The sequence below is a fragment of the Oncorhynchus gorbuscha genome, linkage group LG07, assembly GCF_021184085.1.
Source record: "Oncorhynchus gorbuscha isolate QuinsamMale2020 ecotype Even-year linkage group LG07, OgorEven_v1.0, whole genome shotgun sequence".
In the NCBI taxonomy this organism is placed as follows: domain Eukaryota; kingdom Metazoa; phylum Chordata; class Actinopteri; order Salmoniformes; family Salmonidae; genus Oncorhynchus; species Oncorhynchus gorbuscha.
This window is the reverse complement of record NC_060179.1, coordinates 35679295-35823473: the sequence shown is the minus strand read 5'-3', so window position 1 is coordinate 35823473 and position 144179 is coordinate 35679295. Positions and strand designations below refer to the sequence as shown.

Sequence of the window (144179 nt, the reverse complement as noted above, 5' to 3'; positions counted from 1 at the left end):
GGTTTCAGCCCCCACTCTTTCCAGAGCAGAAAGAAAAGGTTGGCATACCTTCTGCCGAGATATTTTTCCGCCACTGTCGTCATACTAGGAGGAGAGCCCGGTCGGCCCTCCTCAAGACCACCTCCAGGTTAAGGCCAGGACGAGAGGTGCTGGTTCCCCGCCAGGGTCATCCTGGACCCAAGCTTCAGCGCAGATTTCCCTCTCAGGTGTCGCCCATCAACCCCATTATCCCCTGTTTATTTATACCTGTGATCTCTGTTTGTCTGTTGCAAGTTTGTTTTGTTTCATCAAGCCTACCTGCGTTTCTCCCACTGTTCCTGTCTCTCGATTGTTCCTATTTTCCAGTTTTCCCAGTGTTGATATTTTCTGCCTGCCCTGAGCCCACCTGCCATCCTGTACCTTTGCCCCACTTATCTGGATTCCTGACCCCTGCCTGCCCTTGAACTGTCTTTTGCCTGCCCCTGTTGGATTACTTAAGTATCCGCCCCTTTTTTTCAATTTTCGCCTGAAATGACATACTCACATCTAACTGCCTGTAGCCAGGCCCTGAAGCAAGGATATGCATATTCTTGGTACCATTTGAAAGGAAACACTTTGAAGTTTGTGGAAATGTGAAAGGAATGTAGGAGAATATAACACAATAGATCTGGTCAAAGATAATACAAAGACAAAAAAACAACGTTATTTTGTATTTTATTTGTACCATCATCTTTGAAATGCAAGAGAAAGGCCATAATGTATTATTCCAGCCCAGTTGCAATATACATTTTGGCCACTCGACGGCAGCAGCGTATGTGCAAAGTTTTAGACTGATCCAATCAACCATTGCATGTCTGTTCAAGATTTTGTATCACGACTGCCCAAATATGCCTAATTTGTTTATTAATAACTTTTCATGTTCGAAATTCCCCTCAAACAATTGCATGGTATTCTTTCACTGTAATAGCTACTGTAAATTTGAAAGTGCAGTTAGATGAACAAGAATTTAAGTTTTCTGGCAATATCAGGTATGTCTCTGTCCTGGGAAATGTTCTTGTTACTTACAACCTCATGCTAATCCCATTAGCCTGCATTAGCTCAACGTACCGTGGAAGGGACACTGTTAATAAACTGTTGTTACTTCGGCGTTGTCTGCATCTGGGCCTTACCTGAAACATGACACTAGACAGTTTTAGTGTTTTGGAAACCTTGTCATATCCCCACAATGTTCCCTCAAACTAAAATAAATGTGTTAGGAACTTTTAAAGAAGATTAACAATGTGTTCTGGAAACATTTTTGTGAATGTTTTTTTGCACCCTAAAATAAACATTGTATAAACATCCACTCAACTGGACAGCTCATCTTTTGTGATGTCCCCAGAACTTTCCCACAGTTAATGAAGCATTCTTGGATCCTTCAAAATAACAGATGGGATGTGTTCTGGGAATGTTCTTGCAACATCAGGTGAACGTTTCATATAATCAGCAAGACTGGACAGATTTTGTGTTGTAAGAACATTTACCGCAACTTGACGAATGTTTTGGGAACTTTCACGGAGCCAATTATGGTTTACTCTGAACATTTTTGTGAATGTTAGAACATTCCAAGGATATTTCATTTAAAAAACTGTTATCAATAACATCCTTTGAATGTTTTTGGGATGTTGTCATCCTAATGGTAGATAAAACCCAAACTAGAATTTAATGTGAATCTTAGCTAATGTTCTGGAAAAGTTCCCAGTTTGCTGGGTATCATAATAATTGACTTCTGTCCACATCTTGAGAAAAGGTCACCTACCAGCCAGCTTGACAGATGAGTAATTAAAATTCTGCTTCCCAATGGGCACCATATTCATCATAGGTCTCTGGTCAAAAACACTATATAGGGAATAGGCTGTCATTTGGGATGCAACCAATCTATGCCACTCTAAGACCCATGGAAAGTAAAATGCTTAATTCCACTCATCATTAATCATGGTATGACTGACTCTCAGCTCTTTGTTCCATTTCCTCTTACTTGGTTTTGCATTTTCACACAATGTGTAATCATTAGTAATATCTAAAGTAATTGGAGGTGGCATTTGGTAAATGGTTAGCTGACAGGTGTAGGGTGGGGAGAATGGAGGGAGGAGGTGGGAGTAGGTGTCCGTCTACCTGTCATGGATGAATGGAGGTGAGAAGTTTATGACCTTGATCTCCCCATCAGACATCATCTGTCCAATCAAAACTATAAGAAGGTGAGACAGTTCACCTTAACTTGTTCTGAACTGAACTCTGCTCATACAACTTTTAAATGTTCCTGCATCTAATTGTAGGCCATGTTCTGTTTGTGGTTTCTACTCATGGTTTCTTTAAGTGGTTTCTACTGTGGTATCTGATTTTTCCCCAGCAACGCACAGAAAGGTTTTGTATTTCCTGGGACATTTTATAAAATGGTTAAGAGAGGATAATTGTCATATAACATTACAAATAAAATAACTCTACATGGCAGGCTCTTTCAGCCAAGCCCAAGTTAGCTAGAAGACTTTGGCACAGAAGCGGATATCCCTAAGGTACGCTACATAACCAAAAGTATGTGGACACCTGCTTGTTGAACATCTCATTTCAAAATCATGAGCATTAACATGGAGTTAGTCCTCACCCTTCTGCGAAGGCTTTCGACTAGATCAGGCCAGGGTAATTATTTTCCATAAGTCTTTGCCGATCGAATATACAGTGTGAAATTTGGTCCGATTGCACTTCCTAAGGCCTCCACTAGATGTCAACAGTCTTTAGAACCTTGTTTCACGCTTCTACTGTGATGGGGGGGCGAATAAGAGCTACTTGAGTCAGGTGTCTGGCAGAATGCCATGAGCTAAGTCACGCGCGTGGCTGTGAGCACGAGCTCTGTTCCTTTTCATTTCTAAAGACAAAGGAATTGTCCGGTTGGAATATTATTGAAGATTTATGATAAAAACATCCTAAAGATTGATTCTAACCATCATTTGACATATTTCGAAGAACTGTAATGGAACTGTCGTCTAAACTAAGTGCCTGCGCCTTGTGAATTTGGATTTGTGAACTAAACGCGCGAACAAAACGGAGGTATTTGGACATAAATGGAGTTTATCAAACCAAACAAACATTTATTGTGGAACTGGGATTCCTGGGAGTGCATACCGATGAAGATCATCAAAGGTAAGTGAACATTTATAATGCTATTTCTGACTTCTGTGTACTCCAACGTGGCAGGTATCTGTATGGCTTGATTAGGTCCCTGAGTGCTGTACTCAGATTATTGCAAGGTGTGCTTTTTTCGTAAAGCTTTTTTGAAATCTGACACAGCGATTGCATTAAGGAGAAGTTTATCTTTAATTCCATGCTTAACACTTGTATTTTAATCAACATTTATGATGAGTATTTCTGTAAATTGATGTGGCTCTCTCCAAATCACTGGATGTTTTGGAAGCAAAACATTACTGAACATAACGTGCCAATGTAAACTGAGATTTCTGGATATAAATATGAACTTTATCGAACAAAACATACATGTTTTGTGTAACATGAAGTCCTATGAGTGTCATCTGATGAAGATCATCAAAGGTTAGTGATTCATTTTATCTCTATTTCTGCCTTTTCTGCTTTTTGTGACTCGTCTCTTTGGTGTTTTTCTGTGACTTGACCTAACATAATCGCATGGTATGCTTTCGTCGTAAAGCCTTTTTGATATCGGACACTGTGGTGGGATTAACAACAAGTTTATCTTTACAATTGTGTATAATACCTGTATGTTTGAGGAATTTTAATTATGAGATTTCTGTTGTTTTGAATTTGGCGCCCTGCACTTTCACTGGCTGTTGTCAAATCGATCCCGTTAACGGGATTTCAGCCGTAAGAAGTTTTAACATGCACAGAAATAAACCACATCCATGTTCTCCTTTTGGTAGGCATTTCCATTATTACACATGCAATGAACTATAGGGAGGGAAAAGTACACTGCATTCAGCACCAGGGACAGAATTCTTGTGAACGGGTATGCACAAAAACAAGAAATAGAGAACTCAACATTACATTTAAACTACTCAATAAGTGTGAGGAGTGACATTTCTGATGGGCATTGCGCAGGACATAGCTATGCGCAGGATTGCTGAGATGTGAGAGTCAAATAAGAGATTATCTGTGCCTTGACTTGTTATATTTCATCACTATAAATGTCTGTTCACATACATAGGTTGACCCAAACAGTACAAACATTTTCTGAGCATGATTCCTAATCTTTGGAAAGTTTTGTTTATCGAAAGATGCATAGAACCTCGTCAGAGACATTGTTTTGAATAGTTCTCCAATCACTGCCTCAGACTGAAGATCGATAAGCTGCAGGTCAGTGGGAGCATTATCCACATTGAAGGTGAAAAGATAGGAAACCAACAGCATGTCATTTTCCCACACTTTGAAATCCTCAAAACTCACCATTCAAAGCACACACCAGCGTTGTATACCTCTTCCAACGGTCATCTGATAGGGAACAGACTAGTAGTGTTGGAAGGTGGGTGAGAGTGTTGGCTTCTACTTGGCGGGTCAGGAGGAGTAATTTTCCCTTGAAGGCTTTGACAAGGCTATACATCTGATGTGCAAAAATGCCCTTCCCTTGTAGTTTGGAATTCAGCTAATTCATGAGGGCCATGATGTCCACAAAGAACGCAAAATCAGCCAACCGTTCTTTATCTTGCAGTTGAGGGGAATTGCTTTCATTTGCAAAAACTCAGCAATCTCTGACTTCAGATCCCACACCCTTTTAAGCACCTTCCCCAAACTCAGCCATCTCACTGCGTGATAGGGTAGGGGAGATCTGCATGACCCGACTCTGTCTCTTCCAACAGTGCGAGAAACGGTCTCTGGTTTAAAGATTTTGCTCTTATGACATTTCCCACTTTAGTGACTGTATCCACAACATGGCTCATTTTCAGTACACATTTACAGAGCACCTCCTGATGAATAATGCAAAGCAGGAAAAAAGCTTAGCTACTTGATCTTGTATCCTTTTCAAAAGACCAACGCTTTTTCCTATCAAGTTTGGGCACCCATCAGTGGTCACACTGCATAACTTTTCAAAACGCAGTCCCAGCTTTGCCACACACTTATTATCCTCCTCCATTAAACCTTTCTATGTGGATGTGCTCTTCACTGATTGCACTGAAGCAAGCTCAGGTTTCAGGTATGACCCAGATGCAGGCAGTGTTGAAGAAACAAAAGTTTATTTCTAATACAGTGGCAGGCAAACGACAGTTCAAAGGCAGGCAGGGCTCAGTAATCCAGAGAGGTTGCAAAGGGTCCAGATCGACAGGCACTCACAATGTTAGGGCAGGCAGGGGTCAATAATCCAGGGAGGTGGGGCAAGGTATAGAATGGCAGACAGGCACAGGGTCAGGGCAGGCAGAAGTGTCAAAACCGGGAAGGACTAGGAAACAGGAGCAAGAAACAGACAGGAGCAGGGGAACAAACACTGGTAGGTTTCACAAACAAAACTAACTGGCAACAGACAACACAGGGGATAATGGGCGACACCTGGAGGTGGGGGGTGGAGACAAGCACAAAGACAGGTGAAACAGATCAGCGTGTGACACTCCTCTGTCATTTCTTATGAGGTTATGCCTCATAAGAAACTCAACAACTGTGATGTGCATCACTGCTCTCATCCAGGGCCAAGGAGAAACCCTTTACCTAACTAGGCAAGTCAGTTAAGAATAAATTCTTATTTACAACTACGGCCTCTCCCGGACCAATTGTGTGCCACCCTATGGGATTCCCAATCACAGCCAGATTTGATGCAGCCTAGATTCAAACCAGGTACTGTAGTGGTGCCTCTTGCACTGAGATGCAGTTGTCTTAGTCTACTGCGCCACTTGGGCGCCCACTGTTGTTCCGTATTCTCTGCAATGTCCTCAACACGGCGTGTCACTCTTCGTCTTGACAGGGAAACATTTTAAAACAGCTTTTTCTTGTTAGGGCAAACTATTTCTGCAGAGTCAATTAAAACTTGTTAGGGAGTTATATTCCTGTGCGGGTAGCGTGACTACAGCTCAAGCTCATTACCATAACGCACAATGCGCAAAAATATTCCTAAAAATATTTAACCTCCACACATTAACAAGTAATATAGCTCAAATGAAAGATAAACAAGTTGTTTATCTAGCCAGCAAGTCAGATTTGTAAAATGTTTTACGGCGAAAACATAGCACATATTTATGTCAAACCACCACCGCAGACATAGCTCATTAGCATAGCCAAGTAGGAAAAAATATGCAATCAACAGACGCAGGATTAAAAGAAAAATCATTTCACTAACCTTACCTTTTGAAATCTTCATCAGATGACAGTAATATAACATGTTACACAGTACATTCATTTTTTTCAATAATATGCTATATATATCCATAAATCTCTGTTTACAATGATGCATCGTTCAAAAAATGCTACTAAAATGTCCGGAGAAATTAAATAGCTCCGGCAGATAACGTCAGCTAACAAGGAATACACATCATAAACTTTGACTAAATATGCATGTTTTACATATGTATAGGAAGATACACTTCTTCTAAATGCAAACGCTGTGTTACTTTTATTTATAACATTACATTTTGCGTTTACTAGGCTATAATAGGGAGTCGGCGCTCCCACATTAGCATAATGACTCCTCTATCTTGGAGTCGACAGAACCCCAAAATTAACACATAAATATTCCCTTACCTTTGCTGTTCTTCCATCAGAAGACCTGTAAGGGGTTATACTCACCAAATTAGAGTTCAGTTTTCAAGTCTGCGTCTTTCGGTTCTCAAAATAGCCTGATTTTGGTAAAAATGTAGGCAAAATTGAAGTGGGTGCGCACCAAAACGTCGAAAATATATATCATATGTCGAGTAAACTTGTCAAACTATGTTCATAATTAAGCTTTAACATGTTATAAAGGTCTACAGCAATTGTGAGGACGAAGCGAAACACACACGTCTTTTAATCGATCCTGAGGGAAAGAGAGAAAATGTGCAGAGCGCGCATACAGGGCACTATTTTTTTGGCGTGACCGAGACCTTTCGGCATGCTCAACGTCTCGTGAGCGCGCGATTCACACACTGACAAGCCCCATAGAAGGCAGCCTTCACGCTGAACACGTAGAAACTGTTCCCAGAGCTGTAGCCTTTTGGGAAGTGCGTTAAAGATGACGTCAAAGCAGAGGCAACTTTTTCCATTACAAGAGAGATTTTGGGAGAATGCATGCCCTGACACTTCTGCTTTACATAGAGACAAAATTTAAACGGTTTTAGAAGTGTTAGTGTTTTCTATTCGATACTTTCGATACTTTTGAAACTTTTGAAAAAAAATTATCCTGTTTTATATGGGTACCCAAATCCTCCAGAAGGGGCAGTAAACCGTGGTATCCTGAACAGGTTAAACAGTATTTAATGAATTCGCCATCAGCAAATGGCTTGCTATGTTTAGCAATCTTGTGGGACAGCACATAGCTAGCTCTCGCAATTCCGTTGTTTGCTGAATGCAGTTTTGTGAAAAGTCCTTGCAGCCTTTGCAACTGAGAAAGCTACACTTTCGATGCACTTTCACTCTGCTCAGAAGACATATTTCTCTGCATGCTTCATCTGGAAGTGTCGGGAAAAGTTGTACAGTAGTCTTTCAAGACAACAATGCTCTCTTTGCACGCTAAGCACACAGCATTCCCTGATACCTCAGCGCAACCTGCCCCGGGACATCTTCCTGGGTGCTCAGAAGGTGCCCTGGACTTCTCTGCCATCCCCAAGGCTCGGGCCACTCCGCTTCAGCCCCACCAACCCTATGACTTCAGGATTGACCTTTTCCACTCTTGCTGGAACACCCAACATTCATTGTCTACTTTCCTTTTCGTGGAAAACTTTAGAAAACCTTTTTTTCACAATTTCAAGTTAGCTACTATTTGTAACTGTGACGTGTGTGCCAGCCTGTCAGTCACTGTCCTCGTGCAGTTGTTATTTAAACGTGCCTTCAAAATAAATGTCCCACAAGCGGTGGAAGTTAAATCAATTACACAAACGCGAGTATTGATTGGGCTTTTAGCAAATATGTTTTTCAAAACTTTACTAATGCAAATACTGTATATGATCTGAGCATGATTCCAAAGGCAGTATTGAATCAGGTCGCGGGCTGGCCTTTGCCCAGGCCTGCACAAGATGTTGGAAAATTGCTGCAGGGACTTGCTTACATTTAGCCACAAGACCATTAGCGTGGTCAGGCACTGATGTTGTGAGATTATGCCTGGCTCGCAGTCGGCATTTTAATTCTAAAGATATTCGATGGGGTTGAGGTCAGGGCTCTGTGCAGGCCAGTCAAGTTCTTCCACACCGATCTCAACAAACCATTTCTTTATGGACAAGGGCATTATCATGCTGAAATAGGAAAGGGCTTTCCCCAAACTTTTTTAACAAAGTTTGAAGCACAGAATTGTCTCGAATATCATTGTCTGCTGTAACCTTGGGTCCAGTGAAGGGACATCTTAAGGGGCATTGCCCAAACCATGATAAAAAGCCCCTGTCATTGAAAATAAGAAATAAATTGTTCTTAACCCTGTCGTGGTCCGACTCAAATTGCCGGCAACGCGTCGAGTACACCCCACCTTTCATGTCTCCTGCCTCAAGCCGGTCTCCTCAGTCCTCTGTTGCCCCCTCCTCCAAGTCAGTTAAATAAAAATACAGGGAGCTTTATTCAATGCCTTGCAAAAAAAGGCACTGTTAGGTTAAAAAGTAAACATTGAATATCCCTTTGAGTGATGTTACTATTTAGGCTTTGGATAGTGTATCAATACATCAAGTCACTATAAGAACAGGTGTATTTCCTAACCGAGTTGCCGTAGAGGAAGAAAACCGCTCAGGGATTTCACCGTAAGAACAATTGTGATTTTGAACAGTTACATAGTTTAATGGCTGTGATTAAAACTGATGATGGATCAACAATATTGAAGTTACTCCACAATACAAACATAAACAATAGAGTGAAAAGAAAGAAGCCTGTAAAGAGTAAAAATATTCCAAAACATGCATTGTGTTTGCAACAAGGCACTGGAGTATATCTGAAAAAAATGTGGTACAGGGCAATTCTGTCAAGGTTTACCAGAATTGGACCCAGAAGCAGACCAGGACAAGGTGAGTATAAAGATGGTGAGTATTTATTAATCAATGAAAACGTGGAGGTAGATAGTTCCGGGTGGAGGAGTGGGCAGCGGAGGTGGGTTGATGGGAGTGGATAGGCAGATCCAATGGATAACAACACACTGGCGACGAGCAGACAGGGATGGGGTATGGGTTCCGGGTGAATGGCTGTAGACAAAACAAACGGCGGTAAGTTAAAGGCAAGCAAGACGTACAAAACAATAAAACAAAAACAAACTCTATAAACTGGAGGCTGGTTCGTGGGCACAACATACTGTTCATGGCTAACGATCCGGCAGGGAATGGTTGTCAGGTTAGAGCTTTTGAAGGGGAGAGGTGATGATCAGGACAGGTGTGCAGATTACTGATGGGATACAGGTGCGGGTGAACATCGATCTCCCAACAAGCTAATTCGCCCGGCAACCAGACAGGGTGCGTTCCAGGACACCGGAAACACACTCCAGGACAGAAACACAGGCAAACGCAGACTCAGAAAGCGGGATTCGTGACAAATTCACTTTTTTCCAGAATAAAAAGCGTGTTTGGGGCAAATCAAACAACATATCACTGAGTACCTTTCACCATATGCTTGTCATCATCAAAGACTGGGGAGTTTCCACCAGACACAGAGTGACAAATGTACACTGCTCAAAAAAATAAAGGGAACACTAAAATAACACATCCTAGATCTGAATGAATTCAATATTCTTATTAAATACTTTTTTCTTTACATAGTTGAATGTGCTGACAACAAAATCACACAAAAAGTATCAATGGAAATCAAATTTATCAACCCATGGAGGTCTGGATTCTGAGTCACACTCAAAATTAAAGTGGAAAACCACACTACAGGCTGATCCAACTTTGATGTAATGTCCATAAAACAAGTCAAAATAAGGCTCAGTAGTGTGCGTGGCCTCCACGTGCCTGTATGACCTCCCTACAATGCCTGGGCACTCTCCTGATGAGGTGGCGGATGGTCTCCTGAGGGATCTCCTCCCAGACCTGGACTAAAGCATCCGCCAACTCCTGGACAGTCTGTGGTGCAACGTGGCGTTGGTGGATGGAGTGAAACATGATGTGCCAGATGTGCTCAATTGGATTCAGGTCTGGGGAACGGGCGGGCCAGTCCATAGCATCAATGCCTTCCTCTTGCAGGAACTGCTGACACACTCCAGCCACTTTAGGTCTAGCATTGTCTTGCATTAGGAGGAACCCAGGGCCAACCGCACCATCATATGGTCTCAGAAGGGGTCTGAGGATCTCATCTCGGTACCTAATGGCAGTCAGGCTACCTCTGCCGAGCACGTTGAGGGCTGTGCGGCCCCCCAAAGAAATGCCACCCCACACCATGACTGACCCACCGCCAAACCGGTCATGCTGGAGGATGTTGCAGGCAGCAGAACGTTCTCCACGGCGTCTCCAGACTCTGTCACGTCTGTCACATGCTCAGTGTGAACCTGCTTTCATCTGTGAAGAGCACAGGGCGCCAGTGGCGAATTTGCCAATCTTGGTGTTCTCCCCCACCTGTGGACGTCGGGCCCTCATACCACCCTCATGGAGTCTGTTTTTGACCGTTTGAGCAGACACATGCACATTTGTGGCCTGCTGAAGGTTGTTTTGCAGGGCTCTGGCAGTGCTCCTCCTGCTCCTCCTTGCACAAAGGCCTAGGTAGCGGTCCTGCTGCTGGGTTTTTGCCCTCCTACGGCCTCCTCCACATCTCCTGATGTACTGATAGCGCATCCATGCTTTGGACAGTACGCTGACAGTCACAGCAAACCTTCTTGCCACAGCTCGCATTGATGTGCCATCCTGGATGAGCTGCACTACCTGAGCCACTTGTGTGGGTTGTAGACTCCGTCTCATACTACCACTAGGGTGAAAGCACTGCCAGCATTCAAAAGTGACCAAAACATCAGCCAGGAAGCATAGGAACGGAGAAGTGGTCTGTGGTCACCACCTGCAGAACCACTCTTTTATTGGGGGTGTCTTGCTAATTTCCTATAATTTCCGCCTGTTGTCTATTCCATTTGCACAACAGCATGTGAAATGTATTGTCAATCAGTGTTGCTTCCTATGTGTACAGTTTGATTTCATAGAAGTATGATTGACTTGGAGTTACATTGTGTTGTTCAAGTGTTCCCTTTATTTTTTGAGCAGTGTATATATTAACAAGAAGACAGTGGACATACATAAATGGCTTGGTTGCAGTTTTGACTTCTGCTTGAATTTGCTTGAAAACCTATAACAAGACTCCAAAATGGATGTCTAGTAATTTGACAGAGCTTAAATAATTTATAAAGGAATAATGGTCAAATATTAATCCAGGTGTGAAAAGTTGTAACAGACTTACCCAAAAAGACTCACAGCTGTAATCACTGCCAAAGGTGATTTACAATGTAATGACTCAGGGGGTGAATACTTATCTGAGCCACAAAAATGTGTGTAGATTATTGACAAAATCCATTTTAATCACACTTTGTAACAAGAACATTTGAAGAAATCCAAGGGTGTGAATACTTATGTTTCACTCTTAAAAAAAAGTTGCCATCTAAAACATAAAAGGGTTCTTTGTCTGTCCCCATAGGAGAACCCTTTGAAAAAGCCTTTTGGGTTCCAGGTAGAACCCTTTTGGGTTTAATATAGAACCTATAAGGGTTCTACCTGGAACCAAAAATGATTCTCCTATGGGGACAGCAGAAGAACCATTGTGGAACCATTTTTTTCTAAGAGTGTAGATATCCTTTCAACAGACTGCTTGGATGTGATATAAATATCAAAGCTGTGACTCTTTCAAAAACGTGATGCCATGGTACTGTAGGTTTACATTGACCTATCCTGTATTACTGTGATAAATCATTCCCCCAAAATATACAGTAGTTCCAATTACTCTTCTAGTGGAATTCCTAAACTTTGGGACCTTTACCCACAGTGAAAAAGTAGTCTTAGCAAACTTCAATCAGATGCGATTCCATAGTTTTAAACTGGCCTCTACGCAACATTTTATGATTAACAATACCCAAGTGTGATAACTTTATACGGGTAAGTCTTCTCTCCCTCCTGGTACTACTGCCACAGCCCTAGGATACCCACTCTGTTTGTCCTGCCTGTCATTTGCAAGGCCTTGTGGGATATGACTAATGGCGTGTTGTGCTTAAAGGATTGCAGTGTGTGTGTGTTGCGCTAGAGTGTTCCCTGGGTTAATTACCTGGGATTGAGCAGTTACTTTGGCCCTCGCCGTGGCGAAACAAAACAGAAGCACGTACGTGAGAGCAAAGCGATGTGTCTTAAACTGGCTGCAAGATTCCTTTTTCCCCTCTCCTCTCTTCTTACCCTCCTGTGTGTCTTGTTTTTCATAATTTCGTATAGGAATCAATCTTATTTGATGGTATAGTAGCCTCAGGAAAAAAATCACATTTTGAGTGAATTTATGGGAAGGTGCTTTTTTTTCTCACTTCCTTCTTTTTAGAGGAGAGAGAGGGGGCATGATTGGGTCATTCTAAAATGAATTACATTGAGGTGATTTACCACATTCGGTATTCACAAACATCCGTTATTCTATGCAGCATTCAACGGTCCTTGGAAGAATATAAAACTTTTTATGATTTTGTTCAAAGCAAGGGATTAAAAACACTATAAACACCTGAGAGGATTTTAGCTGGTTCAGGGCAGGTAGAACCTAATTAAACTAGCTCTGTTGGCTGGAAGTCTGGGCCGGGATAAAGCAGCATAGCTTTGGCATTAAACATCTCTTCCGCTCAGTCATACAGATAGTGAAGGTCAGAGGCAAAGAGGTTGATGGGTTGGAGTATCAAAAGGAAACTTTTAGCCTCCTTTCCCCTACCCCCAAATATAAGTGTGATAAGTGATGTGTGTGGAAGTAGTTGGAAACTAGTCAGAAAAATAAATAAATACATTTTGCCTATGTGCACTGGAGAGTTTATCTCTGAGGGTATAGAGTCACGTCCAAAATGATTGGCACGCTCAATAATAATGCAAATACTGAGCTACTGTATATTGTATGCAAAACTACATTTGGAAAGTGTTTTATTTTATTGCCACCCATCTTTTTGAGAGACAAATTTGTTAGTTGTTAATTTTGAACCCTCTGTTTTCATTACCTCACCTTGCGAGGATAATGGCACCAAGGCTTTTTCTAAATGTTTAATGAGATTGGAGAACACATTCTTGGAGACCATTCTTTCATACAGAATCTTTCCAAATCCTTGATATCCTTTGTCCCTGCTTACGGACTCCCCTCTTCAATTAAGATAGTTGTTCAATGGGGTGTGCAAAATTGGCCATTGCAAAATTTGGATTTTGTAGCCAATTAACCATATCTTTGTGTGCTTGGGGGTATTGTCTTGCGGGAAGATGCACTTTCACTTGCGACCAAGTTTGATGCCGTTGACCAGTGGAAACGAAATAGTCCCATACGATTAAAGTAGGTGTGGGGTTATTTTCTGCACAGGCATGTTTCTTTCGATGCCAAACCCAACACCGACGTGTGTGACCAAACAGTTCTATTTGCATGTCATCCAACAAATGTAATCTCTAAACGACATTGACATTTGGATTGGATTCGGTGCTAAAGTCAGATGACATAAAAACAGAGATCTTTGGCCACGCACACCAGTGGTGGGTTTGGCGTTGAACGAAAGATGCATATGCAGAACAAAACTAATAGCAAAAATCTACATTTGCAATGACCATCAAACTATTCAGACTTAAACCTCATTGAAAACCTGTGGTTTTAATTGAAGAGGGACATCCATAAGCACAGGCGAAGGATGTCAAGGATCTTGGAAGATTATGTGTGGAGGAATTGTCTAAGATCCTTTCCAATTCGTTCTGTAATTTTCATTTAAAAAAAGGTATGCGTACAGTATAGCTCAGTATTTGCATTATTTATTTTATGTCGTCTTTTTTTTCTCATCTTTATTAAGGGTGCTGATAATTTTGGACCACAACTAGTTGGCAAGTGTGCAATGAAGCCTGCTACGGTGTCACATCATACTGTGGCTCCTAATAGGAACACGGCTTAAGAGGCCCTTACATCTTTCGTTTCACTTGAAGTTGTCACTCAGTAATCCCTCGGCAAAGTGTAATGCCGATGGATTAGCAGTGCCAACCCCAGAATTCCAAATTATCATCATAAAAAAAATGTCCGAATGATGTTGATAATAGGAACTAAATTATGCAGCCGGGGGGAAAAAAGGAAGAAATGCTTTTCTACTCTCTCCCAACCCCTTTTCAATTCGTCATGTCAGTTGTTTTTTTTTAACTTTTGTAGCAGAAAGATTAGTGCGTCACGCCAGTAGTTCATGTCCATCCACTAGTGTTGGAGCCTTGGAAAAAAAACCTTCCAGATGATAATACGACAGCATCACTGGAGGATTTAGTAATAGGGGCCAGTCTGAGTCCATCTCTGGCGGAGCACTGGACTAATCCCTTACACAGTGAATGAGACTGTACATTAAAAACCCTTCCTCTGATGGCCCATGTCAACAGCAACAAGAGCGGGAGGAGAGGAGAGGGAGTGGGAATAGCTTTGGAAGCTCTCCCCTCATCTCTTCTCTTCTCTCTCCTCTCCAGAGTGGATGGAGAGCATCCACGGCCCAGGCCCATACCCCCTGATCTTATCCCCCCAGGGGCATCTAAATCAGAGAGGCCCCATAGTGTTGTTCACTGTGATCCTCAGGCTTCACAGCCTTTCAATTAAAATACAAAATGATTACATGTGTTCTCTTAACTTTCACAAGTAAACACACACACACACACACACACACACACACACACACACACACACACACACACACACACACACACACACACACACACACACACACACACACACACACACACACACACACACACACACACACACACACACACACACACACACACACACACAAGGAGAGACACTGTCATTGCTTTTCTTCACTATATCAATACATTTCAGCAGTAACCTGAGAAGTAACCATGCACCAGATTTTTATAAGGCTTTTCTAGTAGCCAAACGTGATTATGATGGATCATATGTTATTTGTGGATAGATTGTTTTTCTGCCACACAACAAGATGATATGACTGCCTGTTTGTGCTATATGTGTTGCTCGCTTAATGGCCACGTACAACACCAAAAAGGAGTCGGTCCATGTAATTTCAGCTAGCAACGACACCGACCATCTCAGATCATTCTGAAATTGTTTATGTAGTTAGAAACAGCTAATATTAGCATTCTTAAAACTTTTGACATTAGGCTAATTGAATGCACCCAAATTGGCCTTTCTAATGTATAGGAGTCACTGAATTGTCAACAAATAGGTGTGTCAAAGTTAACGTGTGTGATTAATTTAAAATGCATGACACTGTTCATTTTCAAGTGCTGCAGAGTTAGAACAACAGCAAGTTGCAAATGGGCAACAGAAGGAGTCACTCACACAAGCCGTCGCAACAATGTGGAATTTCACACTGGAAATGGTCAAGTGTGTGCACAGAAACCAGCAACCACAGAGATGCTCTGGCCCAACAGTAGACCAACATCACCATGCCAACCACAGCTGAACTGGAGAAACAATTGACTGCGTTGTTTTATTTATTATTATCTTCCAATGCAGGTACACGTACTTGACTGAATTCCTGGGAGGAGAGAAGTACATTTCCTGTTCACTGGTCCTGCCAGCTTTGTGCCATCTCTTGCAGGTGACGGACAGCTCTGCTGGTGACCGTGCCTACGTGGTAAGATTCAAGCTGACATTCACAAAAGACTTGGAGAAACACAAGGAAAACACCAACGTCACATGGCTGAAGAACACCACAGCACTACCTAAGGTTTAAAGATCTGAAGTACCTTCTCAGAGCTGAGAGTGGGGAGGTGTGGGTTCTGGTCAAATCTTATTGAAGGAAAAGAGGCCTGCACAGCAACCTGAGTAAGCAACAAAGTCAGAGCCACCAAAGAAGAAAGAGGCCTAATTGTTGGGTTCAGAGTCTGAGTCTGATGAAGAGGAGTCCAATGAGAAATGTGTGGAGTGTTACAAAGCAGAGCCCTGCATCAACATGGAGGACTGTTGACATGGGAAATGCAAGACATGGGAAATGGTTTTTAAAAAAGCCACCCACGGACCCCCCCCCCCCCCCCCCACACTCCATGCCAATCACACCACAACAACCAGTTATCTATGTCTGACAAGTAATATGGAGCTGCGGCTTGAGGTATTGCTTCTTCATCCTATGTAATGTATTCCATGAGAATCTGGTCATTTTTTTCTCTCCCCCTGTTCAGAGAATAAAGCTATTGAAGTTGCTTGCATTATTTACCATAAATTATTGTTAAAGTACCAGGTTTTACCCATTAGATGCTGCTGTTCCTGCTATAACGCCACACTCTTTTATCTATTTGGTTGGTCTCTTGTGTTTTGTCTGACATGGCCGTTCCACTTTCTGCAGCCGATATCAGAAGAACAGCAAACATGGTTTGAGTCCCAAATGACACCATATTCCCTACATAGTCCATTATTTTTGCTCTGGTCAAAAGTAGTGCACTAAATAGGGTGTAAATTGGGACACAACCGTAGGCAAGGGACAGGGGAGGAGGAAGGATAGTAGACTCCATGTGCCCTCACAACACTATTGGGCTCACTGCCTGCCATTAGGACTATGATTTATGATGCCGTCAAAACCTACACTGTTATTTTGTTTGTACTTTACCAAGGGTCACTGTGTTGTTGTACAGTTTACTGTATGCCTCTGTCTCACACTGCTGTAATATGATACTCTCTCTTATACCCTAATAATAGACATTTATTTCAAAGGTTTTTGTCTCTCACTTGATTTAGGCTACATTATTGCATGCTAAATGTTTCTGATCAGTGACAGATGAGCAAATAAATAGCTATACCACCTCCATTTATTTGCCCATTCAGAGAATTAACCAAATATACAGACAGAGATTCAGTGAAATCAAATCATATTGATTGATTAAGACAAGTCAAGGCTTTTGGTCGAGAGTAAGCCTAGGCGACAAAGCAACTGCGCGTTAAACACAAACAATTCCACTTGTTAAGCTACATAACATGCTGTTACAATGCTATGATCAGAGCTAATAAATGAGCCAACTAGACAACATGATCATGAGCAGCACTCACCTCAACTTAGCTAACATTTCCATAGCCTAATTGTAGCCTAACCAAAATCCAAAATGGAGATTTAGTAAAAAGAAAAAGTGGACATTGATTGATTGATCAAGAGAGTCCACATGCTTCTCTCAAAGCAGCAAAAAATGGTGCTGGACTAATTGACCCCACGCGGGTAGGCTATTGCTTACAATGCATTGTAATTGTCATGTTTTGTCTTATATTGTCTTGTCATTTTGCTTTTCCTTCTGTTCGTTTTCCCCCTGCAGGTCTTTTTAGGTTCGTTCCCCTTTTTCTCTCTCCCTCTCTCTCTCTCTTCTCTCTATCGTTCCGTTCCTGCTCCCAGCTGTTCCTATTCCCCTAATCAATCATTTAGTCTTCCCACACCTGTTCCCTATCTTTTCCCCTGATTAGAGTCCCTATTTCTCCCCTTGTTTTCCGTTTCTGCCCTGTCGGATCCTTGTCTATTGTTCACCGTGCTGTGTCTTTGTATCGCCCTGTCGTGTCGTGTTTCCCTCAGATGCTGCGTGGTGAGCAGGTGTCTGAGTCTGCTACGGTCAAGTGCCTTCCCGAGGCAACCTGCAGTTCATGATCGAGTCTCCAGTCTGTTCTCGTCATTACGAGTGGAATTGTGCTTTATGATTGATTATTTACTTTACTGGATTAAAGACTCTGTTTTCGCCAAGTCGCTTTTGGGTCCTCATTCACCTGCATAACAGAAGGATCCGACCAAAGAATGGACCCAGCGACTACAGACGCTCGTAACACTGCCGTCGAGATCCAAGGAGCCATGCTCGGCAGACACGAGCAGGAATTGTCTGCTGCTCGCCATGCCGTGGAGAACCTGGCCGCTCAGGTTTCCGACCTCTCTGGACAGTTCCAGAGTCTTCGTCTCGTGCCACCTGTTACTTCCTGGCCTGCCGAGCCTCCGGAACCTAGGGTTAATAACCCACCTTGCTACTCCGGGCAGCCCACGGAGTGCCGCTCCTTTCTCACCCAGTGTGATATTGTGTTCTCTCTCCAACCCAACACATACTCTAGAGAGAGAGCTCGGGTTGCTTACGTCATTTCACTCCTTACTGGCCGGGCTCGAGAGTGGGGCACAGCTATCTGGGAGGCAAGGGCTGATTGCTCTAACAATTACCAGAACTTTAAAGAGGAGATGATTCGGGTTTTTGACCGTTCAGTTTTTGGTAGGGAGGCTTCTAGGGCCCTGGCTTCCCTATGCCAAGGTGATCGATCCATAACGGATTACTCTATTGAGTTTTGCACTCTTGCTGCCTCTAGTCCTTCTGTAGCTCAGTTGGTAGAGCATGGCGCTTGTAACGCCAGGGTAGTGGGTTCGATCCCCGGGACCACCCATACGTAGAATGTATGCACACATGACTGTAAGTCGCTTTGGATAAAAGCGTCTGCTAAATGGCATATATTGACAGCTCTTACTTCTGTCAAGACGTGTTTTAAGTGGTCCGGTTCCGCCCAGGGAGCTTTTGATCTTCTAAAAGAACGTTTTACGTCCGCTCCTATCCTCGTTACTCCTGACGTCACTAGACAATTCATTGTCGAGGTTGACGCTTCAGAGGTAGGCGTGGGAGCCATTCTATCCCAGCGCTTCCAGTCTGACGATAAGGTTCATCCTTGCGCTTATTTTTCTCATCGCCTGTCGCCATCTGAACGCAACTATGATGTGGGTAACCGCGAACTGCTCGCCATCCGCTTAGCCCTAGGCGAATGGCGACAGTGGTTGGAGGGGGCGACCGTTCCTTTTGTCGTTTGGACAGACCATAAGAACCTTGAGTACATCCGTTCTGCCAAACGACTTAATGCTCGTCAAGCTCGTTGGGCGTTGTTTTTCGCTCGTTTCGAGTTTGTGATTTCTTACCGTCCGGGTAGCAAGAACACCAAGCCTGATGCCTTATCCCGTCTTTTTAGTTCTTCTGTGGCTTCTACAGATCCCAAGGGGATTCTTCCTTATGGGCGTGTTGTCGGGTTGACAGTCTGGGGAATTGAAAGACAGGTTAAGCAAGCACTCACGCACACTGCGTCGCCGCGCGCTTGTCCTAGTAACCTTCTTTTCGTTCCTGTTTCCACTCGTCTGGCTGTTCTTCAGTGGGCTCACTCTGCCAAGTTAGCTGGTCATCCCGGTGTTCGAGGCACTCTTGCGTCTATTCGCCAGCGCTTTTGGTGGCCAACTCAGGAGCGTGACACGCGCCGTTTCGTGGCTGCTTGTTCGGACTGCGCGCAGACTAAGTCAGGTAACTCTCCTCCTGCCGGTCGTCTCAGACCGCTCCCCATTCCTTCTCGACCATGGTCTCACATCGCCCTAGACTTCATTACCGGTCTGCCTTTGTCTGCGGGGAAAACTGTGATTCTTACGGTTGTCGATAGGTTCTCTAAGGCGGCACATTTCATTCCCCTCGCTAAACTTCCTTCCGCTAAGGAGACCGCACAAATCATCATCGAGAATGTGTTCAGAATTCATGGCCTCCCGTTAGACGCCGTTTCAGACAGAGGCCCGCAATTCACGTCACAGTTTTGGAGGGAGTTCTGTCGTTTGATTGGTGCGTCCGTCAGTCTCTCTTCCGGGTTTCATCCCCAGTCTAACGGTCAAGCAGAGAGGGCCAATCAGACGATTGGTCGCATACTACGCAGCCTTTCTTTCAGAAACCCTGCGTCTTGGGCAGAACAGCTCCCCTGGGCAGAATACGCTCACAACTCGCTTCCTTCATCTGCTACCGGGTTATCTCCGTTTCAGAGTAGTCTGGGTTACCAGCCTCCTCTGTTCTCATCCCAGCTTGCCGAGTCCAGCGTTCCCTCCGCTCAAGCGTTTGTCCAACGTTGTGAGCGCACCTGGAGGAGGGTGAGGTCTGCACTTTGCCGTTACAGGGCACAGACTGTGAGAGCCGCCAATAAACGTAGGATTAAGAGTCCAAGGTATTGTTGCGGCCAGAGAGTGTGGCTTTCCACTCGCAACCTTCCTCTTACGACAGCTTCTCGTAAGTTGACTCCGCGGTTCATTGGTCCGTTCCGTGTCTCCCAGGTCGTCAATCCTGTCGCTGTGCGACTGCTTCTTCCGCGACATCTTCGTCGCGTCCATCCTGTCTTCCATGTCTCCTGTGTCAAGCCCTTTCTTCGCACCCCCGTTCGTCTTCCCTCCCCCCCTCCCGTCCTTGTCGAGAGCGCACCTATTTACAAGGTACGTAGGATCATGGACATGCGTTCTCGGGGACAGGGTCACCAATACTTAGTGGATTGGGAGGGTTACGGTCCTGAGGAAAGGAGTTGGGTCCCGTCTCGGGACGTGCTGGACCGTTCACTTATTGATGATTTCCTCCGTTGCCGCCAGGATTCCTCCTCGAGTGCGCCAGGAGGCGCTCGGTGAGTGGGGGGGTACTGTCATGTTTTGTCTTATATTGTCTTGTCATTTTGCTTTTCCTTCTGTTCGTTTTCCCCCTGCTGGTCTTTTTAGGTTCGTTCCCCTTTTTCTCTCTCCCTCTCTCTCTCTCTTCTCTCTATCGTTCCGTTCCTGCTCCCAGCTGTTCCTATTCCCCTAATCAATCATTTAGTCTTCCCACACCTGTTCCCTATCTTTTCCCCTGATTAGAGTCCCTATTTCTCCCCTTGTTTTCCGTTTCTGCCCTGTCGGATCCTTGTCTATTGTTCACCGTGCTGTGTCTTTGTATCGCCCTGTCGTGTCGTGTTTCCCTCAGATGCTGCGTGGTGAGCAGGTGTCTGAGTCTGCTACGGTCAAGTGCCTTCCCGAGGCAACCTGCAGTTCATGATCGAGTCTCCAGTCTGTTCTCGTCATTACGAGTGGAATTGTGCTTTATGATTGATTATTTACTTTACTGGATTAAAGACTCTGTTTTCGCCAAGTCGCTTTTGGGTCCTCATTCACCTGCATAACAGTAATAATTGGATGACATTGGGAGTTTCACTAAACAAACATTTGATGACTTCAATTGCATTAGCCTACTAAATTACAATATTTCCATCATTCAGTGATATTTATTCCCAAAGTAATTTGTTATGGGTCCACCCAGTTTTGATTAAGAATAACAGTGCATGTGGTGGGCTATGCAAAGAGATGGTGAAGTTTAGAACTGCAAGGAGGAAGCATAGTAGTAATGGGCGCAGCCTAGCAACAGTCAAGAGCAATAGAACATAGTGCATACCAATGTTGTCTCAGCATTACGGCTACATTTCATACTAAGCCATAGGCAGATCTTTATTGTAATCAAGACTAGGTTGGTTAGTAAAATTAACAGTTGAGGCTGTATATACAGTGCAATCGAAAGGAGTATTCAGAACCCCTGACTTTTCCCACATTTTGTTACATTACAGCCTTGTCAGTAACATTTATTAAATTATTTTTGCACTCAATCTACACACAATAGTCCATAGTTGTTTCTTTGCAGCAATTCAACCAAGAAGGCCTGATTCATGCAGTCTTCTCTGAACAGTTGATGTTGAGAGGTGTCTGTTACTTGATCTGTGAAGCATTTTTTTGGCCTGCAATCTGAGGTGCCTTTAACTCTAATGAACTTGTCCTCTACATCAGAGTCTGCGTCTTCCTTACCTGTCGTGGTCCTTATGAGAGCCAGTTTCATCATAGCACTTGATGGCTTTTGCGACTGCACTTGAAACTTTCAAAGTTTCGACATTTTCCGCTTTGACTGACCATGTCTTATAGTATTGATGGACTGCCGCTTCTCTTTGCTTATTGGAGCTGTTCTTGCCATAACCTTGCCATATCTTCTGTATACCACCCCTACCTTGTCACATCACAACTGATTGGTTCAAACACATTAAGAAGGAGAGAGATTCCACAAATGAACTTTTTTAAAAGGCACACCTGTTAATTAATTGAAATGCATTCCAGGTGACTACCTCATGAAGCTGATTGAGAGAGTGCCAAGAGTGTGCAAAGCTGTCATCGAGGCGACTTTGAAGAATCTCAAACATAAAATACATTTGTTTATCACTTTTTTGGTTACTACGTCATTCCATATGTATTAATTCATAGTTCTGATGTCTTCACTATTATTCTACAATGTAGAAAATAGTAAAAAAAATAAAGAAACCCTGGAATGAGTAGTTGTGTGCAAACTTTTGACTGGTACCGTATGTATGCAGGCGCCTTGAATCGGCAATGATCAGCACGATGTGTTAACGTAATCTTGACCATGTACATCAACACATTATTTTCATAGTTTCAGCATTTCATTTATTTTAGGGCAATGTTTCATTACATTTTTATGTCATGCTTTTATCGTAACACGTGCAATAACGGTATTGATAACATTGTTTGATTATGCTGTGATCATCTCTTTGGGGTACTACTAGACCAAGTTGGTATGACATATTGTGGCTAGCCATACTGTTTATAGTCCATGCTTAGATGTTAACATCAATTCACAGAGAGGAGAGGAGAGCTGTGCATCTCTCTGAGAGGGAATATCAAACTGTGAACTTTCTAATTCCAGAACTACTGTAGCCAGTTATTTACAAAGCAAATATGCAGTAAGGTGAAAACTCTTCAGCACACCTTGCAAAATACCAAGTAACAGAAAGTTATCAGTATTTGAAGGTGATAGGAGACTTCTTAACATTCCCCTTTAAAAATGGCTGTGAGTAAATGCAATGCAACATGACAGAGTCTATTTGGATGTGTGTCTAATTCATTTCATCCCCTGCTAGAGCCACGCGGCTGCCAGTCATGTGCAGCGTGTGTGTGTGCATGTGTGTGTGTGCGTGTGTGTCAACAGACCCAAAGTGGGATTTTTCTCTGTCAAAGGAGGCAACTTGGCTTCACTGATTAGCTACGCTGCCTAAGCATGCCCCATGCCCAGATGCCTAGCCCATGGTTAAAGGGGTGGAATGGATTCTGGTTTCTGTATGTGTGCGTGTGTATGTGCGCGTGTATTGTCAGAAGCTGTGATTGCATGCTTATAAACACATGGTGTCAACAGAGTCATGCAAATAGGAATTGTCCCTGGTGATACACAGGACTTTGACTGGATGGCTGTGATTTTGGTTGCTGTTGTTGTTGTTGTTTTGGTGCCTCAATCACATATACTAGAATGTGGTTAAACCACTAAGCTAACAACAGTAATTGTAGTTGTTTTTTATATTCCAATATGGAGTATAACAACTTCACTGTAATCAGTTTGAAAATTCAGCTGACCAAAACCAAATGAGTTTGTCATCATGTACTCTGTGACCCTTCTTGGCTTTGATCTATAGGGTTGAGTCCAAAATGGCACCCTATTCCCTATACAGTGCATGTTTTTTGACCAGACCCGTATAGGCCTTGGTCAAAAGTAGTGCAGAAATAAAAAATACTTGCCATTTGGGATGGAGCCTAGTTCTTTATTAGGAGCAAATGTGAGCGCTAGCCAATACTCTATTCATTTGGCCCTCGAAGACATTGAGAATCATTCAAAATGTTTCCATTGACTAAAGTGCTGATCAGCATGAGGAGTGGCCATTTTGTCAGCAGAGAATTATGTGAATTATTGCACAATGTCTGATGATCTGTTCTCTTTTCTAAAGCAGCTATTACACTGCTTATTAAAGAGTAATAGCAATGTACTTGTTTGGGGTTATGAACATCGAGATAATTCACAATTAGAATATGGCTCAAATGTCGTTGCAGCCTTGATACTGTCCTAACTAGCATGGTCTGATGCCTTTACCACAAATTAGAATTACTATATTTATGAAAGTCGTGGAACAGAGACTCTTATTAGCGTCTTTTTGTTCTACTCATCACACAATGTATAGTTTTTTTATTCATGCAAGCAGAAAATGTATCTTCATTACTGTACTGCACTACTGACCTTATATTACCATGTTCATCATTCAGAAAATGTTCAACACAGCAAAGACCTTATCAGTTTTACAATTAGCCAGAGGCAGAGTTTATAATGGCACAAGGTGAGACCCAGATGCAGACATGGAATGCAGATGGTTTGAGTCTCTGATATTTATTGTAATCCAAGGGGTAGACAAGAGAATGGTCGTGGACAGGCAAAAGAAAAAAGCAAAGCAATTTGCCAGCTATATGTGGTGCCATGTTTGTTGACATTAAACAATGCATTCTGGGTGTCACGTAATCTGCCAGACCAAAGTTCTAATTGTATTATATATGTTATAATGACGTGAAGGAATGGTTCACTCATCTTTCGGTAAACTTCCGGAAGTGAATGAAGGGATGTGGATGATCGTAGACGACACACCCCATTCACCATGCATACTATAAACAGACCAAACTCTTCTTGTCTCCTCTTATTATCTTTGGTTGAAAAAAAAACACAAGCATGGCGGCACGCACAAACTACCCATCGTCTGATTACTTTCGATTTATAGAAAGTGTTTTACTCAATTATTTCGATCAATGCTAAGCTCACCCGTGATGTGATTAATTATTAATTGCTATTAGCTAATTCATATTGTAGTTTCTGTCACCTGAGAGTTATAAAAATATGACAGATTATGTCACGTCAATCTTTCCTCCGTTAGCACTAGGACAAATGTAGCCTACATTTTTGCGGATTGGATGATTGTGTTATGCTGTAGCTACTTCTGTGAATGTCTGAACATTGCATCCAAAAATGAACTCCTCACATTCTGGACATGACTTTGTAAGGACTTGTGTTTGTGCAAAATATTTCTGTAAAAACTGTGTGGCCAGCTCAAATGCTGACTGTTTTGTCAATTCTATATAAGGGTTCTAGTCACACCGGTTTGATCGTACACTACAGGTACCACTGTAGAATGATCACACCCATGTGTTGGTATGTGTGAAAAGGTTAAAATAGTTACTCAGGTACATGGCTGGCTGTAATAGCAGAAACCTGATCATGGATCAACAACATTGTAGTTAATCCATCATACTAACCTAATTGACAGAGTGAAAAGAAGGAAGCCTGTACAGAATAAAAACATTCCAAAACATGCGTCCTGTTTGCAACTAAAGTAATACTGGAAAAAAACTGCAAAGGAATTTACTTTTTTTCCTGAATACAAAATGGGGCAAATCTAGTGCACCCCAGTGGTGGCTACTGAGGGGAGGACGGCTCATAATAATGGCCGTAACGGATCAAATGGAATGGCATTGTCATGCCTTGGTCATTGTATTTTGTGTTTTTGGTATATGTTTGGGTAGGCCAGGTTGTGACATGGGTTTATATGTTGTGTTTCGTATTGGGGGGTTTGTATTAATTGGGATTGTGTATGATTAGGGGTGTTTCTAGTTAGGCTTGGCTGCCTGAGGCGATTCTCAATTGGAGTCAGGTGATTCTCGTTGTCTCGGATTGGGAACCGTATTTAGGCAGCCTGAGTTTGCTTTGTATTTTGTGGGTGTTTGTTCCTGTCTCTGTGTTGTAGTCACCTGATAGGCTGTAATTAGTTTCACGTTTCGTTTGTTGTTTTCTTATATTCAGTTATTTCATGTACCGTTTTCTTTCATTAAAGTCATGAGTAACCTACACGCTGCATTTCGGTCTGACTCTCTTCATTCAACAGACTAACGATGTTACAGGCATCAAACACATGGAAATTATGTGTATTATGTAATTGATACCATTCCACCTATTCCACTCCAACCATGAACCTGTCCTCCCCAATTTTTTATTTTATTTATTTTACCTTTATTTAACTAGGCAAGTCAGTTAAGAACAAATTCTTATTTTCAATGACGGACTAGGAACAGTGGGTTAACTGCCTGTTCAGGGGCAGAACGACAGTGTAGATTAAGGTGCCACTAACCTCTTGTGAATGTGACACATTACTGAGTACCACGAGAACCACTCTCCATATTTTCAAATATAGTGGTGGCTGAATCATGTTTTGGGTATGTTTTTAATCAATAAAGACTGGGGTTTTTCAGGATTAAAAAGACACGGAATGAAGCTAAGCACAGGTAAAAATCCTAGAGGAGATATTGGTTTCAGTCTGCTTTCCACCTGACACTGGGAGACTAATTCACCTTTCAGCAGTACAAAAACCTAAAACACAATGCTAAATCTACACTGGATTTTCTTTCTCAGAAGACAGCAAATACTCCTACTTAAAAATCTATTGCAAGACCTGAAAATGGTTGTCTAGAAATGATAAACAACATTTTTGAAAGATTAATTATAATTATGAGCAAATGTTGTACTATCCAGGTTTGCAAAGCTCTTAACCAGAAAGACTCACACCTGTGATCGCTGCCAAAGGTACTTCTACAAAGAATTTACTCATGGCTGTGAATACTTATGTAAATGAGATATTTCTGTATTTAATTTTCAATAAATTTGAAAACATTTCGAAAAACATGTCAGTGTTGATGGGTGAGGACAAGAGTGTACGATAAATTACGTAAATGTAAATATAAATGTTAAGGACACTGGGAGGACACTGGGTAATATGTAACTGTATGAGTAATTTCAGTTATATCAGTGGTGTGTTTTTATGGATGCCAATGGAAGCCAGGCTTCCCCAAAACGTTTAGCAAGAATACAAATGTAAAAAATACAATCATTTACCTTTCATCTCTCTGTGTTTCATAATTTTCCTTCAATTCGCAAGAGGCTGAATGTATCTCTGTCATGTTTGTCATTTATTATCATGTCTTGTCCCTGTGCTCCCCATTCTATTCGTTTCCCTCTGCTGGTCTTATTAGGTTCTTTCCCTCTTTCTATCCCTCTCTCTCCCCCTCCCTCTCTCACTCTCTCGCTCTCTCTTCTCTCTATCGTTCCGTTCCTGCTCCCAGCTGTTCCTATTCCCCTAATCATCATTTAGTCTTCCCACACCTGTTCCCGATCCTTTCCCCTGATTAGAGTCCCTATTTCTTCCTTTGTGTTCCGTTCCTGTCCTGTCGGTTCCTTGTTTAGAATTCACCGTGCTGTGATTGTGTATCGCCCTGTCCTGTCGTGTTTTTGCCTTCATCAGATGCTGCGTGTGAGCAGGTGTCTCTGTCAGCTACGGCCTGCGCCTACCCGAAGCGACCTGCAGTCTGTGGCCGCTTCTCCTGTTATTCCCCTCTACAGACTAGAGGATTTCTGTTATTCCCTGTTTGGACATTTCCTGTTAAGGATTCAGGATTTGTCGTTTTCTGTTTGGACTTGAATAAACTCTGTTTCTGTTAAGTCGCTTTTGGGTCCTCTTTCACCCGCATGACAGAAGGAACCGACCAAGGAATGGACCCAGCGACTTCAGACGCTCGTTACACTGCCGTCAAGATCCAAGGAGCCATGCTCGGCAGACACGAGCAGGAATTGTCTGCTGCTCGCCATGCCGTGGAGAACCTGGCCGCTCAGGTTTCCGACCTCTCTGGACAGTTCCAGAGTCTACGTCTCGTGCCACCTGTTACTTCCTGGCCTGCCGAGCCTCCAGAACCTAGGGTTAATAACCCACCTTGCTACTCCGGGCAGCCCACTGAGTGCCGCTCCTTTCTCACGCAGTGTGAGATTGTGTTCTCTCTCCAACCCAACACATACTCTAGAGAGAGAGCTCGGGTTGCTTACGTCATTTCACTCCTTACTGGCCGGGCTCGAGAATGGGGCACAGCTATCTGGGAGGCAAGGGCTGATTGCTCTAACAAGTTCCAGAACTTTAAAGAGGAGATGATTCGGGTTTTTGACCGTTCAGTTTTTGGTAGGGAGGCTTCTAGGGCCCTGGCTTCCTTATGCCAAGGTGAACGGTCCATAACGGATTATTCTATTGAGTTTCGCACTCTTGCTGCCTCTAGTGAGTGGAACGAGCCGGCGCTGCTCGCTTGTTTTCTGGAGGGACTCCACGCAGTGGTTAAGGATGAGATTCTCTCCCGGGAGGTTCCTTCAGATGTGGACTCTTTGATTGCTCTCGCCATCCGCATAGAACGACGGGTAGATCTTCGTCACCGGGCTCGTGGAAGAGAGCTCGCATCAACGGTGTTTCCCTGCTCCGCATCGCAACCATCTCCCTCCTCTGGCTTTGAGACTGAGCCCATGCAGCTGGGAGGGATTCGCATCTCGACTAAGGAGAGGGAACGGAGGATCACCAACCGCCTGTGCCTCTATTGCGGAGTTGCTGGACATTTTGTTAATTCATGTCCAGTAAGAGGCCAGAGCCCATCAGTAAGCGGAGGGCTACTGGTGAGCGCTACTACTCTGGTCTCTTCATCTAGATCTTGTACTACTATGTCGGTCCATCTACGCTGGACCGGTTCGGGTGCTACATGCAGTGCCTTGATTGACTCTGGGGCTGAGGGTTGTTTCATGGACGAAGCATGGGTTCGGAAACATAACATTCCTTTCAGACCGTTAGACAAGCCTACGCCCATGTTTGCCTTAGATGGTAGTCATCTTCCCAGTATCAAATTTGAGACACTACCTTTAACTCTCACAGTATCTGGTAACCACAGTGAGACTATTTCTTTTTTGATTTTTCATTCACCTTTTACACCTGTTGTTTTGGGTCATCCCTGGCTAGTATGTCATAATCCTTCTATTAATTGGTCTAGTAATTCTATCCTATCCTGGAACGTTTCTTGTCATGTGAAGTGTTTAATGTCTGCCATCCCTCCCGTTCCTTCTGTCCCTACTTCTCAGGAGGAACCTGGCGATTTGACAGGAGTGCCGGAGGAATATCATGATCTGCGCACGGTCTTCAGTCGGTCCCGAGCCAACTCCCTTCCTCCTCACCGGTCGTATGATTGTAGTATTGATCTCCTTCCGGGGACCACTCCTCCTCGAGGTAAACTATACTCTCTGTCGGCTCCCGAACGTAAGGCTCTCGAGGATTATTTGTCTGTGTCTCTTGACGCCGGTACCATAGTGCCTTCTTCTTCTCCGGCCGGGGCGGGGTTCTTTTTTGTTAAGAAGAAGGACGGTACTCTGCGCCCCTGCGTGGATTATCGAGGGCTGAATGACATAACGGTTAAGAATCGTTATCCGCTTCCCCTTATGTCATCAGCCTTCGAGATTCTGCAGGGAGCCAGGTGCTTTACTAAGTTGGACCTTCGTAACGCTTACCATCTCGTGCGCATCAGAGAGGGGGACGAGTGGAAAACGGCGTTTAACACTCCGTTAGGGCATTTTGAGTACCGGGTTCTGCCGTTCGGTCTCGCCAATGCGCCAGCTGTTTTTCAGGCATTAGTTAATGATGTTCTGAGAGACATGCTGAACATCTTTGTTTTTGTCTATCTTGACGATATCCTGATTTTTTCTCCGTCACTCGAGATTCATGTTCAGCACGTTCGACGTGTTCTACAGCGCCTTTTAGAGAATTGTCTCTACGTAAAGGCTGAGAAGTGCTCTTTTCATGTCTCCTCCGTTACTTTTCTCGGTTCCGTTATTTCCGCTGAAGGCATTCAGATGGATTCCGCTAAGGTCCAAGCTGTCAGTGATTGGCCCGTTCCAAGGTCACGTGTCGAGTTGCAACGCTTTTTAGGTTTCGCTAATTTCTATCGGCGTTTCATTCGTAATTTCGGTCAAGTTGCTGCCCCTCTCACAGCTCTTACTTCTGTCAAGACGTGTTTTAAGTGGTCCGGTTCCGCCCAGGGAGCTTTTGATCTTCTAAAAGAACGTTTTACGTCCGCTCCTATCCTCGTTACTCCTGACGTCACTAGACAATTCATTGTCGAGGTTGACGCTTCAGAGGTAGGCGTGGGAGCCATTCTATCCCAGCGCTTCCAGTCTGACGATAAGGTTCATCCTTGCGCTTATTTTTCTCATCGCCTGTCGCCATCTGAGCGCAACTATGATGTGGGTAACCGTGAACTGCTCGCCATCCGCTTAGCCCTAGGCGAATGGCGACAGTGGTTGGAGGGGGCGACCGTTCCTTTTGTCGTTTGGACAGACCATAAGAACCTTGAGTACATCCGTTCTGCCAAACGACTTAATGCCCGTCAAGCTCGTTGGGCGTTGTTTTTCGCTCGTTTCGAGTTTGTGATTTCTTACCGTCCGGGTAGCAAGAACACCAAGCCTGATGCCTTATCCCGTCTGTTTAGTTCTTCTGTGGCTTCTACTGATCCCGAGGGGATTCTTCCTTATGGGCGTGTTGTCGGGTTAACAGTCTGGGGAATTGAAAGACAGGTTAAGCAAGCACTCACGCACACTGCGTCGCCGCGCTTGTCCTAGTAACCTCCTTTTCGTTCCTGTTTCCACTCGTCTGGCTGTTCTTCAGTGGGCTCACTCTGCCAAGTTAGCTGGTCATCCCGGTGTTCGAGGCACTCTTGCGTCTATTCGCCAGCGCTTTTGGTGGCCGACTCAGGAGCGTGACACGCGCCGTTTCGTGGCTGCTTGTTCGGACTGCGCGCAGACTAAGTCGGGTAACTCTCCTCCTGCCGGTCGTCTCAGACCGCTCCCCATTCCTTCTCGACCATGGTCTCACATCGCCTTAGACTTCATTACCGGTCTGCCTTTGTCTGCGGGGAAGACTGTGAGAGCCGCCAATAAACGCAGGATTAAGAGTCCAAGGTATTGTTGCGGCCAGAGAGTGTGGCTTTCCACTCGCAACCTTCCTCTTACGACAGCTTCTCGTAAGTTGACTCCGCGGTTCATTGGTCCGTTCCGTGTCTCCCAGGTCGTCAATCCTGTCGCTGTGCGACTGCTTCTTCCGCGACATCTTCGTCGCGTCCATCCTGTCTTCCATGTCTCCTGTGTTAAGCCCTTTCTTCGCACCCCCGTTCGTCTTCCCTCCCCCTCCCGTCCTTGTCGAGAGCGCACCTATTTACAAGGTACATAAGATCATGGACATGCGTTCTCGGGACGGGGTCACCAATACTTAGTGGATTGGGAGGGTTACGGTCCTGAGGAGAGGAGTTGGGTTCCGTCTCGGGACGTGCTGGACCGTTCACTCATCGATGATTTCCTCCGTTGCCGCCAGGATTCCTCCTCGAGTGCGCCAGGAGGCGCTCGGTGAGTGGGGGGTACTGTCATGTTTGTCATTTATTATCATGTCTTGTCCCTGTGCTCCCCATTCTATTCGTTTCCCTCTGCTGGTCTTATTAGGTTCTTTCCCTCTTTCTATCCCTCTCTCTCCCCTCCCTCTCTCACTCTCTCGCTCTCTCTTCTCTCTATCGTTCCGTTCCTGCTCCCAGCTGTTCCTATTCCCCTAATCATCATTTAGTCTTCCCACACCTGTTCCCGATCCTTTCCCCTGATTAGAGTCCCTATTTCTTCCTTTGTGTTCCGTTCCTGTCCTGTCGGTTCCTTGTTTAGAATTCACCGTGCTGTGATTGTGTATCGCCCTGTCCTGTCGTGTTTTTGCCTTCATCAGATGCTGCGTGTGAGCAGGTGTCTCTGTCAGCTACGGCCTGCGCCTACCCGAAGCGACCTGCAGTCTGTGGCCGCTTCTCCTGTTATTCCCCTCTACAGACTAGAGGATTTCTGTTATTCCCTGTTTGGACATTTCCTGTTAAGGATTCAGGATTTGTCGTTTTCTGTTTGGACTTGAATAAACTCTGTTTCTGTTAAGTCGCTTTTGGGTCCTCTTTCACCCGCATGACAATCTCACCAGAGAAAGTATCCGAGCCATCTAAACAGTGCCCATATGTCTCTGTATGTCTAACTGATGATGTCTGGTCCAAAAGAGTATGACATTGTTTCCCCCCGGAGCATTGAATGCTAGGGAAGTCAGCGAGCATTTGGCCTCCATTGATCATTTTTTAAATAAAATAATAGTCAACCAGCGTTGAGCTAAACTGAGTGAGCTCAACTGTGAATGGTCCTGGCGCACCAAAAAAAAATCTATTTTGGTCTGGCTTCATTCCAATCACATCGCATCGAGAGCATATGTCATTGACAGAAACTCGTTGTGCATCTCATTGTGTCATTGTTCTCTGATGGCTAGTTAGCTAAAGTGGGCCCTTTCCTAAATTAGCCATTGATGTAGATAGGGATTTGGACTTATTCATTTAACTTAATTCTCCATACTGGCCAATGATTATAAGCGTGATTATGATCCATCCATACATTCATACATTGTCAAGTGGCAACCCGCCATTCAGGGCAGGTGGGGCAGACCCACATTTTTAGGGGGGCTTGCCTGTTTTGCTTGTTATTTTGGTGTTAATACGTGTCACATATCAGTTTGCAAACAAGGTAAAAAAATATATATAATCATTGAGTTAATAAAACCGCATACAAACATGGTCTCTTTTTTGCTTTCTTGAGTAAGCCAGCTGCAAAATGCAGGTGCTGCAAAATGCAGGTGTTTCTGTGGTGGTGGGGCCAGCCAGCAGAAAATACAGAGCGTTGCTCCTGATTGGCTCAGTTTTCTGCCACTCATGGGACAGTATGTTACCCCAAATGTTAAGGTTAGAGTTCGAAATGTTTTGACTGTAGAGTAAAATTAGAAGTGCCCATTCAAATAGGCTCAAGGTCATTGGCCACAGATAGAATGACATCAAGTCACGTTATATCTACAGTAGCTTTGATTGGACTGATCATGTCAACATTTTACTTTCAAAGTCTTAGCTAGCAGTAATTTTCATAAATCAAGCTGACAATCTACTGGCAAATCCTTTTTAATCCTTGTCATTTGAAAATAAATAATGAAGAGAAATTATAGATAAAATGAATCGGTGCTCATCGGCCTTTGGACATAAAGATTACACTACAAGTTTGAAATCTCAAATTCAACAATGAGTTGTTTGGAAGGAATCAGTGGCTAACTGCAAGCAGTACAAAGAAATCAGTAAGAGTAGCCTGCTATTCAATCGAGTGGCTGTGTGTTTTTTTTCCCCAAGGACTCACCATAAATCCAGAGAATGACAGACTTTGATGACAAAGTTTGATGACAAAACCGCCGCGCCATCTTCATGTTTAAGTGAGCACATCACATCAGAAGCCAAGGTGAATTCAAAAATGTCTTGCATGCTGCTGCATAAATGATGTAATATGCCAGGGAGCTATGTATACTGAAGCTGAGAAAGTAATACTAAGTGTATGTTGTGTAGTAAGCTGTTCGTAGCCCATGTGCCTGACCCTAATAATTGGCCTATATTCACCAACGCGGTATTGTAAACACATCGTTCGTGGCTGGTGTGTGCTTGTTTGCCTATGACCTGTTTTCGAGAGATGTAAACATTGAATATTGTAAGAGCTTTTATTTTCTGTTTATATGTATGAATTCTGTCACTGTACATTTCATAAGTGCTGAACAAATAGTTATATAAGACTACGTGGCGGTAGGTAGCACTTAACCCACTGTTCCCCGGGAGCCGAAGACGTGGATGCCGATTAAGGCAGCCCCCAAGGCAGCTCTCTTATTCAGATTTCAGTTGAATGCATTCAGTTGTTCAACTGGCTAGGTATCCCCTTTCCCTCTCGCTAATTCATGTCTGAATCGAAATTAAGGATGGCCTCTTATCCGCTTGTCATCCTCTTATGCAATAGTTTGTACATCTCAACAAGTCAGCCATATCAGCTATGGGTCTTTTTTACCTCTTGGGGCTAGGGGGCAGAATTTTCATTTTGTATAAATAGCGTGCCCAATTCCAACTTCCTGCTACTTATGCCAAGAATATACAATATGGATATTATTCATGGATTTTGATAGAAAACACTCTGACGTGTCTAAAACTGTTTGAATCATGTCTATGAGTATAACAGAACTTATGTAGCAGGCAAAATCCCGAGGACTAACTGTTCAGAATTATTATTATTTTTTCTCTCACTGTTCCCTGAGTTGTCATTGCCCAGGGATATTTCTTAGGAACCTGTATTCCACTGGATGTCACCAGTCTTTGGAATTTGGTTGAGGTTATTCCTTTGTGCAATGAAGAAGTAGGCCAACTAGGAACTGGGTACACTGTTGAGAGTTGCGCAAGACGTAAAAAGTATCGCTGGTTTGTTTTCATTCCTATATTGAACACAGAAAGACCCATCTACAATTTGATTGATTATTAATGTTTAAAAATACCTAAAGTTGTATTACAAAAGTAGTTTGAAATATTTTGGCAAAGTTTATAGGCAACTTTTGAAATATTTTGTAGTGATGTTACATTTTTTGTAAGCTGTTTTTTTGGATGAAACGCGCTTTATAAATGGACATTTTGGATATATATGGACGGAATTAATCGAACAAAAGGACCAATTGTGATGTTTATGGGACATATTGGAGTGCCAACAAAAGAAGCTCGTCAAAGGTAATGCATGTTTTATATTTTATTTCAGCATTTTGTGTAGCGCCTGCAGGGTTGAAATATGCTAAACCCTTTGTTTACTGCTGGTGCTATAATCAGATAATAGCTTCTTATGCCTTCGCCGAAAAGCATTTTAAAAATCTGACATGTTGGCTGGATTCACAACGAGTGTAGCTTTAATTGAGTATCTTACATGTGTGATTTAATGAAAGTTTGAATTTTATAGTATTTTATTTGAATCTAGCACACTGAATTTTCCCTGGCAATTGGCCAGTTGAGACATTTGTGTCCTGCCTATCCCAAATATGTTTTAATGGCAGTAAATGAGGCTGAATGAACTGTAGCAGTGGTAAGGCGTTGTTGGGATTCTGCTGTTGGGACAGCTTTATGTAGGCCCTAACAGTTTGTGGGCACCATTTGTTATAGTGTAATTATAGTACAATTAATGTATTGTTTAGTCTTGTGTTGTGGCTTTGCTGGCATGCATCCCACATTTTCTTTGTTTGACCCACCAAGATGTACATGCTAAAATCGCCACTGATTGTGCCCCTGGCCTGAGAGGATTGATGTTCAATATGTAGCTAGATGTAGAAGGCTAATGTTAACTAACTAAGAGTTGCCCATGAAAGGAAGCTAGGCTAGCAAGCAAGCATTTTAGCCAGGTTGCCTAGGACAACAAAAATGAAAGCATGTACAGTATCACAGTGATAGACCCTTTCATCAAATTCAAAGAGAGGAGGATGGCATTGGCATTTTTTCTACTTGCATGAACGCACATGCATACACACATACACACAAAGAGATCAGAACCGAGGACTGCCACATCATACTGTATTTTGCTTAGAATGATTGGACTAAATAGTTTTTGGTATTGTTTAGTTTTCACTGTATTAGACTAAGTATAGGTGATTTGATGATGTTGAAATATTGAAAATGAAATGGTGCAGGAATAGTCGAGGTAGCTCCTGTTTCCTTTTAAACTTGCATTAACTCTCTGTGGTTCTAAATCAATAGTTGTTTAGTGAGCCGAATATGTCGGAAACATTGACTTGTTTGACCGTGCTTGCTACATGCAATATGCTTTGTGGACTTCACAGGATAGAGGTTGCTCTCCGGTTTTGTGATGAAACAAAGGTTTGGTTGAATGTATCCTGCCACTGTGTCTTCCTATTGTCTCGGCCGTGGGCCTGTATATCACAGTCGCAAAGCATATGAACTAACAGGTTATAGAGCAAACAGCGCAATTATCACAACACACGTTGTAATATGGCTTTTTCTTCAGGCTTGGTTTCCCCAGTCATTTTACAGACACACTACTACTGATAAATTAGATTAAAGTAAAACAAAATGTACTGTAGAATTGCTTACCATTAAATTGATCACAGTAGCTGTACTGTAAATATAAATTAGAGTAATTTACTGGCCAATTGCTGCCAGTAAGTTCCCTGTACATTTTACAGGAAATGTTTTACAATGTGTGTGTGTGTGTGTGTGTGTGTGTGTGTGTGTGTGTGTGTGTGTGTGTGTGTGTGTGTGTGTGTGTGTGTGTGCGTGCGTGCGTGCGTGCGTGCGTGCGTGCGTGCGTGCGTGTGTGTGTGTGTGTGTGTGTGTGTGTGTGTGTGTGTGTGTGTGTGTGTGTGTGTGTGTGTGTGTGTGTGTGTGTGTGTGTGTGTGTGTATAGGTGTGTGTGTGTATAGGTGTGTATGTGTGATGTGTGGTGAATAGTATCCTAATTACATCTTAATAAATGCATGATTCTATTGTATACACAGTCTCTATCAATGCTCCCACTGTACTCTCTGCTAATCTGTACACCAATCTAAATGCACATCAAATTGAGTATTTCTTTGTCTGAACATTTAGGATTTACACCTAATCCGGAGGGGTTTTGCTGGCCAGAGCAATTTTAACACCGTGGCAAAGAGTGGTCAGCTTGGTAAGCATTCCAGTGAAATGTTCATCATAAGGCATCCTATTCCCTATAGTGCACTACTTTTGACCTGGGACTTATGGTTTCTGGTCAAAGTTAGTGCACTACATACGGAATAGGGATGCAATGTTATGCAGGTGAATGAGGACCCAAAAGCGACTTGGCGAAAACAGAGTCTTTAATCCAGTTAAAGGAAATAGCAATACTCCTAGACAAATCGGAGCGGTAAATAAAGCATAAAAAACAATTCCACTCGTAATCACGAGAACTGACTGGAGACTCGATAATAAACTGCAGGTTGCCTCGGGAAGGCACTTGACCGTAGCAGACTCAGACACCTGCTCACCACGCAGCATCTGAGGGAAACACGACACGACAGGGCGATACAAAGACACAGCACGGTGAACAATATACAAGGATCCGACAGGACAGAAACGGAAAACAAGGGGAGAAATAGGGACTCTAATCAGGGGAAAAGATAGGAACAGGTGTGGGAAGACTAAATGATTGATTAGGGGAATAGGAACAGCTGGGAGCAGGAACGGAACGATAGAGAGAAGAGAGAGAGAGAGGGAGAGAGAAAAAGGGGAACGAACCTAAAAAGACCAGCAGGGGGAAAACGAACAGAAGGAAAAGCAAAATGACAAGACAATATAAGACAAAACATGACATGCAACCCATATTTGGGACAAGGGGTCATGATACAGGCTGAAATGTGAAAACACTTTGCCATAAATCAACTGAGGTCACAAGATGGTCACTGGATAATTTGATTAGCTTTATTACTGATCTTTGATTCCAAAGATGGTTTAAGCACATTGCTTGTAGCTCTAACAAATAGCTATATTTCCATTCAGTCCTTATATATATATATATATATATATATATATATATATATATATATATATATATATGTGTGTGTGTTTTCTTTTTTATCATGAAAAAGCATTTAAACGCCAGCTAAATGTATGCAGAAGATGCAATATTGCGACAGTGAGATGATTTATACCAGAGTTTCCCCACCAGCCAAATCCAAAACATTTGCCGTTTTATTTCCCCATAGAATTGTAAAACTAGTTGATAAAAAGTTATCTTTGCTTCACAGAACAACAGGGTATCTGATATTTTCTAAAAGGAACTATGATATCCCAGATATGGCTCTTTTTGGTGCCTGACTCCCCTGTGCTCTCTTATTCATGTTCATGTTGTGCCACTACCATTGATCTTTACTGGCGTGTTTGTGGACTATGGTGTTATGATGTATGTCAGGACACACTTATAGATGGTAGTTTAGAGAGAAAGAGAGAGAGAGTGAGAGACAGATACCCTTTCATAAACATACAAAAATTCCACTAATTTACCATGCCTGCTTCTTTTTACCTGCTTTTAGGTATGTCTGAAAGGGGTAGGGGGTTAAAAACATGGAAATTAAAAGCCACCTAAAGACCTAGTCATGATTCCTGCATTTTCACAGACCCTGTAACCAAAATACAGGTCTGTGTGAATGGTTCTCTGCTGTTTTTCCAGAAAATTCATTAACACTACCATTGTTTAGCACCTCCTTAATTTGAAATACAAACAGCCCCCATGGCTCAACAACACCCTCCAACCATCCCTATTTGCCCGTTAACCACTTTTATGTATTAAACGTGTACATATTTATAGGTAATATATTACTTCTTCTGTCTGAAATGGCTAAGAGAGAAAAGGAGAAAGAGAAAGAAAGTGAGAGAGAGAGACAAAGAGACAAACAGGCCCAACCCCCACTATTACACACTCCCAAGCCCCATAGTGCAACTGTAATGAATGTCGTCGGGAGAAGGAGAAGAGGACCAAGTTGCAGCGTGGTAAGTATTCAAAATACGTTTAATAAATACGAACACTTGAACAAAAAACAACAAACGAACAGTTCTACAAGGTGCAATAAACAAAACAGAAAACAACTACCCACAAACACAGGTGGGAACTGTAATGAACTTCGTCTGTCGTTTGAAGAGAGTCAGACCGAAATGCAGCGTGTAGGTTACTCATGACTTTTAATGAAGAATAATGCGGTACATGAGATAACTGAAAATACGAAAACAACAAACGAGTGAAACAAATACAGCCTATCTGGTGACTAACACTAAGACAGGTACAATCGCCCACGAAATACAACGCGCACTCAGGCTGCCTAAATACGGTTCCCAATCCGAGACAACGAGAATCAGCTGACTCCAATTAGGAATCGCCTCAGGCAGCCAAGCCTAACTAGACACACCCCTAATAATACACACTCCCAATTAATACAAACCCCAATACGAAATACAACATATAAACCCATGTCACACCCTGGCCTACCCAAACATATAACAAAAACACAAGATACAATGACCAAGGCGTGACAGAACCCCCCCCTAAGGTGCGGACTCCGGGACGCACCTCAAGAGCATAGGGAGGGTCCGGGTGGGCGTCTGTCCATGGTGGCGGTTCTGGCTCGGGACGTGGACCCCACTCGATAAATGTCCTAGTTCCTCCCCTTCGCGTCCTAGGATAATCCACCTTCTCCGCCGACCATGGCCTAATAGTCCTCACCCTGATCCCCACATAACTGAGGGGCAGCTCGGGACCGAGGGGCAGCTCGGGACCGAGGGGCAGCTCGGGACCGAGGGGCAGCTCGGGACAGAGGGGCAGCTCGGGACAGAGGGGCAGCTCGGAACAGAGGGGCAGCTCGGGACAGAGGGGCAGCTCGGGACAGAGGGGCAGCTCGGGACAGAGGGGCAGCTCGGGATAGAGGGGCAACTCAGGATAGAGGGGCAACTCACGATAGAGGGGCAGCTCAGGACAGCAGGGCTGCTCAGGACAGAGGGGCACCCCGGGACAGAGGGGAAGCCCGGTACTGAGAGGGAGCCCAGTACAGAGAGGAAGCCTAGTACTGAAAGGAAGCTCAGTACTGAGAGGAAGCTCAGACAGGTAGTAGGCTCCGGTAAATCCTGGCTGGCTGGTGGACCTGGATGATTCAGGTTGTCTGGCCGATCTAGAAGATCTTGGCAGACTGGCACTTCTGGCGGATCCTGGCAGACTGGTGACGCTGGGCCGACTGGCGGTGCTGGGCAGACAGGAGACTCCGGCAGCGCAGGAGAGGAGAAAGGCTCTGGCTGAGCTGAACAGGCGGGAGACTCCGATAGCACAGGAGGGGAGAAAAGCACTGGCTGTGCTGAACAGGCGATGCGCACTGGACGCGCTGGGCCGACTGGGAGCACTGGTGGCGCTGGACAGACAGGAGACTCCGGCAGCGCAAGAGAGGAGAAAGGCTCTGGCTGCGCTAAACAAGCGGGAGACTCCGGCAGCGCAGGAGGAGAGAAAAGCACTGGCTGCGCTGAACAGGCGAGGCGCACTGGAGGCCTGGTGCGTGGTGCTGGAACTGGTGGTACTGGCGCGAGGACACGCACAGGAAGCCTGGTGCGGGGAGCTGCTACCGGAGGACTGGTGTGTAGAGGTGGCTCTGGATAGACCGGACCATGCAGGCGCACTGGAGCTCTAGAGCACCGAGCCTGCCCAAGCTTACCTGGCTCGATGCCCACTCTAGCCCGGCCAATAGGAAGGGCTGGTATGTGTCGCAACTGGCTCTGCACCCGCACTGGAAACACTGTGCGCTCCATAGCATAACACGGTGCCTGCCCGGTCTCTCTAGCGCAACGGTGAGCACAGGGAGTATGCGCAGGTTTCCTACCTGGCATAACTATTCTCCCTTTTAGCCCCCCCCAATATTGTTTTGGGGGTGACTTTCCGGTTTCCAACCGCGTCGCCGTGCTGCCTCCTCATACATGCGCCTCTCCTCTTTAGCTGCCTCTATTTCCTCCTTGGGACTGCGATATTCTCCCGGCTGCTCCCAGGGTCCTTGACCGTCTAATTCCTCCTCCCATGTCCAAATCTCCAAATGATGCATTCTCTCCCATTGCAACTGCTCTTCACGATTAACAGGGAGAGTAGGCTCAGGTCTGTTTCCTGACTCAGCCACTCTCTCTCTCTGCGCTTTCCCCTGTTACCTTCAGTTTTCGCTCTGTATAGCAATGCTTTCCTTCTTGATTCCATACGTGTATAGCCCTCTTCGCATTGCTGTAGGGAATCCCAGGCGGGCTCCTGCACTCGCTCTGGGTCGGCCGCCCACCTGTCGATTTCTTCCCACGTCGTATAATTCCTTCTTCTGCCGTCCATAGCGTCCTCCTTTAGATCCTGCCAGTTCACACACTGCTCGGTCTGTGAATCGTGGTGGGCGATTCTGTAATGAACTTCGTCTGTCGTTTGAAGAGAGTCAGACCGAAATGCAGCGTGTAGGTTACTCATGACTTTTAATGAAGAATAATGCGGTACATGAGATAACTGAAAATACGAAAACAACAAACGAGTGAAACAAATACAGCCTATCTGGTGACTAGCACTAAGACAGATACAATCGCCCACGAAATACAACGCGCACTCAGGCTGCCTAAATACGGTTCCCAATCCGAGACAACGAGAATCAGCTGACTCCAATTAGGAATCGCCTCAGGCAGCCAAGCCTAACTAGACACACCCCTAATAATACACACTCCCAATTAATACAAACCCCAATACGAAATACAACATATAAACCCATGTCACACCCTGGCCTACCCAAACATATAACAAAAACACAAGATACAATGACCAAGGCGTGACAGGAACAAGCTACCTAAGTATGGTTCTCAAGCAGAGACAACAATTGACATCTGCCTCTGATTGCGAAGCATACCAGGCCAAACACATAGAAATACAACACACAGAATAAAACATATAATGAAAAACATAGAATGCCCACCTCAACTCACGCCCTGACCAAACCAAAATAGAGACATAAAAAGGAACTAAGTGACAGTAACCTAAGAGGTTTGTATCAGATGCTCAACATGCTCTGCTCACACCTACTGTGATGGTCAGGGCGTAAATCACACAAAAACAACACTAGACACTATGGAACACAAAGCTTTCATTATCTCATCCTGGAATATACAAAGTCTGAGGTAATCTGCTTTTGGACTAAAGAGCGGGAACCCAGACCTCAAATAAATTGAAAATACAGACATTGTCATCCTACAAGAAACATGGTTTAAAAGATACATTGTTTGCCCTCTAGGTTACAGAGAGCTGGAAGTCTCATCCACCAAACTACCATGTGTGAAACAGGGAAGAGACTCAGGGGGTATTATGCTAATTTGATATAGAGCAGACCTAACCCATTCTGTTAAAAGTCAAAGCAGGAACATTTTACATTTGGCCAGAAATTAATAAGGAAATTATCTAAACAGAGAAAGATGTTCTCATGTGTGCTTCCTATCTCCCGCCAATATAATTCCCATACTTTAATGATGACAGCTTCTGCATCCTAGAGGGGGAGATCAACAATTTCCAAGCTCGGGGACATGTACTAATCTGTGGCGACCTAAATGCCAGAACTGGACACAAAAAAACGGAGCCTACGCCTTCACTATAGCGAATCACTAAAACAATACAGAAATACTCTATGGAAAAAGAAGGAACAGCACGTCATAAATAAGCTCAATGTAATTGAATAATCAAAAGAATCTAAACACTTCTGGAAAAATTGGAAAACTCTAAACAAACGACAACATAAAGAGGTATCTATCCAAAACGGAGATGTATGGATAAACCACTTCTCTAATCTTATGGCTCTATAACAAAGAACAAACAGCAAAAACATATACCGTTGAAGTCTGAAGATTGAATAAGCTTAGGTTGGAGTCATTACACTCGTTTTTCAACCATTTCACACATTTCTTGTAAACAAACTATAGTTTGGCAAGTCGGATAGGACATCTACTTTGTGCATGACAAAAGTAATTTTTCCAACAATTGTTTACAGACAGATTATTTCACTTATAATTCACTGTATCACAATTCCAGTGGGTCAGAAGTTCACATACACTAAGTTGACTGTGCCTTTAAACTGCTTGGGAAATTCTAGAAAATGATGTCATGGCTTTAGAAGCCTCTGATAGGCTAACTGACATAATTTGAGTCAATTGGAGGTGTACCTGTGAACGTATTTCAAGGCATACCTTCAAACTTAGCGCCTCTTTGCTTCACATCATGGGAAAATCAAACGAAATCTGCCAAGACCTCAGTAAACAAATTGTAGACCACAACAAGTCTGGTTCATCCTTGGGAGCAATTTCCAAACGCCTGAAGGCACCACGTTCATCTGTACAAACAATAGTACGCAAGTATAAACGCCATGGGACAATGCAGCCGTCATACCACTCAGGAAGGAGACGCGTTCTGTCTCCTAGAGATGAACGTACGTTGGTGCGAAAAGTACAAATAAATCCCAGAACAACAGTAAAGGAATTTTTTAAGATGCTGGAGGAAACAGGTACAGTAAAACGAGACCTATATCGACATAACCTGAAAGGCCACTCAGCAAGGAAAGAGCCACTGCTCCAAAACCGCCACAAAAAAAGCCAGACTATGGTTTGCAACTGCACATGGGGACAAATATCGTACTTTTTGGAGAAATGTCCTCTTGACTGATGAAACATAAATAGAACCGGCCATAATGACCATCGTTATGTTTGGAGGAAAAAGGGGGAGGCTTGCAAGCTGAAGAACACCAAAGTCAAGGTATTGGAGTGGCCATCACAAAGCCAAGGCATCAATCCTATAGCAAATGTGTGGGCAGAACTGAAAGAGCGTGTGCGAGCAAGGAGGCCTACTAACCTGACCCAGTTACACCAGCTCTGTCAGGAGAAATGAGACAAAATTCACCCAACTTATTGTGGGAAGCTTGTGGAAGGCTACCTGAAACGTTTGACCCAAGTTAAACAATTTAAAGGCAATGCTACCAAATACTAATTGAGTGTATCTAAACTTCTGACCCACTGGGAATGTGATGAAATAAATAAAAGCTGAAATAAATAATTATCTCTCCTACTATTCTGATATTTCACATTCTTAAAATAAAATGATGATCCTAACTGACCTAAGACAGGGAATTGTTACCAGGATTAAATGTAAGGAATTGTGAAACTGAGTTTAGATGTAGTTGGCTCAGGTGTATGTATACTTCCGACTTCAACTGTCCATGATAAATTACAAATATTAGAATCAACTATTAAAGACCAGAACCTACTAGATTCTCCAAATACATTGAATGAACTAGAGGACAAAATACAAACACTCCAACCCAAAAGGCCTGTGGGGTTGAAGTTATCATAAATGAAGTGATAAAATATACAGACCACAAATTCCATTTGGCTATATTTAAACTCTTTAACATCATCCTCAGTTCTGCCATCTTCCCCAATATTTGGAACCAAGGACTGATCACCCAATCCACAAAAGTGGAGACTAATTTGACCCCAATAACTAACGGGGGATATGCGTCAACAGCAATAGTGGGAAAATCCTCTGCATTATCATTAACAGCAGACACTTACATTTCCTCAGCGAAAACAATTTACTGAGAAAAAGTAAAATTGGCTGTTTTACCTAATTACCATATGACACCCATGCATTCACCCTGCACACCCTAATTGACAAACAAACAAACAAAAACAAAGGCAAAGTCTTCTGGTGCTTTGTTGTTTTCAAAAAAGCATTAGACTCAATTTGGCATGAGGGTCTGCTATACACAGGTATGGAAATTGGTGTTGGGGGAAAAACATACAACATGATAAAATCCATGTATACAAACAACAAGTGTGTAGTTAAAATTGGCCAAAAATACACACATTTCTTTCCACAGGGCCGGGGGCTGAAACAGGGATGCAGCTTAAGCCCCACCCTCTTCAAAATAAAGAACAGCAAATTTGCGAGGGCTCTAGAACAGTCTGCTGTACTCGGCCTCACCCTACTAGAATCTGAAGTCAAATGTCTATGTGTTTTTGTCCCCAAACATGGAGGGCCTAGAGCAGCACCTATATCTTCTGCACATATTCTGTCAGACCTGGGCTCTGACTGTAAATCTCAGTAATACAAAAATAATGGTGTTCCAAAAAAGGTCCAGCTGCCAGGACCACAAATACAATTCCATTTAGACACTGTTGCCCTAGAGCGTGTGAAAAACTACACATACCTCGGCCTAAACATCAGCGTCACAGGTAACTTCCACAAAGCTGTTGATCATCTGAGATAAGGCAAAAAGGGCCTTTATACCATCAAAAGGAACATAAAAATGTGACTTAGGTTCTGGCTAAAAATACTTGAATCAGTTATAGAACCCATTGCCCTTTATAGTTGTGAGGTCTGGTGTCCGCTCGCTAACGAAGAATTAAAAAAACGGGACAAACACCAAATTGAGACTGCAAGAGCCGTTAAATTCTACAACCACCTAAAAATAAGCCAATCCCAAACCGTCCATAACAAAGTCTTTACCTACAGAGAAATTAACCTGGAGAAGAGCCCCCTAAGCAAGCTGGTCAAGGGGCTCTGTTCACAAACACAAACAGACCCCACAGAGCCCCAGGACAGCAACACATTTAGACCCAACCAAATCATGAGATAACAAGAAGATAATTGCTTGACGCATAAACAAAATTAACAAAAAAACATAGCAAACTAGAATGCTATATGGCCCTAAACAGAGAGTACACAGTGGTAGAATATCTGACCACTGTGACTGACCCAAAATTAAGGGAAGCTTTGACTATGTACAGACTCAGTGAGCATAGCCTTGCTATTGAGAAAGGCCGCCGTAGGCAGACATGGCTCTTAAGAGAAGACAGACTATGTGCACACTGCCCACAAAATGAGGTGGAAACTGAGCTGCACTTCCTAACCTCCTGCCCAATGTATGACCATATTAGAGAAACATATTTCCCTCAGATTACACAGATCCACAAAGATTTCAAAAACAAATCCAATTTTGAAAAACTCCCATATCTACTGGGTGAAATTCCACAGTGTGCCATCACAGCAGCAAGATTTGTGACCTGTTGCCACGAGAAAAGGGCAACCAGTGAAGAACAAACACCATTGTAAATATAACTAATATTTATGCTTATTTATTTTATCTTGTGTCCTTTAACCATTTGTACATTGTTAAAACACTGTATATATATAATATGACATTTGTAATGTCTTTATTGTTTTGAAACTTCTGTATGTGTAATGTTTACTGTTAATTTTTTTTTTCACTTTATATATATATTCACTTTGCTTTGGCAATGTTAACACATGTTTCCAATGCCAATAAAGCCCTTGAATTGAATTGAATTGAATTGAATTGAATTGAGAGAGAGAGAGAGAGAGAGAGAGAGAGAGAGAGAGAGAGAGAGAGAGAGAGAGAGAGAGAGAGAGAGAGAGAGAGAGAGAGAGAGAGAGAGAGAGAGAGAGAGAGAGAGAGAGAGTGGGAGAGGGGGGAGACAATGAGAAAGAGGAGAGAATAGGAGAGAGTAAGAGAAAGAGACCATGCATCCGTGAAACAAGTCAGTATTCAACATTCCTCCATGTCTGTGGAGCTGATGCCTCTCCTGCAGGAAAAGGCTACCGAACAGGCCCCTATTAACATTGACGGGGCTGTAGTGGAGCGGGTCAAGAGTTTCAAGTTCCTTGGTGTCCACATCACCAACGAACTATCATGGTCCAAACATACCAAGACAGTCATGAAGAGGGCACAACAAAATGTTTTCCCCCTCAGGAGACTGAAAATATTTGGCATAGGTCCCCAGATCCTCAAAAGGTTCTACAGCTGCACCATCGAGAGCATCCTGACTGGTTGCATCACCGCCTGGTATAGCAACTGCTCGGCATCTGACCGTAAGGCACTACAGAGGGTAGTGCGAACGGCCAGTACATCACTGGGGCCAATAGTAGGTGTCTGAAGCAAACCCAGAAGATTGTCAGAGACTCCGTCACCCAAGTTATAGACTATTATCTCTGCTACCGCATGGCAAGCGGTACCGGAGCGTCAAGTCTAGGACCAAAAGTCTTCTCAACAGCTTTTACCCCCAAGCCATTAGACTACATTGACCCCCCCCCCTCTTTTACACTGCTGCTACACTGCTGTTTGTTTGTTACCTATGCATAGTCACTTCGCCCCCAGCTGTACATAGCCTCCTTATTATTATTATTGTGTAACTTTTTATTATTACTTTTTATTTTAGCCTACTGGGTAAATACTTTCTTCTTCTTGAACTGCTCTGTTGGTTAAGGGCTTGTAAGTATGCATTTCACAGTAAAGTCTACACTTGTAGTCGGCGCTTGTGGCAAATAAAGTTTGATTTTATTTGAAGATGGTGTTAAAACCGTCCACTAGGGGCAACAGTGAGCGCTATTACCTTTAAGTAGGTTTCAGTATTGCTCGGGCGTAGTGGACTGGGACTTATGTTGCCAAAGTTTGAATGTGGAATCCAGCGATGGAAAGTTATTTGTATGTTTCCTTTAAGCCTATCTAAAATCTTAACCCTTACCTTAATCATTCTGAGTTAATGCCTAAACTTAACCTGAAACACACATTTTGTTTAGAAGAATTTCAAAATTGGACTTTTCTGAAACATGGATGAACTTCTAATTCTGACGAGAGACTGTGAGAGTTAGTTGAGACCAAGACCAAAACAGAATTCATAAATATTCACAAAACCAATATTGAGTCTATCCAGGCCCATTCAGTAGGGAAGATTTGGTCAAGACCCACAGTCAGTCATTGTCAATCAGTGGCTGATCTTTTAATTGAAAATGCCAGATGTAGAAATCCCTCTGGCACAGTGAATAGCTACAGTTTGATGCTTGGTTGGGAGGACAGCTCCAAAGTGAAAGCTTGGGAGAGTTCCAGGAATTAAACTCATGCAACTAACACCCTGGGGAGGGAACAACTCTTGTAGGCTTGCTGTTTGTCACGATTTATAAAGAACTCGCCATAGTTCAATAAATCAAATTAGAACCACAAACTAAATAATTGACATATTTTGCCCACTATAGATTTTTTTAAATGTGTATTTAGAGGAAAAAAATATTATTGCCACACTATGTAATTCAAGCTTTTTATATCATCCACACTTCAAGATTAACATTTGAATAGTTACAAAAAGGCATGCAAACAGTAGCCTACCTTATTCTTACATGCTAAATAGGCCTATCCTACAGGACACAGATGTCAGTTCATCTAGTTTTGAGTTGTCAACTAACATGAATTCAACATGAAATGAACAAAAAAGGTTCAAAGTTGGGTGACAAAAAGAGAAATGATCTTACATGGATGACTTTTTGCAAATCCAAATAGTTTTCAACATTGATTCAACATCATCACATATATTCTTGGAGGTTGAAATTCCATGGAAACAACGTTGATTCACCAGGTTTTGTCCAGTGGGATATGTCAATATATTTGGACATTTCTTTATTAGGCTTATATTGTTATAGATGTTATTAGTCTTACTTTCAGGCTGAGGTTTTCAAATTGAGCTGACTATAATATATACTTTATAATTTCCCTCCGTTGAAGTAGCCTACATCAGTCCGTTCAAACATGCCTCCACAGCGCGGCAAGCTGTTCATTATTTCTGTCGAACGATTTCTCCCCCTGCCCTGTATCAGGGACTTGTGAAAGACAACCAATCGGAGGCTGTGCCCTTTCCTTCAGCCTCCCTGACATACACACAGAGAAGTGATGCTGCCTACGCGAAAAAGCTAAACGCAATTGAGGTAGAGCCTTGAAGCTCTTTTGGAACTGCTGCAGTGAACGAAAGGATACACTTCGCTCTCATCTCACCAACTACCCCTTCGCTATCGTAGGATTTCTTGAACTGAATAAGAACTCCGGTGGCAGGTGAGTGAAACGATCAAATCAACTTTTTTTATATATATATATATATGTCGATGTGAACATATTTTCAGCTTTGTGCTTTGTGGCCAAATGAAAGGTTGTCCCGATACATAAGGCTACTGTTTGAAAACTGCCGAGTCAAGTGCTATTGCGACCTAGAGGTTAGGCTATTGGTGTAATTTATTGACCGTTGTGCATGAATTGATTTCCAGGTAATCATTATACGTTATATGTTCAATAGTTGATTAATAAATAAGGGTAAGTCTAGGCGAGTTAACTTTAGCCTACATCGCTGGAAGTTGCTTGGAATATCACTCGATGTGTAATGCATTATGCCGCATTCACGTAACCACCCGGAACTACGAAACTCGGAAATGTTCGACTTGCTAACTGGTTGAACGCGGCGCGTGCAGCCTCTAACTAGTTAGCAAGTCGGATATTTCCGAGTTTCCTAGTTCCGACTACCACATCAACGCGGCATTAGACATAATGGACCACTGCGTCAACTTTAGGCTTTCGTTTATTATAGGCCACGATGTTGGATAATGTATTTTGGATAATATTATTTATTTGACTCCTTCAGACCAGATGTACAGTAGGCTGCAGTAGCACTGTGATGGCACCACAAGGCAACACATCATGGAGAGTATCAAACAGAGGGAGGTCCACCTTATATCTCTTTAATATAATGACAACTGAATATGTTTTAAATGTAATATCCATTGTTTGTTGGGGCTATATGAAATGTTCTCATTCCTCTTAATTCTTACCCACTGGTTATGCTACGGATATCGATGCAAGTAGCCTGAAGGCTACAGTAGAATAAGCTACATGCATTGATGAAAATATGAAATTCTTCCCCTCTGTACAGTTGGTTGGTGTAGCTTGAAGCGCAGGGGCCAGACCATGATTTGAATAGGCTCCTGGAGATGCCTGGATTTTTCCAAGTATGCCTCCTCAAGTGCGCCCTCAGTCATATTACATTAAGTCATAACGTTTGAGGCTTTTACAGTATTAATTTGGACTAGGTACATTCGAGTAGGCCTGTAGGCTCTGCCATTCCTCAACCTCTTTGCATTCTCATCAGCCTTTTTTGGGGGCCTTAAGCAAGATTTGGTTGGGGGGGCCACCACCTCGCTGCATTTGTTTTTGTTGCCATGGGCAGAGGGAAAACAATTGCAGTTTTACAGCTAATTTCCTGCATTTCTACCCATTTCGTCATGGGGTGGAGTAAGATGTTTGCAGTATTAAAGCTAATTTCATAAACTTTAAAGCTAATGTTGTAATGACATCTGAGTGAGAATGACTAACAAAATCAATGGGGACCGGAAGTCAGGGCCCCTGATCAAGTGCCCTATATGCCCGGTCGGTATTCGGACGTGATTACTACAAGTTTAGATAGCTGGTTAGACTAATTACCAATCCAACAATTGGCATGACTAATTGAGTGACTGTCAGTGACTGACATAACAAGATAAAACGTTGCTTTATATATGTTTGTATGCCAAAAAATGTATGGGGGTTTGGAAGTGATGCAGTTAATTACATTGATGGAAGCTACAGTCTATCTGCAATATTAAAGCTGATCTACACCCTGGAAAAAAACGGGGGAAAAAATGTTTGAGACCCAGACTGAGCCCTCCCCTCCCCCCATACAGTCAGGGGCCCTACATTTATGTTGCCTATGCCTGGAACCTTAATAACTTAAATTGCTTGCATGAGTTTGATGGAGCTGTATTCTTTGGGTTGGTTTGGCCTACCTTATGCAATTTTCTTGGACAATATGGCAGTTGATTCTTTCCTAGTGATTTTCTTTTGTTTGGTGCCATTTAGCCTATATCACAAACTTGACTCTTGACGCATCCATCCCGTTAGCGGGATCATTTTCATCAACACCCTCTGAATTGCAGTGCGCCAAATTCAAATTAAATGACTAAACATATTTAATTTTCATGAAATCACAAGTGCAATATTGCAAAAAACAGCTTAGCTTGTTGTTAATCCACCTGGCGTGTCAGATTTCAATACAGCTTTTCGGCGAAAGCATAACAAGCGTTTATGTAAGAAGATCTCTCAGTAGACAAAATATTACAAACACCTAGCAGCCAAGTAGATTGGTCACGAAAGTCAGAAAAGCAATAGATTAAATCGCTTACCTTTGATGACCATCGGATGTTTGCACTCACGAGACTCGCAGTTACACAATAAATGTTCCTTTTGTTCCATAAAGATTATTTTTATATCCAAAATTCTTCCATTTGTTTGGCGCGTTATGTTCAGAAATCCACAGGCTCAAGCGGTCACGACCTCGCAGACGAAAATTCCAAATAGTATCCGTAATGTTCACAGAAACATCTCAAATGTTTTTTAGAATCAATCCTCAGGTTGTTTTTAAAATATATAATTGATAATATATCAACCGGGACTGTCACTTTTTCAATAGGAGAGGGAGAGACAATGGCTGCCCCACTCTGTTGCGCAAGCAAAACTGTGATCACCCAGCTATCCACTGACGCAAAGTTAACTTTCTCACTCATTTTTCAAAATAAAATCCTGAAACCGTGTCTAAAGACTGTTGACACCTTGATGAAGCTGGGACATCTTGAGGAATCTGGTTGATATCCCTTTAAATGGAGCAAAGGCAGGCTATGGAACATGGAGCTTTCAAAATAGAAGCCACTTCCTGGTTTGATTTTCCTCAGGTTTACGCCTTTTTTTTCTTTTTTTTTAATAGGTATGTCTTTTTAGCCAAAAACGAAAATCCTGCCCCCTACACTCAAAAGGTTTTACCAGGCCCTTTGCTCTGTACGCCTTAGCTTGCGCAGCTTATAAATTACTTCATGTTTCATGCTTCAGTTATGAAAAATATTGCTCTTAATTAAAGGATAAGATTACAAACTACATTCTCAGGTTGTGGGAACGTCAGGTGAGTGCTACTGGGTGTTGTCTAGATGGATTACAGTTATGTCAACATTGACTTTTCGTAGCTGGTTAGGAGAACTTACACAGCAGGTTAGGAGAATTAACATAGCAGGTTAGGATCATTCGATTAAAGCTAGGAACATTTTTAGGGTTAGCTAAAATTTGACGTCAATTTGGCATAAACTGAATCCCTTCTAGACATGACCATGCTGTTGGTCATGCACACTGCATTCTGGGAATCTGCCTATTCCTCAAAACTTTTGGAGAAAAAATGCCCCATTTAGACATACCTCACTGTGACCAAAAAAAAACACAAAGATAACAAAAAAGAACCACTGTTAAATTAAAGTTGATATGTAACAGTAATGAATTATTCAAACATTCATATTTTGTGTTTTAATGCTTGAAAAAGTTATCCAGGCCTTCCTCTAGCCTCCAGATTGCTTCATGTTGGTTATATTGTTCTAGCTCTCTAAAGCCTGCAGTGATATGCCTGGAGGAGGCCAAGAAGTTGTTAGGGGGAGTTGACTAAGTAGGCTACCAGGGGAATATGCTGCAAGAATATCACCCTCTCACACATTCAAATGAGCCGATCATGTACTACAGTACATGTGTCATGCAGGTGAATGAGGACCCAAAAGCGACTTGGCGAAAACAGAGTCTTTAATCCAGTAAAGTAATTCTACAAACATAAGACATAATTCCACTCGTAATGACGAGAACAGACTGGAGACTCGATCAAGAACTGCAGGTTGCCTCGGGAAGGCACTTGAACCTAGCAGACTCAGACACCTGCTCTCCACGCAGCATCTGAGGGAAACACGACACGACAGGGCGATACACAGACACAGCACGGTGAACAATAGACAAGGATCCGACAGGGCAGGAACGGAAAACAAGGAGAGAAATAGGGACTCTAATCAGGGAAAAGAATAGGGAACAGGTGTGGGAAGACTAAATGATTGATTAGGGGAATAGGAACAGCTGGGAGCAGGAACGGAACGATAGAGAGAAGAGAGAGAGGAAGGGAGAGAGAAAAAGGGGAACGAACCTAAAAAGACCAGCAGGGGGAAAATGAACAGAGGGAAAAGCCAAAATGACAAGACAATCTAAGACAAAACATGACAACATGCTTAAAAATAAAAAAGATTGTACGCTGTTGACAGTGACCTGTGCAATGGGTAGCTCATGCATTACATTAAGATGTTGGCTTTGGAAATAACATACGTTTTACATTGACACCTGCAAGGAATTGTGTTACAGGCCTAATGCTGATATGTTTTTCATAATTCACCCATCTGCATTTGAAAATTACTTATCACCATTTTGTTTGCATGAGACAGATGACAGCAGTTTGGTACTGTAAAATAACTTACTAGTGTGACGAGACCAAGGTTTTTGCAACAGAACAGATTTCATGGCTCAGTTTGTACATACATTTTGGTTTGAAGTTGGAAGATGAAAGAGAGAGAGTAGCATAAGATCTGTGTCTGATCAAAGACATACAGTAAACATGTCAGGGAATGAATATTTATAGCCTCTGAAAATAGACATTCCTCTGTGTGTGTGTGCCCGCGTGCATGGATGTGTGTGTGTGTGTGGGGGGGGGGGGGGGTTGTAAGGGAATAGACATATCATGGAATTTGTTTTGACAGGTAAGGGAATAAACATATCAAAACCATTATTCTTCAAGGCCTTGAAATTAATGCTTTGGAGCCAACATTTCATTAATCATAAAAACAATTAAAAGAAATATCTTGTATATTCCACAGGTAATTTGTTTCATCAGTTTAGGGCAAATCCAAAAGCTGGATGTTGTTATGAGGTGATGTTGATTACCTGTGTTCTCAATCCTCTCTCTCTCTCTCTCTCTCTCTCTCTCTCTCTCTCTCTCTCTCTCTCTCTCTCTCTCTCTCTCTCTCTCTCTCTCTCTCTCTCTCTCTCTCTGTCTTCACTATCTCTCTCTCTCTCTCTCTCTCTCTCTCTCTCTCTCTCTCTCTCTCTCTCTCTCTCTCTCTCTCTCTCTCTCTGTCTTCACTATCTCTCATCTCTTGAGTGTTAGTGTGATGATGATGACACCACAGGATGCGGATAAACCCGTTGGCCGCGCTGTCTGCGATGACCAATGACCCACTGCTGATTACATTATGTCTGCTCCAGATGGACAGCGTCATTTTGATGTGTCCTGCTCCAGAATCATAATATTGAACCTTTCAAGTCCTCAGTCCTCCAAGTATCAGCATCTGGTCTTCATGAAATCACATCCCCATGCCCACTGACTATCGGTACCACTTCACAGTGACACACAAAACGAATTGCGTTCTTTCTGTGTTTGTGTGCGCGTGCGCGTGTGTCCTCATGCGTGTCTGTGTGTGTGTGTGTGTGCACATGCGTATCAGTCACAGAATACCTTGGGGCACCTTGATTTCTTCTGTGCGTTAGTGAAGGTCCACATATGTTGTGATTGTCATGGCTATGGTTGTATTGAAACGAAGGGTATGGAGACTGAGCATTTGTTCATTTGGATATTCCTGGGTTTAACTCAAATGGAGGATGGACTCACTAGAATGTTTGAAGAATTGCCTTTAGTATTTTGCCCATACAAAAAAAACATGTCCCCTTCTGGACAGAAGAGATATGGAAACTATATGACAGGTATTTATGACAGGTGTTTATGACTGCTGACTTGTCATCATCAAAACTAAGCATGTTAAAGTTTCTTTGAGTTTCTATGTGCTAATGGTGTATCTTCATTCAGAAAGGTATGGTCAGAACATTTTGTAACTAAACACAAGCAAAATAACACTTAAGATGTGGTGCCGACATCCCAAACTTCTGAGACGTCTGTATTTTGGTTATTCTCAGTGTTTGTGGAGGTCAGTGTTCTTTACCCCTGGAAGGTCCCACGTCTCCTTTACCGTAATTACAGAATCTGCTCAAATCGGTTAAAAGGGGACATTTTCTGCGTTTTTTGTTTGTCATTAAATACACTGTAGGGGAAGATCACCAACACCTGATTTCTCAGTGGTTAATTATCTCAGTAATAACTTTAGTAACAACATAGTAGTTACACAGGTATTACTATGTAATTACATGGTAATATGGTTTAGAGATATCAGTTATTACACAATTGGAACAAGGACTGTAATTACAGATCCACTTGCTGATGGTTATTCCATTACTAACGTTATTACACATTTTCTTGTTCCACTATGTAATTAATGTTATGTAATAACACGTATAAAAGTAAACTGTGAGTTAACATGTTCATAACGGCCAATAAATTGTGACATCGTTACCTGTAACCACACAGTGCCGCTACCATCAAATCCCCCACTTAATCCCAGGGTCTATTCCATCTTGAGCTAATGATGGAAATAGGCTGGTAACAACAATTACATACACACCAGGGTTAGGGTCAATTCCATTTCAATTCCAGTCGATTCAGGAAGTACACTGACATTCCTATTCCACTTATTTCCAATGCTTTTAAAATGAATTGGAATTTTGTTTACTTTCTGAATTGGGTGGATTTGAAACCCTGACACACACACACCAGAGACAGCATGAAGCAAAAGGTATAAGGTTCCCAACACGCTTCTCAGCACAATTTAACAAGATATATTAGTCACCCAGGAGGCAGCAAAGAGCCAGCCGTCCACAGTGCTCAGCAGACTGGGCTCTGACTGGGGAAGAGAGATAGTGATTTACCACAAAGCCCTGTAGACCATGGCACTATTTCAGAGGCTGGGAAGTCACATGGTTGAGGCATGGCCGTGAAAGCCCACACATACAGTGGCTAGTTACTTATTTTTATTTTTTCTTAGGGATATAGGCTTGGAAAGAGTTGGAATTAGAGTAAGGGGGATTTACGGTGGCTAAAATGCAGGTTTTAGCTAAATTGTTGTGTTTGGACAGTGCTGTGAGCTGTTAGGTATGAAAAGACAAACAACTCCACCTTATATAAACTTAGATAGTCCAAATAACACAAATAGAACAGCACACCGGTGAATAAACTGAAATGAACGTATTTGTATTAACGCACACACTTTTAGAGTATGAGCCCTTCTTCAGCGTGCATAGGAGGCAATGGAAATCAATGTTATGACAAAACAGGCCACAGACAGGTGGCCATTATTATAGATTCACAAAGTCGGTATTGATCCAATCAAGAGATGCAATGCAGACTTTTCTATGACGCATCATGTGTGTTCCCTCAGTAGTATTATAGCATGTGTCTAATCTGCGCCGTGAGCTATAAGGTGTGGACAGATACTGTAGATGAAGACACTCACACAGCAGCACACATTCACACACACTCAGATCCTACCTCGCGTCCAGCCGCTTCACTCTGGTTATAAGGATTCCTGGCAGTAAACAGCCCAGGGGCTTAACTCAAGCACTACAGACAGGGCACATCCCAAATTGAACCTTATTCCCAATATCATGCACTACTTTTGACCAGGGCCCATAGGGATCTGGTCGACAGTAGTGCACTATGTAGGGAATAAGGTGCCATTTGGGACGAAGGAACAAGACTGCACTAAGTGGCCTGAGGATGTTAAACAGTGTTTGGGGGGCAGAACAGAACAGAACATGACAGTCAGTTGATAAGTGTTGAGAAGAAGACCAAGTGGAGGCCAGAGAACAGACGACAACAATGCCTGTCTGTCTGACTGACTCAACATACTGTACAGCACAGGAGGGTCTGACTGGTGTTAGAGAAAAGGAATGGATCCTATTGACTTGGATAAGAACGGGGCAATAAGAAGAGATCACAGATCCAAGCAGAAGACGAGAGTATTAGTGGCTCGCTTTGATACATAGACAAGGAATGGGGCTGTGCGTGTTTGTGTCTGACTCGCTAGAGCAGGGACTGTGGGAGAGGAGAGGAGAGAGGGATCTAGCTAAATAGGGTGATAATGACACATGCTTACTCCTGCAGGTCCTGCCATTGTTCTGTCATCACAGCAGAGAACTGTCAACTACAGAGAACGCTAAGACCAAGGAAGATGTGTGTGTGATAGACTGTTTGTCTGTCAGTGTGTGTGTGAATGTGTGTGTGTGTGTATATACTGTAGGTGTATATACTGTAAGTTGGCAGCAGAGGGGCGTGATATGATTTCCACACCCTAATAGTCTTCAGAAGTAATTATGCAGGTTATTGCATATGACTAGTAACACGTCAGCTCAGGGAATGTTCACAGTGTGACAGGCTGTCCTTGTGCATTAGCCTAGGGGCTGTGCTTCTGTCCTGCTGCTGGCCAAAACTCTCCTCTTACACCCAGCCCATTCAGGCAGGCAATCATTATTTTATTATCTCTCTCTCTCTCTCTACACTCAAACACACACTTTTTAGTAGCACATTCACACGAATCTGCATGATAAAATGTTTCACATGAAGTGTGTAAACATTTCTCATTTATTTCCCAAAGCTAAACTGCTTAGCATCCTATCTCGACCCAACTTTCAAATACTGGAGGGAAGAAATGGTTCTAAAACACCGGTCCAAGATATATCAATCAGAAAGGGGAGGAGTTAAGGTTAGAATGACTGTCAGTTGTCAGAAAGCAGAATATTATTTCCAAGCAAAGCTCTCTCGCTCTCTCTCCCTCTCTCGTTCATGGAACAACACTTGAAAACTCTGTAGGATTTTATAGCATCTCTCAAATCTCTCACTCTCGCTCACTCTGTGGGAACTGTATGTGTGTCTCTCTTTCTCTTTGCTGTTGATGGCTTCCCTGCCCGTTGTGACACTGATACTGTATCTGGACATTCCTTTCCCGACAGTCCTCTCTCAGCACATCTTACTAGATGTACCTTATACGGAAGAAGAACAGCTAACCTTTACAACAGGCTTTCATACACTCTTAAAAATTAAGGTGCAAATTGGAACCAAATAAGGTTCTTGAGAGCGATGCCATAGGGTAGCCATTCTATATACAGGGGGGTACCGGTACAGAGTCAATGTGCTGGGGTGGCACCGGTTTATTGAGGTAATATACACATGAAGGTAGAGTTATTAAAGTGACTATGCATAAATGATAACAACAGATAGTAGCAGCGGTGTAAAAAGGGGGGTGGGGGGGGGCAATGCAAATAGTCTGGGTAGCCATTTGATTAGGTGTGCAGAAGTCTTATGGCTTGGGGATAGAAGCTGTTTAGAAGCCTCTTGGACATAGACTTGGCGCTCCGGTACCGCTTGCCATGTGCTAGCAGAGAGAACAGTCTGTGACTAGGGTGGCTGGAGTCTTTGACAATTTTTAGGGCATTCCTCTGACACCGCCTTGTATAGAGGTCCTGTATGGCAGGAAGCTTGTACTGGGCCGTTCGCACTACCCTCTGTCGTGCCTTGCAGTCGGAGGCCGAGCAGTTGCCATACCAGGCAGTGATGCAACCAGTCAGGATGCTCTTGATGGTGCAGCTGTAGAACCTTTTAAGGATCTGAGAACCCATGCCAAATCTTTTCAGTCTCCTGAGGGGGAATAGGTTATGTCGTGCCCTCTTGACGACTGTCTTGGTGTGCTTGGACCATGTTAGTATGTTGGTGATGTGGACACCAAGGAACTTGAAGCTCTCAACCAGCTCCACTGCAGCCCCGTTGATGAGAATGGCTGTGTGCTTGGTCCTCTTTTTCCTGTTGTCCACAATCATCTCCTTTGACTTGATAACATTGAGGGAGAGGTTGTTGTCCGGGCACCACACTGCCAGTTCTCTGACCTCCTCCCTATTGGCTGTCTCGTTGTTGTTGGTGATCAGGCCTACCACTGTTGTGTCATCAGCAAATTAACGATGGTGTTGAGGTCGTGTCTGGCTGTGCAGTCATGAGTGCGGTCCCTCAGGGGTGCACCCTCAGGGTGAGGAACTTGTCTGTCGGCCCTGTATTAAAGAACATAAAGGGTTAAAGAAAAGTGTGATGAATAAAAACATATACCAATTTCATTTAAGGACCAAAAAGCTGACAGCTGTGCCACATAAATTGCAAAATAGTTGGGAAGAGATTTTCGATGTACCCATTCCATGGCACATGGTTTATAAATTGATACGCAAAACAACGCCGGATTCAAAATGTCAAATTTTTCAATATAAATTACTATACAAAATTCTTGTAACTAATAGAATGTTATATATATGGGGGATACAATCTTCCCAGCTCTGCAGATTCTGCTGTGAGGAGGCAGAGTCATTAGATCATTTATTTTGGTATTGTCCATATGTAGCTCATTTTTGGTCACAGGTCCAGGAATGGTTGAAGAATTGCAATATTTGCCTAGAACTAACACTACAGATAGCAATACTGGGTGATTTGAAAAGCCATTGTCAATCAATCAATAATATAATTATTATTTTAGCAAACATGTTTATTTTTAATTTACAATCTGTAGAAGCTATGAGAATAGGAAGGTTCAATTATTTTATGAAACATCACAGCACAGTTGAAAAATATATGGCAAGTAGAAATCCGAAATGGATGATGTTGAGAGACAGATGGGAGTGGTTGAGTGGAGCTGAAGGGTGGGACTAATAACAAGATAAACAATGTAAAGCATACGGGATCTGTAAAATGTATATAGGTTCGGAACGTTTGTGAAATAGCATAGTTACAAATAGAAATCATCAAACTGGATGGACATCAGAAATAGACGAAGGACTAAGAACAAACAAGAGAGAACTATTGTAAAGTAGACTGTGTCTGTAGAATGTCTATAAGATGTATGGATTGAAGGTAGAAGCAGAAGTGTTTATTAGTTTACTCCAATTGGGGGATCGGCGGAAGGGTTTGCGGGGAATAATAATAAAGGTATATTCTTTAAAAAAGTATGTATGTCTATATAGGTATGTGTATGTATATATGTGTATATATATGCACGCGTGTATGGATATATATATTTACCCCAAAAATATGAGGGATTGGAAATGATGCAGACAATTCCATTGGAAGCAACATTCTTTCCGCAATATTAAGCTGATCCACCCTCTTAAATAAAAAATAAAAAAAGGAACGCACATGTCCAAAGTTATTATTTGTAAGGAAAACAACAAAGAAGACTAAGCGAGCGCCGGCAAGAAAACATTCAAATTCTTGCAAGTCTGCGCAAATATATGCATACTTGATCTGCGCAAACATGAGTGAAGTGCGGTGGGTTCTCCTGGAAGAGAGAAATTTAAACCCGGCTAAGTAAAGCCTCAAACAAAAATTGTCCACAACGCTGAAATGGACTACTTTTATGTGAATTAATAAATGAGGAGGCGGAACAGACCTCAATTCAAACTGTTGTTAGAAAATACAACTTCACAGAAATCATTTGAAATTGACAACTTGAAACAGCCTATAAATAATTAGCAGGCAGCACGTGTTAACTGTCCTGTTGCGTAATAATCAAATTTTGGAACAGTGAGTGCATTCTGACATCACGTGGGGGCGACCGTTAGAGATATTTGGAACTCCTGTGAAAAGGTTAATCCATCGCTGTCCACAGTCACTTTGACCACAAACAACGCGATCCTTGCTCCTTTTTTCGTATCAGAACACATTTGGCGTTTCATCGATTTGAAGTGTTTCTTCTAACTGTTAGATAATGAATTCACCTCATAATATGGACACTAATAATAGTTTGCGAGAAAGAGAGACTAAACAGCATACATGTAATCCCGGTTGTGGCCCTACAAGCTTATTGGAATGGTACAATACAATCTGTCTAGAGAGTGACAGTCAGAAAATGAACATGTCGGTGGGGCCAGGGGCTGGGGTCCCTTCTGTGTCTTACATGTCCTCAGTCAGCCCCTTTGTGAAAAGGTCACACTTTGAGACCCAAAACAGCTGAATACAGTGCCGTGACACACTTAACTGACAGGTGGATTTGTATGGGCTGTGAAGGCCTCCAATTACTTTCTGACGTGTCAGCCCATCAAAGAGAAAGAGAGCAAGGACCTCTCAGAGAGGTTGGTGTGTGTGTGTGTGTGTGTGTGTGTGTGTGTGTGTGTGTGTGTGTGTGTGTGTGTGTGTGTGTGTGTGTGTGTGTGTGTGTGTGTGTGTGTGTGTGTGTGTGTGTGTGTGTGTGTGTGTGTGTGTGTGTGTGTGTGTGTGTGTGCCTGTGTAACTACATTGTGGGAACCAGACGTCCCCACAAGAATAGTAAACAAACAAGGTCAAATGATATTTCTAGGGCTTTAGGGTTCTGGTTAGAAGTAGTGTTAGGTTTAGGGTTTGTGTTAGGGTTAGCATTAAGGTTGGATTTCTGGGTTAAGGTTAGGGTTAAGGTTCTCATTAGGGTTAGGTTTAGGGTGAGGTTAGGGAAAAAAGGATTTTGAATGAGATTGACTTGTGTGTCCCCACAATGTTAGTTGGACAAGACTGTGTGTGTGTGTGTGTGCGTGTGTGTGCGTGCGCATGCCTAAAAGTCCACAAACCCCTGTCATTGTGGAGGGGCTGCAGGGTACTCGTCATTAATTGAGTTTGATCTAATGAAGACGATGCCAAATGAGAGTTATTGTAAGCCCTGAGGACAATACAAAGTTGAATTTGATTTAAGATGCTTGGGGAATTTCTTTGAAATGGAAAAATTGCATTAAACATTCCATTTGTATTAATCATATTGTGCTTGCTATTAGTAGCTATGGTGTGCTTCTCCTGCTAGCAGCAGAAACAGCAGTTTAAGGCTATTTCCTACATGATATCCTTTTCCCTATGTCAAAGGTAGTGTACTATATAGGGAATATGGTGCCACGTGGGACATAGACAAGCAGTGGTAAGGAATAACTAAAGCAGGACTCTCCAACATTGTCCTCGAGAGCTACCCTCCTGTAGATGTGTTAGATCCAACCCCAGTTAAAACTGACCTGATTTAATTTATGAACCAGCAAATGTTTTTAATCATGTACACTAGATTAGGGCTGGAGCAAAAACCTACAGGACAGTAGCTCTCCAGGAACAGTGTTGGATAGTCATGCTGAAAAGACATTAGAATAACCAGAAGCTAACTGTATGTGGCTTAGGCCCTTAGTCAAAAGTAGTTCACTATATAGGGCAGTGTTTCTCAACCCTGGTCCTTGAGTACCCCCAACAGTACACATTTGTGTTGTAGCACTGGACAAACACACTTCATTCAACTCATTGAGGGCTTGATGATTAGTTGACAACTTGAATCAGGTGTGCTTGTCCAGGTTTACAATAGAAATGTGTACTGTTGGGGGTACTCGAGGACCAGGGTTGGGAAACACTGATATAGGGAAAATGGGTGCCATTTGGTACGCAAGTTAAGTGAATCCAACAGTTGGTATATTGTTAATCATAATGTTTAGACCTCTGCTCCCGTGGGACGTTGTCAGTCATTCAAGCTCTTCACCAGCAGATTAAATGAATCATCCTCTTAATTCAATCAAATGGCCGACACTCACAGGTCAGCCTCTCTAAGTGGCTTTAAGAGAGTTGGGAGTGCGTCCCAAATAGCACCCTATTCCCTTTGTAGTGCACTACTTTTGACCAGAGGCCATGGACAAAAGTAGTGCACTACATAGGGACAAGGGTGCCATTTGGGATTGATAGGAGACTATGTTTGAGGGTGTGTATGGCCCGTCACAACAGAGTTAAAGAGCTAGGCTTCTTTCTGTCTTGAGAGAATGAGAACTACTCCAAGTGGTCAGGGGTTGGATTCACGGAGTCAGGTGTAGTAGTTATTCATGTTTCACTTATCCTACACTACAAACACACAACTTCAAACCTGGCCTTATTCATGGGCTTGCCTAAGACATTTACATTACATTTAAGTCATTTAGCAGACGCTCTTATCCAGAGCGACTTACAAATTGGTGCATTCACCTTATGACATCCAGTGGAACAACCACTTTACAATAGTGCATCTAAATATTTTAAGGGGGGGTGAGAAGGATTACTTTATCCTATCCTAGGTATTCCTTAAAGAGGTGGGGTTTCAGGTGTCTCCGGAAGGTGGTGATTGACTCCGCTGTCCTGGCGTCGTGAGGGAGTTTGTTCCACCATTGGGGAGCCAGAGCAGCGAACAGTTAAGACAGATAAGACTATACTACATACACACCAACTCAAAGTCAGAACTTGAATTCTATCAGATGCTGAGTTGCAGACCAGTTGTAAAAATGCAATGCAGTCCATCCATATCTTGTAGTCATCCTCTTTAGCCGCCAGGGGCGGCAGGTAGCCTAGTGGTTAGAGCGTTGGGCAAGTAGCCGTAAGGTTGCTGGATTGAATCCCAGAGCAGACAAGGAAAAGTAATCAGTTGTTCTATCTGTGAACAAGGCAGTTAACCCATTGTTCCCTAGTAGGCTGACATTGTAAATAGGAATTCGTTCTTAACTGACTAGCCTAGTTAAATAAAAATTATATATTATGGACACTGTCAACCTGTTCCAGATAGGAGTCAAGCAGGATGTGCTTGCTGCTTGACTCAAACTCAGCATACACTTCTGCCATCTCTATCTGATGAATTCATGAGGTCCTAGGTCTCTAAATTGACCATCCTCCCGTCCACACAAACAAACAAACTGACACCTGCCGCCCGGAAACTTGCCAGTAACGTAACATCTTCAGAGTGTATGACTGTAGAATAAACTTAAGCCTCCGATGCCCTCGGTCTGTCAATTTATGGAGGGCACTCTTACACTTCTTGAACAATGAAAGGGACAGCACTCCAAAGACAATCTTCAATATTTACCCACACATTTTTTAAAGAACAATCTGTGAGTTAGTATGTAAGTCTATGATCTCACATTCTCACTCTACAGGCAGCTTCGCTCAATGAAACCAACGTACCTCTATGCTCACTGACATAGGGCTAAAAGTGGCCGTGAAATATGTCTCAGGACATTTTGAATCTCTGTTTTCATGGCTGCTGTCATTTCTACAACTCTCCCTGCTCACCGCTGTTGAGGTGCTCAGTAGAATGTGTGGTGGCAGTCTGCATCCCAAATGGCACCATATTCCCTATATAGTGCACCACTTTTGACCGGGACCCAGGTCAAAAGTAGTGCACTATATAGGGAATAAGGTGCCATTTGGGAAACAGCCAGGGGGTACTGTACTGTACAGCTGTACTGATATAGCTGGTTTATGGACTAAAGAGCACTGTCCACCCAGCTTTGTCCTAATGGAGGATACAGCTCATAAAACAGCATCATGATTTGTAATAAGCAGTGTGAGAGAGAGTAATGAGTGGAAATCAACTGAGCATTTTTTTTTTATCTGACGTTTGCGGCCCTCCCAGCCTGCCTGTCCCCTCTACTCCTACGTCTTCCTCTCCTCCCCCCTCCCTGTCGGCTCACCCTCCTACCGACTGGCTCCCCTCTTCCCGGTCGGCTCACCCTCCTCCGGGCTGGCTCCCCTTCTCCCTCTGTAATGGAAATCGTGGTGCTCCCTAATAAAGCTAAGAATGAGCTGCGGTGTTAGTAAACATAACCTGTAATCATTCAGCCAGGTACCAGTTCTAGCAACGTGCCTCTTCTCATGCATGACTTCGACTAGCCATATCCAGGAAAACAAAAGCTGACCGGAATTGGGCAGTTGGGGATTTTACTTGGCCATGAATACAAATAGTTTGATCCAAGTATGGAGGGGGTGCTTTTTGGGCCTACTGATAAATACAGCTTTGTTGTCAGCTATACACAGAGGTTCAGAAAAGTTGCTTATTTCATTGGCTGTGCATGGACTATAGCAGGGAATGTATTGATTACGAGCAGGCATTATAAAGGGCAAGACGGAGCCTTTGAGCTAACCATTTTATAGATAGTCATCATCGTCACAGTGTAGAAATGGAGTGGCCAAGAATGTGGATTAGAAGCAATCATCAAAAAGAAAAGGGTCAGATACTTTTAGAGTGGAAATACTTGGCCTGGGAGTCGTGTTAAAATATCCATTCCTCGCCCTGTGACATTGATCGAAAAGCAAAAAGGCTATAAAGTAGGGTATTCGTTTTTTAATGCAGTGGGGTCTTTCATTCTGAGACTAAGGCCAGGGTAAGAAAGAGAACACTTGTTTGACTGAGTGACTGAGTGAGTGTGTATCTGTTGACCTCATATACAAAGAAATGACATTGAGGGAAAATGAAAGAAAGTGGCCTACATTTTCGATATCAGTTTGCCCCTCAAGTTCATGAGGGAGATTGGTTGCCTGTAGTCCACCCATGACATTGGGCTGAATGATTTTCCTCATCTAGCTGTTTAAAACCAGGTTGCCTCCTCTGCCTCTTTAATGTGGTATTGATTGTTTATGTGAAATAACACAGTGCTGGAGCTGTGTTGGTGGCAATGAGGGTTGGGTAGAGGATGGATAGAGCAGTGGGGGAGAAAGGCTGGGTGGTAAGGTCATGATGGATAATCAGACACGCTTTACAGCCTGGTTGTGATCCTTTATCTTACAAGTTCCATCCTACCAGTACAGTACATTAATGGCCCATGTCTTAAATGGATAGAACCTGAGTTTGAAATGTTAGAAATGTGGCTCATGTTCGATAAGGCATCCTCAAATTCATATGAAATCTTATGCCCTAGTCTAGTGGCTTCCTGTTGGCTTTGCCTGGTGCCAAGGGCTTGTGTCCACCATCCACCCCTCTCTGCACCCTCTCTTTTCTGCCCATGGCCACTGGGTCTCCAGCCCATATGGTCAGATACAGTGTATCACAGTGACCTGTGGCTGGGGTTGTTGTTCAGCCAGACCCCTGAAGTGCCTGGTAATTAAACATGCACCGGATGTCACCCTGGTCACTGGAGAGGTGAGTAGGGTGTTGGGGGCCCTGTATACTGTTTAGGCGCATGGGTGTGTGTGTGTGTGTGTGTGTGTGTGTGTGTGTGTGTGTGTGTGTGTGTGTGTGTGTGTGTGTGTGTGTGTGTGTGTGTGTGTGTGTGTGTGTGTGTGTGTGTGTGTGTGTGTGTGTGTGTGTGTGTGTGTGTGTGTGTGTGTGTGTGTGTGTGTGTGTGTGAGTGTGTGTGTGAGTGTGAGTGTGAGGTTGTGTGTGAGGTTGTGTGTGTGTGTGAGGTTGAGTGTGTGTGTGGTTCTTTCATTAGGGTGTATAAAAAACAACACATTCAAAGCACTTAATTTCAATGATTAGACAACCCAAGCCATAGGAGTAACGTATTGCCGATAGTCACCATGAGTCACTGTTAGGGTCAACAGAGGTTACGCCAGGCCACATCTCTAAGGAATTCACGGACAGAGTGGTTAGAAATGAAAGACACGAATTCTATCAAGCCATTCATTGGAGCAAGTGGTGTAAAGTACTTAGGTAATACGTTCAAGTATTTTTACTTAAGTCCTTTTTGGGGGTATCTGTACTTTACTATTTATATTTTTTGCCAACTTTTACTTTCACTTCACTACATTCCTAAAGAAATGATGTACTTTTAACTACATGCATTTTCCCTGACACCCAAAAGTATTTGTTACATTTTGACAGGAAAATGGTCCAATTCACACACTTATCAAGAGAACATCCCTGATCATCACTACTGCCTGTGTTCTTGTGGACTCACTAAACACAAAATGCTTAGTTTGTAAAATATGTCTGAGTGTTTGGAGTGTGCCCCTGGCTATCTGTCTAAAAAAATTACTCTGCTGTCTGGTTTGCTTCTTTATAAAGAATTTGAAATGGTTTATAGTTTTACTTTTGATTCTTAAGTATATATATTAGACTTTTACTCAAGTAGGCTTTTACTGGGTGACTTTCACATTTTCTATTAAGGTATCTTTAAGTCTGACAATTGAGTACTTTTTCCACCGCTGATTGGAGCACAATCTAACTTGAGATAAATTGATTGCTGCTGTAGGATAACCACTATTGCTTTCTGAATGGAAGCATGGTAATCACATGTTTCTTTAGGTCAAGGACACATATCCATATCTTTACAATGTTCTCATTTTATGAAGTATACAAGACGCATTTACAAAGTGCATGTATGACTCAACCCTCTGACTCAACTGGATGTGTGACTGACACATCAATAATGTAAAAGCAGCTGTTTTACTGGGAGCTTCCAAGAAAATACATTATTTTTCTCCGGACGGTGGAAGAGGAGGAGGAAGAAGAAGCCCTTCTAATTTAAATGTGTAATGTCTCCTGTTTTAGCTCCATGAATTATGTAGTGTTGTGTGACAATTAGGTCTGTAGAGTGGTTGCTCCACTAAAAGTTGTGTGATTATGCTGCAGGACTTTGAGGTAATTTCTGGTTTAGTACGGTACCCTTCGTCACTACTTAATTGCTCCAGACCAGCGCAAAGGGGAATTAGAGCACTGATTATGCTTTTGGGTCCGACTGTGTCTCTAACTGACAATGCATGGGCGAAACTGTAGTACTGTAGCCCACGACAGGTCACATTGAACAGCGCCTCAGTGGCGCAATTGTCTAAGACACTGCTTAGTGGTGCAAGCTGTGTTGCTACAGATGCCGGCCTTAGCTGGAAGACCTATTACATGACTGTAGGTCAGGGGGATAATGGCGCTGACTAGGGAAACACTCCCGCTGTTCTTAGTGTCAGTCTGCAAGTTCAAACTTAAACAAGGTAACTAAAAATGCCCCTTAGATATGAATTCGGAGGGCAGATATTATTAAATATTAAAGCATTGGACCTCTCACCAAAGGTGTCACTCAAAAGTTATACTTAAAATACGAACTGGATTTAACGAAAAATGACATGAAAAGCACACATTTGTAAATCCCAAATTCGAAAAGTAATTAGATACAAATTATTTGTGACATTGTGGTTACAATAATGAATGTAAACAAGATGTAAACAAGCTGTGTTTTTATTTACAGTAATGATGGCCAGCTGGTGGCATTTTGAAAACAGGTTTTCATATAATTGCAGACCGATGAGCAGGACTCTTTACAGCCCGGCTACTGTAGTTATGAACATCCCCCTACCTGCAAAAAATGACATTGCGACCAAAGAGAACCAACGAAATGGACATCATTTTCATCAAGCCAGCTGTGGTGCTACCTATTCCAAGGTTAGGACCGTAACCACGAGAGGACATAAAAATGAGCCCGAGCTGAGAGGATTGCCAAAACTAAAGATATTTTGCTTTCAGTGCATTTTCTTAAATAAAAAATGTATATAGCCTATCAAAGTGTAAGCATAATGTGTAATAACATTGATAAATAAAGGTTAAATAAAAATACAAATGATTGTGTAATAAAAACGGGAATGTGTTTTTGCAAAGCATACGAACATGCCGACAACCATCCGTGGTGATCAGTGGACAAAGGGCTGGACAACTGGCCGCACCGAAAAAAAACTTGTGGTTGCCAAGAAAGTGGTTTTGCAAGATTCTTAAAATGTGTACACAACATTTGTGTGTTGGAGTCACTTTTAATTCTCAATTGATCTACCGTTTCTATAATAGGCCACTGTAATCAATGGGGGCTCAGGGCGGGTACCATTCTGCTCATCTGATGAAGGTGCACATGGATACGATTAAAACACTGAAGACCGAGATCGAGTCATTGAAGGCAGACCCGCAGAAAGAGAAACATTAACTGGTGGGAGAGATACGGGTGACAGCTAATGCATTGGTCCAGAGCCAGATGGCATTGGCGGAGAGATGGGCAGAGGATGATGCGTTGAAGAGTGCGAGGAACGAGATGGAGTCACAATCCATGCCAGGCACACCTGTGAGATCTGAACTCCACCTCCGACAGGCAGAGTCAACATACCTGGCGGGTTCACCACGGTGTCGATTCACCCTGACATTTCCATTCTTCTGACAGTAAAACTTGACCAACTGCTCACCATGCACAGCAAGGGCCGTCCGGACTGTTATGCTGTTCTGCTACAACATAATAAACAAATGCAGGTGGCTTATATCTTCAAAATGTTTTAAATGCTTTATTATACAAATGTAAAATCATATACTTGTTCCGGTTTTCTTCCGTAGAAGGAGAAGCGGACCAAAATGCAGCGTGGTGGTTACTCATGTTCTTTAATGGAAAATGAACGATACATGAAATAACTAAATCTACAAAACAACAAACGGAACGTGACAACCTATACAGCCTATCTTGTGACAACAAACACAGAGACAGGAACAATCACCCACGAAATACTCAAAGAATATGGCTGCCTAAATATGGTTCCCAATCAGAGACAACGATAATCACCTGATTGATTGAGAACCGCCTCAGGCAGCCATAGACTATGCTAGACACCCCACAAAACCCCACGACAAAAACTCACGACAAAAACCCATGTCACACCCTGGCCTGACCAAATAAATGAAGACAAACATACTATACTTCGACCAGGGCGTGACAGAACCCCCCCCCCCCCCCCAAGGTGCGGACTCCCAGACTCACATCAAAACAATAGAGAGGGTCCGGGTGGGCGTCTGTCCATGGTGGCGGCTCCGGATCGGGACGTGAACCCCACTCCATCAATGTCTTAGTTCCTCCCCCTCGCGTCCTAGGATAGTCCACCCTCGCCGCCGACCATGGCCTAGTATCCTCACCCAGAACCCCACTGGACTGAGGGGCAGCTCGGGACTGAGGGGCAGCTCGGGACTGAGGGGAATCTCATCACTGAGAGGAAGCCCAGCACTGAGAGGAAGCTCAGCACTGAGAGGAAGCTCAGGCAGGTAGTTGGATCCGGCAAATCCTGGCTGGCTGGCGGATCTGGAAGAGTCTGGTTGACTGGCGGATTTGGAAGAGTCTGGTTGACTGGCAGATCTGGAAGAGTCTGGTTGACTGGCAGATCTGGAAGAGTCTGGCTGACTGGCAGATCTGGAAGAGTCTGGCTGACTGGCAGATCTGGAAGAGTCTGGCTGACTGGCAGATCTGGAAGAGTTTGGCTGACTGGCAGATCTGGAAGAGTCTGGCTGACTGGCGGATCCTGGCTGACTGGCGGATCTGGAAGATCATGGCTGACTGGCGGATCCTGGCTGACTGGCGGATCCTGGCTGACTGGCGGATCTAGCTGCTCTGGCTGCTCCATGCAGACTGTCAGCTCTGGCTGCTCCATGCAGACTGACAGCTCAGGCTGCTCCATGCAGACTGACAGCTCTGGCTGCTCCATGCAGGCTGGCAGCTCAGGCTGCTCTATGCAGGCTGGCAGCTCTGGCTGCGCTGAACAGGCGGGAGACTCCGACAGTGCTGGAGAGGCGAGGCGCACTGTATGCCTGATGCGTGGTGCTGGCACTGGTGGTACTGGGCCGAGGACACGCACAGGAAGCCTGGTGCGGGGAGCTGCCACTGGAGGGCTGGTGTGTGAAGGTGGCACAGGATGGACCGGACCGTGAAGGTGTACTGAAGAGCCTGAGAGCAGGGCTGGCACAGGTCGTGTGCATCTTCAAAGTGGTAGACATGTTGTGTAAATCAAATGATAGAAACCCCACCCAAATCTATTTGAATTCCAGTTTGTAAGGCAACAAAATAGGAAAAATGACAATGGGGGTGAATACTTTCGCAAGCCACTGTAGCCCGGCACCTACATAAAGCTGAGTGACTCACTCATTCATGGCTTTGGATCAAAATAAATAAGTACCAACATTCTTTCTGATAGTCTTTAATAAATAATTGTGTTGGTTATCCATTATGGGCTATTAGCAGGACAATTTACCTTTACCAACACCTCTCTGTATTTTGATACTTTGTGGATAGAGACTCCCGAGTGGATTGGGGCTCCCACAGTGCAAAATGCATTGCTATAGATGCAGGCTTGATACCCGTGGCGGCCGCCACCGGGAGACCCATGAGGCGGCTTTTGGTTTTAATTTAGAATCCTCCAATCCTCTAAATGTAAATATTGGCGGAGAGTGACGTCATATTTTTTCGATGTACTGTAGGCCTACTGTAGGCAACATGAGCCTCACTAGTGTTGAGTATTGTGCTGCTTAAAGTGGTGTAGGTCTTATTTATTTGGTAGAGCATGGCGCTTATAACGCCAGGGTAGTGGGTTCGATCCCCGGGACCACCCATACGTAGAATGTATGCACACATGACTGTAAGTCGCTTTGGATAAAAGTGTCTGCTAAATGGCATATATTATTATTATTATTATTATAAGCATGGGGACTGGTCTTGATAAATAAAGTAGATTTTTATTTTCACTGAAACTCCATTTGGGTATTGGTTAGACTACAATCATACAATTAGGGTGTAGAAATGTTATGCTCTTTGTGTAACCTTTCTTTCACTAGGCAAATCAGTTAAGAACATATTCTTATTTACAAGGGCAGCCTACTGCTTCCTCCCTGTCGGGGGAATTGAAACCCGGTCTCCCGCGTGACCGCACGACACTGGGATTCTTTATCTAAATAGCCCAGTACTGTAGCCTACTCTCCACTGTCACTTTGTACAGCGCCATTTGTTCTGTTCTGTCCTAATGAAAACCCAGAGGATTTTTTCTTTTTGTTGGAATAGAAACACCATAATATTAAAATATTATTAAAATTTCTGTCCCATATACTATGTTCTTACAAAAAAATGTTTTAAAGTCTTTAGTACAGCCAGTATTGAAGGCTATCTAATGGTTCTCAAATATGCCTTCTGGTGGTCGAACGAGCACTAACTAGCACTAATGGTACCCATGGTTGGCACTTAAATAACGTGTCATAGAATTCTGCGGCACCATGCAAGCTGTGCATCAGTACACTGCAACTGTAGCTGACCTGCTGTTTACAGCGTCAATAGACGCTTGAATGAAGATGTGTTTTTTTACAAAGGTCCCCCTGTTTGTAATTGTCACCACCAGGCTGGAAAGAGGAAGAGAGGGAAATGAAACAAATGGAACGTGGGAATGCAACAGCCGCTCTGATTTTCAATTCACTACACACTGTTTGACCTTTGTGTTGCTGAATCAATGTGTCCGCTTCTAAATTGCACCATTCATTTTAAAAAGTAAGGAATTGTTAGCAGTCGATCTAATCTCCAGGTACATTATTAAAGCAGAACAAACAAAACAATGAATAATGGATAATAACAACACTCTTTTTAATTACATTTGCTTTGAGTGTGTTTATTTCTGTATTGATGTATTTGGGGTGTTTTTCCTGTGGACTGTGTATTGGGATAATTGTTGAGAGAATACACTTTCACACTTGACTACACATGGCAGGCACACACACACACTTGGCACACAAACACATGCACACACACACACACACTTGGCACACATTCACAGGTCATTTGCATAGGAATAGAGGCTCCCATACAGTACCCATCACCGAAGCACAATGGGCAGGCAGGAAATGAGTAATGAGTAAGGCAGGGGAACCAGTCGAACCCCCCGCTGAGTTCTCTCCTCCTTCTCTGTTGTAAACAACAAAAATGCATTCTAAATGGCAAGCTATTCCCAACATAGTGCACTACCTTCGACCAATCCCTTTGGTCACTGGTCAAAAGTAGTGCACTACGTAGGGAATAGGAAACTCTTTTGAATGCAGCCTAAATGCCAAACCTCAGAGGTCGATTTGCGGAAATCGGTGATGCCATCACGTTTTATTAAAACACTGTGTGTTTACACTACTGACTTCCTGTTTCTAGCATGTGCTACGTCGCTGTAGCAGTAGAGCGGCTCTTCTCAGTTTCTCCCCCGAGAAGTTACTTATCACAAAAATGTCTGTCAAGTCCGAACGGTTTGAGCAAGAATCTATTTGGACCCCACTATCGAAAGTTGAGACTCACAAACACGGACATTTCGGCTTCAAGGGACTTTTCTGAAGGTAACACATTACCGGGATGTAAAAATGATTGGAAGTGAATTGGGCATTTCCACATCAAAGGTATACGGTATAAATAAATACATTTTGAGCTTTCTTATATCTCTCAGATATAGGACAGACACTTCAAAACATTCCGCCTTTTGATTTCCTTTTTGACTATCTGTGCTAGCTAAGGAGACAAGAACAAACAAACTAGGATAAAATGATTCACAGAGACAACAGAGAACGATGGGGGGGGACACAGAGAGAGAGGACCCTCTTCCCTAACCACTATGTCCCTCCACTATCGTAAACAGTAACACCACTAGCTAACACAGGGACATGTTGACAGGGCCATCCACTATATAAAAAGAGAGAGTAATGAAAAGAAAGAAAGAGAAAAAATAATTCAGATCAATGAACAGAATGTTGAGAAAGCTGGTATAGTAGTAACCCCATTTTAACACGCACAACCTGAGCTAAAGAGGCTAAGGCAACAGAAAGACTGGTGGAAAGAAAGGGTTACACCAGTAGCCTATGTCTGCGGTATCTAAACTGGGCCATACATGCGGTGAAGACAAGTGTTGTGAATGTGAGCAGTGGTGGCTTTGGAGCGCCTGCTTGGGTTGAGTGATGGGGTCGTCTCTGAATGATAGCGGGGCTGGATATAATGAGAAACGGACCAAGTCCCAAATGGCACACTATTCCCTATATAGTGCGCTACTTTTGACCAGGTCCCTTAGGGTCTAGTGAAAAGTAGTGCACTATATAGGGATTAGGGTGTCATTAGGGATGCACAGAGGGAAATGGCCCAGTCGCATTGACTTGGCCCAGATCTTATGATTTATCAGGTTATTTGGTAAGCATTTGGGCAGCCAGGCAAGGTAATGGTGTTTGCATTGAGCGCCGGAGTGATACACGTGGATGTATTGTTGAGGGAACATCCCCTAAACACTGGCATGGATGGTTCGGACTAACACACCCCCGCCCCCTGAATAGGATGGTCCAGGTTAATTTGTTTGTTTTGTGTTATTATGCGAATGGTGCATTGGTTGAAATCGACATGCAGTTATTCAGGGCATGATCGAAGAATGCATCGTCCTTATTGGTTATAAATGTCTTCATTTATAGGCTTTCTTTGGATAATGCCCTGGGTATTACCTCTGCTAGCCTGAGAGCGGGTGGATGCAGATGGAGAAATGTTAGCAAGGAGTAATTTGTCTCTGTCAAGTTATACAATCAACCATCATATTCGAAATGCACTTCTCCATACCCGCTCCCTTCCATTAACCTTGTTCAGTTAGAGCCGAAACTGAACAAGTGTGCTCGCATACTCCTTTAAAAGGCCTAGATAAAAGCGGCAATTGTTTGTCCATTTTGAGACACCGTACGCTTCCTCAAAAAGTCCAGATTCATCTAAAATAACTAAAGAAATCTGTCTTTATTTCTGTATTGATGTATTTGGGGTGTTTTTCCTGTGGACTGTGTATTGGGATAATTGTTGAGAGAATTATTATTATATTAATTATAACATTTTTGCCGAGGACATCTTAGTTGCACAATTTTACATATAACTAATATGCTTTGTACAGTATTTCTCAATGAAAAAATGTGCATGAAAACGAGGCGTCTCTCGTTGAATGACAACAGACATTATTGAAGAATCCCTACTGTTGACCAATCACAGACAAAGGGGCGAAGACTTTAGCTCCGAACTTCGGCTTGCCTCCATAAAACTCTTCTGAACTATTTCGGCTGGGAAGCATGTGGACACCTTTAGGAGATGTGACTTAAGGTGTGATTATGGTTCAGTCTTAAGGGGACCATAAGAGAATAAACAGGTTCTACTAATTAACCTTAACAACCTAAGCAAAGCCAAGAAAAGAGTATAAACAAGGGAAGGACCCTCAGGCTTTCTGTCGAGAGAAAGTGTGTACATGTACACACTTTGTAAAGGAGGATTACTCTGTAAAAGGGGAATTACTGTGTATGCTACATGCTGCCACATACTTCTCAACATCCCCCGGTTTCTTTGCTGAATCCTCTTTTATCAAAGTAAGGAGGCAAGAAATATATTTTCAAGACAAAGACTAGACAGACACTCCCAGTTGAGCCAAAGAACAGGTTTTCTGAATGAGAATCTAGAAGGTCCTATGTTTCTTCTGTTACATTTACATTACATTTAAGTAATTTAGCAGACGCTCTTATCCAGAGCGACTTACAAATTGGTGCATTCACCTTATGACATCCAGTGGAACAGCCACTTTACAATAGTGCATCTAAATATTTTAAGGGGGGTGAGAAGGATTACTTTATCCTATCCTAGGTATTCCTTAAAGAGGTGGGGTTTCAGGTGTCTCCGGAAGGTGGTGATTGACTCCGCTGTCCTGGCGTCGTGAGGGAGTTTGTTCCACCATTGGGGAGCCAGAGCAGCGAACAGTTTTGACTGGGCTGAGCGGGAACTGTACTTCCTCAGTGGTAGGGAGGCGAGCAGGCCAGAGGTGGATGAACGCAGTGCCCTTATTTGGGTGTAGGGCCTGATCAGAGCCTGGAGGTACTGAGGTGCCGTTCCCCTCACAGCTCCGTAGGCAAGCACCATGGTCTTGTAGCGGATGCGAGCTTCAACTGGAAGCCAGTGGAGAGAGCGGAGGAGCGGGGTGACGTGAGAGAACTTGGGAAGGTTGAACACTAGACGGGCTGCGGCGTTCTGGATGAGTTGTAGGGGTTTAATGGCACAGGCAGGGAGCCCAGTCAACAGCGAGTTGCAGTAATCCAGACGGGAGATGACAAGTGCATGGATTAGGACCTGCGCCGCTTCCTGTGTGAGGCAGGGTCGTACTCTGCGGATGTTGTAGAGCATGAACCTACAGGAACGGGCCACCGCCTTGATGTTAGTTGAGAACGACAGGGTGTTGTCCAGGATCACGCCAAGGTTCTTAGCGCTCTGGGAGGAGGACACAATGGAGTTGTCAACCGTGATGGCGAGATCATGGAACGGGCAGTCCTTCCCCGGGAGGAAGAGCAGCTCCGTCTTGCCGAAGTTCAGCTTGAGGTGGTGATCCGTCATCCACACTGATATGTCTGCCAGACATGCAGAGATGCGATTCGCCACCTGGTCATCAGAAGGGGGAAAGGAGAAGATTAATTGTGTGTCATCTGCATAGCAATGATAGGAGAGACCATGTGAGGTTATGACAGAGCCAAGTGACTTGGTGTATAGCGAGAATAGGAGAGGGCCTAGATCAGAGCCCTGGGGGACACCAGTGGTGAGAGCGCGTGGTGAGGAGACAGATTCTCGCCACGCCACCTGGTAGGAGCGACCTGTCAGGTAGGATGCAATCCAAGCGTGGGCCGCGCCGGTGATGCCCAACTCGGAGAGGGTGGAGAGGAGGATCTGATGGTTCACAGTATCGAAGGCAGCCGATAGGTCTAGAAGGATGAGAGCAGAGGAGAGAGAGTTAGCTTTAGCGGTGCGGAGCGCCTCCGTGATACAGAGAAGAGCAGTCTCAGTTGAATGACTAGTCTTGAAACCTGACTGATTTGGATCAAGAAGGTCATTCTGAGAGAGATAGCGGGAGAGCTGACCAAGGACGGCACGTTCAAGAGTTTTGGAGAGAAAAGAAAGAAGGGATACTGGTCTGTAGTTGTTGACATCGGAGGGATCGAGTGTAGGTTTTTCCAGAAGGGGTGAAACTCTCGCTCTCTTGAAGACGGAAGGGACGTAGCCAGCGGTCAGGGATAAGTTGATGAGCGAGGTGAGGTAAGGGAGAAGGTCTCCGGAAATGGTCTGGAGAAGAGAGGAGGGGATAGGGTCGAGCGGGCAGGTTGTTGGGCGGCCGGCCGTTACAAGACGCGAGATTTCATCTGGAGAGAGAGGGGAGAAAGAGGTCAGAGCACAGGGTAGGGCAGTGTGAGCAGAACCAGCGGTGTCGTTTGACTTAGCAAACGAGGATCGGATGTCGTCGACCTTCTTTTCAAAATAGTTGACGAAGTCATCTGCAGAGAGGGAGGAGGGTGGGAGGGGGAGGAGGATTCAGGAGGGAGGAGAAGGTGGCAAAGAGCTTCCTAGGGTTAGAGGCAGATGCTTGGAATTTAGAGTGGTAGAAAGTGGCTTTAGCAGCAGAGACAGAGGAAAATGTAGAGAGGAGGGAGTGAAAGGATGCCAGGTCCGCAGGGAGGCGAGTTTTCCCTCATTTCCGCTCGGCTGCCCGGAGCCCTGTTCTGTGAGCTCGCAATGAGTCGTCAAGCCACGGAGCGGGAGGGGAGGACCGAGCCGGCCTGGAAGATAGGGGACATAGAGAGTCAAAGGATGCAGAAAGGGAGGAGAGGAGGGTTGAGGAGGCAGAATCAGGAGATAGGTTGGAGAAGGTTTGAGCAGAGGGAAGAGATGATAGGATGGAAGAGGAGAGAGTAGCGGGGGAGAGAGAGCGAAGGTTGGGACGGCGCGATACCATCCGAGTAGGGGCAGTGTGGGAAGTGTTGGATGAGAGCGAGAGGGAAAAGGATACAAGGTAGTGGTCGGAGACTTGGAGGGGAGTTGTAATGAGGTTAGTGGAAAAACAGCATCTAGTAAAGATGAGGTCGAGCGTATTGCCTGCTTTGTGAGTAGGGGGGGAAGGTGAGAGGGTGAGGTCAAAAGAGGAGAGGAGTGGAAAGAAGGAGGCAGAGAGGAATGAGTCAAAGGTAGACGTGGGGAGGTTAAAGTCGCGCAGAACTGTGAGAGGTGAGCCGTCCTCAGGAAAGGAGCTTATCAAGGCATCAAGCTCATTGATGAACTCTCCGAGGGGACCTGGAGGGTGATAAATGATAAGGATGTTAAGCTTGAAAGGGCTGGTAACTGTGACAGCATGAAATTCAAAGGAGGCGATAGACAGATGGGTAAGGGGAGAAAGAGAGAATGACCACTTGGGAGAGATAAGGATCCCGATGCCACCACCCAGCTGACCAGAAGCTCTCGGGGTGTGCGAGAACACGTGGGCGGACGAAGAGAGAGCAGTAGGAGTAGCAGTGTTATCTGTGGTGATCCATGTTTCTGTCAGTGCCAAGAAGTCGAGGGACTGGAGGGAGGCATAGGCTGAGATGAACTCTGCCTTGTTGGCTGCAGATCGGCAGTTCCAGAGGCTACCGGAGACCTGGAACTCCACGTGGGTCGTGCGCGCTGGGACCACCAGATTAGGGTGGCAGCGGCCACGCGGTGTGGAGCGTTTGTATGGTCTGTGCAGAGAGGAGAGAACAGGGATAGACAGACACATAGTTGACAGGCTACAGAAGAGGCTACGCTAATGCAAGGAGATTGGAATGACAAGTGGACAACACGTCTCGAATGTTCAGAAAGTTAAGCTTACGTAGCAAGAATCTTATTGACTAAAATGATTCAAATGATACAGTACTGCTGAAGTAGGCTAGCTGGCAGTGGCTGCGTTGTTGACTTTGTAGGCTAGCTGGCAGTGGCTGCGTTGTTGACACTACACTAATCAAGTCGTTCCGTTGAGTGTAATAGTTTCTACAGTGCTGCTATTCGGGGGCTAGCTGGCTAGCTAGCAGTGTTGATTACGTTACGTTGCGTTAAAAGAACGACAATAGCTGGCTAGCTAACCTAGAAAATCGCTCTAGACTACACAATTATCTTTCTGTTAGTAGGAGGAGGCGAGGAGATTGGTGAAACAAGAACAGCCAGCCAAGCACTCTATACCCAGCGGTTTGGCTCATTACTAAAAACCTTGTGACAGAGTTGTGTCCTGTCCAGGTGGTGTTCATGTACGTCCCACTGCAGAAACAAGTGATAGGCTCTTACCCTATGGGCCGTTCTGGCTCGTACTACGCTACTTACTGACTTGAGGAAAAGGAAATCTAAACCCTACCCAGTAGCCCATCCGTTGGGTTTCCATGCTCTCACAGGTATATGAACAAAAACTGAAAGAAAGACACACAAAAAAGTAAAGAGTTATATTTGGGTCGGCTACTCTATTCCCAATGCACCAAGTGGGATTTAGTGATACATTTAGCCAAGAAGAGGGGCTAGAGAATAATAGCATGGAGAGCGATACTGTGAGGGAGTGACTCTCTCGGTCTGTGTCCGTGCCTGCGTCCCAAATGGCACCCTATTCCCTATGTAGTGCATGACTTTTGACCAGTGCCCTGGTCAAATGTAGTGCACTACATAGGAAATAGGATGACATTTGGGATGTAGCCCATGTCCTCTTAATAAAATAAATTCAGAGCGTGACAACATTGTGTCAAGGCGAAGGGAAAGAAGGGAAACTATGAAACAACCTGTCGCTGACAGTGACACACATTTAGCAGCCTTTAAGGGCCTCTTCTTTGGTTCGTACCAGGGCAATGTACCTACCCCCCCCCCCCCACTTGCCCGTGGCTGACATTCTCATATCTCACTTTTAATTGCCCCCCCCTGAGGGCATTTTCTGGGTTGCCGTGGAAGCCTGGGTTGCTGTGGCTCAATGGGTGTGATAGGGTACTGTCTCTCTGTGTCGCTCATCTTCTCTCGTTAGGAGACTAAAGAAACAAAGAGAGAGAGAGAAAGATAGAGAGAGGCACACAGAGAGAGGAGAGCTGGGGAGAGAGAGAGACAGAGAGAGAAAGAGGGAACATGGAAGAAGAGAAAAAGCAAGAGGAGGATGAATAGTACTGCTGTTCATAGGTCAGTTTTGCCTGCATGGCTCCAGACCATACACGAAATGCCCCTGAAGCCATTTAGTGTAGTTACATATAAAACACTAGAAAAGCTATTAGTCTGCTACATCCAACATGAAGGATAAGTTTATGTGTCTCGCTGTGTCCCTGTCTTTATCTATGAGTCCCTGTGTTCGATACGAGCAATAGATATATTTAATAGCTAATTGTTATGAGTTGAAATGTTATTTCATGCAATTCTATGAGCCTAGAATCCTTGGGCCCACTCTCCAAATTGCAGACACATTCATCTTGCTAACCCTGCACGAAACACAATGCAGAAGTATTATAGCCACGTGTAGTGACTCCAGATAATTGACAGGCAATTTAAAGCTTTTTTTATGGTTGCAATTAAATGGCGCAAAAAATGGATGCAAGGAGAAAGAGGGAGTAGAGGCAGAAAATCAAGCAGTGTCAGGGTTGTTGTAAACACTTTCTCTTAACTGTGAGGATATAATTGCGTTGTCATGTTCTATTACACAGGTTCATTATGACGCTGACACCTACTGGGGCTGGGTACCAAGAAAAGAGAGGAGAGCTACTCCACACACACACACACAAACACTCACACACACACACACACACACACACACACACACACACACACACACACACACACACACACACACACACACACACACACACACACACACACACACACACACACACACACACACACACACACACACACACACACACACACACACACACACACACATACACACCGGTGCACACAGATGTGGAGAAAACTAAGCTCTGGATGTAACTGACTTACTGCTACTGGTCCACTGTTGATGAATAATTAAGGGGTCAGAGAGCTGTGGCAGTGTCCCAAATGGCACCCTATTCCTTACATAGTGCACTACTATTGTATCCTCCCAATTTAAAGTAGTGCACTGCATGCACTCTTAAAAATAAAGGTGCAAGTAGGAACCACATTAGGTTCTTGAGAGCGATGTCTTAGGGGAACCATTTTAGGGTCTCTGAAGAAGATTTCCTTGTCCTGATGTGGCCTGAAACTCAAGGTTTACAGGCCACATCAAGCCTGCATGTCACATTATGCTGGTTTGCAAAGTGATGTGTAAGTCATATTCTAATCCAGCCAGATATGGCATATCCAATGTTTTAATTCACCCACAACCTGCTTTCAGAATGATGGCCAGGGTTGGGAACACTAAGATATGAGACTAACTTCAACATCCAAACTGGAACAACTATTTCAGTAAGTGCAATATGTCCAAGCAACAGATTTGAATAGTTTGTAAAAATTGTATTTATATTTTATCAGCATGAGATACATTAATCCATCAATGTAGATGTAAAAATGTTGATATTGAAACATTTTACACTAGTTAACACTGGCCATAGCTGTGTGTTATGAAAGGGATACAGCTGAAGGCTTCCACATTTCAAGAACCTTTCAGAATTCATAAGAACCGTAGATGCCACATCAAGAACCCCAAATTTAACTCAAATGGTTCTTTACTGGGCAAGAGTTCTCCCACGGAACCATAAGAGCTGAGGAAAAACAATTTAAGAACCTTTATTTTTTTCAGTGTAGGGAATAGGGTACCATTTGGGACAACATTGATTCCAGGGCATGACAAAATGTGATCAGCGGTGCGAGCACTCCTCAGGGACAGCAGGCAGGGCCTTTCCATACAGTCAGTCAGGCATTAGCTTCCAGCCTTCCACAGTGACATTATAAAGAAATATATTGAAAGGACTAACTGTCTGCCTCCCACCACAGCAGAGCAGCGTGTGTGCTCGCTTGTGTGTGTGCGTGTGTTGAGAAGCTGAAGACTGGAGGTATTAGAAGGCTCTGAGAAGCAACCCCGGAGACCGCATGGTATTTCCAACCACACTGCTGAGTCCTATAGCAAATCAATAGCTCCCAGTCCCCCACGCTCCCTCACCATGGTCAATTAAGGAAATTCATAAAGTCAAGCGTGTGAGGACTTGGAAAGAGAAGGAGGGAAATAGAAGAGAGGAAGTAAAGGAGAAAAAAAAATACTTTTAGCTAAAAATGTATTTGAAACAGCTATCCAAGTGAGAGTTACTAAGAGAGAGAATGTGAGTGGGCTGTGGGTTCGGGTACTCTATGATTCCATCCCAAATGGCACCCTGTTTCCTACATAGTGCACTACTTTTGAAAAGAGCCCTATTAGTTGACTGTGGGATCTCGTCAAAGGGAACACACTATATTTGAGACAGGCCATCACTCTCACCTGCTTCGTCGGCCCAGAGAGAGCCTGTTGTGACCTATGGGTTCTTATTCCCCCTGCTGAGGCATGCAAAGGACACATTCAAAGTGACTAGCATCGCAAGCATCTGGAAATCCCCCATGACAATGCATATCAGCTGAAGCGCATGCAGCAGGCATAGAGGAGAGGAGCTTTGGCATGGGGTATAATAAACTGCTAGGCATGGGGGGAAAGAGAAAGCAGGACCTAACCCCTCAGCTTTTCCCATTTGCGTTTTGCCTCATAAGGGGAAAGCAGGGTTGAAAGCAGGTAGGGAGGGAGGGCAGGGAGAGAGGCCTTGGCTTGGATGGCTAAAAGGATAGAGAGAAGACAGGTAGGGTAATGGATGGGCTAGACACACAAACTCTCACCCACACACATAGCTCCTCTCTTAACTGTCCTGCTGACGCTGCTCTGACAGGAGCACTCCCTCCATCTCACTCTTTCTCTCCATCCTCTCAAACTCTCCCTACTAGTCCCTGACCCACCCTCTCCCCCTTTCAACAATTGTCTCTACCTCCTTCTCCCTCTCTCTTTCTCCATCTCTCTCCCTCCATCTCTCTCTCTGCCCAACCTTCCATGGCCCTCCCTCTCTCTCTACCTGTCTCTGAGCCTCTCCCTCCATCTCTCCCACTCTCAATGTGTCTCTCCCGGTCTGTCTCTCCCTGTCTTTCTCTTGCTCAATCTCTCCCCACTTTTTGCATGCAGTTCAAAGCTCTTAATTCAGCAGAATGGCCAGAGATGTTTTCCTTTATGTCCTGTGAGAAAAGCAGAGCATTCTGCATCTCTCTATCTGAGCGGAGCATGTGTGTGTCCCTAATGCACCCTATTCCCTATATGGTGCACTACTTTTGACCAGTAAAAGTATGGGTCCTGCTCAAAAGTTGTGAACTAGGATGTCATTTGGGACATAGTCTGTGTGTAATAGTGACGGTGGTGCTGCTAGCTCCCAATGCGCCCACTGATAACCCAGCGCCCAGACCCCAGCGGTACCACATCATTGGCCTGGATAGCACCCAGACAGGAATAATGAGCATAGAATAAGAAGTCATGCCCTTTTTCATCTCTCCATCTTGTTCCATTTTCTCCCCCCATGTTTGTCTAACCATGCCTTCATGGAGAGAGAGAGAGAGAGAGAGAGAGAGAGAGAGAGAGAGAGAGAGAGAGAGAGAGAGAGAGAGAGAGAAGTGAGAGAAAGAGAGAGAACATGGGGGAGAGTGTGTGGCACTGTATGCTCTGTGCTTTCATTGTGTGGTTTGCAAACAACCATTTTGCTTAGTATCTTTACAATGATCTGAAGGTAATAAACTCAGATTGACATTGCTCAGGGTCTCCATTGACAGCCTGCTTGCTCTGATAACATAGTGTGACCAAACAGATTTTTTCAAGAGATACAATCTGAGCATGTAGACCTGTTAGTCTTTTAAAAGTTAATTCAGTTTAGTATACATACAGTACCAATCAAAAGTTTAAACACACCTACTCATTCAAGGGTTTCCTTTATTCTTACTATTTTCTACAATGTATAATAATAGTGAAGACATCAAAAATATGAAATTACACATGGAATCAAATGATAGTTCCACTATGCGCAAACCCGATGTACATGTAGGCCTTTGTAGCTGTGTCAATGTGTGGATGGAGAAGTAGACTCATTATATCGAGTCATATTCCTTTAAAGGGGCAATCTGAAATCGAATTTCTGAGAGAGAGAGAAAGAGAGAGAGAGGTAACAGCATTCCCTCCCCAATATGACCCCCGAGACGAAACCACAACAAAACAACAATAAATGTGTCACAATTCCTGCAGCTCTGTTGCATGCTGGGTCTGTGCATTGTCAATGGTAGGCTTCTAGGGGACTCCTATGGTAGCTACACCTACAGCTCATCCCTTAGCAGTAGTACTGTAGATTACTTTATCACTGACCTCAACCCAGAGTCTCTCAGTCAGCCCATTGACACCCCAATCAGATCACAGCAACATTACAGTCTACTTGAACAGAGCAATACTCTGTCATAAGTCATCAAAGCCAATGGAACTGCATAATTTTAAGAAATGCTATAGATGGAAGGAAAGTAATGTAGAAAACAATTGGGGAACAACAAATTCAATCCCTTTTAGACAACTTCATGGATAAAACTTTCACATAATTAGTGAAGGTGTAAACTTGGCAGTAAAAAGCCCAAACAATATATTTGAGCTTTCAGCTTCCCTATCAAATCTAAAAAATGTAAAGCAGACAAGCTAAGAAAATTAACAACAATGACAAAATGGTTTGATGAAGAATGCAAAAAACAAAACAATTTATTGAGAAATCTAAAAAACATTGAGATCCAGAAGACCTGAGCCTATACCTTCACTATGGTGAATCACGAAAACAATACAGAAATACACTAAGGAAAAAGAAGGAACAGCATGTCAGAAATCAGCTCAGTGTAACTGAAGAATCCATAGTCTAACCACTTCTGGGAAAATTGGAACACTAAACAAACAACAACAGACTTATCTATCCAAAACGGATAAACCACTTCTCCAATCTTTTTGACTCTATAACAAAGAACAAACAGTAAACATATACATGATCAATTACAAATCTTAGAATCAGCTATTAACGACTACCAGAACCCACTGGATTCTCTAATTACACTGAATTAACTACAGGACAAAATACAAACCCTGATAAATGATAACATCTTGTGTGTTACAAGATGATGATGACAGAGAAGGCTGCCTCACTTCTAGTCCTTAGGAAACTTTGCAGTATTTTGTTTTTTAATGTATTATTTCTAACATTGTTAGCCCAGAAAATCTTAAGTGTTATTACATAAAGCTGAGAAGATCTATAGATAGAGTCGCAATTCAACGGCTCAGACATGAGAGATGAGACCAGGGTCTACAGACAATCATGGACTACAAAAGGAAAAACAGCCCTGGGACTCAACTCCGCCCTGTGCAATTGGGTCCTGGACTTCCTGACGGGCAGCCCCTAGGCAGTGAAGGTAGGAAACAACATCTCTACTTCGCTGATCCTCAACACTGGGGCCCCACAAGGGTGCATACTAAGCCCCCTCCTGTACTCCCTGTTCACCCATGACTGGGTGGCCATGCACGCCTCCAACTCAGTCATCAAGTTTGCAGATGACCCAACAGTAGTATGCTTGATTACCAACAACTACGAGACAGCCTACAGAGAGGAGGTGAGGGCACTCAGAGTGTGGTGTCAGGAAAATAACCTCTTACTCAACGTCAACAAAACAATGGAGATGATTGTGGACTTCAGGAAACAGCAGAGGGAGCACCCCCCCCATCCATATTGACGGGACAGCAGTGAAGGTGGAAAGCTTTAAATTCCTAGGCGTACACATCACGGACAAACTGAAATGGTCCACCCACACAGACAGTCTGATGAAGAAGGCACAACAGCACCTCTTCAACCTCAAGAGGCTGAAGAAATTTGGCTTGTCACCTAAAACCCTCAGAAACTTTTACAGATGCACAATTGAGAGCATACTGCCAGGCTGTATCACCGCCTGGTACGGCAACTCCACCGCCCACAACTGCAAGTATCTCAAGAGGGTGGTGCGGTCTGCGCAATGCATCACCGGGGGCAAACTACCTGCCCTCTATATCACTAGCCACTTTAAACAATGCTACCTTATATAATGTTACTTACCCTACATTATTCATCTCATATGCATATGTATATACTGTACTCTACATCATCGACTGCATCCTTATGTAATACATGTATCACTAGCCACTTTAACTATGCCACTTTGTTTACTTTGTCTACACACTCATCTCATATGTATATACTGTACTCGATACCATCTACTGTATGCTGCTCTGTTCCATCACTCATTCATATATCCTTATGTACATATTCCTTATCCCCTTACACTGTGTATAAGACAGTAGTTTTGGAATTGTTAGTTAGATTACTTGTTGGTTATCACTGCATTGTCGGAACTAGAAGCACAAGCATTTCGCTACACTCGCATTAACATCTGCTAACCATGTGTATGTGACAAATACAATTTGATTTGATTTGATTTGACCTACAGCCCGTTCACCATCCAGAAGGCGAGGTCAGTACAGATGTACCAAAGCTGGGACTGAGAGACTGGAAAACAGCTTCTATCTCAAGGCTGTCAAACTGTTAAACAGCCATCACTAACACAGAGAGGCTGCTGCCTATATACAGACTTGAAATCATTGGCCACTTTAATAAATGGATCACTAGTCGCATTAATAATGCCACTTTATTAATGTTGACATATCTTTCATTACTCATGTATGTATATACTGTTTTTTCTACCATCTATTGCATCTTGCCTATGGTACTCTGTCATTGCTCATCCACATATTTATATGTATATATTCGTATTCCATTCCTTTACTTAGATCTGTGTGTATTAGGTAGTTGTTGTGGAATTGTTAGATTACATGTTAGATATTGCTACCCTGTCGAAGGACAAGCATTTCGCTACACACGCAATAACATCTGCTAACCATGTGTATGTGACCAATAACAATTTATTTGATTTTAAAATATAAATATCACACATTCCAATTGGCTATGCTTAACCTCTTGCTCCTACCTGACACGCAGGCGTCCCATCTAGACATCTGGAAATGCAAATGCGCTACGCTAAATGCTAATAGCACTCAATAAAACTCAAACGTTCATTAAAATACACATGCAGGGTACTGAATTAAAGCTACACTCATTGTGAATCCAGGCAACAGGTCAGATTTTTAAAATGCTTTTCGACGAAAGCATGAGAAGCTATTATCTGATAGCATGTAACACCCCAAAAGACCTGCAGGGGACGTAAACAAAATAATTAGCATAGTCGGCGCTACACTGTAACGGCGTTCGTCTGTTGAAAGAAGAGATTCGGACCGAAATGCAGCGTGTAGGTTATTCATGACTTTAATGAAGGAATCGCGGTACATGAAATAACTGAATCTAAATACAAAAACAACAAAACGGAACGTGAAACTAATTACAGCCTATCTGGTGACTACAACACAGAGACAGGAACAAACACCCACGAAATACAAAGCGAACTCAGGCTGCCTAAATACGGTTCCCAATCAGAGACAACGATAAGCATTCATTACCTTTGACCATCTTCTTTGTTGGCACTCCTAGATGTCCCATAAACATCACTATTGGGTCTTTTTTTCGATTAAATCGGTCCATATATAGCCTAGGTAGGCATATGAAGACTGTGTGATCAACGAAAAAAATTGCGTTTTATAACGTAACGTCATTTTTTTTAAATAAAAAAAGTAGATGATAAACTTTCACAAAACACTTCGAAATACTTTTGTAATGCAACTTTAGGTATTAGTAAACGTTAATAAGCGATCAAATTGATCACGAGGCGATGTATATTCTATAGCTGTACGTCTGGAAATAATGTCCGGGTAAATCTCAACCAAAATATCCGGTCAGAGACCGGAAGAACTGCGCTGCCTTGTGTCTGTTTGACCAAGAAACAAATCGTAGGCAAATGACAAGACTGTTGACATCGTGTGGAAGCTGTAGGTATTGCAACCTCGGCCCCATTTAATGTGGATCACGTTTAACAATGGGTTGAAGTGGCACATGGATATATTTTCCCATTTTCAGTGATCAGATTTTCCTGCACTTTTCGATGAAACGCACGTTCTGTTATAGTCACAGCCGTGATTTAACCAGTTTTATAAATGTCTGAGTGTTTTCTATCTACACATACTAATCATATGCATATACTATATTCCTGGCATGAGTAGCAGGGCGTTGAAATGCTGCGCAATTTTTAACAGAATGTTCTAAAAAGTAGGGGGTAGGAGTAACAGGTTGAGCTCTTTGGAACTAAGGACTGATCACCCAAATCCACAAACTCCCGCAATAACAACAGTGGGATATGTGTCAAGAGTAACTTTGGGAAAATCATCTGCATTATCATTAACATCAGACTAAAATACTGATCACATATTCACCCTGCACACCTAAATTGACAAAAAAAGGTTGTTGTCACATGCTTTGTCAAAAAAGCGTATGATTATATTTGGCATGAGGGTCTATTATACAAATTGATGGAAAGTGGTGTTGGAGGAAAAACATATGACGTTGTAAAATCCATGTACACAAACAACAAGTGTGCAGTTAAAATTAGCAAAAAACACATGCTTTCCACAGGATCATGAGGTGAGACAAGGATGCAGCTTGAGCCATACCCTCTTCAACATATATATCAATTAATTGGTCAGGACACGAGAACGGTCTGCATCACCCGGCACCACCCTGCTAGAATTTGAAGTCAAATGTCTAGTGTTTGCTGATTTATCTGGTCCTTCTGTCCCCAATGATGGCCTACAGCAGCACCTAGATCTTCTGTACAGATTCTGTCAGACCTGGGTCCTGAAAGTGAATTTCAGTCAAAAAGTCAAAAATAATGGGGTACCAAAAAAGGTCCAGTTGCCAGGACCACAAATGACTATTCTCGTCCTGCTTTAAATGACGTGGAGCTTATAAAGCCTTCATAAACACTACATAAATGTGTTGCAAATCATCTATAACCATATGTCATAGTCTGTAAAGGGTTCATAAATGTAGTATAACTGTGTGACATAACTACCAATGTCAAACGTGACATAACCCACTAGGTCGAATATGACAAAACCTGTGCTTTATAAAGGGTGGTGTGCCGGGACCACCCATACGTTAAAGAAAACATGCAACCATGACTGTACGTTGCTTTGTATTAAAGTGTCTGCTAAATTGTATATATTACTCTAAAATATTTATAGGATGGCCAAACCTCTTTCCCTCTTGGCTGCATTGCCAATATTGAACCTGACCTCAACTCCCCCGCTCTGAAGTACAGTCATTTACAGCAAAAAACACTAGTTGGACCTTTTTGAAATCTGTTTTTATTTTTGACCTAATTATGTTTGTTTTTTTCCAAATTCAAGTTCTCTCTGTTTTGTTTTTCCGGGTTTCCAATCCCCCCCAAATTCTGGTTTCCCCCAGTTTTTTCACATTTTTTAATAGAAAAACAGCAACATTTGATTTTCTGTGTTCACAAAAATGCTTAAACCACATCAGGGAGTGACTTTTCAGTTCAGGGGAAAATCTTAGAAACGTATTGTAGTTGCCCTAATTCAGTGTACATGTCCTGCACCGTTTTTTGGATAGTGGTGTTTCTGTATCACAGTAAGCACACATGCGCACATAAGTTCGCAAATCAAATGCCCGCTTGTGGGGCCACTGGACAGCAAAAAATCAAGCAAGTTAATCTTTATTTATTGTCATTTAAATTAATTTGTAGTAGTGTAGTGTTTACCTAGATAACTTATATACTTCAGTCGTTATTTCAAATAATTTCACAACATTTGCTAGCTAGCTAACAACATTTTGCTAGCTAGCAGGGTCAGCTAAATAAAAAATTCCCCTAGATACAGCCATGTCTCATAGTTACGTCATGAGATTTGTAAATGAAAGAGGAATATAATAACATGAGTCAAATTGAGTTTCCCATTTCACTATTTAGAGTATTTCTGGCGCAGCACTGAAAGGCCCTTATCCAGATGGTTGGACAAAGGCATTTATTAACAGACCTGCTGTAACGGCGTTCTTCGTCTGTAGAAAGAGAGTCGGACCGAAATGCAGCGTGGTGGTTACTCATGACTCTAATGAAAAAAGTGACACATGAAATAACTATACAAAATACAAAAACAACAAACAGAACGTGAAACCTAATTACAGCCTATCTGGTGAAACTACACAGAGACAGGAACAATCACCCACGAAATACACAGTGAAACCCAGGCTACCTAAATACGGTTCCCCATCAGAGACAACAAGAATCACCTGACTCTGATTGAGAACCGCCTCAGGCAGCCAAGCCTATACTAGACACACCCCTAATCAACCACAATCCCAATGCCTACAAAAACCCCAATACGACAATACAATAAACCCATGTCACACCCTGGCCTGAACAAATAATTAAAGAAAACACAAAATACTAAGACCAAGGCGTGACACCTGCTAACTTTCTTTGTGGTTTCATTTAAGGTTAGAACCAACATGCAGTACCTAAAGCAGGCAGAGATTCAAAAACCATTAGTACGCCAGCTCAGGGACAAGCTACACTATTCACAGCCCTTTGTAATGTTCATTGTATTTGCATTGCTGGCCTTTCTGAAACATAATGTTTTCACAATGCAAATACATTTACACAAACAGATCCCACAGAGCCCGAGGACAGCAACACAATTAGACCCAACCAAATCATGAGAAAACAAAAAGATAATTACTTGAGACATTGGAAATAGTTAACAAAAAACCTGCTACTTGGCCCAAAAAAGAGAGTAAACAGTGGCAGAATACCTGACCACTGTGACTGACCCAAAATTAAGGAAAGCTTTGACTATGTACAGACTCAGTGAGCATGGCCTTGCTATTGAGAAAGGCCGCCGTAGGCAGACCTGGCTCTCAAAGGAAGACAGGCTATATGCACACTGCCCACAAAAAGAGGTGGAAACTGAGCTGCATTTCCTAACCTCCTGCCGAATGTATGACCAAATTAGAGACACACATTTCCCTCAGATTACACAGACCCACAAAGAATTCACATTTCTATTGGGTGAAATACCACAATGTGCAATCACAGCAGCAAGATTTGCCACAAAAAAGGGGCAACCAGTGAAGTACTAACACAATTGTAAATACAACCCATATGTATTTATTTAAGTATTTGCACATAGTTACAACACTGTATATAGACATAATATGACATTTGAAATGTCTTTATTCATTTTGTAATATTTACGTCTATTGTTTGTTTAATTTTTGCTTTGGTAATGTAAAGATATACAAATTAAGGGAACACTTAAACAACACAGTATAACTCCAAGTCAATCACACTTCTGTGAAATCAAACTGTCCACTTAGGAAGCAACACTGACATGCTGTTGTGCAAATGGAATAGACAACAGGTGGAAATTATAGGCAATTAGCAAGACACCCCCAATAAAGGAGTGGTTCTGCAGGTGGGGACCACAGACCGCTTCTCAGTTCCTATGCTTCCTGGCTGATGTTTTGGTCACTTTTGAATGCTGCCGGTGCTTTCACTTTAGTGGTAGCATGAGACGGAGTATACAACCCACACAAGTGGCTCAGGTAGTGCAGCTCATCCAGGATGGTACATCAAATCAAATCAAATCAAATGTTATTTGTCACATACACATGGTTAGCAGATGTTAAATGCGAGTGTAGCGAAATGCTTGTGCTTCTAGTTCCGACAATGCAGTGATAACCAACAAGTAATCTAACTAACAATTCCAAAACTACTGTCTTATACACAGTGTAAGGGGATAAGGAACATGTACATAAGGATATATGAATGAGTGATGGTACAGAGCAGCATACAGTAGATGGTATCGAGTACAGTATATACATATGAGATGAGTGTGTAGACAAAGTAAACAAAGTGGCATTGTTAAAGTGGCTAGTGATACATGTGTTACATAAGGATGCAGTCGATGATGTAGAGTACAGTATATACATATGCATATGAGATGAATAATGTAGGGTAAGTAACATTATATAAGGTAGCATTGTTTAAAGTGGCTAGTGATATATTTACATCATTTCCCATCAATTCCCATTATTAAAATGGCTGGAGTTGGGTCAGTGTCAATGACAGTGTGTTGGCAGCAGCCACTCAATGTTAGTGGTGGCTGTTTAACAGTCTGATGGCCTTGAGATAGAAGCTGTTTTTCAGTCTCTCGGTCCCAGCTTTGATGCACCTGTACTGACCTCGCCTTCTGGATGATAGCGGGGTGAACAGGCAGTGGTTCGGGTGGTTGATGTCCTTGATGATCTTTATGGCCTTCCTGTAACAGCGGGTGGTGTAGGTGTCCTGGAGGGCAGGTAGTTTGCCCCCGGTGATGCGTTGTGCAGTCCTCACTACCCTCTGGAGAGCCTTACGGTTGAGGGCGGAGCAGTTGCCGTACCAGGCGGTGATACAACCCGCCAGGATGCTCTCGATTGTGCATCTGTAGAAGTTTGTGAGTGCTTTTGGTGACAAGCCAAGTTTCTTCAGCCTCCTGAGGTAGCTAGTTTTAAGTTCCTCGGCATACACATCACAGACAAACTGAATTGGTCCACTCACACTGACAGCGTCGTGAAGAAGGCGCAGCAGCGCCTATTCAACCTCAGGAGGCTGAAGAAATTCGGCTTGTCACCAAAAGCACTCACAAACTTCTACAGATGCACAATCGAGAGCATCCTGGCGGGCTGTATCACCGCCTGGTACGGCAACTGCTCCGCCCTCAACCGTAAGGCTCTCCAGAGGGTAGTGAGGACTGCACAACGCATCACCGGGGGCAAACTACCTGCCCTCCAGGACACCTACACCACCCGTTGTTACAGGAAGGCCATAAAGATCATCAATGTTATGCAGGTGAATGAGGACCCAAAAGCGACTTGGCGAAAACAGAGTCTTTAATCCAGTAAAGTTACTTTACAAACAAAAGGCATAATACTACTCGTAATGACGAGAACAGACTGGAGACTTGATCAAGAACTGCAGGTTGCCTCGGGAAGGCACTTGAACGTAGCAGACTCAGACACCTGCTCACCACGCAGCATCTGAGGGAAACACGACACGACAGGGCAATACATAGACACAGCACGGTGAATAATAGACAAGGATCCGACAGGACAGGAACGGAAAACAAGGGAAGAAATAGGGACTCTAATCAGGGGAAAAGATAAGGAACAGGTGTGGGAAGACTAAATGATGATTAGGGGAATAGGAACAGCTGGGAGCAGGAACGGAACGATGGAGAGAGGAGAGAGAGGGAGGGGGAGAGAGAGGGATAGAAAAAGGGAACGAACCTAATAAGACCAGCAGGGGAAACGAACAGAAGGGAAAGCATAATGACAAGACAATCTAAGACAAAACATGACAGTACCCCCCACTCACCGAGCGCCTCCTGGCGCACTCGAGGAGGAATCCTGGCGGCAACGGAGGAAATCATCAATAAGTGAACGGTCCAGCACGTCCCGAGACGGAACCCAACTCCTCTCCTCAGGACCGTAACCCTCCCAATCCACTAAGTATTGGTGACCCCGTCCCCGAGAACGCATGTCCATGATCTTACGTACCTTGTAAATAGGTGCGCTCTCGACAAGGACGGGAGGGGGGGAGGGAAGACGAACGGGGGTGTGAAGAAAGGGCTTGACACAGGAGACATGGAAGACAGGATGGACGCGACGAAGATGTCGCGGAAGAAGCAGTCGCACAGCGACAGGATTGACGACCTGGGAGACACGGAACGGACCAATGAACCGTGGAGTCAACTTACGAGAAGCTGTCGTAAGAGGAAGGTTGCGAGTGGAAAGCCACACTCTCTGGCCGCAACAATACCTTGGACTCTTAATCCTGCGTTTATTGGCGGCTCTCACAGTCTGTGCCCTGTAACGGCAAAGTGCAGACCTCACCCTCCTCCAGGTGCGCTCACAACGTTGGACAAACGCTTGAGCGGAGGGAACGCTGGACTCGGCAAGCTGGGATGAGAACAGAGGAGGTTGGTAACCCAGACTACTCTGAAACGGAGATAACCCGGTAGCAGACGAAGGAAGCGAGTTGTGAGCGTATTCTGCCCAGGGGAGCTGTTCTGCCCAAAACGCAGGGTTTCTGAAAGAAAGGCTGCGTAGTATGCGACCAATCGTCTGATTGGCCCTCTCTGCTTGACCGTTAGACTGGGGATGAAACCCGGAAGAGAGACTGACGGACGCACCAATCAAACGACAGAACTCCCTCCAAAACTGTGACGTGAATTGCGGGCCTCTGTCTGAAACGGCGTCTAACGGGAGGCCATGAATTCTGAACACATTCTCGATGATGATTTGTGCCGTCTCCTTAGCGGAAGGAAGTTTAGCGAGGGGAATGAAATGTGCCGCCTTAGAGAACCTATCGACAACCGTAAGAATCACAGTCTTCCCCGCAGACAAAGGCAGACCGGTAATGAAGTCTAGGGCGATGTGAGACCATGGTCGAGAAGGAATGGGGAGCGGTCTGAGACGACCGGCAGGAGGAGAGTTACCCGACTTAGTCTGCGCGCAGTCCGAACAAGCAGCCACGAAACGGCGCGTGTCACGCTCCTGAGTCGGCCACCAAAAGCGCTGGCGAATAGACGCAAGAGTGCCTCGAACACCGGGATGACCAGCTAACTTGGCAGAGTGAGCCCACTGAAGAACAGCCAGACGAGTGGAAACAGGAACGAAAAGGAGGTTACTAGGACAAGCGCGCGGCGACGCAGTGTGCGTGAGTGCTTGCTTAACCTGTCTTTCAATTCCCCAGACTGTCAACCCGACAACACGCCCATAAGGAAGAATCCCCTCGGGATCAGTAGAAGCCACAGAAGAACTAAACAGACGGGATAAGGCATCAGGCTTGGTGTTTTTGCTACCCGGACGGTAAGAAATCACAAACTCGAAACGAGCGAAAAACAACGCCCAACGAGCTTGACGGGCATTAAGTCGTTTGGCAGAACGGATGTACTCAAGGTTCTTATGGTCTGTCCAAACGACAAAAGGAACGGTCGCCCCCTCCAACCACTGTCGCCATTCGCCTAGGGCTAAGTGGATGGCGAGCAGTTCACGGTTACCCACATCATAGTTGCGCTCAGATGGCGACAGGCGATGAGAAAAATAAGCGCAAGGATGAACCTTATCGTCAGACTGGAAGCGCTGGGATAGAATGGCTCCCACGCCTACCTCTGAAGCGTCAACCTCGACAATGAATTGTCTAGTGACGTCAGGAGTAACGAGGATAGGAGCGGACGTAAAACGTTCTTTTAGAAGATCAAAAGCTCCCTGGGCGGAACCGGACCACTTAAAACACGTCTTGACAGAAGTAAGAGCTGTGAGAGGGGCAGCAACTTGACCGAAATTACGAATGAAACGCCGATAGAAATTAGCGAAACCTAAAAAGCGCTGCAACTCGACACGTGACCTTGGAACGGGCCAATCACTGACAGCTTGGACCTTAGCGGAATCCATCTGAATGCCTTCAGCGGAAATAACGGAACCGAGAAAAGTAACGGAGGAGACATGAAAAGAGCACTTCTCAGCCTTTACGTAGAGACAATTCTCTAAAAGGCGCTGTAGAACACGTCGAACGTGCTGAACATGAATCTCGAGTGACGGTGAAAAAATCAGGATATCGTCAAGATAGACAAAAACAAAGATGTTCAGCATGTCTCTCAGAACATCATTAACTAATGCCTGAAAAACAGCTGGCGCATTGGCGAGACCAAACGGCAGAACCCGGTACTCAAAATGCCCTAACGGAGTGTTAAACGCCGTTTTCCACTCGTCCCCCTCTCTGATGCGCACGAGATGGTAAGCGTTACGAAGGTCCAACTTAGTAAAGCACCTGGCTCCCTGCAGAATCTCGAAGGCTGATGACATAAGGGGAAGCGGATAACGATTCTTAACCGTTATGTCATTCAGCCCTCGATAATCCACGCAGGGGCGCAGAGTACCGTCCTTCTTCTTAACAAAAAGAACCCCGCCCGGCCAGAGAGGAAGAAGGCACTATGGTACCGGCGTCAAGAGACACAGATAAATAATCCTCGAGAGCCTTACGTTCGGGAGCCGACAGAGAGTATAGTCTACCCCGAGGAGGAGTGGTCCCCGGAAGGAGATCAATACTACAATCATACGACCGGTGAGGAGGAAGGGAGTTGGCTCGGGACCGACTGAAGACCGTGCGCAGATCATGATATTCCTCCGGCACTCCTGTCAAATCGCCAGGTTCCTCCTGAGAAGTGGGGACAGAAGAAATGGGAGGGATGGCAGACATTAAACACTTCACATGACAAGAAACGTTCCAGGATAGGATAGAATTACTAGACCAATTAATAGAAGGATTATGACATACTAGCCAGGGATGACCCAAAACAACAGGTGTAAAAGGTGAACGAAAAATCAAAAAAGAAATAGTCTCACTGTGGTTACCAGATACTGTGAGAGTTAAAGGTAGTGTCTCAAATCTGATACTGGGAAGATGACTACCATCTAAGGCAAACATGGGCGTAGGCTTGTCTAACTGTCTGAAAGGAATGTCATGTTTCCGAGCCCATGCTTCGTCCATGAAACAACCCTCAGCCCCAGAGTCAATCAAGGCACTGCATGTAGCACCCGAACCGGTCCAGCGTAGATGGACCGACATAGAGGTACAGGATCTAGATGAAGAGACCTGAGTAGTAGCGCTCACCAGTAGCCCTCCGCTTACTGATGAGCTCTGGCCTTTTACTGGACATGAATTGACAAAATGTCCATCAAATCCGCAATAGAGGCACAGGCGGTTGGTGATCCTCCGTTCCCTCTCCTTGGTCGAGATGCGAATACCTCCCAGCTGCATGGGCTCAGTCTCTGAGCCAGAGGAGGGAGATGGTTGCGATGCGGAGCAGGGAAACACCGTTGACGCGAGCTCTCTTCCACGAGCTTGGTGACGAAGATCTACCCGTCGTTCTATGCGGATGGCGAGAGCAATCAAAGAGTCCACACTGGAAGGAACCTCCCGAGAGAGAATCTCATCTTTGACCACTGCGTGGAGTCCCTCCAGAAAACGAGCGAGCAGCGCCGGCTCGTTCCAGTCACTAGAGGCAGCAAGAGTGCGAAACTCTATAGAGTAATCCGTTATGGATCGATCACCTTGGCATAGGGAAGCCAGGGCCCTAGAAGCCTCCCTACCAAAAACTGAACGGTCAAAAACCCGAATCATCTCCTCTTTAAAGTTCTGGTAATTGTTAGAACAATCAGCCCTTGCCTCCCAGATAGCTGTGCCCCACTCTCGAGCCCGGCCAGTAAGGAGTGAAATGACGTAAGCAACCCGAGCTCTCTCGCTAGAGTATGTGTTGGGTTGGAGAGAGAACACAATATCACACTGGGTGAGAAAGGAGCGGCACTCCGTGGGCTGCCCGGAGTAGCAAGGTGGGTTATTAACCCTAGGTTCCGGAGGCTCGGCAGGCCAGGAAGTAACAGGTGGCACGAGACGAAGACTCTGGAACTGTCCAGAGAGGTCGGAAACCTGAGCGGCCAGGTTCTCCACGGCATGGCGAGCAGCAGACAATTCCTGCTCGTGTCTGCCGAGCATGGCTCCTTGGATCTCGACGGCAGTGTTACGAGCATCTGTAGTCGCTGGGTCCATTCCTTGGTCGGATCCTTCTGTTATGCAGGTGAATGAGGACCCAAAAGCGACTTGGCGAAAACAGAGTCTTTAATCCAGTAAAGTTACTTTACAAACAAAAGGCATAATACTACTCGTAATGACGAGAACAGACTGGAGACTTGATCAAGAACTGCAGGTTGCCTCGGGAAGGCACTTGAACGTAGCAGACTCAGACACCTGCTCACCACGCAGCATCTGAGGGAAACACGACACGACAGGGCAATACATAGACACAGCACGGTGAATAATAGACAAGGATCCGACAGGACAGGAACGGAAAACAAGGGAAGAAATAGGGACTCTAATCAGGGGAAAAGATAAGGAACAGGTGTGGGAAGACTAAATGATGATTAGGGGAATAGGAACAGCTGGGAGCAGGAACGGAATGATGGAGAGAGGAGAGAGAGGGAGGGGGAGAGAGAGGGATAGAAAAAGGGAACGAACCTAATAAGACCAGCAGGGGGAAACGAACAGAAGGGAAAGCATAATGACAAGACAATCTAAGACAAAACATGACAATCAAGGACATCGACCACCCGAACCACTGCCTGTTCACCCCGCTATCATCCAGAAGGCGAGGTCAGTACAGGTGCATCAAAGCTGGGACCGAGAGACTGAAAAACAGCTTCTATCTCAAGGCCATCAGACAGTTAAATAGCCACCACACTCACTAACATTGAGTGGCTGCTGCCAACACACTGTCATTGACACTGACCCAACTCCAGCCATTTTAATAATGGGAATTGATGGGAAATGATGTAAATATATCACTAGCCACTTTAAACAATGCTACCTTATATAATGTTACTTACCCTACATTATTCATCTCATATGCATATGTATATACTGTACTCTACATCATCGACTGCATCCTTATGTAACACATGTATCACTAGCCACTTTAACTATGCCACTTTGTTTACTTTGTCTACACACTCATCTCATATGTATATACTGTACTCGATACCATCTACTGTATGCTGCTCTGTACCATCACTCATTCATATATCCTTATGTACATGTTCCTTATCCCCTTACACTGTGTATAAGACAGTAGTTTTGGAATTGTTAGTTAGATTACTTGTTGGTTATCACTGCATTGTCGGACCTGGAGCACAAGCATTTCGCTACACTCGCATTAACATCTGCTAACCATGTGTATGTGACAAATAAAATTTGATTTGATTTGATTTGATTTGAGGTTGAATAGGCGCTGCTGCGCCTTCTTCACGACACTGTCAGTGTGAGTGGACCAATTCAGTTTGTCTGTGATGTGTATGCCGAGGAACTTAAAACTAGCTACCCTCTCCACTACTGTTCCATCGATGTGGATAGGGGGGTGTTCCCTCTGCTGTTTCCTGAAGTCCACAATCATCTCCTTAGTTTTGTTGACGTTGAGTGTGAGGTTATTTTCCTGACACCACACTCCGAGGGCCCTCACCTCCTCCCTGTAGGCCGTCTCGTCGTTGTTGGTAATCAAGCCTACCACTGTTGTGTCGTCCGCAAACTTGATGATTGAGTTGGAGGCGTGCGTGGCCACGCAGTCGTGGGTGAACAGGGAGTACAGGAGAGGGCTCAGAACGCCAAACGAGCTGTGGCAAGAAAGTTTGCTGTGTCTGTCAGCGTCATGTCCAGAGCATGGAAGCGCTACCAAGAGACAGGCCAGTACATCAGGAGACGTGGAGGAGGCCGTAGGAGGGCAACAACCCAGCAGCAGGACTGCTACCTCCGCCTTTGTGCAAGGAGGAGCACTGCCAGAGCCCTGCAAAATGACCTCTAGCAGGCCACAAATGTGCATGTTTCTGGTCAGAAACAGACTCCCATGAGGGTGGTATGAGGGCCCGACGTCCACAGGTGGGGGTTGTGCTTACAGCCCAACACCGTGCAGGACGTTTGGCATTTGCCAGAGAACACCAAGATTGGCAAATTCGCCACTGGTGCCCTGTGCTCTTCACAGATAAAAGCAGGTTCACACTGAGCATGTGACGGACGTGACAGAGTCTGGAGACGCCGTGGAGAACGTTCTGCTGCCTGCAACATCCTCCAGCATGACCGGTTTGGCGGTGGATCAGTCATGGTGTGGGGTGGCATTTCTTTGGGGGGCCGCACAGCCCTCCATGTGCTCGCCAGAGGTAGCCTGACTGCCATTAGGTACCGAGATGAGATCCTCAGACCCCTTGTGAGACCATATGCTAGTTGGCCCTGGGTTCCTCCCAATGCAAGACAATGCTAGACCTCATGTGGCTGGAGTGTGTCAGCAGTTCCTGCAAGAGGAAGGCATTGATGCTATGGACTGGCCCACCCGTTCCCCAGACCTGAATCCAATTGAGCACATCTGGGACATCATGTCTCCCTCCATCCACCAACGCCACGATGCACCACAGACTGTCCAGGAGTTGGCGGATGCTTTAGTCCAGATCTGGGATGAGATCCCTCAGGAGACCATTCGTCACCTCATCAGGAGCATGCCCAGGCGTTGTAGGGAGGTCATACAGGCACGTGGAGGCCACACACACTACTGAGCCTCATATTGACTTGTTTTAAGGTTATTACATCAAAGTTGGATCAGCCCGTAGTGTGGTTTTCCATTTTAATTTTGAGTGTGACTCCAAATCCAGACCTCCATGGGTTGATAAATTTGATTTCCATGGATAATTTGTGTGTGATTTTGTTGTCAGCACATTCAATTATGTAAAGAATAAAGTATTTAATAAGAATATATAATTAATTCCGATCTAGGATGTGTTATTTTAGTGTTCCCTTTACTTTTTTGAGCAGTGTGTTTCGCATGCCAAAAAAGCCCCTTGAATTGAATCGAATGGAGAGAGAGAGAGAGAGAGAGAGACACAGACAGACAGACAGACAGACAGACAGACAGACAGACAGACAGACAGACAGACAGACAGACAGACAGACAGACAGACAGACAGACAGACAGACAGACAGACAGACAGACAGACAGACAGACAGACAGACAGACAGACAGACAGACAGACAGACAGACAGACAGACAGACAGACAGACAGACAGACAGACAGACAGACAGACAGACAGACAGACAGGGATTGTTGCACCAAATATCGTAGTAGTTAACTGTTCCAAGTATTCCCAGTACTAACATCCTGACTGTGTGTTCTATGTTCCAGATACTGGCTGGACCTGGGCCCCAATGACAGACTGACAGCCCGTGCTGCTACTGCGGACCTACACCCAGACCTGGAGGAGTGACCCAATGAAGAAAGTCCACTGACCACTTCACACTAACACCCAGAGGGAGTAGAACATCTAGCTGAGTGAAGCTGTATTTGGAGCTATTGGCCTGGCCATGTTGAGAGGAAGAACTGTACTTCTCCTGCTGGTCCTCTGGGCATACCTGTGTTCCCATGGGGACGGACTGCGAGCCCTGAGGAGGACTACAGGGGGGAGGCGGGGTGGCGCAGGGGTGGGGTTGACGCTGATGGGACAGGACGCTAATGGAGTACCTCTGAGACGCTCCAAACGAGGATGGATGTGGAATCAGTTCTTCCTACTGGAGGAGTACACAGGGATGGATCACCAGTATGTTGGCAAGGTACGGCGTGATGTTAAATGTCTCCGTTGTTTTCTATTCTTAATTTTTTGTCATAATTGTTCTCATCTCATTGTCTGAGTTCGACAGGATGAAAGGTAGGGACTTATATTATTATTCTGATATTGAATAATCAGTCTTCAGTCATAGCCAGCATTCCAGCCATAACACTTATTTTGAAATAGGATACACACCACATATTATCATTCTCAGATGGCCTAAAATGTACTTTGATTGAGATACAATACTTTCACTGGTAAAGCAAACTCCTCCATGTACTTCTCCCTAGATCTGTACCTAGAGGAAACTTCACCCCTGAGCACTGCCCCCTAGGCTGACTCGGATGTTGTGTTGTCTGATGTGTTCAGTGCTGACTGTCAGCTATGAGGTGCCTCTGTCCACTCCACTCATATCAAAACATCCTAAGGAGGTAGTGGACTAGTTCCCTACTGCCAAACACACAGGCTTCTTACGGCCATTATTTGTCCAACATAATCAAAACACAATGTCGACCTAGATAACATAACGGAGAGTAGGCCTACAGAAAAGTATATCCAATAAGAAATGCTTTACATAGCTAGATGAGAGAGTTGAGGAAGTCGATATCATTCTGTTTGTTTGCAACGTCGTACAACATACTGTAATTGAGAGATTGTGAATGTCAAGCATCCCAGCCAAGGTCAGGACAAGTGACGAGGAGTAAAGAGTTTCTTGTGAGGACTGGGATGTGTCCCAAATGGCAGCCTATTCTCTATATATTACATTACTGGTCGAAAGTAGTGCACGTTACAAGAATAGGGTGCCATTTGGGATGAAACTGGATGAATAGGGTCTGGTTGCTTTGCATTCCTGTGGTGCAGTCGGTCTCTCTGTCCATCCAGAGAATAGAGCCATCCAAACCCAAATAAGATTCCACAACATAACATCGTCCCCAAGCGAGGCTTGACTTTCAGCTTTGCTTCTAAAACGATTACAGAGCTTGTGAAGGAACGAAGCGGAGGAGGAGGAGAAGAACAAATATGAGAACAAAAAAAGACAGAGAAGAATTTTAAAAAGTAAAGAAAATACAAGACGGTTGAGATCAAAAGTCAACCACTGGAGTATAATCAAACCACTTTATCTCCTTTGAGCATTGATTGATGTTTCTGGCTCGTCCTTTAGCGTGTAAATGGCTAATAGACTGTGAGGGTATATGGATTATCAGAACATGGTTAGCACACAGGCAAGTGCACACACACACACACACATTAAATACGCACACACTAGAGACACACAGACTCACGGCAACAACCCTTGAGCTACGGCGGGGCCGCGGTCTTAAGAGCCTTTCTACTGAAGATAGACACCATTAAGGTATCAAGCCATTGACGAGTGTTTCACTTAATCAAGCCTCTCTGAGTGATGTGTGTTATTTCGCAAGTACACACAGATGCCGGGGCATTCTCCTCTATACTCTTAGAAATAAGGGTACAGTTAGGGTACAACAAATATTAAATACACATAATGTACCTTCAGAGGTACACATAATGATCTCACATGGTGCTGTTTGGTACCTTTTTAGGGTGTATGTGCAGACAATTTAGTATAATGGTACATTTTTGTACCCAATATTTTTCATATAAAATGTACACTACAAGACCAAAGGTATGTGGATACCTGCTCTTCAAACATCTCATTTCAAAATCATGGGCATTAATATGGAGTTGTTCCCCCCTTTGCTGCTATAGTATCCTCCACTCGTCTGGGAAGGCTTTCCACTAGATGTTGGAACATAGCTGCGGGGACTTGCTTCCATTTAGCCACAACAGCATCGTGAGGTCGGCACTGCTGTTAGGCGAGTAGGCCTGGCTCGCAGTCGGCGTTATAATTCATCCCAAAGGTGTTTGATGGGGTTGAGATCCGGGCTCTGTGCAGCCCAGTCAAGTTCTTCCATAACGATCTCGACAAACCATTTCTGAATGGACCTTGCTTAGCGCACGGCGCATTGTCATGCTGAAACAGGAAAGGGACTTCCCCAAACTGTTTACACAAAATTGAAGGCACAGAATCGTCTACAATGTCATTGTATGCTGTAGCATTAAGATTTCCTTTCAATGGAACTTAGGCACCTAGCCTGAATCATGAAAAACAGCCCCAGATCATTATTCCTCCTCCAAGAAACTTTACAGTTGGCACTATGCATTCGGGCAGGTAGCATTCTCCAAAACCCAGATTTGTCTGTCAGACTGCCAGATGGTGAACAATGATTTATCACTCCAGAGAACGCTTTTCCACTGCTCTAGCCGACGCTTGGCATTGCACATGGTGATCTTAGGCTTATGTGCGCCTTCTCGGCCATGGAAACCCATTTCATGATGCTCCCGACAAAGAGTTATTTTGCTGACATTGCTTCCAGAGGCAGTTTGGAACTCGGTAGTGAGTGTTGCAACCGAGGACAGATGATTTTTACGTGCTTCAGCACTCAGAGGTCCAATTCTGTGAGCTTGTGTGGCATACAACTTCGCGGCTGAGACGTTGTTTCTCCTAGACGTTTCCACTTCACAAGAAGTGCACTTACAGTTGACCGGAATAGCTCTAGCAGGGCTGAAATTTGATTAACTGACTTGTTAGAAAGGTGGCATCCTATGACGGTGCCACGTTGAAAGTCACTGTGCTCCTCAATAAGGCCATTCTACTGCCAATGTTTGTCTATGTAGATTGCATAGCTGTGTGCTCGATTTCATATACCTGTCAGCAACGGGTGTGACTGAAATAGATTAATCTAAATGTATATATAGTGTAAAATCATCGCACACTACGGTGAAGTCACATTTCTGTTTTCCAGGGTACAAATGCATTTTGTGTAACCTCAACACCCACCATAAGGTACAATGATTAATTTGTGCCACTTATAAGGAACTAACGGCTTTGTCAAAGTAACCAAATTTCCATCCACAGTTTTAAGTGAATAAAGTAATTCCATATACAACATTTATCACGACAGCTGCGATGGAAACAAAACGTGTTGGTACAATTTGATAAATGCTGCAATTTGTTTGTTCGACATGGGATATTTTTGTGTCTGTCAAATGTATTATACGAGAAATGGCAGTGGAAACACCTTTATGTGCAAATATTATATAATATAATATAATATAACATCATTTCAAAGTAAACTTGGAGTCGATGATATGGTCTGTTGTCCTGCCACTACAACTTTGTAAACTAGTTGTTGTTCCCTACACTCACAATTGCACCTGCTGGCCCTGTGTATATGACCAATACAATTTGATTTAATTTGATTCGAAACAATACAGTTTATTAGGTTACAGATTAAATACGTTATTATGAACTTCACAGAATGCTTCTTTTCTCAGCCAAGGGAGTGGGCTCACTCACAATTTTGCCAAAGAACACAGCCATTAATAAAGAATGGTACCAACACATCCTCCGAGAGCAACTTCTCCTAACCGTCCAGGAACAGTTTGGTGACGAACAATGCCTTTTCCAGCATGATGGAGCACCTTGCCATAAGGCAAAATTGATAACTAAGTGGCTCGGGGAACAAAACATCGATATTTTGGGTCCATTGCCAGGAAACTCACCAGACCTTAATCCCATTGAGAATTTGTGGTCAATCCTCAAGAGTCGGGTGGACAAACAAAAACCCACATATTCTGACAAACTCCAAGCATTGATTATGCAAGAATGGGCGGCCATCAGTCAGGATGTGGCCCAAGTTAATTGACAGAATGCCAGGGCGAATTGCAGAGGTCTTGAAAAAGAAGGGTCAACACTGCAAATATTGACTCTACATTGTAGAATAATAGTGAAGACATCAAAACTATGAAATAACACATATGGAATCATGTAGTAACCAAAAAGTGTTAAACAAATCAAAATATGTTTGAGATTTGAGATTCTTCAAAGTAGCCATCCTTAGCCTTGATGACAGCTTTGCTTTGGAATGCTTTGGAATGCTTTCCAAAAGTCTTGAAGTAGTTCCCACATATACTGAGCACTTGTTGGCTGCTTTTCCTTCACTCTGCGGTCCATCTCATCCCAAAACATCTCAATTGGGTTGAGGTCGGGTGATTGTGGAGGCCAGGTCATCTGATGCAGCACTCCATCACTCTCCTTCTTGGTCAAATAGCCCTAACACAGCCTGGAAGTATGTTTTGGGTCATTGTCCTGTTGAAAAACAAATGACAGTCCCACTAAGTTCAAGCCAGATGGGATGGTGTATCGTTGCAGAATACAGTGGTAGCCATGCTGGTTAAGCGTGCCTTGAATTCTAAAGAAATCACTGACATTGTCACCAGCAAGCACCCCCACACCATCACACCTCCTCCTCCATGGTTCACGGTGGGAACCATATATGCAGAGATCATCCGTTCACCTACTCTGCATCTCACAAAGACACGGCGGTTGGAACCAAAAATCTCAAATCATCAGACCAAAAGACAGATTTCCACCGATTGAATGTCCATTGCTTGCGTTTCTTTGCCCAAGTAAGTCTCTTTTTCTTATTGGTGTCATTTAGTAGTGATTTCTTTGCAGCAATTCGACCATGAAGGCCTGCTTCATGCAGTCACCTCTGAACAGTTGATGTTGAGATGTGTTTGTTAGTTGAACTCTGTGAAGCGTTTATTTGGGCTGCAATTTATGAGGTTCTGTTAACTCTAATGAACTTATCCTCTGCAGCAGATGTAACTCTGGGTCTTCCTTTCCTGTGGCGGTCCTCATGAGAGCCAGTTTCATCATAGCGCCTAATGGTTTTTGCGACTGCACTTGAAGAAACTTTCAAAGTTCTTCAAATGTTCCACATTGACTGACCTTCATACCTTAAAGTAATGATGGACTGTCATTTCCCTTTGCTTCTTTGAGCTGTTTTGCTGCAATATGAACTTGGTCTTTTGCCAGATAGGGCTATCTTCTGTGTACCACCCCTACCTTGTCACAACACAACTGATTGGCTCAAACACATTAAGAATTAAAGAAATACCTCAAATGAACTTTTAACAAGGCACACCTGTTAATTGAAATGCATTCCAAGTGACTACCTCATGAAGCTGGTTGAGAGATTGGCAAGAGTGTGCAAAGCTGTCATCAATGCAAAGGGTGGCTACACTGAAGGATCTCTAATGTAAAATATATTTTGATTTGTTTAACACTTTTTTGGTTACTACATGATTCCATGTGTGCTATTTCATAGTTCTCATGTCTTCACAATTGTTCTACATTCTAGAAAATAATAAAAATAAAGAAAAATCCTTGAATGAGTAAGTGTGTCCAAGTATATATATATATACAGTACCAGGTTTTCCAGACCTGTGGGCGCGCTCCACCTCAACCTTCCTATGATCCATCTGTAGCTTTCGGTGACAATAATTCTCACGTTCTCCTCAGACACTTTACAGTTCTCATGTGGAGACTCAGTTATGCTATCCACAGCATTGTCCTTCTCGATAGTCTGTTACAGATTCACAGACAGTACTGATGTCAACAAGCTTCATTTGTGGTCATCTCACTGCAAGTCTATTTCAGGACATCCACCTATCCCTGGGAGAACGGCAAACTGTTATTACAGTCTTGGACCTCTGGTCAGATCGTCCATTCTTTTGTTGAGTCTAAGAGATTTCTCCAAATACTGTTTGACGTTTTTTTTTTCCTTTTGCTTTTACAAATGCTTGTAGACACATTTTTGTTAATTTTAAAGATCATGCACGTGTGATAGCAAAACACTGTACTCACCATTACTCCAACCTTCTTTAACTTTGGGCAGCATGATGGTAGCAATATAGGCTAATGCTGGTACTCCACACAATTCCAGCCACCACAGCTTGCAGGAATAAAGGATACAGCAACAAAGGGCCACAAGCTCAGGACTATCTGCAGTCCCAGCCACGAGTGCTAACCGCATTACCGGCTGTGTTCAAACTGTCAAGGAATTCTAGGTAGCATCGCCAAGCAGCAGCTCTTCAGACTTTAGCGATTGGCAGTATGCCGGGACAGATAGTAGAGGTCCCAGCAAATGAGGCTAACAGCGTCGCGGGATCCAAATTAAACAGGTAGACTGGTAAACAAACACTTTCTCAGAAACTTTCAAAACAACAAACCTGAGCTCTCTCTCGTTCCTCATTGAGCATGCGTTGCACTCTGATGACATATTAGTCTGTGAGGAGGCTTGTGCCAATTGAATGTCAGCATGCGTAGTACATCAAGGCCACTCCATCTCTAGTTGAGTGATGTTATGATAGGGTAGGGAACCAATGTGTTGGTTCCCAATGTGTTGGTTTCCCAGGGGACCCTCATCACATTTTAATAGATGTTGCATTTAGACAAATATTTTAGAATAGGTTATCTGATTCAGAACATGCTGTTGCACAAACAACTTGATCTACAACACCTCTGGTAGCAACCTGTATTAGAGTTATCGTTTGCTTCTCTGTAGCTAGTGAATTTAGCTAAATTACATTTAGCTAGCTAGTTAGCGATTAGCATTAGCATTATTTTAGGCACATGTCAGCTTCCTTTGACTAACTAACTCACATTTTGCAGAGAGCAACATTCACAAACTAATAGTATAATAGAGATATATGTGGATTCATATTTAGACGCAAAGTGGAAAGCAGCATCGTTTGTGTCTTGGAGGAATATGTTTAGTGCATGAATTGACAGCATTTTGAGAGAATAAACAGCGTGGAGGAACTGTGTGCTACCTGCTTTAGTGAAGAGGCAGGATTTAGTGTGTGTGGCCCGGAAACTGTAAGCAAGTAGCATCGGGAGGCAGTCTGTTTTGTTTGAGCAGTGTAGAGAAGGGTGTTGAGGTGAAATATTGTTCCGCATTGAATCTTTTATTGGATTTTCTTTTAGTCACACTGGTGCTCCCAAAATAAAACTCCAGGTCGCACAGCAAAATATTTTGTTGCAGATGCGACCAAATTGGTCACACTTTAGACCCCTGAGTGCACTACTTTTTACCATAGCCTTAATGGTCTTTGTGAAAAGTATTGCATTAAATAGGGAATAGGGCGCCATTTGGGATGCAACCGTTGGCTGTTGTCTTGGTATGTGTATTGGCCGGTTGGTTGTTTTTCCTGGAGGAAGAGAAGAGAATCACCGTACACGGAGTCTCATTAGCAGTCGAGCAACATATCGGCCTAAAGAGAGCCTGGGCTGTCACTGGGGAAGAGTTTGTTTGCTTATTTGATTATTTTCCTGCTTTACCAAAGGGCACATTCCTAGTGAAAATGGTTAATGGCCTGTGGTTGAGGAGTATCATCATATCTCATAAAGTATTTACAGACCCTGATAGGCCCCAATGGTTTGCTAGGCCTGGTGGGTATGGTGTCTCCGCGCCTCCCAAGCAAGCAGTTATATTCTATCTATTTTTACTGCCTGGCCCTGTTTACCCCACAGTAATGGGCTGGAAATCAGGGAACATTTAATGAAATAAAGCAAGTGAACAGAGACATAATGTCACGGTCGTCCTCTTCATCTGGAGAGGAGAGGCGAGAAGGATCGGAGGACCAAAATGCAGCGTGATGTGTGTTCATGTTGAATTTTTTATTAAAGAAAGAACTGAACACTGAAACACTATACAAAAACAGTAAACAAAATAACAACCGTGAAGCTAACGCGAGCTGCGCTGAAACAAGCCATCAACATAGACAATCACCCACAAACAAACAGTGCAACCCAGGCTACCTAAGTATGATTCTCAATCAGAGACAACTAATGACACCTGCCTCTGATTGAGAACCATACTAGACCGAAACATAGAAATACCCCAAAACATAGAAAAACAAACATAGACTGCCCACCCAACTCACGCCCTGACCATACTAAATAAATACAAAACAAAGGAAATAAAGGTCAGAACGTGACACATAATGCATCAGGCAAGGCTGGTTCCTACTCAGCATTCCCAAGTCAATCTAGCTGTGTGTCAGTCAGCGCCTTCCTGAAACGTGTTCCAAATGGCACATTATTCCCTACATAATACACAGCACTACTTTTGATCAGCGCCCTATGGACCCTGGTCAAAAGTAGCGCACCTCAAAGGTACTAGGGTGCCATTTGAGAGTCACATATAGGCTATGTGGGAATCTGTGGGGAGCAGCCCAGTCTTGGAGGCTCCCATGGTGGTGGTGGTGGGGAAAGTGGGGCCTAGCTCTGCTCTCAGCATCTTTTCATGCTCCCCCATCCCCCACTGGGCGATGGAGTTTGTAATATGGCACAGACAGAAACACTTTTTGTACCTGCGCCATAGCAAGTATTAACTTAAGGGGGCTGAATAATTTTGCACGCCCAATTTTCAGTTTTTGATTTGTTAAAAAAGTTTGAAATAACCAATAAATGTCCTTCCACTTCATGATTGTGTCCCACTTGTTGTTGATTCTTCACAAAAAAAATACAGTTTTATATCTTTATGTTTGAAGCCTGAAATGTGGCAAAAGGTCGCAAAGCTCAAGGGGGCCGAATACTTTCGCAAGGCTCTGTATATGTCTATGGTGGCCTGATATGGTTCCCAATCAGAGGCAGCTGTTTATCGTCGTCTCTGATTGGAGATTATATTTAGGTGGCCATTTTCCCTTTTGTGTTTGTGGGTTCTTGGTCTATGTGTAGTTGCCTGTCTACACTATTCATATTAGCGGCACAGTTCGTTTTGTTATATTGTTCAGTGTTTCATTCTTTAATAAAGAAGAATGGGTGTATACCACGCTGCACCTTGGTCTCCTTGGTACGATGGACATGACAGTAGGTGTGTCCATCCCGACCCAGTCCATTGTTTGGTTGCACCTGTTTATCTGCCTTTTACAGAGCTCGTAAGGTTTCCCAGTCTGCCATGTACGGAGATTAAGTGACCAGTATCCAAACATGAGATGCGTTGACTTGTCGGGTGAGTGTAGCAAGCTACCTGGTTTAAATATCAACAGTACTCTCTAAAAACATGCTGGGTTAAAAACACCCCAGAACTGGGTAAATAGAGGACAGAACACACGTTGGGTTATTTCTGACCCAGCCAGTTGGCATTGCTTTCAGATAGTTCTTTTTGGACACCAATGAGAGTAAATGTCATTCTGTTTTTTTTTTTATTATAAGAAAAAATATTTCACCTTTATTTAACTAGGTTGGCCAGTTGAGAACAAGTTCTCATTTACAACTGCGACCTGGCCAAGATAAAGCAAAGCAGTGCGACACAAACAACACAGAGTTACACTTGTGATAAACAAACGTACAGTCAATAACACAATAGAAAACCTATATACAGTGTGTGCAAATGTAGTACGATTAGAGAGGTAAGGCAATAAATAGGCCATAGTGGCAAAATAATTGCAATTTAGTAATTAAACACTGGGGGGGGGGGGGGGACTATATGGGGGTGTGGTAGTTGGGTGGGCTATTTACAGATGGGCTGTGTACAGGTGCAATGATCGGTAAGCTGCTCTGACAGCTGGTGCTTAAAGTTAGTGAGGGAGAAATAAGTCTCCAACTTCAATGATTTTTGCAATTCGTTCCAGTCATCGGCAACAGATAACTGGAAATAAAGGCTGCCAAAGGAGGAGTTGGCTTTGGGGATGACCAGTGAAATATACCTGCTGGAGCACATACGGGTGGGTCCTACTACGACGACCAGTGACCTGAGATAAGGCAGTGCTTTACTGATCACCAGAGGAATAGAGGAGTAGGATCCGGGTACGGTTAAAGGCTATAAGAACTGGTCGGGGACAAAGAATAAGAGGATCAGATTTCTGGGCATGGTAAAATAGATTCGGAGCATAATTTACTGACTATGGTAGGTTGTGAGTTTAGTGGAGGAAAACCTAGGCGTTGAATGACGATGAGAGGTTTTGTTCTCTGGAAGCACTAGATAAGCCTGGTGAGGTCTCCGCATGTGTGTGGGGTGGGTCAAAAGAGCTATCTGAGGCATTTTGAGCGGTACAGAGGGCTCTACAGTGAAATAAAACAATAAGAACTAGCGAAGACTGCAGTAGACAAGGCGATGAATGGGCAGAGGGGGTCAATTAGGTATATACAGGACCTTAGTTCGAGGCTGGCGCTGACAGGTAAACAAAATGAGGTACCATGTTATTGAAACAGTCCAAGGAGCATCAGCTGTGTAGCTGAGTGATCATAGGGTCAAAAGAGCAGCAATAGGTGAGTCAGGATGCCATTCGGTAGTCACTACTACACTAGGCGAGCAGGGGACACAGCGTTCAGAAAAGCTAGCGGGCCGGGGCTAAGTAGATGGTTCTTCGGCGGCATCGTATCAGAATAGCCTGTTAAGACCACAATGGGCGATCACGTCGGTAGTCCAGTCGTGATGGATCGGCGGGGCTCCGTGTCGACAATAAATGGTCCAGGCCGCTACCCGTGGCTAACAAAGATTAGTAGCTAGTTAGCTAGTTAGCTGGCTAGAGCCTGATGGAAGTTCCAGATATAAGGAATAGAAATAGCAGTTCTGTACCACATTGGGTGAGGAGGGTTGCAGGAAAGTATATTTAGTTCGTAGATAGAAAGTGAGATTAAGATGTATATGAAAAAGACGGGCTATTTACATGGGATAAGACAAACACACACATCCTACTGCTACGCCATCTAGGAGAGCAAAAATGTTCTCTTGTATTGTTAACAAATGTTAAGGTAGATCACTGACACTTTTGTACTTAAAGAGATTCTCCGTTAGTTTGTATAGTTCTGTAGCGCTCACAAGCCAAAAGTGGTACACAAAAATTGCGTGCTACATCATATACAGTGGTTCCTCCTATAAAAGCTGCATGCTGTTGCAGCATTCTGTGGCATGTCATTTAATTCTCAGCCATTTACTCTGTTACTGCAAGTTATTGCTAGTTTGACCACCAGAGGGCATCTTTGAGAAGCATTTGATCGTATTCCGTATTGGCATAACCAGAGAATTTAAAACGTTTTTTTTTTTGTAATAACATAGTATATGGGATTGATTTTAAGAAATTTGGCTTAATTCATTTGATTAATATTATGGTGTTTCCATTCAGAGAAATGGTCCGACTGTCAATTCAAAACGTTTCATTCTCGTAGAGCACACTGGACGTTCGGGCCGAGGAGTAGGGTTGATTTAAGCTCTCTGGGCTTACAACGGCAGTCAAGCACCCAAGCTAACGTTGGTTAGCTACTTCCAGACACAAAAGACACCACTCTGACCATTTTACTTGCCCTAGCAGAGCTGGTAAGTCCATTTTCATATTAACCAGAGTGTTGGTGACTGTAAATGTGCTGCTGGAAACAATTGAATTGTGCTTTTTATCTGACGTTTGCTGACACCGGCCATTTTAGTGCATTTTTCACCCTGCCAGCTCCTATTATTTCTATTGAGCACTGTGGCACCAACTCACCTTCTGAACATTCTAGCGCTAATAGCGTTTCAATCGGTGATGTCACTCTCTCTGAGACCTTGAAGTAATTGTCCGCCTTGCTCTGCAAGGGCTGCTGCTTTTGTGGAGCGACGGGGAAACAATGCTTCGAGGGGGACTGTTATCTATGTGTGCAGAGGGTCCCTGGTTCAAGCCTAGTTAGGGGCGAGGAGAGAGACGGAGGCAAAACTGTTACACAGGCACCATTTTAAACAGAAGAATCTCCTCTTTGTAATTATGGAAGTCTGGGCAGCGAGCTTTTTTTTCTTCTTTTTTTCCCCCTTACTTTTTCATTACGCAGACATAACCACAGTTGACACCATCGAGATGCAGATGTTTACTTTCTACGCAAGTTGTTTTTGTCCAACAAACAGATTGTAGTGGTGAAATAAAAGAGATACATTTTCTATGGAATTCTAAGCATCACTCCAGTCAAAACAGGCTCTGCGAACATTCGATTCCATTCATGGGCTCGCGCTAGTGTTCCAGTCTTTCAGCCTTGGGTGACTTTTGACGAGTTCTATTGTCCAGGCTATAGACAGCCAGGAGCGAATTTATGAAAGCACCCAAATGTCCATTGAGAAAGTACAACGAATATACCATTTAGCTAAGCTAAGAATGACGAGAATAATCAAGTCAATAAACATTGGGTAGTTAGATAGCCTATAGGTAATATACTGGCAAGTTTGATGTATATCTACTAACGTTAGGTAGCTAGCTAACATACCGGTACATACTGCTATTATATTCTATGATGTTCATAAGGACAGCGTAGCTAACAAATTGTCAGCCAACATAACGTGTAAGGTAACTTATTTGAAAAGTCATTACTTTATTACATTGAGTAGTAAGTTACCCCTTAGTTGTTAGGGCAAATCTGGTCTGTGATAGGAGGGGGGGGGGGTTTCACACTTAGCTCAGCTATTAGTGTATTAAGTAAAGGTTGAATCGTCTATTGTTCAGCTATTAGCACCCCTCCCCAACTCGCAACGAATTGCTGTTCCCGTCTCATTCCTTTCCCTCTTCCACGCATCATCATTCTGCTCCTGAGTGGCTCGTCTCATTCCTTTCCCTCTTCCACGCATCATCATTCTGCTCCTGAGTGGCTCGCTTGTGGAAGTGCTGGCAGGATATGGCAGCATCTTCGGTTGTGCGTTAAGAATTCCGCATACAGTAGCGCATTTGTATGAAGGTGTGGTTATTCACAGAAATGTTTATATGCTATGGAGGTACATTTGTCTTTTTGTCGAGAGCAAAACCTTTTTTTTATTTTTTTCAATCATAAATAATTTTTCTGAAAGCAACTTTTTTCCAACACAAAGGAAGTCAAAGCGGACACCTACGAAGATGACATCTCAGGTAAGCAGCACTGGGCTGTAGTATATCCTAAAAATCTGCTGCTTTAGATTGAACGGTCATATCTCAGTTATTGTTTTCATATCTATAAAAAATATGCTATTTTCTTTACTTTCAGAGAGCGAGCTGACCAAGGGGTCGAAAATGTAGATATTGACAGATGTTCACTGTCACGCCTTGGTCATTGTATCTTGTGTTTTTGTTATATGTTGGGGTAGGCCAGGGTGTGACATGGGTTTATATGTTGTATTTCGTATTAGGGTTTGTATTAATTGGGAGTGTGTATTATTAGGGGTGTGTCTAGTTAGGCTTGGCTGCCTGAGGCGATTCCTAATTGGAGTCAGCTGATTCTAGTTGTCTCGGATTGGGAACCGTATTTAGGTAGCCTGAGTGCGCGTTGTATTTCGTGGGTGATTGTACCTGTCTTAGTGTTAGTCACCAGATAGGCTGTATTAGTTTCATTCGTTTGTTGTTTTCTTCTTCCGTTATTTCATGTACCGTATTAGCTTCATTAAAAGTCATGAGTAACCTACACGCTGCATTTCGGTCTGACTTTCTACAAACAACAGACGAACGACATTACAGAATCACCCACCACGATTCACAGACCGAGCAGCGTGTGAACTGGCAGGATCTGAAGGAGGACGATATGGATTATACTACGTGGGAAGAAATCGACAGGTGGGCGGCCGACCCAGTGCGAGTGCAGGAGCCCCCCTGGGATTACCTACAGCAATGCGAGGAGGGCTATACACGGATGGAATCGAAAAGGAGAGCACGGCTATACAGAGCGAAAACCGTGGGTAACGGGGGAAAGCGCAGAGAGAGAGTGGCAGAGTCAGGAGTCAGACCTGAGCCTACTCTCCCTGTTAATTGTGAGGAGCAGCAATATGAGGACTTCTGGTCTTGTGAGATGATATTAGACGGAAAAGGACCCTGGGTGCAGCCGGGAGAATATCGCCGTCCCAAGGAGGAAATAGAAGTAGCTAAAGCGGAGAGGCGTGAGTATGAGGAGGCAGCACTGCGACGCGGTTGGAAACCGGAAAGTCACCCCAAACAATTTATTGGGGGGGGCTAAAAGGGAGAATAGTTATGCCAGGTAGGAAACCTGTGCATACTCCCTGTGCTCACCGTTGGGCTAGAGAGACCGGGCAGGCACCGTGTTATGCTATGGAGCGCACGGTGTTTCCAGTGCGGGTGCAGAGCCAGCTGCGACTTATACCAGCCCTTCCTATTGGCCGGGCTAGAGTGGGCATCGAGCCAGGTAAGCTTGGGCAGGCTCGGTGCTCAAGAGCTCCAGTGCGCCTGCACGGTCCGGTCTATCCAGAGCCACCTATACACACCAGTCCTCCAGTAGCAGCTCCCCGCACCAGGCTTCCTGTGCGTGTCCTCGCGCCAGTACCACCAGTTCCAGCACCACGCACCAGGCCTCCAGTGCCCCTCGCCTGTTCAGCGCAGCCAGTGCTTTTCTCCTCTCCTGCGCTGCCGGAGTCTCCCGCTTGTTTAGCGCAACCAGAGCTGTTCTCTTCTCCTGCGCTATCGGAGTCTCCCGCCTGTTTAGCGCAGCCAGAGCCTTTCTCTTCTCCTGCGCTGCCGGAGTCTCCTGTCTGTCCAGTGCCACCAGTGCTCCCAGTCGGTCCAGCGCGTCCAGTGCGCCTCGCCTGTTCAGCGCAGTCAGAGCCTTTCTCCTCTCCTGCGCTGCCGGAGTCTCCTGTCTGCCCAGCGCCGCCAGTCGGCCCAGCGTCACCAGTCTGCCAGGATCCGCCAGAAGTGCCAGTCTGCCAGGATCCGCCAGAAGTGCCAGTCTACCAAGATCTTCTAGATCGGCCAGACAACCTTAATCATCCAGGTCCACCAGCCAGCCAGGATTTACCGGAGCCTACTACCTGCCTGAGCTTCCTCTCAGTGCTGAGCTTCCTCTCAGTACTGGGCTCCCTCTCTGTACCGGGCTCCCTCTCAGTACCGGGCTTCCTCTCAGTACCGGGCTTCCCCTCAGTACCGGGCTTCCCCTCAGTACCGGGCTTCCCCTCAGTACCGGGCTGCTTCGGTCCCGGGCTGCCCCTCTGTCCCGAGCTGCCCCTCTGTCCCGAGCTGCCCCTCGGTCCCGAGCTGCCCCTCGGTCCCGAGCTGCCCCTCAGTTATGTGGGGATCAGGGTGAGGACTATTAGGCCATGGTCGGCGGAGAAGGTGGATTATCCTAGGACGCGTAGGGGAGGAACTAGGACATTTATGGAGTGGGGTCCACGTCCCGAGCCAGAACCTCCACCATGGACAGACGCCCACCCGGACCCTCCCTATGCTCTTGAGGTGCGTCCCGGAGTCCGCACCTTAGGGGGGGGGTTCTGTCACGCCTTGGTCATTGTATCTTGTGTTTTTGTTATATGTTGGGGTAGGCCAGGGTGTGACATGGGTTTATATGTTGTATTTCGTATTAGGGTTTGTATTAATTGGGAGTGTGTATTATTAGGGGTGTGTCTAGTTAGGCTTGGCTGCCTGAGGCGATTCCTAATTGGAGTCAGCTGATTCTAGTTGTCTCGGATTGGGAACCGTATTTAGGTAGCCTGAGTGCGCGTTGTATTTCGTGGGTGATTGTACCTGTCTTAGTGTTAGTCACCAGATAGGCTGTATTAGTTTCATTCGTTTGTTGTTTTCTTCTTCCGTTATTTCATGTACCGTATTAGCTTCATTAAAAGTCATGAGTAACCTACACGCTGCATTTCGGTCTGACTTTCTACAAACAACAGACGAACGACATTACATTCACTGTCTGAGGAACAGGCCATGGAAGCTTTATTGCTGGCAAAAGTGTCCATAACCAGAGGTAATTAAACTGTTATGTTTTCTTTTTCTCCGTCTCTGCCTGTCTTGTGGTACATGGAACCTGTCTCACATGCATGAATAAAAAAAAACTTACGATGTCAGCTGCTAATTTTCAGATTTACACGCCATTTTCACTGAACTATAATTTTCCCTGGGGGTTAGCCTTTCAATAACCAAGTGGTGAGACACATAGCCCTCTATATGTACATGTTTCCGCACACTCCGATTTGTCTGCATCACATACTGTATGTTCTATTGACATTATCTTCTTTGTTTGTCCTCATGTGTCTGTTTTTCAGCATAAAGTACTCTGTAGCCAATTAGTGTAGACACCAGGTGAAACCACACACACACAATAACAGTCTCTCTTATTCACTTCCTCCCCTCTCCCCTTTTCCCTAAATCATCTAGGTTATATCAGCTGTTTTGGTGAACCCCTCCTGCATCTGAACTGGCTGACACAGAGGGCACAGCATGATCATAGGTTAGATGTCACTTGGTCAGGTCAACAGGAAGTATTATTATAGAGATGTTTTACATTGAAATACAGACATCGATGTAGTAGTCCCGGAGTTAATGATCCAAGGTCAGTTTTGCATTTCACCTCCTGATTTAAGATGGGGAAAAAAACAAGGCTTAATCATGCTCTCTCTCTATCTATTTGTCACTCGTCTGCAGGTATGTGTAATGTGAGAGGAAGCCAGTCCTATCATCGCCACCTCACCCGCTCTTAAGATAACCTTCGGGCCAACTGGGGGCTCAAGGCTGGTTGTGATGAACTTAGAGAATATTAGGGTAGCACTGTAATTCATGAATCATATGCTGTCTACCGCTGTTCTTACCTCTTTCCCATTCTGTCTTCTACACCTCTCTCCACCTCGTTTTTCTTCCTCGTTTTATAATGCATTGAAGTACAGATTCAACTTGTATTTATAATATTACAATTATCATAATTATAATGCATTTATGTATTTGTAACACCTGGATAATGAACTTCTTTCAATAAAGCGTTTCACATTCTTCACTGGTTGAAATTAAGTACCTCATTGAAATAATATCCTTTGTCCTCAGATTAATGCAGATGAAGGGAGTTAGATATGCATAGTTTTTTTTTGTATATGTGAATTACAAATCAATCATGTTTCTAGTCTATTGCATAGTTACAATGTGTAATCATTGATGTCCCAGGAGCAGGAGTGGTAAACATTGTTGACGTGTATAGTTGTAATACATACATGCAGACACAGAATCATTCAAATAATGGAGTTTGATATGACTGAAAAATAATGTCTCAGAGAACCGCACCTTTATTTGCCAGGGAAGAGTACATGATCAGTGAATATATTCAATGTACAGGCTACAATGTTGGAATCTCATGCATGGTAATAACTACAGAACATGTGTATATAGGACTTGCATCCTTGGTGCAATAAAGTTATTATATTCTACTCTATCCATTGGCTTCATTAATGCCATTCAGACTTGAAGTTGATACAACTATGATAGCTGAGGTTCATAGATAGGTTCTAAACTAATATTCATACCAAATGTTTTAGGGTCCATGCACAGATCGGCTATATACTGTAGCTAGCTACACATCCATATGCATAGTTATTTTTATCCTCCACTACACAATCAACAAGTAAATAGTTAGCTAGCTATGTTACTGGAGCTGCATCAATTTGCAGTAAATGCTTTAGCTAGCTAGATTCTTTACATCCACTGTTTCACAAGACGACATCCTGGTTTGCTGCTTTTCTCAGGAGTCCCTAAAACATTAAACCACACAAATTACAAATTAATTGTCCTAACACTAGCTAGCTGTCTAATGATAGCTAGTCAAATTGCTAAATAGAGATTTTCGTAAATTAACTTTATGACAAAAGTATACGCACAAATGTTTATCTTTACATTAACTAACATATTCCTCTCAATGTTTTGCTTGACTCATTATGACGTTATAACAACTTACATCTGGATCCACCATAATGTTTTGTCAGCCATCTTTGTTGAAGCACGCCACAAGGCAAGGGTGGCTCATGCCAAAGTTCTTCATTGGAACCACTCGATATGATTGGTCACAAAAAACCTTGGGACCCAAATGCATAATGAGTGCTCCATCTCCCCCTTGTGGTAATCTAGAGCAATGAAGCCATGACACTGGGTACCTCTGAAGGAGGAACCCCTGTACGTGCAGATATGTGCACCACGTCATTGTTCTCTCATGCTCTGCTGTGGGTGCATGATGTCGCTTTCAAACTAGGGATTTTGTCGCTAACTGAGCTACTACAGTAATTCTACTCATAGATTATACATGTGTAACAGTATAACTTTAGTCCGTCCCCTCGCCGGGCTCAAACCAGGGACCCTCTGCACACATCAACTACTGACACCCACGAAGCATCGTTATCCATTGCGCCACAAAAGCCGCGGCCTTTGCAGAGCAAGGGGAACCACTACTACAAGTCTCAGAGCGAGTGACGTCACCGATTGAAACTATATTTTTGCGCGGACCACCTCTAACTAGCTAGTCATTTCACATCGGTTACACATGTATGAACTACACGTTGACACATCCAGCCCAAATTGGAATGTTTATAAAATTACTTAGTAGTTGTCATTATTCTGGAGCATGTCTTAAATGAGGCTTACACAAGTTGAGTTCCTCAAGTGCCTGTGTATCCCAATGATGAAATAGTTACCACTTTGTTATGTTATTTAAATAATAATGTTATTAATTTTATAAGTCCATATTGTCAGGACCCGGTTACGAACCCGGGTCTCCGGAGTGAGAAACAGTCACTTAACCAACTGAGCCACGAATAGTCGGCAGAACCCAGAAGATGAGGCAGACACAGCAGTACTTGAGAAGGTGTCTTTAATGAAGTAAAAAGTGAAGTTCTTCAGGAAAACATGTAACTCCACAACCTCAAAAGGAATTCCACAAGAACAAAGGTAATCCTCCAAGTCAAAAAAGGTAAATCCACAAGGTGAAAGGAATAGCACAAAAAGCTCAAAAAACAAACAAACAAGAACAAAAAACAGAATTCCACAAGAGAGTCCACCGGGATCTACAAGAGTTCACAGAGTACTAGGGCTGGGTGCTAACATACAAACACAGAGCACAGAACTGAGGAAAACAAAGGGTTTAAATACAATCAGGGGAAACGAGGCACAGGTGCAAATAATAATGGGGATCAAGGGAAAACAAAAGGTCAAAAGGCACAATGGGGGCATCTAGTGACCAAAAACCGGAACAACCCTGGCCAAATCCTGACACATATTTGCCCAAGTCCACTGCATATGGGATAGTGTGCCATTTGGGTCACACTCAGACTATTTGGCGGTAGACTGTAAGGCTAAAAGGGTAACTGGCTGGTTGACCTAAGGGCCTCGTCTAAAACCATACATATTGTATACTCTATAGCTCTGTGATACTCAAATGGCAGCTAAATATGTCTAGACCACCATGCCATTTCTGTGCTAATGATATACATTCATTTAAAATAAAAACATATACAATATTCATGCTCCTAATATGAAGAATTAAGGTAAAAACGTATGTGATATCATTATTTTTAGGAATGTATTGATTATTATTATTATTACACTTAAAATGTTAGGATTTATGGATCTTGCGGAGTTGGTTAATGTTGCCTTTCAAAACTACTGTCTCATGACCTCTTTATTGTGTGTAATACAATGGAATAATTCTTAATCTAATAGAGTATGGGTGACCTACAGAACAGAAACTCGCTCCACAAAATACCAAAGCTCTCCTGTAGCACTAGTACTGGAGCATCTTCCTTGTGTGCTTCCCAAATTACACACTAAAGAAGTTCACTAAATAGGGAATAGGGTGCCATTTCGGACATATTCCTCCTTTGCTTTATTTCATTATGATTTGATATCATGGTGGACGGAGGAGAAAGGGCTCTGCATCAATGTGTGGAGGTATCCTGGTGGCCATGATCAATGATTTCTTCCCCCTGGTGAGTCTTTTATTGAATTTTCAAGATAAATGTATCAGGAGCCATTGTGGATCCACATCTGGCTGACAGATTGATTTTCGGGAGAGTTTTTTCTCCTAATTTGAGTAGCTGGGACCCGGGTGGGCAGCTGTAAATTCACTTCTACCATAGAAAGGGGTAGGGTGGGTGATTAGAAGAGGAGGGAGCTGGAAGGATCACAAACCTTAGTGCAGTAAGCAGGAGAGGAGAGCAGGGGTTCGATACACTGTGCTGGCTGTGTAATATCCTTCAGGGGAATGAAGGAATGATGCCGAACCCCTCAAAACCAAAAGAGCAGACCCCGAGCGCTCACTCTGTCCATACAAACAAAATTGGACGGAATATGTCACAATGTCTGTCTATCGGTGGCAGGTAGCCTAGCGGTTAAGAGCGTTGTGCCAGTAATCAAAAGTTTGCTGGTTTGAATCCCCAAGCGGACTATGTGAAAAATCTGTTCAAAATCTGTTCATGTGACCTTAAGCAAGGCACTTCACTCTAATTGCTCCTTTAAGTTGCTCTGGATATGTGTCTGCTAAATTACTTAAATGTATCTCATTGGGAGAGGATCAAGAAGATTAACCAGTCAGTTGCACAACTGAATGCATTCAACTGAAATGTGCCTTCTACCTTTTAATCCAACTCCTCTGAATCAGCGAGGTGTGGGGGCTGCCTTAATCAACGTACACAAAGTTGTTGTTGGGGGTTAACTGCCTTGCTCAAGGACAAAAACACCTACTTTTCACCTTGCCAGCTCAGGGATCTGACCAACCAACCTTCTGGTTACTGGCCCAAAACACTTAACCACTCAGCTACCTGCCACACCAGAGGGGAGGTACATGGTCAGCACAACATAACCACAAATATAGACAGTCAGTAGCTAGCTTCTCCCAACTTGGTTAGATAGGTGGAAAACACAACGATCATATCTTTCAGTGTTTACAACAAACACAGAAATGTTAAAGATACTAAACTTAAAAGGCAGCCATTTTGCTTCCACAGCTTTGTTTTCACACAGAACACAATGAATTAGTTATATAAAGCCTTCCAGCACCTGAAATAAAAAGCCATTCATATTTTAGAGAGAGGGGGAGTTAGGAGTGGGGTGCATACTGTCTTCGTCCCAAATGGTGCCCTATTTGTTATGGAGTGCATTACTTTCGACCAGGGCCCACAGACCCATAAGGCTCTGGTCAAAAGTAGTGCACTGCATAGGGAATAGGGTGCAATTTGGGACACATTCATACTGTTGCAGTGCTCATCCACCTGGTTGAATTTACTGACTGCACAATCTAACATACTCCATCTGTCCAACACCAGAAACTAGCAAGTCACACACCACATTATGTGACCGGATTCAGGATCGTAGGCTTTTGATGCTATTTCCTACTTCAAAGTAGGGCTTTTTGAAAAACAATATTGTGTTCTTTAACATGAGAACTTTCACATGCCTTAATTACAAGCTGGTCTGGTGCCCATAAATATGAATAAATGAGCTATGTAGGAAGAAAGGAAGGGTCCATGATTGGCTGAGATAATTGAGGCGCAAAATAGAGACTACACTCTAAAAATAAGAGGTTCCTGGAGTATCCTTTAGGGTTTCTTCAAATTGAGACTGTAGAAAAACCCCTATAGGTTCTGAGTCCAATGCTCTAGCCTAGTGGTTAGAGCGTTGGACTAGTAACCGGAAGGTTGCGAGTTCAAACCCCCGAGCTGACAAGGTACAAATCTGTCGTTCTGCCCCTGAACAGGCAGTTAACCCACTGTTCCCAGGCCGTCATTGAAAATAAGAATATGTTCTTAACTGACTTGCCTGGTTAAATAAAGGTAAAATAAAATTAAATTTTTCAAAGAACCCCTTTTAAAGGATCCTCAAAGAACCTTTAAAGAACGTTTTAGGGTTAATTTTTTAACTACCCCCCCTCTCCCCTATTATTTTTTTTATTATTAATAATAATAAGGCTAACAATAACACAATATTGTAAATGTCAGTGTTTATGATTTTCAGTGTCAAAGCAGGGGGAAAAAATCTAAATATGAGGTAAACTGCCAGCAGAGCCCCAAGTCCAACTGGTATATCCTCTGGTATGTTAATGTTGATGTTCTCCATATCCATAGCAATGATTTTGCAGTGCATGGGGATCGAACAGGTTTCCTGTTATATTCACCAGAGGTGTAGGGAGGGTCTGTGAATCCAATAAATAGTAATTATACAGATGTTTAACAAACATGCACACAACAGTATTCATACCTTGTTTTGTTTTTTTGTAAATGTGAATGGGGAAAATAACGTTTTTTTATAATGGTGTTCATACACATACCTTGTCCATAATGTCGAAGCCTATGGGATTTTCATTGAAGAGGTACATGTGATCTGTATAACAAACCAATACCAATTGGCAATCCTTTGTATGCCTCCTCGTCTGTATACGTGTAGAGACGGACACAAAAATTAGCATATCAGTCATCTGCACCCAATACAGCTAGCCTTCAACATATTCTTATCGCTGTAAGGGATCTCGTCCTCCTCTTCTGAGGAGGAGAAGCGAGAAGGATCGGAGGACCAAAACGCAGTGTGGTAAGTGTCCATAATGTTTATTTTAAAACATAAACTGAACACTATGAAATACAAATACACTCGCATTAACGGGACTCGCAGACCTTCAGAAAACAGATTCTCTGGTGTAATGAAACCAATATTTAATTATTTGGCCTGAATGCCAAGCATCATGTCTGGAGGAAACCTGGCAACTTTCCTACGGTGAAGAATGGTGTTGGCAGCATCATGCTGTAGGAATGTTTTTCAGCATCAGGGACTGGGAGACTAGTCAGGATCAAGGGAAAGATGAACGGAGCAAAGTACAGAGAGCAAAGTACAGAGAGATGCTTGATGATAACCTGCTCCAGAGCACTCAGAACCTCAGACTGGGTCAAAGGTTCACTTTCCAACAGGACATCGACCCTAAGCACACAGCCAAGACATCACAGGAGTGACTTCGGGACAAGTCTCTGAATGTCCTTGAGTGGCCCAGCCAGACTTAAAGCCGATCGAACATCTCTGGAGAGACCAGAAAATAGCTGTACAGTAACAACCCCATCTAACCTGACAGAGCTTGAGAGGATCTGCAAAGAATGGAATAAACTCCCCAAATACATATGTGCCAAGCTTGTAACGTCATACCCAAGAACACTCGAGGCTGCAATCGCTGCCAAAGGTTCTTCAACAAAGTACTGAGTAAAGGCTCTGAATGCTTATGTAAATGTGATATGTCAGTAGATTCAGTAGAAAAATGGAATCCGTTTTAGAATAGGGCTGTAATGTAACAAAATGTGGAAAAAGTCAGGGGGTCTGAATACTTTCTGAATGCACTAAAATATAAATAATAAAGGAGGGGGGGAACAGCAGGAGGAAAGAGAGGTAGGACAAGTGTTGTGTCCCAAGTAGTACACTATTGGCTATACCATATAGTGCACTACTTTTGACCAGATATATATGGGCCCTGGAAGTGCACTGTATAGGGAATACAGTGCAATTCAGGACGCAGACAAGATTTTGATGAGTTCCCAGACATGAATATGTTGAGGAGATTTTGTGGCTGAATTAAAATGTCAGAGCAAGCTAAGCTGTTGTTCATGCAGACAGAAACAGGCCACATCAGGAGAGCGAGCAAATAGTGGACTGGAGAGGAGATTGTTAGGAGAGGAGATGATTGAAGAAAAGAAGAAGTGAAAATATCATGTCATATTTCTACAGCATTTTAGAGAAATCTGATCTCCTCAGAGTTAGTAAGAACAGACAGGGGACACACTGGTCACACTCAACCTGATTACATTTCTATGAAACTATAATTATTTGTACAAATGACATAGGAATTTGGGGACAACACAAATGTCTTAAATCAAACATCTAAAGAGTCATTTTAGAAGAAATATGTAAATGATCAGGATATCGTTCTGTCACAGTTAGATTATTTGTCTTCAGATCATTTGCAATCAGTCACGAGCACAGAGTGGCATAGACTATTGAAGTTTCTTTGTCCCAAGAGGAGTACAATAATTGAAATGTACATATTCACTGCAAATCCTTTGTATTGAGATTGAGTGCCATTGTGAACTGACTCCGCCCCCTTTGTTTCTCATTACTCTTACAGCTCCACTCAGACGGGGACAGGGGTGACGGTAGCATACGATACGTCCTGACCGGTGATGGAGCCGGTAGTCTGTTCATCATCGATGAGAACTCTGGGGATATCCACGCCACTAAGAGATTGGACCGGGAGGAGAAGGCCTACTACACGCTCCGGGCCAAGGCCGTCAACAGAATCACTAACACCTCTCTAGAGGGAGAGTCAGAGTTTATCATCAAGATTCATGACATTAACGACAATGAGCCCAAGTTCACCAAGGACCCTTACTTCACAGAGGTACCTGAGATGTCCCCACTGGGTGCGTATGAACACCCACACCCTGACCCTTAATTCACACACACCAGATATGTAACCTCTTGGTACGTATGACAGAAGTAGGCTACAGAGAACAGCCCTACATCCCGTCTCACTCACTCCTTACCACAGACACCTACCAGGGCAGAAGTGGTTGAAATGTTTCTTCTTGTCAAGTCATAACCATGTCATCCAGTTTTGCCCTGTGTGTAACTGTAACTCATAGCCTGACCGACCATTGTTAAACAGTTCCACAGTTAAGCTGATAGCCTGGACATCATTATAAAAGAGGGGGATCTCATGCAGTCAGTGGTAATAATATATGCCATACTTGTATCTGCAATGGATTGCAGGATTAGAAGGCTTATGTGTGAGACAGGCTAAAGTTGTTACAAACAAATTCCTATCCTGTTGGATCAATGAGGGCTTTATCAATCATAATAATGAGAGGAAAGATTGTCCACATCCCAAATAGCACCCTATTCCCTGTGCAGTGCACTACATTTGAGCAGGGCTCATAGGGAATAGGTTGCCATTTGGGGTGAATAAATTGAGTCGTTAAATGCGAATGATTACAGGCCATTAACTGTTTTATTACAGCCAAACAAACTAAGTGAAGCGGCCCAATGATGCTGATTATATTATATACTTGAGCTAATCTTATGAATACTCTGTCCAGTTATCAATTGCAACACATTAAAAACTCTGTTTTTGCATGGCGTATGTCAATAATGTAGTTGGAATTCAAGACGATTAATCATGCAGTTCAGATATTAGGTAGTCTTGGGTATGTGAAGTATACACTTAACACTAAATAGTCACATAACACCGACAAGTGACAAACTGTCAGCCTGTTTACAAACTCTAAGTAAGAAAAGCAGTTGCTCATAGCCACAAGTGAGGTGTGCCTTGAAAAGAGGGCCTGTTCTGGACCGGCCTTTGTAGTGCAATCGACTGGACACTTTGTCCTGTGAAATACTGAGCATTCCCTCTTCAGAAAGCAAAGTGGTATCATCAAAGAAATGAGCTTGCACTTTATTTATTCAATTAAGAGGTTAAAGAGAAAAGTAACTTTCCGATGTTTGTGCAGCAATGTAAAGCGCCCCACTAGTTTCACCCGTGCAGAACTCACGTTGGCACTGAATTAGAAGTTTCCGTTGGTCACGATTCCAATGTCAATTGCACAATTTTCTATTTATGTTCATTGCCATTAAATAGTTCCACTCAATTAATTATTCTTATGCATTTAACGAGTCAACACTGGGCCCCACTAGGCATCGCTGGGAGGTACTATTTGACGAACACTTCTCCCCTTTGTTCTGTTGAAATATCATTCTCCGCCTCTTTGATAAGGAAAATGGATCACAGCCGTTGCCTTGGATAAGATATATGGTTGTTAGACACTCGAGATACACTAATATATTTTTTTAGGGGTTTGCAAACAGCAGAGCTCCTATACTGGCTGCTGGTACTGCTGCGTATGTATAGAGGGCATAGAATAGTATGCAGGTTTTTTTGGGGGGTCATTAGTGACACCACCAAAGACTTCAGTTCAGCCCAGTTCACTTTATTGGCCTTATTCAGGAAGTTGTCTTGAATCTTGTGTTATTGAGTGTTCCCCAACGCCCTCCGACTCCATTCCATGTGTATCATTTTGCTCACCAGGTTAACCTCTATTTTTATCCTCCTCCTTCTTTCCTTCCCCAGGCACGGTGGTGATGCAGGTGACCGCTACAGACGCTGATGACCCTACATACGGTAACAGTGCCAGGGTGGTCTACAGCATCCTGCAAGGACAGCCATACTTCTCTGTAGAGCCCAACACAGGTCAGTGTTAACAGACCCTGTATTTTTTTAAATGTTATTTTTCTATTTTACCCTGTTTTCTCCCCAATTTCGTGGTATCCAATTGTTTAGTAGCTACTATCTTGTCTCATCGCTACAACTCCCGTACGGGCTCGGGGGAGACGAAGGTTGAAAGTCATGCGTCCTCTACCTGGCAACCTTGGTTAACGCGCACTGTGCCCTGCCCGCCACAGGAGTCGCTGGTGCGCGATGAGACAAGGACATCCCTACTGGCCAACCCCTCCCTAACCCGGACGATGCTAGGCCAATTGTGCGTCTCCCCACGGACCTCACGGTCGCGGCCGGTTACGACAGAGCCTGGGCGCGAACCCAGAGTCTCTGGCGGCACTCTGCAGTACAGCGCCCTTAGCTACTGTGCCACCTGGGAGGCCCCAGACCCTGTCTTTTTGCTTTTCTGTAGACAGAAAGGAGAATTAGGGTCAGTTACAATGCAAATACAGAGTTCTATAATATTTACCCTCTACAGTCTATCTGTGGCTCAAGGGAGCAACGTTCTCATGGAACTATACACAAGGTGCCATTAACCTGCCTCACTGAAGATTCAACTAACACCTGAATGGAACCCAAACTCATACTGCGAGTGAACCAGGATACGAACAGTGTACTCCCCCTCACTACCACGTCTGGAGACTCTGTGTGTGTGTGTGTGTGTGTGTGTGTGTGTGTGTGTGTGTGTGTGTGTGTGTGTGTGTGTGTGTGTGTGTGTGTGTGTGTGTGTGTGTGTGTGTGTGTGTGTGTGTGTGTGTGTGTGTGTGTGTGTGTGTGTGTGTGTGTGTGTGTGTGTGTGTGTGTGTGTGTGTGTGTGTGTGTGTGTGTGTGTGTGTGAGTGGCTATTGACTCCCGTGTCAGACTGAAGAGACATGACAGAAAAGAAGGACAGAATCTCCGCCAGCCGCCACTTTTTGATCCCACTGCTCCGTCACCACTGCTATATTTAATCATTTGTAAAGTGTGCTTTGGAATGGATCCCAAATGTGTTCTTTGCTTGAACAAAAGGGAAATGGCGACCCCCAAAAAATATATATTTGCAGTTTTAATCGCAGGATTAACAGTAATGTGGTTCATGCCAGATGTGCCATGTAAACTGACATCCTCCCCCCCTACACAAAGGCAGGCTTGGACATCATAAGCATGATTCTCTCTCTCGCTCTGTGTCTATGACTGTGAGGAGAATAGGAATAAGAGTGAATGAGGGAGAGTAGTAGCAAAAAACGAGAGAGGGAGTGGGAAAGATAAAAAGATAGAAAGAAGAGAGAGAGAGAGAGAGAGAGAGAGAGAGAGAGAGAGAGAGAGAGAGAGAGAGAGAGAGAGAGAGAGAGAGAGAGAGAGAGAGAAAGATAGTGTAGAGAGACGTATTCAGAGTGTACTGGTGTATACATACAGTACACACACATACTGTATATCTATGTATTGTTCCCCCTCAGAACTACTTGAATGGACTAGCATGTTTTTCAGTTGCTAGCTGTCCATCAGCGAGTGAGATACACACACACACACTCCTCTGTGTCTCCCTCCTCCCCTGCTGCCACATCCTAAGTGATGAAAGAGCAGGATGAGAGTTTTATACCCCTGCGTTCACCGTGCGTTTCACCAACGCTGCTCAGAACTAGGTTTGAATGATGTGCACCATCAACCCTCACATCCCCTGTTGTTTGATATTCAATTAATTTCCTCTTTGGATAAAATGTTAGTGCTATAAATATCTATATCAATCAGAAGTATCTAGTCTTGCATCACTTTGATGGTCTGTCCTGACTGTCTGTCCTTCACATTCAGGTGTGATCAAGACAGCCCTGCCTAACATGGACAGGGAGACCAAGGAGAACTATGTGGTTGTGATCCAGGCTAAAGACATGGCTGGACAGATGGGTGGGTTATCAGGGACCACCACAGTCAGCATTACCCTCTCTGATGTCAATGACAACCCACCGCGCTTCCCAAAGAGTGAGTATAGTGCACAAAAACAGACAGATGTGTGTATGCACATGCACTCACTCACACACACACATAAGCACACACACACGCGCACATGTGCTCATCCACGCACGCACGCATGCACGCACGCACACACACACACACATCAGTCCCCTGAATATAAAACTCAGTTCACTCTACAGGCTTGTGCCAACCAGGCAGCCTCCATCTGGTGGCAATTTCAAAATGAATGTGGATTATTGCAGCAAGTATTACTGTGCTGCTGTGGCATGTGTGTGTGTGTGTGTGTGTGTGTGTGTGTGTGTGTGTGTGTGTGTGTGTGTGTGTGTGTGTGTGTGTGTGTGTGTGTGTGTGTGTGTGTGTGTGTGTGTGTGTGTGTGTGTGTGTGTGTGTGTGTGTGTGTGTGTGTGTGTGTGTGTGTGTGTGTGTGTGTGTGTGTAAGTGTGGCAGTGCCGCACTCTTGAAAGCTTGGCATAATTAAATGTAGAGCCATATGAGAGAGTGAAGGGTCCTGCACAGTGCATCAGATCGGCCTGCTAATCCCTATTAAATGAAAAGAGTACACTGTGGGTTTTATCTTCTTCACTCTTTCTCTGTCGCTCTCTCTTTATCTCTAACTCTATCACTTTCATTCTCTTTCTCTCTGTCATTCTCCATCTCTTTCTCTTGCTCTCTCTAACGCTCTCAATGTCACCGTGTGTGGCTCCGCTACTGTCCTTTGTTTCTCGTGTTTCTTCTCCTTCCTCGTCCTCGCTTTCAGTGTTTCTTTTTTGCCATTCATCTTTTTCTCATACACTCCTCTACCACTTTCCTTCCATCTCCTCTCACACATTGTCTCCTGTCCCTCTCTTTCCCTTGCTCTCTCCCTTTCTGGTGCATCTGGTGAATTGCAAAGGCAGCTGCACCAGATTGACAGATTACTGGTGTCATTTTGTTTCCCCTCAGTAACAGCAGTGTGTGTGTGTGTGTGCTTCTGTGTCTGTGTTTATTCTGTGTGTTTGCGTGTGTGTGTGTGTGTTACACTCGGTTAGAATCAACGCGCACAAGCCAAAGAGCTCTTCACGTGACAAAACTCACACAAATGTAGAAACCCTGACTCCGTTTATCACCCTCTACAACAGGGAGACAAACACTGTCCCTGCACCTAACCTCAATGGACAGAACAAGAAGGGAGTGTGATATGTGTGTGTGTGGTTTTACTATCCATGTGGAGACCATAATTCCTCACAAGGATAGTTATGGGTAGGGGTTAATGTTAGGGTTAAGGAAAATAGGATTTTGAATGGGAATTAATTGTTTGTTCCCTACAACGATAGTAAAACAAAAATGTCTGAGTCTGTGTGTGTGTGCCCATGCCTTTGTGTGTGCGCGTGTGCGTGTGTTTGTGTGTACACTTACGTGCCTGCATGCAAGATGTGTGTGTGGGACCTGCCGACTCAGGCGTTGTCCAGAATGATGTCAGCATGTTTTATGAGGGTGTCAGTGGTGTTTGTATATGCAGCCCATGTGTATATCAGGTCCATCCCTCTGCAGACCAGACCAGCTATTTATTGAAGCATATGAGATACAGTGGGGTGCTCAAGCTGGCAGACAGGGACGCGTCAATTTATCTGGCTCAAACCAGGAAATCATCTGGTGAAAATAACTAGCTATGCATGGGCCAATGTATTCAGAGTTGAATAAATAAATGATGCAAGATTGATTGATCTTGGCTTTGAAGATGTACAGTATTTAAAAGTATAGTTTAGTTTAGGGGTTGATCCAGGTGCTACAGATGGAAAAAGCGAACGTGCGCATTTCTTTCCTCCAGGTCTGTATGAGTTCAAAGCTCCCGAGTCGACAGAACCGGGCTCGACAGTGGCCGTGCTGCGTGCTACGGACGCTGACATCGGCAGGAACGCTGAGATGAACTACCGAATCACCAGCAGCGACGGCCCCTCCATGTTCGACATCTCAACCAATAGGAGCACACAGGATGGTGTCATCACCCTCAGGAAGGTCAGTGAATGGCTGGATTCCAAATATACCACTACCCTTTGTCCCTAGTCCCTATTCCTTCACTCCTAATCCCTAAGTCACTCCTTCAGTATGGCTGGATTCCAAATCACTCCTAGTCCCTTGTTAATGGGGCTTTCGACCCTACTCCCTAGGTGTTATCACACTCAGAAAGTTCAGTATGGCTGGATTTGAAATTGAACCGTAACCCCTATAAACACTAGATCAAGGTTTCCCAAACTCGCTCCTCGGGGCCCCAAGGGGTGCACGTTTTAGTTTTTACCCTAGCACTACACAACTGATTCAAATAATCAACGAATCCTCAAGCTTTGATAACTTAATTCAGCTGTGTAGTGTTTGGGCAAAAACCAAGACGTGCACCCCTTGGAGAGAGTTTGGGAAACACTGCGCTAGACTGTACGACTGTCCACACTTGTTCAAAATGTTTGCATTCCAAATCAACCCCCAACCAGTACTCCCTAGGGCCCTAAAAGTATCTGGTAGATTTAAGTGATATGGTAACCGCTTCACCTTGCTTTTTAAAAGGGTAGATTTTGCCACATTGCTATCCAGTCATGTCAGATTGTACATTCACATGCTCAGATAGGATGCATTCTTAGTCACGGTTTCTGAGTGCAGATCAGATTGATGCTGGGTATTTATTTCACCAGAACCAGCCAGTAGTCCTCTGGGTGCTCTGAGCTATGGTATGTTTTGATGTATTAAACAGAATCAGATTGTTGCTTTATCAAACGCCCTCTTATCCTCTAGTGTGGCTTTAAATCGATCATGCCACTTCCACCAGGTCGTCATTGAGTGGAGGGAGATGTAATTGCCTTCTGCTGATGCTACTGTTGTAATGATATTGGAGGGATCTCGGCTCGCTCTCTCTCTCGCTCTGCGTGTGTGTGTGCAGGCGTGTGCATGTGCGTGTGTACAGGGTCTGGTCTACAGCCGAGCCTACTTTAATTAAATGGCTCATCTAGGTAAAAGGGCATGCCATTTCTCCTGTACCACTAGCACTGTCACCAAACAACACATGCTCATGTTGACATCATTAAACCCCTGTCTTGAGGAAAAGCCAAACAAGGACAAAAAAATAAATCAACGATTTATTGAGTATGAAGGGTCATATCAAATGTCTGTATTTGTTTGATATCAAGTTCGGTACAGGCAGACAGTGGCCAGTTGAAAGCTCATTGGCATTGAAAAACCTGCACGGAATCAAGTGCGCACACACACACACACCTACCTCTCTGGTTAAATGACTGCATTTGATTTGGCAGTAGCTCGCTCACAGCTAAAGGCACATGTCAGATGTGTTCGTTCCAGAGAGCGTTGGTGTGATGGCACTCTTAAAGATGAAGCACAGAGCCAGAGGTGTCATCCCATTGCCTCATGTTTCCATAGCATAGACCAGTCATTTCCTTTCAAAGCCATGAAGGGAATAATAATAATAATAATAATAATACTACATGATATTTATATAATGGACCCAAAGTTGCTTAGAAGCAAACAAAGTGCACACTTCAGGGGAAAGGAGAGATTATTGGTGTTCACACACAAGAAGAGGAGGGAGCTTTAAACCTTTTTTACACCACATACCTGAGTAAATTTACTCAAGACAGAATATAATGCTAATTGTGTGGCGCTCATATTTGTCCTATTTTCACACTCACATGGAAACGTATTTTTGCATATCCCAACTCTCCCGATACACGCTCGGAGAGTGGGGTCACTGCCAGGGGCTGCCGTTATCAAATCAAATTCTATTAGTCACATACGCCGAATACAACAGGTGTGTGAAATGCTTACTTATGAGCCCCTATCCAACAATGCAGTTAAAAAAAATATGAGTAAGAATAAGAAATAAAAGTAACAAGTAATTAAAGAGCAGCAGTAAAATAACAATAGCGAGACGATACACAGGGGGGGGTACCGGTACAGAGTCAATGTGCGGGGGCACCAGTTAGTTGAGGTATTATGTACATGTAGGTAAAGTTATTAAAGTTGTTTTATTTTTGATTTTTTTATTTCACCTTTATTTAACCAGGTAGGCTAGTTGAGAACAAGTTCTCATTTGCAACTGCGACCTGGCCAAGATAAAGCATAGCAGTGTGAACAGACAACACAGAGTTACACATGGAGTAAACAATTAACAAGTCAATAACACAGACAAAAAAGAGAGTCTATATACATTGTGTGCAAAAGGCATGAGGAGGTAGGCGAATAATTACAATTTTGCAGAATAACACTGGAGTGATAAATGATCAGATGGTCATGTACAGGTAGAGATATTGGTGTGCAAAAGAGCAGAAAAGTAAATAAATAAAAACTGTGGGGATGAGGTAGGTGAAAATGGGTGGGCTATTTACCGATAGACTATGTACAGCTGCAGCGATCGGTTAGCTGCTCAGATAGCAGATGTTTGAAGTTGGTGAGGGAGATAAAAGTCTCCAACTTCAGCGATTTTTGCAATTCGTTCCAGTCACAGGCAGCAGAGAACTGGAACGAAAGGCGGCCAAATGAGGTGTTGGCTTGATCAGTGAGATACACCTGCTGGAGCGCGTGCTACGGGTGGGTGTTGCCATCATGACCAGTGATCTGAGATAAGGCGGAGCTTTACCTAGCATGGACTTGTAGATGACCTGGAGCCAGTGGGTCTGGCGACGAATATGTGACTATGCAAAGTGACTATGCATAGATGATAACAACAAAGTAGCAGCGGTGTAAAAGAGAGGGGGGGGGGCTGTTCAGGATTAGATGTTCAGGAGTCTTATGGCTTGGGGGTAGAAGCCGTTTCGAAAGCCTCTTGGACCTAGACTTGGTGCAATTAGGGTTAAGTGCCTTGCTCAAGGGCACATCAACAGATCTTTCACCTTGCCTGCTTGGGGATTTGAACTAGTGTAATGTAATATAGATATCGCCAATAGCTGGATGAGTCGCCATTTAGTTTGGTGGAAGTGATCCAACCATTATGTCGGTTGGTGGAAATCCCCATCGACTGAGGATGAGGGGTCTCCATTATGTATGTTGAATAATAATAAACTACATTTATCAATCTGACTCCATTATTATGTGAATGCTATAGGCCCATACCCGCATCCAGTGGGTATAGCCAAGGTTGCGAGCCTCGAGTCACCACTCCGAATACTATAAGATACACATGTCTAGGTTTACTGTTATGCAATTATTAAGAGGATGAGGAACAAGGAGCTAATATCTGGCAATTAATGTCCTAGCATCAAATTATTGAGTTATCCTCAGCTCAGAGATGCACAGTTAGAGACCAAGCGTACTGTATTTGCTATGTGTATTGTGTAATTAACAACTATCAATAGCCCTATTAAATTATAGGCACATCGTCAATCAAATAATTACCCTGTAAAACGAGGAATGCATTTGCTCAATTCAACTAATAGAATGTATTACGAAATAATTGACACTCAAACAATTAGAGTGCACATGAAATACATACATTACAAAGTAACACAGAGTCAATTACTATCCCCAATAGGCTAAGACTTAACGTGGTTACATGTGTTTGATACACACAGGAGCTTGAATTAAAATGACGTAGCAATTTGTGAGTGAAAACGGAAACAGGAAAACACACCCAGATTCGAATCTAACCAGCTCAATTTGAATGTTATGACCAGACAATAGGAATGTGCCTGGTAACCAGTCAACCCAACATACAATTTCAATCCAGTCACTTTAAAAATATAGCAACCAGAAAACACACAATGCAATAAGACATGTCGAAATGTGCAGCTCTTTATAAGCTCTTGAAACAAACCAACCGCAACAATTTCATTCACACAGTAACATTCATTTCGTCCATTCAAGTTTCATCAGTCTTCACACCTCTCCTGGTGACAGTGACCCTAGGATTTCCACGAGAACGTTGCGTCCTGGAGATTGCTACAGCAAAGGTGTGACTCGCTCCTGTGAGATGCAAATATACCGCTATCACTCCGGACAATGCCCATATTGAATCAACTCACCAGGCTGGTTTCAGCCAGTCCCGAGTATATTACCTTCTCACGTTCTTCTACTACACTAGCAACAGTCCGGTTACTGGCCCAACGCTCTAGCCACTAGGCTCCCTGCCACCCCAGACACAGAAAAAGAGGGAGTCGTTGAGTTACACTGAATTAATTCAATTGTTGATATTGTGTGTGTCTTCGACGAGGATTGTGTTGCAAGTCACAGGATTTGTCTGTGTGAGAGGGGAAGTGAATTAAAAACGTGTCAACTGACGAGGGACAGAGAGGTTGAGTCACACTGAATCAATTCAACTGTTGATAGATTGCGCGTTGTTTGGTGTGTCTGTGTGTGTCTGTGCGTGCGTGTGTGTGTGTGTGTGTGGGTTGCTTAGACAAGGAGGGTGTTGCATGTCACAGGATTTGTCTGTGTGAAAAGGAAAGAAAGTGGAATAGAAATGTGTCATCTGGTGATTGAGTGCGTGTGAGTTGTTAACCCTCTCTTCTCCACTCTCCCTCTGTCTCCTCAGTCTCTGGACTTTGAGAGGAAGCGGTCCTACACTCTAAGGATCCAGGTGGAGAACTCCAACCCTGACCCTCGGTTCCTGCGCTATGCTGCGACCACGGACGGGGCGACGGTCAAACTGATCGTGGAGGATGTGGACGAGCCGCCCGTGTTCGACCGGCTCGGCTATGTCATGGAGGTCAAAGAAGACGTGGCAGTAGGCACAATCATCGGATCAGTCAGCGCCACAGATCCAGACAGCAGCCGCAGTCCCGTCAGGTACTACGCACACACACAAACACACACATTGGGGAGGGGAGAGGACAGACTCATGCACACACACACATACACACTTATCTGTTGTTATTAATCAGCGGAGGAGTTCAGCCGACTGAATTATTGAGAATATTAGAAAGGCAATTAGCACCCCAACAGCAACAGATTTAACAAGCTTAGACTAACTGTCAGAAACGAGAGGGGCAAATAGTGTGTCTGTATGTGTGTGTGTTTGTCTGTGTGTGTTTGTAGGGCACATTTAGATAGATAGATGCTAACAATGTTGTTTGTTCAGAAAAAAGGAGTAAAAATAGTGGCTGTGAAAGGGGAGAGTGGAAGAGTGTGGATATGGAATAGAGGCAAGATTGGGGTAGGGGGTGCGATGGTACATGATACCTGAGCGACTGATCGCCCTTGTTCATGCTCTCCCCCGGGGGTATGCTTCCCTCCTTCGCTCCCCTCCCCTTCCCTCTTCTCCCTGCCAACATCTGCAACTAAATGGCACCCTATGGGCCCTGGTCAAAAGTAGTGCACTATATAGGAAATAGGGTGAATTTGGGACACAGTCGACGTCTGATCCTCCATTAATCAAACTGATGTATAACAGTCATTCTTAGGAAGTGGAGAAACACAACACGATTGGATTTCCTGTGTGTGTGTGTGTGTGTCTGTGTATGTGAGTGGGTGCACATAAATGGTGTGTGTGTGTGTGTGTGTGTGTGTGTGTGTGTGTGTGTGTGTGTGTGTGTGTGTGTGTGTGTGTGTGTGTGTGTGTGTGTGTGTGTGTGTGTGTGTGTGTGTGTGTGTGTGTGTGTGTGTGTGTGTGGGTGGGTGGGTGGGTGCACATAAATGGTGTGTGTGTGTGTCTGTGTGTGTGTGTGTGAGTGTGTGCACATAAATGGTGTGTGTGTGTGTTTGCGTGTGTGTGTATGTATGCGTGTGTGTGTATACGTGTGTGTGTGTTTGTGTGTGTGTGTGTATGCCTTTGTGTTTGTATGTGTATGCGTGTGTGTGTGTGTGTGTGTGTGTGTGTGTGTGTGTGTGTGTGTGTGTGTGTGTGTGTGTGTGTGTGTGTGTGTGTGTGTGTGTGTGTGTGTGTGTGTGTGTGTGTGTGTGTGTGTGTGTGTGTGTGTGTGTGTGTGTGTGTGTGTGTATGCCTTTGTGTTTGTCCATGATAGCACAGATACATATTTTTGAAGTCATTCTATTTTTAGACGAACGACCAATCCACAACTGTCAGTCATCCAAATTGCTTTCAAATTGGATGATATTTGTAGCAGTAGGATGTATTGTTGTGATAATACGGCACTGGATTTCTCTAAAAAGAATGCAAGGACATTTATACTTGTTTGTTATGTGCAGATACAGGTACTCGATAGAACAGCGCACAGACAAAGGCAGGGTGCATAATATTCCTGCGAACGTGAAGAAGCTTATACACTGCCTCACTTCCAACAGTGCATTAGGTTTATGTGAAAACAAAGTGAGGAAGCTTATACTTGTTTGCTATGTGCAGGTACTCTATTGACCGGCGTACAGACATGGACAGGGTGCTCAACGTGCACCCAGGTAATGGCTCAGTGTTCATGCTGAGGACTCTGGACAGAGAGGACATTGCCTGGCACAATGTCTCTGTTATTGCCACTGAGTTCAGTAAGTAGCATGTTCTTTTTTATTTCACCTTTATTTAACCAGGTAGGCCAGTTGAGAATAATTTCTCATTTACAACTCTGACCTGGCCAAGATAAAGCAAAGCAGTGCAACAAAAACAACAACACAGAGCTACACATAAACCAGCGTACAGTCAATAACACAAAAGAAAATAAAAATTGAAAAATCTATGTACAGTGTTTGCAAATGTAGAAGAGTAGGGAGGTAGGCAATAAATAGGCCATAGAGACGAACATAATTAAAATTTAGCATTAATGTGACAGATGTGCAGATGATGATGTGCAAGTAGAGATACTGGGGTGCAAAAGAGCAAGAGGGTAAGTAATAATATGGGGATGAGGTAGTCGGGTGTGCTATTTACAGATTGACTATGGACAGGTACAGTGATCGGTAAGCTGCTCTAACAGCTGATGAATAAAGTTAGAGAGGGAGATATAAGACTCCAGCTTCAGAGATTTTTGCAATTCGTTCCAGTCATTGGCAGCAGGGAACTGGAAGTAAAGGCGGCCAAAGGAAGTGTTGGCTTTGGGGATGACCAGTGTGATATACCTGCTGGAGCGCATGCTACGGGTGGTTGTTGCCATGATGACCAGTGAGCTGAGATAAGACGGGGCTTTACCTAGCAAAGACTTATAGATGACCTATAGCCAGTGGGTTTGGTGACGGATATGTAGTGAGGGCCAGCCAACGAGAGCATACAGGTCGCAGTGGTGGGTAGTATATGGGGCTTTGGTGATAAAATGGATGGCACTATGAAAGACTACATCCAGTTTGCTGAGTCGAGTGTTGGGGGCTATTTTGTAAATGACATTGCCGAAGTCAAGAATTGGTAGGATAATAAGTTTTACGAGGGTATGTTTGGCGGCATGAGTGAAGGAGGCTTTGTTGTGAAATAGGAAGCAGATCCTAGATTTAATTTTGGAATGGAGATGCTTAAAATGAGTCTGGTAGGAGAGTTTACAGTCTAACCAGACACCTAGGTATTTGTAGTTGTCCACATATTCTAGGTCAGAACCGTCCAGAGTAGTGATGCTAGTCCGGCAGGCGGGTGCGGGCAGCAAACGGTTGAAGAGCATGCACTTAGGTTTACTAGCATTTAAAAGCAGTTGGAGGCCAAGGAAGAAGTGTTGTATGGCGTTGAAGCTAATTTGGAGGTTTGTTAGCACAGTGTCCAAAGAAGGGCCAGATGTATACAGAATGATGTCGTCTGTGTAGAGGTGGAAAAGAGAATCAACAGCAGCAAGAGTGACATCATTGATATACACAGAGTAAAGAGTCGGCCCAGAATTTAACCCTGTGGCACCCCCATAGAGACTGCCAGAGTTCCAGACAAAAAGGCCCTCTGATTTGACACACTGAATTCTATCTGAGACGTAGTTGGTGAACCAGGCGAGGCAGTCATTTGAGAAGCCAAAGCTGTTGAGTCTACCGATAAGTCGAAAGCTTTGGCCTTGTTGATCATTGATGTATGTGTGTGTTTGTGTGTGTGTGTGTGTGTGTGTGTGTGTGTGTGTGTGTGTGTGTGTGTGTGTGTGTGTGTGTGTGTGTGTGTGTGTGTGCGTGCGGTGAATTAGTACAGTACTTTCTAGTTACATGTACAGTAGTATGAGTAGTTGAGTTTGCATCAGTGTATCAACAAGACAAAGCAGATCTACTTCCATAGCCCCCAAATCCAATGTGGACCTTGAATCCAGTTCCACATTAAAAAAAATCTTCATTCTTCCTCTGTAATCATGGACTGATTTAGACCTGGGACACCAGATCAGGTACAACAACATACCAGAATTACTCCAGACCTCATAGGGCAGTGCTTGCTGTACGTTTGTTCCCCCTACTGGGTGCGAGCCACTGTCGTAGTGTAAGATTTGAATACCCCTGTTCTACAGGATTTTCCACTGTGAGCAGGGTTATTCAGATCTTACACTACGCGGTCCTGCTGGTTTTCTATTCTACCTGATCATTTATTGCACCCACTTGCCGTCGCCGGTCTAAATCAGTCTCTGATTAGAAGGTAAGAATCAAAAAAAGCAGTGGTACTGACTTCAAAGACTAGATTTGAATTTGAGGGACTTACACCAAAGTGCTTGCTGAGACACAGAACAATATCATAATTGTATCAAAGGCATTTATTGTCTTTTACTTGGTGTTGTTCTTAAATGTCATGTCCCTTTGTTACACAGACAACCCACGGCTGATGAGTCGTGTACCAGTCTATGTTAGAGTACTGGACGTTAATGACAACGCTCCTACGTTCGCCACTTACTACGAGACATTTGTCTGTGAAAACGCCAAGGCTAACCAGGTAATGGAAAACAATGTACTATTATTTTAAACCCCCTACAGCAGGTCTTCTTTGCCACCTAAGGTCCCCAACTGATCTAACCTTTATCAGTTTATAACCTTCGTCAGTTAACACGTTCGTCTTGTTCCTCGAGATAAAGTATGTTATCTGTGCTTGATCATATTTGTCATGCCTTTTTCAGAGGATTCAGACAGTAAGTGCTGCAGACGCTGACGAGCCTATTGGTGGACACAGGTTCTTCTTTAGTCTAGCGCACGAGGCATCTGTGAAAGCCAACTTCACCGTCAGAGACAATAAAGGTATGTGCCCTTCCTCCTGTAGAACAGCAGTTGACGCACATGTAATTGTCAGTGTCTTTTATTTGGTGTATTCATAACATGCTGTCTGTATTCCACAGCTGCCATGATCACAATTTGTAAATCACACCCAGTCATATATATTTAAGCACACTCTAGTATAATATTTAAGGCCGTACATTTGAGACAAGGTCAATTGAAAGAAAACAAGCCTCTTAAAAAACTGTCAAACGTTCCTTCCACCTAACTTGTATAGTAGCTAACTCTAACACTTTTCTCTCCATTAGACAACACGGCAGGTATCCTGACCAGACGAAACAGCTACAGCCGGCTACAGAGGAGTAACTATCTGGTTCCCGTGGTGATCTCGGACAGTGACTTCCCCATGCAGAGCAGCACCAACACCCTGACGGTGCACGTTTGTACCTGCGACCGCGAGGGGAACATGCAGCTGTGTAACCAGGAAGCTCTGGTCCTCACCGCAGGCCTCAGCACTGGAGCCCTCATGGCCATCATCTTCTGTGTCCTCATACTGCTCAGTGAGTACTTTGCAATTCAGTTCAATTAAAAAAAAGCTTTATTTTCCATTAATCTTTTTAAATGACACAGAAAATGTTATTTGGCATGTGGCTTACAATAGAGCATATTTAAAGCGTCAATCACATCAACACACGTAAATGATAAGTTTCACATCACACGTCCTATGTGGCAGCGCAAGCCTTTCTCAGCCCACCAAAGTACATTAGTGAGCGTATCATATATCCACACCATCAATGGTTCCCAACAGACAAAAGCGATCCTTCAGAAAATAGGAGGAATCCAGGAAGGAGAAATATAAAAAGTTGCTCAGACTTTTTTTGTCTTGTTTCTGAAGTGATCATGATCAATCGAAGCACACTCCTCTCCTTTGCTCACCTCTCCTTTGCTCGCCTCTCCTCTCCCATCTCATACTCAAGTTCTTCTCTCTCTTTCCCTCTCTTTTTGTTGTCTATAGTGATTGTGGTGCTGTTCGCTGCCCTGAGGAGGCAGCAGAGGAAGAAGGAGCCTCTGATCATCTCCAAAGAGGATGTGAGAGACAATGTTGTCAGCTACAACGATGAAGGGGGCGGAGAGGAGGACACCCAGGCCTTTGATATCGGCACGCTGCGCAACCCAGAGGCCACAGAGGAGAGCAAACAGCGCAGGGACATTAAGCCCGAGACCCTGCACCCTCACATCCGTCGGACTGTGATCCTTCCCCCGGCCCACAGGGACAACGCGGACGTCAGGAACTTCATAAACCAAAGGCTTCAGGAAAACGACCAGGACCCCACCGCACCGCCCTACGACTCCCTGGCCACCTACGCCTACGAAGGGAGCGGCTCGGTTGCCGAGTCCCTTAGCTCCCTGGGCTCCATGACCATAGAAGGAGACCAGGACTATAACTACCTGAGCGAGTGGGGACCCAGGTTTAAGAAACTGGCAGACTTGTACGGGGGAGAGGACAGTGACAGCTGCAGGGATTCCTAATGAGAGAGAAGGAGCTCGTAAGAGGGGAGCTAAAGGAAAACATACAACAAACAAACAAACAAACACTTGCACACTAGCTAAAGTGAACTTAACTCCTGGTACTTTGTGAAAGTGGCAAACAATAGAACAAAACAAAGAGGACACAAAAAGACACGAGGCAGTGTTTTACCGTCGTTGATCACCGTTGATGTTTGACCTCTCTGGAGGACTAGGAGGAAGAAGATAAGCTATCCTGTCAGTATTTAGTGGTCTTTCTCTTTCTCTGCTAGGCAGCAGGGGACTCCTGAGGAAAAGAGTTGTTGTACTTTACTCTGTACACCAGGCCCACATACACAGTATCTCTATATACAAACAAACTTCTACTCTTTTCTTTTTCAAAAGCTTCCTGCAAAGGAGGGAGTAACAGCAAGCGGTTTTGCGGTGGACTTGATAGACAGACAATGCCTACTCATTTTTCAGTGTTTCTGGGACAAAAAAAAGCTGCATTTTGTGAGTTCTATCGTAGCTTGTGTGTGCGTATATGTAAATCGATACAATACATTGTACAGTTATGTTTTGTTTTCAGGCTTCTAGCTTCCCATCCACCCTCTTATAGCAATGACTCTGTATGTCACAATGCTCTTTTGAGATCACACAAGCCTTGCTGAGAGGCTGAATGTTTTATCTCTATGGGTACACTCAAACTGTCCGCCAGTCACCCACTATAGCATAATTGACTTGAATTGGGACAACCACTCTACTCATTGTATTTCTATGGGTTGGACATCAGAAAACACACCTTTCTGACTGTCAATACCTGATCCACATCTTCTTATAGTTTTGCATATATTCTGTCTCACAAATGGCATACTATTTCATAGTGCATTACATTTGTACTAAGGTACATAAGTCTCTGGTCAACAGTAGTGCACTATCTAGGGAATAGGGTGCCATTTGTGACAAACACATACAGCCATGACCGAAATTATTGGCACCCTTGATGAAGATGGGGAAAAAAGACTGAGCTGTATGCTAATTTATGCTAATTTTTTATTATTATACTAATACAATTGCTCAGAGAAAGAGATTTTGTTTAACAAGGAATACATAGTTTTTTTCCCAAAAAATAGTGGTCAAAACTATTGCTCAGTACTCGGGTACCCGCCACTTGTGAGGATAACAGCACTTAGCCTTTTGCTAAAATGTTTTATGAGATTGTAGTACACATTGGGAGGGATCTTAGACCATTCCTCAGTACCGAGTCTTTACATACAGATTTGTTTTTAATTATTGTTATAAAAAATAGTTCTATGAGCAATTGTATTAGTTTAAAATAATAGAATTGTCAAATTAATTTATTGTACAATGTAGCTCAGTATTTTTTACTCATGTTTATCAAATGAAGGTAAAAAATGTAAAAATCAAGGATGACGTTAAACAAAAATCAAGGATGCCAATCATTTTGATCATAAATGATATTCTGTGTGGGGGCACCTGAAACACCTGGACCATGTATCTGAAGAACTAATGTCAATAATGCTTCACTTTTAAGGTATCCTCTTTAAAAAGTGTTACTGTAATACCTGTCATAACATCCTTGTTGACCGGCTGAAGAAGTAGGTGAGAAACTCTGGCGTTGACCTCGACTGATTCAGGTCATATTTATGTGGCAGACGTTTCCCGTGAGCATGGGTGGTTCAGTAATGTCCCCAGCAGCTGTTCACTATTGTGTCCCTCAGGGGTCAAATCTGGGCCACATCCTTTTTTCTACCTGTCCCCTTGGTGACAGCATCCACAATAATAACAATTCAGTGTCACTGCTAGCCGGATGACATAGCTTTATTTAACACATCAGACCCAGTGACCAAGCTAGCATAGATACCCTTCACAAGTGTCTTGCTGACATAAAATGTTGGATGACTGAACATTTTCTCCAGCTCAATGATACAAAAATCAGAGGATGTTTTATTTGGCCCCCCATCGAGATTGTAAATAACCTTGGTCATTAGTCCACCAATGTAAAGCCTACGGTCAGTAACCTTGTCCTCTTTGACCTTGACCTCGAACATGTAAAAACGGTAGTCCAGTCCTGCTTTTATCACCTAAGAAATATAGCTAAAGTCAAAGTCTTATTTCAGTCACTGATCTGGAGAAAGTTACACACGCTTTTTATTCCTCATGCCTCGATTACTGTTACTCTTTTGTGTGTATGTCTCCGTCAGAAATCACTCCATTTGTCTACAGTTAGTTCAAAGTGCTGCAGCTCTTCTTTTAAACAGGCACCAGGACATGTTTCCACATCACACCTATTTTAGCTTCTCTACAAAGGCTACCAGTCACTTTTGGAGTATATTTCTAAATTGTATTAATCACACGTAAGGTTAGACTTGGTTTAGCCCCATTCCATATCGCAGATCTTTCATATCCCTACGAGCCAGGATGCAGCCTGAGATCCTCTGGCAGGGGCACCGCTGTCCATTCCAAAGTCTCGGTTGAAAACGAAAGAAGAGCAGGTATTTGCCATTAGGGCCCCTGGACTTTGGAATGGTCCGCCAGAGGATACCAGGCCTGCCGATTCAGTGCCTCTTTTTAAATCCCTGCTGAAGACATACATTTTATAAAGATACATTGAAATCATACGTTAAAAGGTCATTTCATTTTGCTATCATTTGTCATTTTCCTTCCTGTCTCTGTCCGTACTTTTTATTTGATTGTTTTATGAAGTGAGGCACTTTTTACTTGTGTTAAAACGCGCTATACAAATAAAGTAGTTATTATTATTATGTATTCCTATTGGAAGACTGTCTATAGACATGAAAGCATAGAGGGTTACAGTAGCAGTGTGTTGCTTAGTATAAACGAAACATGCAGTTCCCATTAAACATTAATTCCTTACTTAGTGTCTTACTCTGTATGCTGTTCTGTATTTTAAAACAGTTTCCTTTTCCTTCAAATGTAAGTCATTGATTGATGGTTGACTATATATTTGTGAAGTGCACACTGACAAAAAGGGCATTCGCAGGCTTGACATATTGGGACGATGTGGGGGAAAACGCTGCCTATCGACATTGCCTTGGGATTGTCCTTGACATAAGAGGTAAAGTTCAATACAATATTAGGAGCATGAAATGGTCTGACACTTACGTATGAAATGGTCATGAAATGGTCTGACACATATGAAATGGTCATGAAATGGTTTGCCGTCATAAAATGGTTTGACATATATGTAGTAAGAAAATATAGCAATTCAAATGATGCAAAGCACCCCCAAATTGTCCAAGGCCACAAAAGACAAATTAAACAGCAGCAGCATTGAGATATTGCCCCCAAACATTATTTCTCTATGATTTATGAACAAACAGCTTTGATATCGTTTAGCTGATAAGAAGAATGTATGAGGGAGCACTCAGAGGGCAGCGGTACATCAAGAGAAAAAAAGTACAGCGATGCATCCTAAAAGGCCCTTTATTCCCGATAGTCCACTAATTTTGCCCAGGGCCCTGTTCAAAAGTAGTGTGCAATATAGGGAGTAGGCTGCCATTTGGGATTTAGCCTAGCTAAAACAAGCAGTGGCCACTCTCTACTAAAGGCCAACCTGAGGACGGATTACATTCATCAGACATTTCAAACGAATAACACAACTGACGTAATTGCCACGATAATGATTATATTTGTCTGCAGCATTTACGATTCACACAAATCGGACTTGATACTTTATTTTTCAAAAATATTTTCCAAGTGCCCATGGATGTAAAAAATCGTATAATTTGATGAAAATGGTGTGGTAGCTTAGACAGTACTCTAAGACAAGAACACACTTGTTAAAAATGTATACTACTATAATATGCTCAATATTATAATGAGAAACTGTGTAAAAAAATGTTTTTAAAAGACCATTGAGCACCCACTGTTTAAGTGACTGTTTGAGATTGTGGCAAATGTGGCTTTGATAAGCAGCATTTATTTGTGTTCCTAAACCCTTCACACTGAAAAACAACTGTTAATCTTCTACTGCCCTGAGGGTTTGACATCTAGTTTATGTCAGAAGGAGAAATGACAGCAGAAAACTGCATTATTGTTTTCCTTCTTTAAAGGGGCAATCTGGGATTGGTACATCCATTGTCTCTCTTCAATACAGGGTGTCAGCGGCATAATTTCACTATAAATACATGTTTGTGCATTACACCATGCTCAGCTAAGGACACAAGAGTTAGCTGCCAGATATGGCTAGCCTACAGTAAATTCTGATCCAGAGTGTTAGTGCGGCCTGCTAACACCGATGCTTCCATTCACACCCTGGACCAGAGCTAGCCTACAGTATACAGTACTGATGTCTTCATCAACTGTAGACAGTTGGCTAGCCTTATAAGGTTGCCTCTATATTATGTTGCTGACTATGTTATTGAGCAGTCTATTGCTA

General features: G+C 43.7%; 1 protein-coding gene across 1 annotated transcript; it reads left to right on the top strand.

Moving 5' to 3' along the window:
- The first annotated feature begins 47967 nt into the window (after nt 1-47967).
- On the top strand, nt 47968-142654 carry LOC124039836 (cadherin-6-like). The gene is made up of 12 exons (XM_046356283.1): nt 47968-48111; nt 99018-99442; nt 123149-123443; nt 125147-125266; nt 127082-127249; nt 129051-129238; nt 133752-134005; nt 135519-135655; nt 137854-137975; nt 138157-138274; nt 138559-138810; nt 139266-142654. Exons 2-12 carry the CDS (start codon nt 99197-99199, stop codon nt 139778-139780), a joined length of 2415 nt encoding a protein of 804 aa, XP_046212239.1. The 5' UTR covers nt 47968-48111; nt 99018-99196; the 3' UTR covers nt 139781-142654.
- The last annotated feature ends 1525 nt before the right edge of the window (nt 142655-144179 follow it).

Bases quoted from the DNA above. Each gene is read 5' to 3' on its own strand.
- LOC124039836 (XM_046356283.1), top strand. From the start codon at position 99,197: ATGTTGAGAGGAAGAACTGTACTTCTCCTGCTGGTCCTCTGGGCATAC. The intron at 125,267-127,081 runs GTCAGTGTTAAC...CTTCACATTCAG, and splicing joins CTCTGTAGAGCCCAACACAG to GTGTGATCAAGACAGCCCTG. The intron at 129,239-133,751 runs GTCAGTGAATGG...CTGTCTCCTCAG, and splicing joins GTGTCATCACCCTCAGGAAG to TCTCTGGACTTTGAGAGGAA.